Source organism: Panthera tigris, chromosome A3 (genome assembly GCF_018350195.1).
Source record: "Panthera tigris isolate Pti1 chromosome A3, P.tigris_Pti1_mat1.1, whole genome shotgun sequence".
NCBI lineage: Eukaryota > Metazoa > Chordata > Mammalia > Carnivora > Felidae > Panthera > Panthera tigris.
Window position 1 is genome coordinate 14,763,283 of NC_056662.1, and position 140,552 is coordinate 14,903,834.

At 50.4% G+C, this 140,552-nt stretch overlaps 4 protein-coding genes across 10 annotated transcripts; 1 reads left to right on the plus strand and 3 right to left on the minus strand.

The window, feature by feature from the left end:
- Positions 1 to 19,472: 19,472 nt before the first annotated feature.
- CD40 (CD40 molecule) lies at positions 19,473 to 47,978 on the minus strand. Of its 3 annotated transcripts, XM_042980269.1 has the most exons (10): positions 31,111 to 31,216; positions 27,300 to 27,378; positions 26,841 to 26,966; positions 26,440 to 26,586; positions 25,993 to 26,086; positions 23,345 to 23,406; positions 21,616 to 21,702; positions 21,471 to 21,499; positions 20,677 to 20,845; positions 19,473 to 20,452 (listed from the first exon to the last, which is right to left on the minus strand). In XM_042980269.1, the coding sequence occupies exons 1-9, from the start codon at positions 31,159 to 31,161 to the stop codon at positions 20,681 to 20,683; spliced, it is 840 nt and encodes a 279-aa protein (XP_042836203.1). In that variant the 5' UTR covers positions 31,162 to 31,216; the 3' UTR covers positions 19,473 to 20,452; positions 20,677 to 20,680. The 3 variants fall into 3 exon arrangements, with proteins under 3 accessions (XP_042836203.1, XP_042836204.1, XP_007077852.2); XM_042980270.1 differs by lacking the exon at positions 31,111 to 31,216 and adding an exon at positions 47,413 to 47,978 and having other exon boundaries at positions 19,473 to 20,845; XM_007077790.3 differs by having other exon boundaries at positions 19,473 to 20,845.
- NCOA5 (nuclear receptor coactivator 5) lies at positions 47,868 to 78,209 on the plus strand. 3 transcript variants are annotated; one of them, XM_042980266.1, is made up of 8 exons: positions 47,868 to 47,963; positions 61,025 to 61,091; positions 69,777 to 70,103; positions 71,482 to 71,618; positions 72,598 to 72,724; positions 74,556 to 74,755; positions 76,104 to 76,424; positions 76,886 to 78,209. In XM_042980266.1, the coding sequence occupies exons 2-8, from the start codon at positions 61,054 to 61,056 to the stop codon at positions 77,473 to 77,475; spliced, it is 1,740 nt and encodes a 579-aa protein (XP_042836200.1). In that variant the 5' UTR covers positions 47,868 to 47,963; positions 61,025 to 61,053; the 3' UTR covers positions 77,476 to 78,209. The 3 variants fall into 3 exon arrangements, with proteins under 3 accessions (XP_042836200.1, XP_042836202.1, XP_042836201.1); XM_042980268.1 differs by having other exon boundaries at positions 76,104 to 76,447; positions 76,886 to 77,031; XM_042980267.1 differs by lacking the exon at positions 69,777 to 70,103.
- Positions 78,210 to 82,109: 3,900 nt separating this feature from the next.
- On the minus strand, positions 82,110 to 116,239 carry SLC12A5 (solute carrier family 12 member 5). 3 transcript variants are annotated; one of them, XM_007077788.3, is made up of 26 exons: positions 116,119 to 116,239; positions 102,964 to 103,058; positions 102,527 to 102,658; positions 102,069 to 102,215; positions 100,583 to 100,637; positions 99,956 to 100,086; positions 98,604 to 98,845; positions 97,654 to 97,865; positions 95,862 to 96,032; positions 95,470 to 95,568; positions 95,271 to 95,328; positions 93,226 to 93,400; positions 92,496 to 92,614; positions 92,089 to 92,187; positions 91,032 to 91,151; positions 90,665 to 90,769; positions 89,349 to 89,517; positions 87,331 to 87,526; positions 86,290 to 86,459; positions 85,725 to 85,856; positions 84,685 to 84,792; positions 83,437 to 83,559; positions 83,139 to 83,338; positions 82,783 to 82,797; positions 82,408 to 82,541; positions 82,110 to 82,201 (listed from the first exon to the last, which is right to left on the minus strand). In XM_007077788.3, the coding sequence occupies exons 1-26, from the start codon at positions 116,237 to 116,239 to the stop codon at positions 82,110 to 82,112; spliced, it is 3,420 nt and encodes a 1,139-aa protein (XP_007077850.1). The 3 variants fall into 3 exon arrangements, with proteins under 3 accessions (XP_007077850.1, XP_042835635.1, XP_042835636.1); XM_042979701.1 differs by lacking the exon at positions 116,119 to 116,239 and adding an exon at positions 108,686 to 108,752; XM_042979702.1 differs by lacking the exons at positions 82,783 to 82,797; positions 83,437 to 83,559; positions 116,119 to 116,239 and having other exon boundaries at positions 102,964 to 103,053.
- A 4,640-nt stretch (positions 116,240 to 120,879) lies between these two features.
- On the minus strand, positions 120,880 to 128,723 carry MMP9 (matrix metallopeptidase 9). Its single transcript, XM_042980271.1, has 13 exons — positions 127,993 to 128,723; positions 127,276 to 127,508; positions 126,767 to 126,915; positions 126,354 to 126,482; positions 126,092 to 126,265; positions 125,661 to 125,834; positions 124,837 to 125,013; positions 124,580 to 124,735; positions 123,485 to 123,758; positions 123,222 to 123,361; positions 122,755 to 122,905; positions 122,559 to 122,662; positions 120,880 to 121,156 (listed from the first exon to the last, which is right to left on the minus strand). Exons 1-13 carry the CDS (start codon positions 128,128 to 128,130, stop codon positions 121,038 to 121,040), a joined length of 2,118 nt encoding a protein of 705 aa, XP_042836205.1. The 5' UTR covers positions 128,131 to 128,723; the 3' UTR covers positions 120,880 to 121,037.
- Between the last annotated feature and the right edge of the window lie 11,829 nt (positions 128,724 to 140,552).

The window sequence follows — 140,552 nt, forward strand, 5'->3', positions numbered from 1 at the left end:
GGGCCTAGCCGGCAGGGCGCCTTGCACAGATCACCGGGCAGAGCCACGATTCCAACCTGGGCCACTCTGACCCCAGAGCCTCCTTCGGGCACCAGCCCGAAGCCCCCTTCTCTATGTGGGGAGTCACCCGGGCCCTATGGAGAACAGGAAACAGGCTAAACGGAGTACAGAGGAATTAATGAAGGAAGCTAATCAGGGAATCCTAGAGAGGACGCCAGACAAGATCCAATTAAAATGCCAGCCTCTGTGAGTTCCCCATTTTAATTTTCCACAAATTAGCTTGAAAGGGGGGGATGGAAATGAAGATATTAGTTTTTCTTTCTTTTTTTTTAATTTCTCTCCATCTCTCTCTCTCTCTCTCTCTCTCTCCCTCCCTCTCCAAAAGGGAAAAATCCTTTGAGGATAATGTTACTCATTTCCCTCTTAAAAAATAAAATAAAATCACTCTCAGCTGAGGGATTTGGGTTCTGACTCTACCCTCGTTGGAGGCAATTTCCGGGGTCTGCTTATTAGAGTGCGGGCCTGGTAACCCCTTTAGAATACAAAGCCCCATTTTCTGAATGAGCAAGTGCGGTGTACCTTCCGACCCTCACAACCCCGAAGGGCAAGGGCGGCATCATTGCACCTGTTTGCATGTAACCGAGGCTCAGAGAGGTGAAGTGATTGGCCCAGGTCACAGAGTGGGGAAGTGGGAGAGCCTTGTCAGGTGCTCCCCACTGAAACCGGGCTCCTGTTCAGTCCCAGTCGCGGGTCCCACAGGGACCTGCAGGGTTGAGGACGGGGACACATGCGGGCTCCAGCCTGCCTGCTGTAACCCGCAGGGCCTGCCAGAGGTCATTAGTATTCCAGAGGCCCCATGGACTTCCTGGCCTTCATTTCAAGGTGGGGTAGGCCCCCCTCCTGGCTTCTCCAGGGTGGCAATGATTTCTGACACACGTCCACACACATACAGGAACCAGGTCTCGGTTGCCTTTCGGCACCCCACGGCGGGGACCCGGCCTATTCATCACTGTCTCCTGGCAAAGGCCAGATCCTGCCACCCCCCACCACAGTGACTGGCCCAGGCAGCCGGTGCCCTTGATCTCACGACAGTTTTTTCTGCTCCCGTGCCACTCCCCACCCCCACCCCATCTTCCTGTCTACTGGAAAGAATTCATTTTGCTAGTATGGAAATATTACAAACTTAGGCTCAAAGACAAAAGCACCCCCCCACCCCTGCCTCCTACATAGGTGACAGCTCCCTCAAGCCCCAAAGCCTACGGGCTCTCCAATGTCTGCTCCAAGTCGTGGGGCAGGATCCTGGCAGAGACAAAGCTGTCACTTTCTGGGCTGTGTGCCTTTGGATAAGTGACTTAGCCTCTCTGTGCCTCCATTTCCTCATCTGCAGAACGGTATAATAAAAATCTAGCTTAGGGGTGCCTGGGTGGCGCAGTCGGTTAAGCGTCCGACTTCAGCCGGGTCACGATCTCGCGGTCCGTGAGTTCGAGCCCCGCGTCAGGCTCTGGGCTGATGGCTCGGAGCCTGGAGCCTGTTTCCGGTTCTCTGTCTCCCTCTCTCTCTGCCCCTCCCCCGTTCATGCTCTGTCTCTCTCTGTCCCAAAAATAAAATAAAAAAAAAAAAAAAACGTTGAAAAAAAAAAAATCTAGCTTAAAAGAATGTGGCGAAGTCTCCATGAGACCACAGACAGGCAAGGTCCCGGCACATAGGCCGCTCGGTAGACATTACCTTCCTCCCTCTAAAAACTGGGAAGTGAAGGGCCCAGCTGCAATGAGGATCCCAGATGGAAAAAGGGGCAGAAGGCTAAAAGGGTGAGACAAGACTTCCCTTAATGGAATCCCAAGTCCACTGAAAGGGGGAAAAAAATGAGGCATCGGGGGCAGGGTAACAGGTGAAAATATCTCTGGGGCTTCCCTGGCCTGGTGGGAAGGTCCACGGCCGACCTGAAACAGCCCAGGTCATTGCCAGTAAAGCAGCTTCCCTGTACCTGGGGGGCACAAGAGCCAGAGCCAGCAGTGACCCCCAAGGCTCAGTGTGAGCTTGTCTGGGGGGGCCTGGGGGGATCCCTCAGAGTCTGGTGGTACCCCAAGGCCAGGGAGTGCCCAAACTAGGGTTTGGAGTCCACTATAGGAGATGTCTGAATCTGGGGTTGTGCCCGATCTGTGTGTGAGCCCAGGTTTGGGGGCTGTCAGTACTGGAGGGTGAGCTCTGAACTTGGGGCTGACCCTGGCTGTGATCCTCTAGCTTTGGGGGGTCTGTGTGTCCACATTTGGTGTCATCAGGTCTGAGCTGAGCCCAGGTCTGTCTGTCATCCCACACCTGGGAGATATCGGGATTCATGAAGCGAGCTCTGAATTGGGGTCCGCTGACAATGAACCTCAAAATCTTGGAGTATCTGCGAGCCCACGGATGTGAACCCCACGTCTGAGGGATGGGGTCTGTGAGGTGTGAGGCGTGTTCAGGAAGGGGCCAGGCATCTCAGGGCAGTAAGGTGTGAGCCTTGGGTGGGTCCCAGGCAGCAGGTGAAGACCCGTCTGGTTCCCCCATCCTTCTTCGCTTCCCTCCCCCTCTCCCAATGCACACAATCTCCTACTTTGGGTCTCACCCTCCACCACCCATTGGGTCCCCCTCCCTCGTCCCCACCTCTGCCTGGAACTCCAGACTCTCTAGGAGTTCTGAACCTCAAGCCTCAGGAGTCTCCACATTCCTTCCCTGGGCTGAGGAGAATCAAGGGATAGCAGCGGGGAGAAAACCCACCACCCCCTCCTCCTCCAACAGGACAAATCCTCCCAAAGCACCCTTTGGGGCCCAGGGAAGACAGATCCTGGTCCCGGGGAGCTCAGAGGCCTGCTTCCTTATCTAAGTCTCTGGAACAAGCATTTTGCATTTATTCCCCCAAATGTGTTGCCGAATTGCGTTCCAGCCCATGGCTCCCAGCCATCTGCAGAGAGAAATCCAGTTAGACCTTGTATAATAAGTTCCTGACAATCTTGCCGAGGACGCTGGGTCATAAAAGTCTCCTGGTTTTATCGCCGGTAACAGACACGGAGTGAAATTAAGTTGTCTTATCAAATTTAGATAATATATATCCCTCTAGAGTAGAAGACTCTGCATGGGGCTTTCATGGTATGAGCCCAGGAGGGGAACGGGCATCGGGGAGTGTTCCTAGGGATGTGGCATGGGGTGGGGCCCATCCCGGAGAGCCCGGCAGGACTGACCGACAGCTGGATGGCTACTGACATCCCGGGTTTGCATGGCAGCCAGGCCTGGATTTGAGACCTGCTTCTGTCATTTCCATGATGAATGAACTTGAACAACCTACTTTATTTCGAAGGGCCTCAGCTTCTTCAACTGTAAAGTGGGTGTGACCGTAATAATGCCTGCATGCTGGGTGGTTGTGATATTTCAATGAGAGGCTACATCCAACAGGCTTAGCTCAGTGCATGGCATGTCGTGAGCGCCCAACACGTGTTTTCTGTGATTTGGGAAGGGGAGAAAAGAAACAAACGGTAGACACTACTATTCTCTGGCTCGTTTTCTTCCCATTTTACCGAGTGGGTTCCCGCGTCACCCCTGTAAGTCTAAGTCATCCCAACTGTCTCCCACTCCAACTTGTAGCTCCCAAAGGGGCTGGAGGCTGCCACTTTCCCGCCTCTGCCCTCAGTCCTACCATTCAGTGCCTTGCTCCAGGGGACGGGCATGCGTACTAGGAAGCCTGGCTGCCCCTTTGCCAGCAGAATGGACTCCCAGGATATTACCCGGCGCTGCAGCTGGCCTTGGGAATCTTGTCCCACTGTCCCGGGAGGGCGCTGTCACACCCCAAGCAGTATCTGCCTGGTGGAATTGACCTGCCTTTCTCCCACAGGGGGGATCCTCTCTGTGGCAACCTCACGCTTCGGCATACCTCCACTTATGGAGAGCTCACTACCTTACCAGGAAATCATTCCATTTCCCTAGCCTGGGCTTCCAACAACCTCATCTCATCTGACTCCTAAGCTAAGGCTCATTCATTCACCACAGCCATCTTCCAGCACAGCCTGAGTGTATATGAGCCTGTGTGTGTTCATGGATTCCTCTCTGTGTGTTCCCCACACGCAGAAAACTGGACCGGTATAACTCGACACTCCCGAGGAACACACAATAAGACTAATAATAATAATAATAATAACAATAGCTAACCTTTATCAAGGACTTACTACGTGTCAGGCTTGAGTTACATGCATTAAATCATTTAACCACTCTATTAACCCCAAGATGCCATTGCCATTATGATCTCCAATTTACAGAGAGGAAACCTAAGGCACAGAGAGGTTAGGTAACTTGGCCAAGGTCACACAGCCAGGATACGATAGAGCAGTGTGAGTCCAGAACTATTACTCTCCTTTCCCAGGTATTCCTACAGATTGTTTGGAAGGAAGGAAGGAAAGAAGGAAGGGAAAGGAAGGGAAGGGAAGGGAAGGGAAGGGAAGGGAAGGGAAGGGAAGGGAAGGGAAAAAGGAAGGGCAGACCCGGGTGTGTGTATCCACCTCTTTCAAGTCATCTGGGCTCCTGGAGGGCAGGAGATGGAGATTATTTATCTTCCTCTCCCCCAGCACCTAACACAGTGCTCAGCAAGCATAAGATTCTCAACAAATATGTGTTAAATGACTATTTACTCATCATAGGCTTATTTTTCCCGGCCATTATCCCAGGAACCTTGGGATCAGGAACCGGATTATATTCATCTCTGCAGAGCTGCCACTAGCCCAGTCTGTGTGGATGAGGAAAAAGTAGGCACCATCCATGAACGTGTGGATATGGCTTGCCAAGCTAATGACCCATTGTGAGAAGAAAAAGGAAAACTCCCTTCCTCTGGCATCGGGAGATCCGGGTTAACACATGGAGCCCCGCTCTCCCGCTCTCCCGCTTTCCCGGGGACGAGGCTCTGTGCAGCACACAATCCGAATGACTGTCCATGGAAATCCTGCTCTGGTCCCCTGGGGCCCAGCCCTGAGCCCGAACGCGCAGTGGGCACCGGGTTTGTTGAACAACTATTTGCCAGTATTTGTCTCCCTTCTACCCTCTTTTGCCAGGCGCCCGTCTCAGCCCCAGGAGAAGGATTGGTGGGAGAGCCACCAGCTGGGTGTCATGCGGCCGTGGTGCTGATGGGGGAGTTTGCAGACATAAGGGGGACAGACAGGGTCAAACATAATTGGTAAATATTTGTCTATCTAATCAGAGGGCCTTTTAATTAGCAATTTCATCCTTGCAACTGGTTTATTTATTTATTTTTTTTTTCTTTCTGCGGGAAGTCAATTAAATGTAACAGATGGAGGAGAACATGGGGGTTTCCTGGTCTCCTACCATCTGTCCCAGCCCACCGCCGCCCCGCACAGCGGCTCCCACACCTCATTGGTGGCGCTGCCTGCCAGTTTCCAGAGGAGGGCGGGGCTAGGACACCGAGGAGCAGAAGAAGGGTCTCAGATCACCTCTGGCCCCAGGAAGCCCTCCTCCGTGCTCCTGGTCACCCTGGCCACCCTGCACATCTAGGCTGATCCTGTCGGCACACCTGTGACCCTCAGGTCCTGAGACCCTTTGCCAGCCGGGCCTCTCCCCTTCCTGCCTGGGCGCCAGGATCATGGATCATGTCCATCCAGAGGAGACTCTAGTTTAGTTCTACAAACTTTGAGTGTCTGATGTCTGCCAGGCAACGTATCGGGCACTGGGGATATAAATCGGGCAGTCCCTGCCTTTCAGGAATTTGTAGCCCATGTTGGGAGCGGGGGGAGGCATTCATTCATTCACTGACTTAGTGGTAAATATGTGTTAATGTATATGCCAAGCTCTGTGTCAGGCCCCCAAGAGCACAGTGATGAATCCATCCCTTCCCTTACTTTTTTTCTTAAGTTTTTTTTTTTTTGAGGGGGGGCAGAGGGAGAGGGAGAGAGAGAGAATCTTTTTTTTTTTTTTAATTTTTTTAATGTTTATCTTTGAGAGATAGAGAAACAGAGTACAAGTGGGGGAGAGGTGGGGGGGGAGGGGACACAGAATCCGAAGCAGGCTCCAGGCTCTGAGCTGTCAGCACAGAGCCCGATGCAGGGCTCGAACTCACGAACCGTGAGACCATGACGTGAACTGAATTCAGACGCTTAACCGACTGAGCCACCCAGGCGCCCCCCCCCCCTTACTTTAAATAACTCAGTCAAGCAGAGGAGACAGGCACGTCAATTCATGTATTCAGTGAGTATTTATTGAGTGACTACATGAGCCAGGCACTGTTCCAGCTGTCGGGGACGTGGCAGTGAACAGCACAGAGTCTACGTCCTTTCCAGCAGGGGGAGAGACAATGAACAGATGGACGAGTAATGGCAGGGGTGGTCGGTGATTTGAAAAAACTGCCTATCACCCTGTGTAGTGTGGAATCGGAGCCTTGAAATTAGAAGCCCAGCGTCTCCAGCATGGCCCGCAAGGGCCCAGCTTTCTCTGTAGGATCATTTCTTGCCACCCCCCGCTTCCCAGGCTACGTTCCAGCCACGTCCACCTTCTGCTGATTCCTCCCACCTGCCATGCTCTGGCTTCAGACCTTCCCTCAGATTGTTCCTTCCGCCTGCCACCCTCTTCCCCTTAGTCTTGGCCTGGCTGACTCCTCAGCTGAAATGCCCCTCTTTGTCCCCTCTGGGTCTCTCAGGCCGTCTTACATTTCTTCCACTGCATTCCTGCAGTCTCGGTACTCCGGGCTTCCCAGATCCTCCTTCCAGCTTGGCCGTTGCCAGATACCCATCAGTCTCCCTCCCTGGTCCTGTGTGGGAACCAGCCCAGGGCCCGCACCGTGTCTGTCCCGCTCCTCTGCAATGTCTCTATCGCCAGCACCAGGCACAATGATCCCCTGATCACCTGTCCCACCAATACTGACTGGACCGAATTAAATCAGGTAGAGAAGAGGAGACATCCCGGCCAGGGGCCAAGATTTGCAAAGACAAGGCAGCGTGAAGGATTCCTAAGCGTTCCAGAAATAGGGAGCAGCCGATGTAGCCGGATTAAGGAAAAGAGCGGCGAACGAAGCTGGAGTTAAGCCTTGAATGTTAAACCGAAATGTCTAGACTTTATCCTTATTAAGCCTCTAAGCCAACTTCAATCACTGTTCCGTGCTTTTGCACGGATCCATATGTGGGTCTGTCCTACTGTTGGCTTTTTTCTTCGAGTGGTCGCTGTTTTTGTTTGTTTGTTTGTTTGTTTTGCTTTATTTTTTAAATAATAGTTTTGGGGCACCCGGGTGGCTCGGTCGGATGAGTGTGTGACTCTCGACTTTGGCTCAGGTCACAATCTCTTGATTTTTGCACTGAGCCTGCTTGAGACTCTTTCTCTCTCTCCCTCTGCCTCTGTCCCCCTCTTTCACTCTCTCTCCCTCTCTCTCTAAAAAAAATATTTTAAAGATGTTTCTAATTAAATAATGGTTTTATTGAGCTATCATTCACATGGCATAAAATCCACCCTTTTGAAGCATACAATTCAGTGGTTTTCGGCATATTCACAGGGTTGGGCGTCCGTCGCTGCCCTCTGATTTCAGAACCTGTCCAACGCCCCCCACAAGAAATCCTGTGCCCATTATCAGTTACTCCCCATCCGGTGCCCCCGATAATCTGTTTTCTGCTTTTGTTCACCCACTCTGGGTATTTCATATGAATGGAGTCATACAGGATGTGGCCTTTTCTGACTGGCTGTTTTCAAGCAGCAAACTGGTTTCACGATTCATCCACGTTGTAACATGCATCAGGGCTCCATCCCTTTTTATTGCCGACATTCACGAGCAAGTTTTTGTGCCCGCGTCTGCTTTCAGTTCCCCTGGGTATATAGCTAGGGGTGGAATTGCTGGGTCACACGGTAACCCCGTGTTTCACTTTCTGAGGAAGAGGAACTGCCCAACGACCCCCAAAGTGGCTGCACCATTTGGCAATTTCACTGGCAACGGGCGAGCACTCCAATTGTTCCGCACCCTTGCCTGCGCTTGTTACTGTCTGTCGTTTTCATTTCAGCCGTCCTGCAGCTAAATTCTAATGCGTGTCAAGTGGCAGCTCGTTGTGGTTTGATTTGCATTTTCCCTAATGACCGGTGGTGTTGAGCATCTTTTCATGCGCCTGTTGGCCATTGGTATGTCACCTTGGGAGAAGTGTCTATTTAAATCCTTCGCTCGTCTTTAGGGGCGTCTGGGTGGCTCAGTGGGTTAAGCGTCTGACTTCGGCTCAGGTCCTGATCTCACACTCGGTGAGTTCGAGCCCCACGTGGGGCTCTGTGCTGACAGCTCGCAGCCTGGAGCCTGCTTCCGATTCTGTGTCTCCCTCTCTCTTTGGCCCTCCCCAGCTTGTGCTCTGTCTCGCTGTCTCTCAAATAAATAAACATGAAAAAAAATTTTTTTAATCCTTTGTCCATTTTTAAATTGTGGTATTTGTCCCTTATGGTTAAGTTGTAAGAGTTCTTTATGTATTTTGGATACAAGTCGCTTATGAGTTGTTGTTTTTTTTTCACAAAAGGAATGTTTATATCACTGTCAAAAGTGGAAAAAACAGGGGACTCCTGGATGGCTCAGTCAGTCAAGCATACCACTTTTGACTTCATCTGGGGTCATGATGCCTAGGTTCGTGGGTTTGAGCCCTGCATCGGACTCTCTGCAGTCAACTCCAAGCCTGCTTCGGATCCTCTGACTCCCTCTCTCTCTACACCTTCCCGCCTCTCTCTTTCTCTCTCTCTCTCTCTCTCTCAAAAATAAAATAAACATTAAAAATAATAAAATAAAATAATAAAAGGCACACGTGGTCCTGTGTGGGGGTGACTGTGCCGTTGGATGGTCAGGGAGGGCCTCTCTGAGGAGATGGCCCTCAAGCAGATAGCTAGAGGGAGAGGAGGCACCAGCCATGCGAAGATCAAGGGGAAGAGAATTCTGGACGAGAGAACAAGGCGGAACTGAGTCGCATGTGACTGGAACAGAGTGGGCAAGGGGGCAATCAGACGGGATGAAGAGGGAGAGACAGACAAAAAGACCCCAGTCACGTGGGGACTTGTAAACCAGAGCAAAGAGCTTGGATTTGTTGTAAGCACAGAAAATGCCCTTTGAGACTTTTAAGCAGTGGAGTGATGTAATCTAATTAATGGGGTTTCTTTTCCAGTGTTTATTTTTTATTTTGGGGAGAGATAGAGAGGGAGCAGGGGAGGGGCAGAGAGAGAGAAGGGGTCAGAGGAGCCGAGGTGAGCGCCGCACTGACAGCAGAGAGCCTGACGTGGGGCTCGAACTCGTGAACCGTGAGATCGTGAACCTGAGCCGAAGTCGGACGCTTCACCGACTGAGCCACCCAGGTGCCCCCTCTGATTAATGTTTTTGAAAGCTGCTCCGGTGTGGTGGATTGTTGGGGTGCAAGGCGGCAGCAGTGAGACCGGTGTGGAGGTTACGATGTGCAGTAAAGTGTGATAACGGCTCGGACCAGGGCAAGGAGCGATAAAGAGAAGCGGTATTTCAGAATATGTTTCACCAGTGACAATGACGGTTGTGGCCGACCGATTGGATGGGGCAGGCAAGCAAGAGAGGGCAGCCAAGGATGACTCCTGGGTGTTCAGCCATCTCCTCATCTCCTGCGACAGCCGGCAGGAGGGGAGGCAGAGCTGGGGGGTACCTCAAGCCTCTATTTTGGACTTCTCAGGAGAGACACCTGTTGGCATCTAAGTGGAGACGTCAAAAGGCAGCTGGAAAATTCTGAGTCTGGAGAGACGCATCGGGGCATCACGGGTGGTGTTTAAGGCCACAGGACTGGATAGAGTCCCAGACAAGAAGGGGCCCCGAGTGGAACCCACTGACACAGCAGCTCTAGAGGGCCAGCTGCGGAGGAGAAAGCGAAACGGGAGACTGGGGAGGAGCGGTCAGTGAGCAGGAGGCAACCGAGAAAGGGTGGAGTGAGAAGCCGAGAGGAGAAGGTGTTTTGAGAAGAAGGAAATGGTTGGAGAAATCTACCTTTCAAACATCGTGTTCCTGAGTTCCAAGCAGATGCAGTTGTTTGCATGGCTCTGAGTCTGAGCCTGATGTCTCCGTGGCAAGAGGTGTGAAAGACAAACCGCCCCCAAACTGAGATGTCCTCCCTGGCATTGAAAGCGAACTGGGAAGTCCCCAGGGGACACCAGATCATGGTCCACCTGATGTTATCCCTCAACTTCCCGGGGTCTCCTGCTGCACTGGGGGAACCACTTCTATGGGCAAAGGGGAGCCATGGAGGGCTGTGGATGAGGGCAGCGATGGGGTCAGATTAATGAGGGAGGAGGAGAGACTAGGCAGGAAGAGAAGGGAGGAAGGAGGAGCAGTGGCCAGGAGGGACATGGGAGGTCTGGACTAAAGCAGAGGAGACCGAGCCTAGACATCAGAGGGTCACCTGCACCCCCACTCAACCCTTCAAGCCTCAGGGCTGACACCTGCATTTCCACCTTGCTTTCTGCTCACCTCAAGTCCCATGCCTCCCACCAGCAGTCTCTGACCCTCCACACCTACCCATCCCTTCTCACTCTGCCCCAGACGCTATAATGCTAGAGTTTATTGAGTCCTTACTATGTGCCAGGCACTGTCCTAAGCACTTCACATGCACTACCCATTCAACCCTCACACTTCTCCATTTTAAACATGAGAAAACTGAAGCACAGAGGGGACTAGCAGGTTGCCCAAGGTCACACAGTAAGTGAACAGTGGGGCCGGGATTCAAACCCAGGAGCTCTGACTCAAGTCCATATTATAGTGATAGAGAAAATGGAAGCCAGTTTCCTATCCTGCAAGAAGCCCGTTGTCAGTGAGTCACCCCTTGCATACCTCCAGTGATGGGCAGTTCACCACCTCCCAGTCAGTCTGCTTTGCCGATCAGATTGATTCCTAAATCTCCCTTTTTCTATCCCTGCAATCTGTCCCCTGTGACTTCTTCTGCAGGTGATCCAGCAAAAGGCTTGGGGGTGGTACAGTGGCATAAAGGTTAAAAGGAGGGCCCTGGGGGCACCTGGGCAGCTCAGTCGGTTAAGCATCTGACTTGGGCTCAGGTCATGATCTCACAATTCATGAACTCAAGCCCTGCTTCAATTAGCCCTGCTCGCTCTCTTGCTCTCTCTCTCTCTCTCTCCTCCCCCCCCTCTCAAAACAAAACAAAACAAAACAAAACAAAACAAAACAAAAAAAGGAGGGCCCTAAAGTCAAGTTGACCTGGATTAGTAGCTGTGCTGCCTTAAGCAAGTCCCCTCACCTCTCTGGGCACCGTTTCTTCATTTGGGAACCTAGCTAATGACAGGTGCTTAGCCTGCGGCCTGGCCCACTGCGAGCTCTGGGCAGGTGGCAGCTCCTGGGGTGATGGTGATGTCTGCTCTGCACAGACTGTCTGTCCCCTCCTCCCCTGAGACCCCTATCCCCTGTCCTCAAGGTCCTCAGATTCAGGCCCTGCTTAAGTTCGGCCCCTTCCCATCCCCGGGGTTCCCCCTCTGCCCCCAGGCTACCTACCATGACTCAGGTGAGCCTGGCTGCACCTGCTCTCTAACCAGGTCGCCAGGAGCCCCCACCCCCTGCAGGGCCCTGCAAGCCTCCTCTCTAATTCCCCTTCCTCAATCAGCCAGCTCTCTCGCGGCCTCTCCGCTGATGGCCCCTCTGTCCCCTGCCAGGCCCACGCCACCTCTAGGGCCTGGCTCACCCCACACGGCCCCCTGCATGCCCAGCCCACCAGGCTCTGTCCCTTAGTCTGTGTCTGGGCCTGCAGGCTTCTGAAGGGGCTGGAGCGTGACTGGGGCGTGTACAAACAAAGCCACCAGGAGCGTGTAGTTGTGCACGTACGTGCACACACACACGCTAAAGAGAAATATCAACACACAGGGCAGGAAGCAAAGCACTTGCACGCATCCTTTTAAAAGACATCCACCCTAATGAAGAAGATACACACGGTTTTGCAGGCAAAAACACACAAATACATACCACCCAGGTGCGTGCACACACTCCAGCAGGCACTCTGTCCGTTCCGGCCGATTTCAGCTCCCCCCGCCCCTCCCACCTCTTAACTCTGTGGATGGGTTAGTTAATGCCCAAGGCCCTCGGCCTGAGCCAGCACAGATAACAAGGCAAATCTCATTTCCAGAGCGAGTCTGTTTCGGGCTGCCCCCCCCCCCCACCTCGCTCCCGTGTACCTCGGGGCGGCACTCACAGCCGGCCCCCCACCAAGCTTGCAACATCAGTAGGTGCTGATGGTCTGGCTGTCTGGCCCTTCTCATCCCCCAAAGTCATCGTGCCCCTTCCTGGGAAGAGGAGGCGAAGGAGGTAAGACCGGGGCAAGCTGGGGGGAGGGCTGTCCTGCCAGGTGACCCCAGCAGGGCCTCAGTCCTCATTGTTTCCCCCTGGCTAGGACTGGCCTTGCTCAGGAAGCGGATGATCGCATCCCAGCCGGCTGGCTGCGTCCACTTCCAGCCCAGTGCTCAGGGTGGATGGGGGTCCCCTGAGAGCTGGGAGCAGGAGGCAGGAAGGCACTCTGGGCTTGGCAAGTCCCTGTGTGCCCTTCAGCACTGGGCCCATCCCCTGATTCACTGGGCCTGAAGCCCAGAGGTCATGCGAGGTGTTGGGGGTGGGGGGGATGGGGCGGGGAACCAGATACTGCTGGCCAAAAGGGAGGGAAATGGGGCACCAGAGCTCTTGGGACCCGCTGCCCCAACCCTTGCCCTGTGCCAAGACTGACTTTCAGGTGAAACACACCAGTCCTGCTGTAGAGGGTGTTAAAGTACTGAACTACTTCCAACATGTTGGCCGAGAGGTGCTGCCTCAAGCTCTCCAAGTGGCCCCATGCCCTGGTCCCTTCCCTGGCTCTCTCCTCCTTCCCAGATATGAAAGGGTCAACACTTGGCTCAGCAGGGAGCCTCCAAGGACCCGGCCCCTCCCAAGACCCTTTGATTGATCGTCAGGTGGGTAAGGAAAGGTGTGGAGGTTACCCAGGACCACTGTCCTACCCTAATTCTGTTACCCCCACCCCCTCACCCTGGACCCAATCCTTCCCCTCTCCTCCCCTGGTCTAGCTGTCCAGTTCAGTTGATCCTGCCCCTTTCTCTGACTCTGGGAGTCTGGAAGTGTGGGTGACTTGGGACCCAATCACAAATCTGAGGGCCCCGCATCCAGCCCCATATCCTATCATGCAGGGGGGGGGGGTGGTTGAAGGAAGAGTTGGAGGCATAAATGGAACACAGCCCCCTCCCCCAGTCAAAGATTTTAAAGGGAGGAAAGTCAGCAGAGTCCTTTCTCTGGGTCTCAGCCGAGGGGGAGTGGCTGCCAATGGCCCCCCACCGGCGCCCCAGCTTCCTCTGCCACTCACACTCTTTGCCGCCCCCGCCCCCATCAGTACCTCCATCATCTATACAGATTTATTTCACGATAATTTCATTTCGTCCCTGGCTCCAGAAAGATGGATTGCCCGGCGAGGTGATTGGGGAATCTGTGTTGGGCTCATAAATTTGCTGCCCCTCTGTGAAGCTCCCATGAAGTGTCCCGCACTCAGGGAGGGCGGACGGAGAGGGGTTAGTGTGACCACCGTCCATCTCTCTCCCTGCCACCTAGGGGTGAGGGGTGGCAGGAAAGCACGGGAAAGGGGGAATGTCCCCGTCTTAGAACCAGTAGGGCTCTCTCTCCACCTTTGTGACAAACAAGGCTATTTGTCACTTGGCTGGCAAGATGACCGGCCTTTCTCCACCCCTCACCAGGCCCCGCCACCAGGGGAGGCCTTCTCCCACTGAGCACTGGAGCTGACTGAGGGAAGCGGATCCAGAAGCAGGAGCGGCTGCCCCCTCCTCCCTCCTCTCACTGGTCGGCAGGAGGCACCTGTGCTAGGACGGAGTGGGAAGCTTATTGACAGCTAGCCCCTTTCAGAAGGGAGAACACACACACACACACACACACACACACACACACACATCTAACAAGCATGCACACACACGCAGAATAGTAGCACGCCCACACTGACACCTGCTAGAAAGAGATTACAAACGCAATAGCAAAAGCGCAGCAGCGTGGAAGAAAGGAGCATGGGATTTGGAATCCAGGAGAGCCAGAAATTGGATACTGGGTGTCCTGTGTTCCCTTGGACCGCTAACTCAACCTTTCTGAGCCTCACCTTGATCCTGTGTAAGGATAAGTAATATTCCCTCAAAGGGTTGTCGTCAGGACCAAATGACATGATATGTGAGAGGTGCCTGGCATATAAATGGTAGGCAGAATCATGATTCCAGTGCCCGCGTGCACACACACGCACACGCACAGGTGCACGCACACTCGCCTCTTTCTGCACCTCTCCATAGCCTGATTCGCCCCCTCTTTCCACTGCTGCACAGTCCCTAACTGATCTCTCCTTTCTGATCTCAAGGAACCGCCCGGAATGGTGCAGCTCAGATTCCCCTGGGGCCACATCCAGTCCTGTTCCTTCTCCTTCCTCTCCAACCCAAGCCACCTTTATCAGCCCAAGCCACACAGTCCTTCCTGCCCCCATCCTTCCTGCTCCTGGGGGTCAGGAAACTGGTGACAGGTATGGCTAGGGCTTGGGGGTCACATGGGACCAGCAGGATGAGAGGACAGACGTGACTAAAGGAAGGGAAGCCACAAAGGGCACAAATTCACAAAAATTCAAAACTGCCGAGCAGAGACTCTGGTAGTGAACTAAGGTCAGAGCCAGTGGTCTTCAGTTCCCGGTCAAATGTTAGAATCACCAGGAAGCTCTGAAAAAAATACCGATCCCTAAACTACCAGCATCACACCCCCAGCCCACGGACACTTTATGTAATTGGTCAGGGATGAGGCCTGGGTCATTCTAGGGGTCAGGACCTGGGGCTTCGTAGCTGGGTGGGGACAGAGCTGGGGCTCAGAGCCAGGACGAACCCCTCCCCTCTCTGAACCTGTTTTCCTCACTGGAGAGGAGGAGGCTGCTGACCCACCTGCTGCGGTGAGAATGGTGGGTTTCAGGCTCTAGCACAGCATCTGGCCCTGGTGGCGCTGGGGAGGAGAGGGGACCTTCCTGAGACCCAGCCAGTCCCCTCAGCTCTGGGCGGGGACTGAGATGTCTTGCCACCCTACCACCCACCCCAGCCCAGCATATCCCCCGCAGGCCCCACCTGCTGTGCCCTCCTGCCTCTCTCCTTACAAGGAATTAGCTCCCTGCCTGCCTCCCTCCTTATTACCAATTAGCCCCCCTGCCTGCCTCCAGCCCCAACGTTTCATCCCCAGCCCGCCTCCTCACATTAACCCTTCCCTGGGGTCCAGGGTGACCAGGCCTGTGGTTATATTCGCACAAGGTTTGCCCTCAGCTTCCCGGGCGGGGGTGGGGGGTGGGGGGGGGACAGGAGAGGCGCTCTGTTCCTGATTGTATCCTGTCGCTCCTGCCTAATTAGTATTCCACAGAGAGCTGGCTCCACAGGCCTCGGGATTTGTTTGCCGGCCGGCCAGTTCCCTGTCTCCCCAGTTCAGAGTGAGTAATTCTGTCCCTCCCAGGCCCATTTAAGGGAGTGAATAATTAGTTACATTCAATTAGGCCTCTCCGCTGCCACTGTGGCTCCTGCCTGCCTCACTTGGGGGGACAGGCGCACTAATGAGCCAGCGCCTGTCTGACACGGGGGAGCAGGCATTAAACACCGACGATCCCCTCCACCCCTCCACCCCTCCACCCCTCCACCGGGTGAGGGCTTGGAGGGAATGGGGGCAGGAGAGGAGAAAGGAGGGTGGGACCCTGGAGGTGAAGATGGGAGAGGAGGTGGGGGCAGAATGAGGAGAGGCAAAGGGGGGAAGCAGGTAGGGACTCCAGAGGAAAAGGAAAGAGAGAAGCCGCGTAAAAGTCCCTCTATATGGCATCCTTAGGTGAATCAGGCTCAGCCCTACACGGAATCCTATGCAGCACTTAAAAAGCATGTTGCCGATCTATTATTTATCGGCATGGAGAGACGCCCACTGTATACCTCTAGGCAAAAATGGCTGCATACAACATAGTGTATGTAATAATAGCCCAGGTTAAAAAAATAGTTCTGGCACAGAAAACAAGTCTGGAAGGACCTGTAACTTGTGGTTGGTGGGGGTAGTGGGAAGGCTTACAGGTGGTCTTATTTTCATGTTTATTGCTTAGATGGGGGCGGTGCATTGCACAGGTATGATTTTCATAATTAGCCAAAATAACACTTGTTCGAAAGAGAACAGGGGGAGATGGAATTGCCAGGGGAAGGAAGGAGGTGGGTGGGTAGGGAGCAGGCAGACCGCGGGGAGGGGGGTAGAGGGACAGGCAGGGACTGCAGGTGGGGTGGGCAGAGCCCTGGAGGGAGGCAGAGTCTGGGAACTAACTGGGTGCCTAAGCCCAGTGGGATGTGCCAGTCTGCAGGGAGAGAGGCAGAGAGCCCCAGGGATAGGGGGGTAGGAATGGACGAGCAGTTCCCCTCCTACTGGCCCCATCTGTCTGGGCAGAATCTGCCCAGTGACCCTGCTGAGCCCCTCCCAGAGCCCTTCTCCCTTAACGGTGCTACACCTGCTGTAGGCAGGTGCTGTAGGCTGTAGGCTCGAGGAGCCTCCCCAAGTTGCCCCCAACCCCAGCCCCCAGACTCCAGGACCACAGCACGTGGGGGGGGGGGTTCTTTCTTTCTTTCTTTGTTTTTTTACAAATTAAAACTGTATCTCCCCACCCCTGCAGGTGGGTTTGTAATTTTCTGTGTCAGAATCACTCTGGGGGAGAGAAATCCTTCGGGGCAGAGTCTTTAATAACTTCTGCTGCCCAAGGAATCCACCACAGGACCTGAAGGCTGAAGGGGAGGGTATGTGCGTGCCTGCTGGGGGGGGGGGCTGGAGTGGGGGCGGGGAGGGGGGTGCTGGCAGGGGACAGGAGGGGGGTGTATCACAGAATTAAAAGGACACATACACCCGGCTCAGCCCCAGTCCCAAGGCAATTGCCTCGGTCCCAGAGCTTCCATCCTTTATTTACCCGGTGGAGCCTGAGCCCCCAGGAGCCTCTCCAGCCTCCCAGCTGAGATGCAGAGGAAGAGACAAGCTGTATATGACACTTGGCCTAACTTGGTTCTGGACCTTCCCAGGGCCTCAGTTTCCACATATATGAAACAAAGGGATTGGACACAATGTCATTCCCAGTCTCTCTTAAATTCTAATCCTCTGTGACATGCTTTCTTGGGTTCTCACTGACTTTTCTAGTTCTTGGAATTGGTAGGATTTCAGCATTGGGAGAATCCACACGGAAATCTGGATTCTCGGTGATAATCTGGCTTCTCAGGAACTCCCATTCCTGCAGCGTTGGAGAGGACTGATCGACGCTGCCCCCCCCCACCCCCCGCCAAAGATAGAGCCTCCCCACTTGGCCATAGTCTCTGCCGTCCTGATCCCGACCTGGCCTGCCTCACTCTGTAGCTCCTGTGCAGGAGCAAAAACCACAGGCTTTGGGTCAGCCTCATTAGGTCCAAATCCCAGCTCTAACCCTCCAGACCTTAGCATATCATTTAGCCTCTGAGCCTCATCTGTAAAATGGGTTATGAGACTGTGCGTTACATAGGGTCGCCCTACACACTAAGACAATGCATAGAAAGTTCTTAGCATTGTGCCTTAGTACGTAGTGAGCACTCGATCCTTGCACGCTCTTAGGGTCACTGCACAACCCTAGCTAGGGATGAGGCCACAGTGAGAATGCAGTCGATGCTTGTCAAATGGGGGAAGCAGTGGAGAGGGAGGCCTCCACTGGGGAACGGATGAAGTTTCAGAATACAGGTTGCAGGAGGCTCAGGCCTTTGGGGCCCCAGAGAGGAAAGGCCTCTTCTCCAAAGGGAGGGTGGGATGCAGCTTGAAAGTCCGCGAAAAGCGGCCGCCGGGGTCTTCGCACGTTACGTTGGCGCCACCTTCTGGCTGATACATGCCTCACACCCACCCTCCTCCAAGCGCAGGCCAGAGCGGCTCCTACAGCGGGTTGACCTTCTTCACGTATTTTTAGATTTGGCGGGGCCCTTAGAACTCCTAGGGCACCAGCCCTTCATCACACATCGGGAGGGAAAATTTCCAGAACCAGAGCGTAACTTTCCCAAGGTCACACAGAAAGTTTCTGGCTGAGCTCCATTGAGAAGCCAGAACTCGCTACAGTTGCCAAGAACCCCTTCCCTTTATACAAAGATACACAAAATTGTGCCTTCCCATGTATGCGTTCTGCTGGTTCTTAGGGGGAACCTCTTCCAGAAACAGACTCTGTGGCAAGGAAGGAATGCAGGTAGTTTATTCGGGGTCGAACTCAAGAAGCACCAGTGGGGGAGTGGGGAAGTGAGACGGGGAGGGGGGGGGGGGAGGAAGCCAATGGCAGAGGGGCACAGGGGCTCGAGGCCTTCAGATTTGTCCCTCCCAAGGGCGAGTAGTAGGCTGGGGCATCTACTCTCCACCTTTCATTCCTATTCAGTGGAGAGTATTCTGGGTCATCAACTCCCCTGGGTAGATCTGACCACCGCACACCTGCACCCAATACCGGGGGGAGCCCCAAGGCAATCGATCTCCAGTGCTTGTAATAGGAAACTCATGGCTCATCTGGACATAGCAACGTAGGAATGCCGAGGGAGGGGCGGTACTTCTCAAAGTGTGGTCCCTGGACCAGCAGCATTGGCGTCACCTAGGGATCTTGCTAGAAATGCACATTCCCGAGCTCCATCCAGACTTACCCCAACACTGGCCCTGGGGGCCCAGCAATCTTTTAGCAAGTCAGGTTTTGATCAGGTGGTTCTGGCACATGTTCAAGATTGAAAACCTCTGACCCAGGAGAAAACAAAGAAGACTCAATACCATCTGCTATGGGTATTATCCCCATTTGCCAGATAAGGAAACTGAGCTGGTCCGAGATGAAAATGACGTACCCAAGGTCACACAGACAGCAGGTGACAGAGGAGGGTCTCTTGCCTCTTGCCACCATACTGCCACGCGCAGAAGTGAGTGACACTAGTCTTCGGACTCTAGGTAGAGAATAAGGGTGAGGTCCCAAAGCTCCCCTCCCCCCCCCCCATGACGCCACCACTCTGTTCTGCTTTCTAAACCAACCGTCTCCACCTGGTGCATCCAAATTGTTCTCAAAGCCCTTCTGGGAAGCCTGCCAAGCCAGGTGCCCCTCTCTCGGCTTGCAGCTGCCCTCAGTCTCCATCCAGGATAAGCCCTCTCCACCCCCACCCTCCAGCCAGCAGGACACACGGGAAATCCAAAAGCAGCTATGTACTGGGGAAAAGGTTGAGATCCCTGGGTGAAACCAGCCCGGTCTCATCTTCACTGTGAATCTCTGCGCAGGGGCTTTGCATGGCTCTTCCCTCTCCTCGTCCTACAACCTTCCTCCCCTCCCCTCCCTTCCCCTCTGCTCCCACCCCATCTGCTGCTCCTCCTGGCTAGGCTCCCCCTCAGTTGGCACAGCAGGAAAAGAGAACAGGATGGTTTATTTTTATCCTCAGATACTGCTGGGGGGTGGGGGGGGGGGAAGGGGGCACCATCTGACCAAGAAGCTGCAGCTCCTGTAGCAGTCGGGAGGTCAGAAGGAAGTGGGAGGCCCAGGAGCTCCCCAGGAAGGAGCCACAGATGTAGGTTTCAGAGAGCAGGAAGATCTGGAAGCAGCAGCACAGGACCGGGAGTGGGGAGCTCTGAGTGGCGTCTCTAAGAATTGCTGTGTGGCCACAGGCAAGTGGCTTCACCTCTCTGGGCTTCCATTTTCACCTCTGTCCAAGAGGGAGGGATGTGGAACCCTGGCTGCCCTCAAGGCCGTTTTTTGACGAACATAAGTAAAATGAAGAGAGTGCTTTGCAAAACACAACGCCAAATGCGAGCACACATGGAAACCGCCCTGGAAGGACAGCAGCCTGGGGACATTGTTATTATCCTCAGAAAGTGCCCTAATTCTGTGAGCCTGACAGTAAGTTAAACAGCTCATGTCATCGAGCATTTCCACCCCCGTTTTCCTTTATACATGTTTGATGACTTTTTAATTACATAAGCATTGTATGAACTCACTCTCCGTTTGGGGGGGGTGGGCAGCCAATTCTTCCTTTAACCCTTCGCCAACCCTTCTTCCCCAACCCAGACATTACAACTCCTGGAACCGTGCGTTTTCTGTGTATCCTTCTGAACACTGGCTATAGCTACACATACACGGGTATGTTCTGTGCATACACATAACCCCAGACGACATATCATGCTGTTGGGGTGTGTGTGTTTTTAAAGAAATGTTTTCATACCCATCATTCTGCCACCTGCTTTTTTTGTTGTTGTTGTTCCACAACAGTGTTCTTGAGATCTTGTTGTATAAAATATATTACACTTTTATTTAGCCAGTCCCCTGCTGCTGGACAATTAAGTGGCTTCCAGTTGTCCAGGGTCACAAACAACACCGCGACGGATATTCACGTATACGTCTTCCTGGGCTCGTCGAAACCACCATGATACATCTCTGGCCACTGAACTCTGGACGGGAGGATTTTGGTGGATATTCCTACACGGCCCCCCAAAAGTTTTGCCTCCGCCTTTACAAGCAAGTTGGGGGATCAGTGGGCTCCAGGGCGGGGTGGAAGGTTCTGTTTCTGCACCACAGGGGTGCAGGCCGGGGGCGCCCCGCACCCTCCCTCTGCAGCACCAGGCTGTCCGGCCACGTGCCCGTTTCCCATGCCGCCACACTCCTGGGCACACACCGCCTCATACTCTCTCCTGCACCGAGATGCGGCTCTCTTTGCCGTCCTCCTGGGTGACCGGCTGACACCCGTGTAAGGTCTCCTGCACCGGGGCAATGGGGTGGAGGGAGACAGGAAGGACCTCCAAGTCCTCCACAGGGTCCTGCGACACAGCCTTAGGCTGGAGGACCTGGGGAGCCAAGGCGGGAGGTTACCCCCGGCAATCCTGCAGAAGGGGACCCCCCCCCCAAACGCGCGCGCGCGCGCGCGCACACACACACACACACACACACACACACACACACGGAAGCCCCTTCCCCTTTCCCAAAAGGAGGGTCGGTGCTGAGTCAGTGGGTGCCTCCTGCCCCCTGCTGGCCACACAGAGCGTGTCAAGAGGCTTCCAGAGCGGGAGGCTTTGGATCCAAGGAGCAGGGGGGCTGGAGAGGGGGCCCCACCTCATGACCGCTGACCAAGGCCACAGAGACGTGGTTCCCCACGTATCAAATGCCGGGAAGGAACAGCAAATGTCAGATTTTACCAGCGGTGCCAGGGCTGTTCTGTGGGGAGGTGAGCTCCGGAGGTGCCGGAATTTGGTGGTACAGGGGAGTGAACGGGAAGAGCCCTCCGGCCAGCACTGGGGGCGAGGGCATCGTGGGGGGGAGGGGTTGGGGGGGGGGAGAGGAGCCAGTCCTGCCGCCTCCCCACTGGCCACAGGGGCAGACCCTGAATCAGTGTTACTGCCATAGAGGCAACAATGAATCAGGCTTTCTTTCCAGTTTGCCAAAACCCTCAGCCGGTGCCCAGGGTTGACCTACCTTATTCTCTGGCTTCTTGGTCACCTTTCCTAGAGAGAGAGAGAGAGAGAGAGAGAGAGAGAGAAGGAAAAAACCAAATGGGATGGGGAGTTGGCAAAGCCAATCTCTCCCCCTTCCCTCATCACCTCCCCACCTGGGGACTCACTGATATAGGCAGACACCAACAAGACAGCAAGCAGGACCACCATCGTGATGGGGATCACCACCAGGGCTCTTATCCGATCCTGGAAACCTGGAGAAATCAAGACTTCGGGGACGGCCTCCCACCCGCAGCGGCCCCCCTACCCCCGTGCCTCAAGCTGCTCTGTCCCTTGCCGGACTCTCAAATGCTCCAGTGTCTGAGCTCAGCTGTATCACAGGATTCAAACAGGTGGCCCTGACAAAATGCGGCCAGATGTGTTTAGGGTGACCAGCACTGAGTAGCGATACAGCTGTCTCTCCCGGCTCCCCACACGCCCCTTGCCTCCCTACTCCCTGCCCAATGCTGAGGTCCATCGACATTGATGTCTGCATTGCTGCCTTTGTTATAGAAGGATGGAGGGGAAAGTAAAGGGTTTCCCGTACCGAAGTCTCTATCCTAAATGGGAAAATGAAAAAAAAAAAAAAAGACCAAGATGCATGGCAGCAACTAGGGGAAGGCAAGTGAGACATTCACCTTGCAACAAAATTTAAGGGAACACCAAAAAACCTCAGTAATCAAGAAGAATAATGTTTTAATGTCATGTTTTGAAAAATCATATCAACAAGCTGTGGCCCACAGGCTGGCTGCCTCCTTTTTATTTTATTTTTATTTTTATTTATTTATTTTTTTATTTATTTTATTTTTTTAACTGAGCAGGCTCCATGCCCCATATGGGGCTTGAGCTCATGACCCTGAGATCAAGAGTCACATGCTTTACCAGCTGAGCCAGCCAGGCGTCAACAGATGTCTGTTTTTTAAATAAAGTTTTGTTGGGGGTGCCTGGGTGGCTCAGTCGGTTGAGCATCTGACTTCAGCTCAGGTCATGATTCTCACGGTCCATGAGTTCGAGCCCCGCGTCGGGCTCTGTGCTGACAGCTCGGAGCCTGGAGCCTGCTTTGGATTCTGTGTCTCCCTCTCTCTCTGCCCCTCCCCCGCTCATGCTCTGTCTCTGTCTCAAAAATAAATAAACATTAAATAAAGTTTTATTACAACCAGGGCTGGGATTAGGCTGAGGCAAGTGAGGCAGGGTTGGGTCATGTTTTTATGTAAATTTTGATATTGTATTCTTTCTAGACTTTTTTTTTACATTAGCTTTGTTTTTTAAAAAAAAAAATGTATCTAACGTTATTTATCTTGATTACTGCATTTTCTGCCTGCCCACCTGCCTGCCTCGCTCACCTCGCTCCAGTCCCAGCCCTGCCAAGAGGAAAGTGGGTCTGAAGAAGAAACAGAGTTTATTTTTCTTACCCCTGACTCTTTTGCTCATTAACATGACCTGCCTAGTCCCTGCAGCTATTTGGGCCTGTGGCCTGTGCTACTGTAGGCCAACCTCCTCGTTATAAAATCAAAACCAAGGCTCTGAGAGGAAACAGTGGCACGCCCACGCTGGTGTTGAAATGCAGGGTGGAGTATCTCCAAAGTGCAGGAACCCATGCCAGGCACTCCCCCCAACCAACGAAGGGAAGTGGTGTCATCAGCCCATTTCACAGATGAAGAAACTGAGGCTCAGAGTGGGGAGGGGACTTGCCCAGGCTCCGCAGGTAAGTGGCAAAGCTAGGACACCTCAATCCCAAACTGCCTCCTCTCACTTCACCTCTCTCTTTCCGCACCAGGTGTCTCTGTGCGACCCTGCGTCCCCTGTCAGCTCGCCACCTTCCTGGCCTGCTGCCAGAGTCCCTTCTCTAAGACTCACCGCAGACAGCATCCGTCTTGTTGGTCCCCGCCTGAAGCTCCACCAGGCCTTTGGTCTCACACCTGTGCACAGACAGGTGCACGCACATGTGCACACATAGACACACAGTGAGAGAAAGAGACATTGCATTTCCCCAACAGTAAGATTTCCAACCCCGGAGGGAGACCATCAAAACCAACAAGTTCAGGTTCACTGAGCATGTATTGTGTGCAATCCCCTGTGCTGGTTATTATGGGAATGACACAGACTCTGTTCTTAGGGAAGTCATGAGTGCAGAGAAAACATTATTGCGCATCTTCAAGGAGGAATAATAGGCCAAAGTTTGTCACATAGGTCAAAGTGAACTGGGAATCGTTCAGAGAAGGGGAGACAAAGCCCACAGTGGCTGGAATAGAGGGGTGATGAATTCAGTTTAAGGCAGGGCTTCTCAGCCTCAGCACTACTGACGTGTGGGGCCACATAACTCTCTGTTGTGGGACTGTCCTGTGCACCGTAGGACACTCAGCAACACCCCCGGCCTCCACCCACTAGTTGCCAGTAGCAGCCCCTCCTCAGTTGTGACAACCAAAACGTCTCCAGATATTGCCAGATGTCCCCTGGGGAGAAAAATCGCTCAGTTGAGAATCTCTGGGTTAAAGGCTCGTCCAGAAAGACTTCCCTAGGGAAGGGCGATCTGAGCGGCCCTGAAGGATGTAAACTTAGAGCAGCAGAACACTCTAGCTGAAGCAGGACAATGTGATTTGAGGGATTAGGTGGGGGAGGGGGGCGTGCCAAACGGTATTAGGAAACTATGGAAAATTGGGTCTTTAGAACCAGATCGCCGGTAATCAGCCATGAAGGTTTCAACTGGATTCAGCTGGGAAGTCACATCAGCACCCAACCAGACGCCCCAACAGTGAGAGGACTCGCTTGGCCCGAGAGCTTGCAGGAGGAGAAATTATGGAAGAGTGGACAGCTGGGAGGCCTGCGCAGGGGTCTCAATATCGGATGATGAAGATGTGGTCGCTGGAGGGGTGGGGAGGAACGGATAGAAAAGGACATCACGAAGAAAAAAAACATCTAAAGTGGGAAAAGGGTGAGAACCTTCAAAGAAAGCACATACATAAGAATGCTTAGGTGTCTACAAGGGACCCCTACATGTCTTTTCCTCATGCCTTGTGAGATGAAGGTCATTCCCATTCTCCAAGTGACGGCACTGAGGCTCAGAGGGTCGCACACTTTCTAAGCTGCAGTGAGGCTGGAACTCAGGGCTCTGATTTTATTAACCAAGGTACCCCCAGTTATCATTCAACATTTATCGGTAAAGATTAATTGAGCACTTACTATATGCATGGACACTGTTCTAGGCATAAGGAATGCATCACCGGAAGAAAAAAAAAAAAGGCCAAGTCCCTACATCGAAGGAATCTGCAGTGGAGCAAGGCAGACAGTAAACAAATAACAAAGTATATACGAGATGCTAGTATTTGTGTGGAAAACACGTGTTTGCATGCGTGTGCATTTATTTATTTGTACATAGACTCTCTGGCAGGACACACAGGGGGAAGAGCTGCTTCCAGGGAGGAGAACTGAGTGGCCAAGGAACAGAAACTCATCACCATAGGCTCTCTCGTGCCTTGTGTTTCATGAGCCTCTCTTACCCGTTTTTTTGTTTTTGTTTTTTTTTTTTAATTAAATGTAAAAAGTAACTGGGCAGGTGTTTAAGGGTATTCCAGGCAGGAGAGTTTGATGCAAGAGGACAAACAGCACATTGAGGGCATCGCAAGTAGCATGTGGGGAAAAGTCAGGAAATGGTGCCGCAAGTTAGGGGAGCAGGTGAAGGAGTCTGCGTTTCATCCTAAAGGCATAGGGAGTCACGAAGCCTTTTAAATAGGGAGCACCATGATTTGAAATAAACTAGAAAGCTCGCTTTGGCAAGAGGATAGAGACACAGCTGAAGAGGAGAAACCGGAGGCAGGGAGGCTGGTGAGGAGGTGAAGGCACCATCCAGACCACAGGGATGACCACTGGAGAGAAAGGGAATCCCAAAACATTTGGAAGGCTAGATAGACAGGACCTGGTTCCTGATGTGGGCTTGGAGGTGAGGGAGGGACCACGGGACAAGTGCCCAAACACAAGTGCGTGTCTTCCCAGAGGGTGAGAGGGGCGGGCAAGTGAGTCCATTTGGTGCCTGTGGGTCAACTGCGTGGGGTTGGACCCTTGGTGGTGGCATGTTACTGTCTTGGACCCAGGAGACAGATCCAGACAATAGATGTTGATTGGGAACCATGGATACGGATGAGATGCCCGGGGGAGGCGGGCAAAGTGATTGGGGAGTAGAGCCTAGAACAAAGGTCAAGGAAATCAGTTAGGAGGAGCAGAGGAGAAGTAGAAGGAAAGCAAGAAAGTGTCCTGGTGCCCCCAAGAAGGGAGTTTCATGAAGATCAAGAGGTCAGCAGTATCTGTTACCGCCAAGACAGAGCAGAAAAAAAAAAAAAAAAAAATGCTGAAAAGTGGCCTTTTGGTCAACCATGTGGACACTCTAGAAGTTCTCTATGTGCACAAGTGTGTGGACATGGGGAGCAGGGGCCGAAGGACAGGTGGCCGGATAGAATAGAAGTAGTCCCACACCCCTCTTAGGGCAGGAAACAAGGGGTGAATCCTTGTACCTCGTCCAAGGGTGACACTTTTCCGAAGCAGATGACACATTGGAGAAGAAGCCGGCTGGGCACGGATGGCAGGTGGTATCAGAAACCCCTGTAGCTGGAAGGGAGGAGATGGCTTTCATCATCACAGGGGACCACCCACCCGACTCTCAAGGAAACAGGTGGACAGGAAGGGCCAGAAGAACTATCTACGTCAAGTGCCGTCCCCCAGCACAGAGCTTCCCCGACTGCTGCAGCCCCTAAGAAGCCTCCTCCCACTGCCCAACCAAGGCAGATACCCAGGGCTGGAGGCAGGACAAGAAAGGTGCCATTTCCTGCTCACCAAGCAGAGATACCAATGCAGGGCGGCCCCTCCACCTCCGAGACCGAGCGCCCACTGCCCAATCCCTCACCGTGAGTGTCAGCTCCTCTCTCCTGCCCGCAGAGCCAATTCCCAGACAGGCCACTTACCAACCTGATTGACCCCAAGGCCAGGGGGGCACAGGGTGTGCTGGATGCAGCTTTCACAGGCGTCGCTGGTACAGTGTAGACCTTCGTCACATGTGCAAGTGGTGTCAGTTTCTGAGGTGCCTTCCCTCTGGACCTGGAGCCCTTGGTCTGAGCAGAGATGGCAGGAAGGATGGGGACCCCTTACGAGCCATGCTTGGGGGATCTGCCCCTCACACTTCCTGCTTTTATCAGACCCTCTTCCAAGTAGGGATAGGAATCAAATTATTTAACAACCGGTACAACCCAGACTCCAACCAATCAGAACAGACCCTGGCTATTAAAAAGCAACGGCTACATTGTCAGGAATAAGTTAGACTATCAGCCTGACTCCCCGCGCACCCCTTCCCCAGCAGCCCACGCACTGGGGTCGCAGTACTTGTGCTGGTGACAGTGTCTCTCTATGTTCCAAGTGTCTAGGAATTCGCCTTTTTTGCAAGGAACGCATTCCGTGGAGGTGAACTCTGTGCAGTCATTCACCAGTTTCTTTCCTGGAAAACATCAGGAAATGAAGCAGCTCCAGACGGCTCAATGAGTCAAGACATTTATCAAAAACTGATCAGGCTGCGTTTTAGGGCAGGGGATTCAAAGATGACAGTCTCGGACCCTTCTAGACTTCATAGTCTGGTGGGGAACATGGGAGAGATAGGAGCCCCACTCCCGGGTAGGCAGAGAGGGGACCCAGGACATTCTGGCTGCAGGGCGGGGATGGGGAAAATCCCAGGGGTCATTTGAGACTCGAGTTTACAGTTGACACACGGGGCCTGCACCCACCAGGAAGCCAGGAAGGGTCCCGCTGTGGGGCTAGAGGGTCGGCCGCTCACCTGGCTGGCACTTATCACAGCACCGACTGTTTATCAGGTACTGGTTTTCTCTGCACGTCATGCGTGGTTCTGGGTGGACCTAAAAACAGAATTGGACGATTTGAGGGGATCTTGAAATCTCTACTGCAGCCTCTATGGCAGGAAGGTGGAAGTCAGCCAGCACAGAGGTTAGAACTGAAGTGGAAGTCCAAAGCAGAAAACTGGAGCCTGCATATTACTTGGTGTGTTTGTTTTTAACTAAACTGCCAACTGACGTGATTATAAAAGCACCCAGAGGATCGGTCTGGCATTTTACAAAGCGATTGCACTGGGACATCGCAATATTCTCGGCACTAAACAGATCTTCCTTTTGGCTTGACGCCTGAGTCTTTCCGCTTCCCAAACACCCAGGAGCACACGAGGGCTCCGGTACCTCCCCTGGCGTCCTGAGGCTGGCTAGGCAGCTGGTCCTAGGCCTGGCTGGGGCTATATTTAGCACTTGGCCGCTTCCTTCAATTCTTCTGCTCCCCACCCCTTTCCCCTCTCCAAACCCTCATCATTTGATTATCCAACCCCTCTCTCGTGAAATGCCAGGACTGTGAAGCTGGAAGGAAAAAAAATCCAACTTTTTTGCTTTCCAAATGGTAAGGCTAAGGACCAGGGAGGTTGGGTCACCTGCCCAGGGTCACACAGTGATAGAATCTGGATAAGAACTCAGCTGTCAATACTCCCCCTCTCCGTCAACTGCACTATTTTTTTACTCCATCCAGGTACCATTAATTTAAGTACATTTGTTTTATTTGTTAACCATTGTGATTTTTATTTATTTTTAAGTTTATTTTATGTATTTATTTTGAGAGAGAGAATGCGCACGCTCGTATAAGCGGGGGAGGGATAGAAGGAGGGGATGGGAGAGAGAGAATCCCAAGCAGGCTCCGCACCATCAGTGCAGAGCCCGATGCAGGGCTCGTACTCACAAACCATGAGATCGTGACCTGAGCTGAACTCAAGAGTCAGACGCCCAACTGACTGAGTCACCCAGGCACCCCTTATTTTATTTCTTTTTAATGCTTATTTATTTTTGAGAGAGAGAGAGAGAACACGAGCAGGGGAGGGGCAGAGAAGAGGAGGAGACAGAGGATCCGAAGCAGGCTCTACGCCGACAGCAGTGAGCCCAATGCAGGGCTCCAAATCACGAACCATGAGATGGTGACCTGAGTGGAAGTTGGACAGTTAACCAACTGAGCCACCCAGGTGCCCCTGAATACATTTATTTTAAATGTAAACCTTGTAGCGTTGCCATCAGAGAAGAACCAGTATCACTTCTCATAAATAAAAGGCAACCCTAAAAATATATTCAACAGAAGCAAAACAATGTTATTAAAACCCAGCCGGTTGCTTTGCTTGCTGACCTTGGCTTTTGTTTCAAAAAGGGGGCACATGGGTGGCCCAGTCAGTTGAGTGACTGACTCTTGATTTCGGCTCAGATCAGGGTTGTGGGATTGAGCCCCACATGGGGTCAGCACTGAGAGTAGAACCAGTGCTGAGCAGTAACCTGCTCAAGATTGTCTTTCCCTCTCCCTCCGCCCCTCTCCCCTGCTCGTGCTCTCGCTCTCTCTCTCTCTCAAATAAAATAAATAAATAATTTTAAAAATAAAGAAATAAAGAAATAATAAAAAAAGGAGGATTAGCAAATGCTGGAGAGGTTTTAACTATAGTCTAGCTCCAAAGACCTCCTCCTTGAAAAAAAGGAGGATTTTAACAGAACTGTAAAGCAAATCTATGTTGTTTAGTCCCGTACCCTTGTGCTCCCTAAAATCATGCCACACTTGGGAAACAGCCAGTGAAAAGAGCACAGGATTGAGAATCCAACAGTGTAAGGCTGCAATCTTGACGTCATAACACTTACTAGTTATGTTGTCTCTTAGCCTCAGTTTCCGCATCTCTAAAATGGGAGTAATGCCTGCCCCACAGATTCGGTTGTGAAAATCAGAATGAATATATGTATATGGCCTGGCACGGCAGCTAGAACATAGGAGGTGCTCATTAAAAGGCACTTTTAATTATCATATATATATGTGAATGTCTGTTTGGATGACTACCACCCTGGCTAACTGGCTGGCTGTCCAGGATTCTGCCTAATTGGTGGCTCTCATTCAGTGAGAAAATTACCTACAGAAGTGAATCTTACTCCAAATGGAGAAGGAAGTATGAAGGTCTGTTGCCTCCACCACTACATCCTGTGAATGTTCTTCCTACAACCCTGTGGACTTTCCCACTAGACTCCCAGGGCAACGAAAGTCCTTTATGCCATTTTCAAACCTATGAGAAATACGGCTTCTTCTCTGAAAGTTTGTCAATCTCCAGCTCCCACTCCATAGCTCTAATCCTTCTGACAAAGCAGCTCCGGACCTAGGCTTGGGGAGGCGGGCGTGGGAATCAGGCAGACATAGATTTATATCCAGGTTCCACCTAGCTGTGAGAACCCTGGCAAGTTCTTCCTTCTCTCTGAGCCTCCGTTTGCTCATCTGTACAATGGGGGAGTCAAAAAAATCAGACCAAGAATGCATGTAAAGCATTTTGCTCGGAGCCTGACACAAAGGAAGCTCTCAAAAACAGTCCCTGCTATTGTCACAACCCAGTCTCTACCTGGCGCCAGACCTGGTAGTGTGCTCTTGAGAAGCCCAGTCCACCCTTCTTCCTGAATCCCCTGGCTCTCCCTCCAATCCTCCTACAAGAGCCCTCTTCCTCCTCTCACTAGCTCCAACACCGCCCCCCCCCCTTCTCCCTAAGAACCATTGCTTAGAGTGAAAATGAAAGTTCTGGGACAAAAGCAGCTTCCCCAACTGGTCTCTTCCCTTGCTGCTGACTCCCCTCCCCTACGCCTCCATGGGTCTTTCCTGACCAGACTGCATGCCAGAAACTACAGCCCTTGAAAGCAGGGGGAGGCCGGAGAAGTTGGAATGAGAGCGGCAGGTACTTGGGGGGATTCCCAGCCTCCAGAATGAGGAACTACAAAAATACATTTGAACAAAAAGTGAGTCAAGTGTGGGCCTCTGAAAATCCCGGAGATGTGCTTGGTTGGGCATAACTGAGACTTTCTGGTGCCTGGAGAAACCCCTGCTGGTCTCCTCACCCCTCCTTGGGTCCCATGAATTATTCATCTCCCCCAGGGGTCCTCTATGTCATCGTAAATTCAGAAGGCAGAGACACAGCCTTGGGTATTCCTCCTAGGTTGGATCACCCAGGATTTGGGGGTCGAGGTGGGGTGGGAGTGTTAAAAACCCCTTGCCTTCTCAAAGAAGTACGTGGGCCTCTGCACCCACCCTTGTTCCCACAAGATACCCCGCAAGAAGGCGGCCCCAGGGGGCCAGGACATGATAACCGCTCACAGAGCCTGCCTGCCATCTGTCCACAATGTTAAAGGAACAGGAAACCTGCCAGACCCGCCCCTGCCCTTGCCCGGCCTCCCTTCTCATCTCTGAAACCCCTCAGCAGTCTCCGCGTGGCCAGCCTCTGCGGCAAACCCGGACTCCAGCCTCCCGACCAAATAAAGGCTTGAGTCTCCCAAAATCCCAACCCCGTCCACGCCGCAGGTGCACGTTTCCTGCAGTGCCCCCCCACCACGCGCCCTCTTGGGGCTACCTGGGACCCCAACCTGGGATGACACAGAAGCAGCCGCGACCCGGGGTACCTTACGCACCTTCTACCCCGTCTTCTATCCCCCAAAATCAGCTAGGAAGTTCCCTTCCCCGAAATATTGCTTCTCTTCCCATTCTCCACTCTCAAATCCCCAAATCCCCTGTCGGGTCGGAGCAGAAACTCAACTTACGGCGGTCAACACGCAGCCCCAGAGGAGACAGCGCAGAGGCAGAAGAACCATGGCGAGGTGAGTACCTAGCGGCGGAGTACCGGTGCGGGCACTGCGCGCGTAGTAACTCCCTCGGCCCGTGCCCCACCCCACGCGCGCCCGCCCAGGAAATGGGCGGGGTCTTCGGGGACCAATCGCGGCCAGCATCGTTGGGGGAGGCGGAGCTCCTGACAAGGCGGCGCGCCGGGATTTCCCCTGAACGTTCCTAGGAGTCGAATCTCCCGGGAGAGTAGGGTCGTGCTTTCGGCGAGGGGGAGGGCGCGTGGTCCCTGGAAGTGCACTTCCTCCTCGCCCCTGGGACTCAGAGGCCAAGCTGAAGAAGGCAAGGAGCTAGCAGTGTTCCCGGAGCGCGAAGGCAGAAAAGAGAGATCCCCCGCGTGCTGGGAAGAAGCCCCAGGGACACTCCCCCAACGGTTCCCCCCCCCCCCCCCGCAGCCTCCGGGAATTCCGGCAGAACCGAAAGTGTCCCCACCGCGGATGCAGAGGCCTGAGGAAGTTCCCCGCATCCCAGAAACCGGGAAGGCCAGAGCTGGGGTGTGGGGGAGAGGAGGGCTCCGGTGGCGTTTCAAGGAAAACAGTTTCCCAGCTTAAAGTTTCCCTCTCTTTCAAAGGAAATTCCCTCCTGTGGATGCAGCGTCCCAGCCTCCCCATCCATCCATCCATCCATTCATGCGTCTCCACCAGATTCTATTCCAACGCCGCCGTTCCCATCTGTCACCTGGAGACAGGCATTTAGAGTAGCACATCAGCCTTTGTGTGGGAGCGCAGGACCCCGTGAGAATCTCAGGAGACTCGGGACTCTTTCCTTCTGCAGAAACACACACACCCTTGTGCCCACATTGCCCGGGTTCTGGCCCTTCTCCAACCAGTGTTAACAAGGTCTACTCAGCAGCATAGAATCCCTGAATTCTGACTGAGACTCTCCTTCTGATGGGTGGACTTCCCTTGAGCTTTGGTTGTCGCCAGTGCAACCTGAGGAGCGTGAACTAGACAGCTGGTTGTCGGGGTGACGACTCCCCACGTTCTGCATTTCCGGGCCAGGCCAAAAGGCCAGGCTGCATGGAATCAGACAGGATGGGAGAGGAAGAGGCTGTTAACTCCACCCTCCTGGCTTCTGCTGCCAAGGGCACCCTCCTTTCCGTCACCTCCACCACGGATTCACAGGCTTATCATCTCTCACCTGGGCTGTCCCAACAGCCTCCCTCCTTCACTAGGTACCTTTTGAGCCCCTACTATGGGCCAGGCAACTCTCAACTAACTAACCGTCCCCCACTCCCTCCTTCTCTCGTTGTTCATACTGTAGCAATTCTCTTTGCAAACCCCAGGTCTGATCTGCTCTGGACACTTCCCTGCTGAATAACCTCTTTGGGCTCCCCATCCTCAAGATGGTCCAAACCCCTCCTCCTGACCCAGCAAGCTCTTCTCCACTCTACCCCCACCTGTCTCCCCATGCTCACTCCCTGCCATGTCCTCCCATGCACACTGGCTTCCACCATACTCTCCTTCTCCCCACGTTCAAACGATCTTGTCTTCTTACTGTGTCTTGCTGTTTCCTTCTTTCCCCTCTCCTTCCTGGAACCAGTTTAAATTTCACCTTCTCTTTGGTTAAACCTCCTCTTAACTTCCTGCGCCCCTTCCTTAGCCCCTTCTCCATGTTCCCACAGCATTAGCCTGCTGGACTAGAACTCCATCTGTCTGGCCCCATTGGACCGTGAGCTCCTTGAAGGCAAGGCTGACTTCATCCCAGTCCAGGGCACGTAATAGGACACCAATACATATTTGCTGAGTGAATAAATGAGTAAGTGGGTTCAGTAACTTCTCATTTGCAGTACATCCTCCATCAGGAAGGATGTGGGGGGCAGGAGATGCAAAGCTGATTGGTAGCCGCAACACATCACAAGCTCGTGGTCAGAAACCGATAACCCAGGAACGCTTGAAATCAGAGTCCAGGGGACTTCACGAAAGCCACCAAACGTGCCTGGGATGAAGAGAATATTAAACTATCTTTTCCCTTTTTAACCCACTTCAAAAAGCAAACACAGCTTTAATTCCTTTGGGAGGGGGGAGGGCGTTGCTATAATAACTTCAGCCATTACTAATTCTTTATTTGCTTGATTCCAAAATTGGGCCCTTCACAAAACTGCCTTGGGAAGCAAGTACACAGAATTAAAACGTTAATTATATTATATAAAACATATCATAGTCGTAATTAAAGCTGCTTAAATTAATGTGTGGAAGAATAAATAGTAGCCTTCGGGTTGCCCCATGGGGTGAAGACCAGATAAGATAAAGGGAAGATATTTTAGTATATGCATATCCCAAGGAGACATGTGCTGTGGGGAGAGGCTAAGAGAAGGCATAGAATCCTCCTGGGCTGAGAAAAATATACTGGAAGAGGAAAGCGAGATGATTTATGGGGAGGATGGCAATATTTCAGAGTCCTGTCATAGAGGGGAACTATTTAGGAAGGGTTCAAAGGTAGGGCAAAGGACATTCCAGGAGTGGGGACCCAGGATTCTGGAATGACAAGATATGCCCTTTGCAGGAGGTGGGGAGGGGGGCAGTCACAGGGCCACATGGATGGGTAAGAAGCAGGCCTGGAGGTCAAGTCCACAACATAGCCAGAATCTGGGGAGCAGATGATTCTAATATGAAAATCCCATTGTGTTGCTCTTAGGTTTGAAGCAACTCCCTAGAGCCCTCACTCCTTAAGCTCACAGGACCTCAAGGCCATGGGCTCCTTCTGCCCTCAACTTTCTGCCCCAGACTGTGCCACCACCTCTGCCGGAAAGACCTTCTCCATTCTCCTTTCATTGGATCAACCCCTTCTCATCTTTCAAGTCTCAGCTCAGGTGCTGAAGCAGAGCCCTCTGCATCAGCCCTCTGCAAGCCCAGAAAGCCCTCTGCATCAGCCACCCTGGAATGTGCACCCACCTACCTCCCCTTGCCCTCTCAGAACCCTGCGGCTGCTTACCTAAGCAAGCCTCCAGCCCTGCCACACTGTATTTCAGTTATTCTGTTTACTCATGGAACCGGTATACTGAGGCGACTCAACTTGATAGGGCATAATAATGAAGCTTTCCCCCCTAATCTCTACCTTCAGCTATGCTGTGGTGAATTTCCCTTTTCCATCCCTTAATGACATCTTGGGCAGATTGCATTACTTTTGGATCACTTTCTGTTGTTAAACCTCCATCCTTGAAAGCTTTATTCTCAAACTCAATTTAAATCTCATTCTGTCTTCTCCCTTACTCATCCAAGGGTTGACTGGAGCCAGGATCCTGCCAGTTCGAATAAAGGGGGGTGGGGGGGAGGGAGCCTAGCCGGCTTGGAAACACGCCCCAGCACCCTCCCCCTTGTTGAAATTGGGAAAGGGGGAATGGGAAGAGCCCTCCACAGTAGCTCCCTCCCTGTGGGTTGACCCTGTTTCCCGGGCTAACCTGGAGTAGCAAGTGTTTACAAATGGTTTCTCATGGGGCACATGAGTATATCTCTGTGGGCTTCCCCATTGCACAGTCCTCTGACAGGGGGCGTCCGGCTCAGGTTTCAGCTTCCCCACCTTGCCCCGCCACCTCTGCTTCTGCCTCTGGTGGGACCCTCTTGCTCTGCAGTCAGCCTGCTCCGGTGGAACACTAGGAGCTTAGCTAACTACTACTGGGTCCACTTGACCCAGAGAAACTCAAGACGTCCTGGCCAGTGGCTCCACGGTGACCCCTCTCTTCACCTCTCTCTTCCCCTGCTCAGGGGGGAAGATCACCCAGGGGGTGACCTGATGACCCAGGGGGACATCAGCAAGTCCACTACCAGGTTGACCCCCACTGGGGAACAGCATCCCAGCATCCCCTTCTTGCAGCCACCCCTCAATCTCCAGAAGGGACTCCCAATGAAAAGGGGGAGAAAAGGGAATTGCTTTCACAATAAACACTATATTCCTCATCAAAACCAAAGAACTCCTCCCTCCCCAGTATTACTGTTTGGGCAAGGAAGAGGAAAGTGAGCTTATAGCTAGGGGATCTGAGCCATTTGTGCCCCCTTTAGTAAACCTTGCAGGCTCCATTCAGAATGCGGGTTACACAGGGCCCGTTTGCTTTGGCCGTGGGACATGGTACCATTTCCTGAGTAATGGGGAGTTCCCACTCAGTAACCTTTGGATTGCGCCATCCTTCATGCTTAACGTGATGCTTGGAGAGGAAGGCCTTTGTAGCCTGAGGCCCACACAGAGCCCAGGCACATGCTAGATGCTGAGCAAGTATTTGTTGAGTGAACGTGGGACTATAAAGTAATGAGACTGTAGGGCCCCATCGCGTCCACCTGATCATTCTCACACTGTCTGGGGAGCTGCTCATCTCCCTCCACCAGAGAACCAGGCTAGGATTCCCAGGCCCAACTGTAAACACAAATCTCTCCTTTCAGCTCAGCATAGTTGGGGTGGGATTTATCAAAAGGACTACGAAACTCAGAAAAGAACCCAACCACAAGTTAAGAAAACCTGAGAGCCAGCAAAAAAAAAGATGGGTGAACTGACAAGTTATAGACATTTTTTTAGCATGATCTGGCCAAAGCCACTTACTGACTTGGCTGATCCTGATTTCCTAGACCTCGGGGTCTTGTCCTCAGCCTTGTCAAGCTCTGATGTCTGGAATGTGAGATGGCTTTGGTTGGGGGAGAGGATCCAAATCTCTTACAGTGGCCTCAAGATCTTGAGTAATCTGACTTCTGATGGTAGTACCTTCTACACACCCACTTGCTGGCTACACCCCAGCCATCCAGTCTTCTTGGTTCACCTCAGAGCCTTTGTCTATGCTGTTCCCTCTGCCGCAAAGGCCCCTCCTCCCACTCTTCATCTGCTGACCCTTCATCACCATTCAGATCTCCGGGCAAATGACACCTCCTCAGAGAGTTCTTCCCTGATAACCTTATCTAAAGTTAAGTTCCTCTGCTGCAACCCACTTCCCCACCACTGTCCTCTCTCATGGCACCTGTTCTAGTCACAGTTGTCATTGCAAGCAAGACAAGTCGGAGCTGGTGAACTTAAATAGAAGAGAACATTGTTGGAGGGTGTCAGGTGGCTCATAGAACTGACAGGAAGGCTGAAGGACCAAACTCCAGCAGGAACCGCAGGAGGCAGGACATAGTCAAGACTCTGCTACAGGTCTTACAGGTCTTACAAACCAGCTCTGTTAGCCAACCTCCAAGATGGCCCCCAATGACCCCACCTCCTGGTCTTTACACCCTCTGGGGTGCCCACCCTCACGGTACCGAGGTTGGTCTGTGTAACCAATAGAAACAAGGGGAAATGATGGCACGTCACTTCTAAGATTAGGTCATAAAACTGAGATTTCAGGCTTCTGTGCTCTATAGAATATTCTCTCTCTCTCTCTCTCTCTCTCTCTCTCTCTCTCTCACCTTCCCCCTTTCCCCTTTCCCTTTCCCTTCCCCTCCCCCTCCTCCTCTCCTCTCTTCTTTCTTCCCTTGTCAGGCCCACCTGGGAAGCCAGCTGTCCCGTCAGGAAAATGTTCAGGCAGTCCATAGAGAGGCCCACATGGTGAGGATCCGGCAATTCTGGCCATCGGCCACATAAGACGAGTGGCCCTCCAGGCCCAGTCAAGTCTCAGATAAGCGAAGGCCCAGCTGACACCTTGACTGAAGATTTGTGAGCTCATAAATGTTTCATTATTTCAAGTCGCTAAGTTTTAGGATAATTTCTTACACGGCAATAGAAATAGATAACTAACACGATCAGTAAGTGACCCTGACCTTGAGCATCAATCCCTCGAAGTTCAGTGTCTTGGGAAGGGACATTAGAGTGGCCACACTTGGCTTACACCCCATGTTCTGGCTGCCAGTGGGTGGGAAGAACTATCTGAGTCCTCCTGGCCCCTGGTGAGTCCTGCCCTTCGACATTCCCCTAAAATGAGAAGGATGTTCAGGGCCGCCTGGGTGGCTCAGTTGGTTAAGCGTCCAACTTCGGCTCAGGTCACAATCTCGCGGTATGTGGGTTCGAGCCCCGCGTTGGGCTCTGTGCTGACTGCTCAGAGCCTGGAGCCTGTTTCAGATTCTGTGTCTCCCTCTCTCTCTGACCCTCCCCCGTTTGTGCTCTGTCTCTCTCTGTCTCAAAAATAAATAAACGTTTAAAAAAAATAAAAAAAAAAACGAAAGAGATACTTTAAAATAGACCAAGAAATTAGCCATGGTCCCATTCCAAAATTAAATCAGTTTTTCATTTGTACATGTCACCTTGCTGTCCTTGTCCATACGTACCTTCAGATTTTTCTTTTCTGAGGATATCCTAGATAGATTTCCTGTTTTATGTTTTTCAATAGCATGGTATCCTATGCATTATTTCCACTTCTGTAAATACCTGGTTTTTTTTCTTTATCTTTACACCCCCCCCCCTTCCATAACAGCTTGATAGGTATCCTTCTACACATTTATAAATATATTTGTTCCTTCCATAAGAAAAAGAATGTTTGCCATTTTTTGGCCCTTTTCTCACTTAACTCTATCATGGAAATCATTCCAGGTTAGCAGACACAGATCTGACACATTCCTTTTTTTAATAACTGGGTAATATTCTGTGATGGGGGCTTGTCACAACTGATTCAATCATTCTTCTTTTGATGTACATTCAGGCTGCATCCAGGTTTTTACCGCTGCAAAGCATGCTGTAACCACATGTACTTGTACCCATACGCTTAGGCATTTGTGCTTCTATTTCTATAGATTTCCAGAAGTGGAATTTGCAGATATGTATATTGTAAATGGGAACAGTATTTACAAAACACTTGGGAAATGTACAAGTGTGAAGGGACCTTTGCTTTGTATGCTATCACTAGATGTTGTCATTCATTTTAATATTTGACAGTTAATGGGTGAAGAGAGAGGTCTCATTGCTTTGATTTACATTTTCTCAGTTATAATTGAAATTGAGCATCCTGGGGCGCCTGGGTGGCGCAGTCGGTTGAGCGTCCGACTTCAGCCAGGTCACGATCTCGCAGTCCGTGAGTTCGAGCCCCGCGTCAGGCTCTGGGCTGACGGCTCGGAGCCTGGAGCCTGTTTCGGATTCTGTGTCTCCTTCTCTCTCTGCCCCTCCCCCGTTCATGCTCTGCCTCTCTCTGTCCCAAAAATAAATAAATAAAAAAAATAAAAAAAAAAAACGTTGAAAAAAAAAAGAAATTGAGCATCCTATCAAATGCTTATTAACCATTTGGGTTTCCTCTTTCATGAACTAACTGAATATATCCTTTGCCCATTGTTTTACTGAATGTCTTTTTCTTAACAATTTCATTCATTCACGTGTTCATTCAACAAATATTCATTGAGCATTTGCTATATGTCACTTTTGAGGTTATAGCATTGAATTAGATAAGTCCCAGCCCTAATGAAGAGCTGTTTGTATGATTTCAATGTTAACCCTTTACTATGTCACCCATATTTTTAATTTTTTTAATGCTTATTTATTTTTGAGAGAGACAGAGCGCGAGCAGGGGAGGGGCAGAGAGAGAGGGAGACACAGAATCCGAAGCAGTCTCCAGGCTCTGAGCTGTCAGCACAGAGCCCAGTGTGGGCCTTGAACTCACAAACCGTGAGATCATGACCTGAGCCGAAGTCTGATGCTTAACCGACTGAGCTACCCAGGCACCCCATACTGTGTCACCCATCTTGAAAATCAGCTCAGATGTCTGATTGTACCTCGAAGCTCTCCCCATAGCCATGCTCTGGAAGACTGCTAATCTTTATAGTTTCAGATTTTATGATGTAAAATACCTAATATCAAGCACCACTAGCCGCTAGTTTGTTAGAGCAGAAAGACCACTTATACAATCCCCTAGGTAGCACCTTGCTGCTACCCCACTTTTATGTCCTCCATAGTCACTCTTCCTGTCCCTCCTTCAAGCACCTGTGACCTTCTCCTGAAGGGCCTTTTAAGGCCGCCTGAGCATATTTAGCCCTTGAAGGGGGCAGGACAGAAGTGCCTGGGGGAATGCCCCTGGGAGCGGCCTTCTACCAATGACAGACAAAGAGTCAGCGAGTGAGTATCCCAGTTCCCTCGTCCCTTGAGTGGGATAACTCAGCGGTGTGTGTTCTACACTACCGCCCCGTGAAGATTAACCCCCAGTTGTCCACGGCACAATCAGCACATGAACCTAGCCCGTAATGGCTTCCTTCCCTCCCTGTTTCACTTCCCCACACCCCCACTGATGCTTCGTGGGGTCACCTTCCAAATTACTTGCACTCAAATCCTTATCTCAGTTTCTGTTTCTGCGAGACTTCCAACTACGTAAGACCTCTTGGTTTGCAGATGAGAAACTAGCAGGAGGAGACTGTGTAGACTGATGAACAGAAATGCGGCCTCTGAAGTCAGAGGCCTGGGTGCAAAGCCTTCTTCTGCTCCTGACTGTGGCCTTAAGTACACTCTTTCCTTTTTCTTTTTTATTTATTTATTTTTGAGAGAGAGAGAGAGAGCACGAGTGGAGGGGCAGAGAGAGAGGGGGGAGAGACAATCCCAAGCAGGCTCCACACTGTCAGCACAGAGCCTGATGCAGGGTTCAATCTCGTGAACCCGTGAGATCGTGACCCGAACCGAAATCAAGACTCAGATGCTTAACCAACTGAGCCACCCAGGCGCCCCCTTGAGTACATCTTTATTTTTTTATTATGAAATTTATTGTCAAACTGGTTTCCATACAACACCCAGTGCTCATCCCAACAGGTGCCCTCCTCAATACCCATCACCCACCCACCCCTCCCTCTGAGTACATCTTTAATCTCTGGTTTCTCCTCTGTAAAAGGGACCTAATAGCTCACACGGTTGTTATGAGGATTAATTAATTATGTATTTTTCTTGTAATATCCAGTAAAAAATGTTATTAATCATTAATATTAGAAACAGGACAAAACTGCATCCTAGAGAGTACAGGTAGCTCACCTAAGGTTATACGGAATGTGGGACGCGTGTGCCATTTCAGAAGACTCTAATCCTCTACCTTCCCGTTGGCCAGGGATGTTACAGCCATCGGGTTCCACTCGTCCTGGACTTTGAATACTCCTAGACTCGTGGGAGGAATTGGGTATTTATCAACACTGTCCAACAGAACCTTCTGTGCTGATGCCAACACTCCAGATCTGTATCGAATGTGAGAGCGGCTAGCTAAGCTCTATGTGCCTATTAACTTGGAATATACTTAACGCAGCTAAGGCCGTAGGCATTTAATTCCATTTACTCTTAATAAATGTAAATCGTCACACATCGCTAGTTAGACAGCTCAGGTCTAGAGAATGGGGGTTGGGCAATGACAGGAAGAGTCCTCTAAGTTCTTTTCTTCTCCCCTCCTCTTCTCTCTGCTCTTCTGCTTCTCCCGCAGCACCAGCCATTCAGCAACCCCCTCAAGGCACCCTCTGCCTTTCCCTCCTTGGTGCAGGCTGGGCTCTATGAGAGGAAGCAGAAGGGACTGTGACAAGCCTTGTGCTTTCATACACCCAGCAAGGTGAGACAAGCCCCTTTGTGGTCCCCGTATTGAAAGACCAGATGAATACCTGCTATAAATAAAGCTGAATAAAGATCCTTTTCTAGATGGCTTCCATTGTTCCCTGTTCCCTTATGGTATTCACGCCGAGATAATTTCCAGCTTCTCAGACCCTCAATAGTTATAAAACATACCATTACCTCATTTTCATTTCATTAGATTTACAGGTCACAAGACCACTCTGATCCTCACCAACTTCATCTTTAATGGTTTCAAAATCATGGTTCTTTCTGTTTCAGTCTGAGGCCGACACAGAACTCCCTACTTGTGTATTCTTACATCTCCGGCTTCCCACTTTTAACTCTCTGTCTAGACAATAGTGGCTAATGGAGTTTCCCAAATGCCAGTGTGTATTTCACATCCATGAAGACGCGCCCCGCGTTGCTCTGTAACCCCACAGCATGAGCAGTAAAAGCAGTCATTTCTTTCCAAACCGTCTAATCCTGATGGATGGCATAGAAAGGTCTACCTGAGTCATATATCTGATAAACTGTCAGCTCTCCCAGGCTACATTTGCACGGCACCTTGAATTCGCTCTGCAGAGCACAGTGGAGCACGTGCGCTTTGGAGCCTGACAGATGTGGGTTTGAATCCTGTGTTGCTTAACTGCGAGGAAAAATAACTTATTCTCTTTGAGACTCAGTTTCCCCATCTGCAAAATGGAAGAATGGGAGAATTGCTTTGCAGGATAGTGGGAGGACTAGATTTATATGGAAATCAGGATGTTGGAGGCATTAAAAGCATGAACTCAACCACTGGTGCACTGCTCTGTGACCGTAGGTAATTTACCCAATTACCCAAGCTTCAATTTTCTTCCCTACATCCCAGGGATAGTAATAATGCCTACCTCTTAAAATGCTGGGAGGATTAAATAAGGATATATATATATATATATATATATAGAGAGAGAGAGAGAGAGAGAGAGAGAGAGAGTCCTCAGAGAGTGCTGACTCAAAGAAAGTGCTCACCTCTTAGAATGCCCTAAGGAGAGCTTCTCATCCCAGGTATTAACTACTTTCTTTAGAGCAGGATTCTCGTGTGTGTGTGTGTGTGTGTGTGTGTGTGTGTGTGTGTGTGTGTGTGTTGTGAAGTCCTCTGACCATACGGAGAAGCCTTTGGACCCTTTTTAGAAAAACATTTCTAAATGCATAAAATATAATAAATAGAGGTACAAAGAAAACCAATTATGTATATTGAAATACAGTCATCAAAATAGTAAAAAGACAAATCTGTGATGTAGCACTGAGCATCTTCATTAATGGATTACATAATAAGATCTAGTGGCAAGTCTAAAATTTCCATAATTTCAAAGCAGTGATGAGTGCAAACAATAATTCAAGACATCTGCAATAATTGTAATGTGATATGAAATATCTGTGATTTCTACTGGAGACAGTGTAGCAGGCTCTGACAGTATCACGGTTTGTTGCTTGCATTCATAAGTGAAAGAAACGCTTTGGGGCACCTGGGTGGCTCAGCTGGTTGAGCATCCGATTCTTGATTTTGGCTTAGGTCATGATCCCAGGGTTGTGGGATTGAGCTCCCATTGGGCCCCGTGCTGAGCATGGAAACTGCTTAAGATTCCTTCTCTCTCTCCCTCTCTCTCCTTCTTCCCCTCTCCCCTGTTTATGCTCTTGAAAGAAAGAAAAAAGAAAGAAAGAAAGAAAGAAAGAAAGAAAGAAAGAAAGAAAGAAAGAAAGAAAGAGAAAGAAGGGAAGATAGAAAGGCTTCATTTTAGTCAGAGGTAAATGAAAGTAAAGAAGCAGGTTTTTCCCATCCAAGTTCATGAACCCCGGGTTAAAGCCTCTGCTTTATAAAATATCTAGCACCCCTTTATCCTCAGCTGTGGGTCCAAAGTCACAGATTAGGAGGTACTCCCCAAATTCTCCTCACATCCCATTAAATGGCCTCTGGTTGGAAGAGTAATTTCAAGACAGAAGTGCACAGTTCTACACGAGTGGGCAACAGGCTGACAAACCACGACCAGCTTAATGCTTATTGTGCAGTCCATGACAAGCACTAAGTGTGCTAAGTGTTTTTCGTGGGTTTTTTTTTTTTTTAAATAGGCTTCACGCCCAACATGGAGCCCAATGCAGGACTGGAACTCAGGACTCTGAGATCAAGACTTGAGCTGAGATCAAGAGTTGGACGCTTAACTGACTGACCCACCCGGGCAGGTTCCTCCTAAGTGTTCTAAGTGTTTTGCAGATGTTGACTTACATATGTGGGTTTGAACATTCACAATAATCCTTTTAGATAGATAGATCCTATTACTATCTCTGTTTTACAAAGGAGAAAACTGAGGCACAGAGAGGTTAGGCAACATGCCCTAAGTCACACAGTGAGTAGATGGTAGAGCCAGAATTCGTACTCAAGTGGTCTGAATCCATGGTCCGTGATCCTAGCTACCAGGCTATACTGTCTCTCTATTCTAGTGGAGAGGGGGAGGACGATTTAAAGAAAATTTTATTAACCTTAAAAATAAAATAGCCAGTTATTTTACAAAAAAAAAAAAAGAGTTTATTTGGGAATTGCAGAGGAATTTATTTGGGACACGCTAGCTATGGTAAACCGAGGGCGAGTCCGGAGAACAAAATGGGGGAACATTACTCCGTGCAGCGAAAGGAGGAAGTTGGAGGGGGCTGCTCTGAACAAAATTCCCTTGGAGCAAAGCAGGAGTTCAGGGTAGTAACGGTTTCTCATTGGCTGAGTGGTGGCAGTTTCTCATTGGCTGGGCTGTTGCTGGGCAAGGAGGAAATCTTTCTTCTTCCTGTTGGGGTAGTCCAGTGAATTTCTTCCTGCCCAGGAAAGCAAAAGGATCTGCGCTGGAAAGTTTGTGAGTGAGAGCTTCCCCTTGAGAGCTTCCCAACTCCACTCTAAGTGAGGTTTCCCTTTAATTACTTTCACAACCTTAAGGATGAATAGAATTAATTAAAGAGGTGGCAGAGAAGGGAGGAGGGAGGATGGTGATGCAGGAAAAGGGTTGGGAGAGTATTTAAGCAGAGGCAACAGGAGGTACAAAGGCCCTGAGGTGGAAAGAATGTGGTAAATGTAGAGCCTGAAATGATACCAATGGGGTTGCAGGCTGGAAAACAAGGGAGACAGTGGCAGAATGTGAGTCTGAATGGCAAAGTTCCAGATCATCGGGACCAGCTTTATCACTATCCCAAGGACAGTGGGGAGTGACAATAGATTTGTTGTATAAAAATATTCTAGCTATAGAAGAGAAAGAACTGGAGAGAAGAAAAGGTGAAAGCAAGGAGCCTAGTTTGGAGATAAGCAAAGAGGTGCAAGCTAGGAGTGCTGACAGCTTGAACTAGGTGGTGGTCAGGGCGGACCCATTCGAGAAACGTTAGGGGGAAGGATCTGGTGCACTGGATATGGGGACGAGGGATAACTCTGTGGCCGACTGTATTCCCTAAAGGTGGCCATAACTTCATCTTCCACCCACAGGCTCTGCTCCCAGCGAGTCCTTGCTATTCCTCCCATTGAGTGGAGGGCCTTGAATATGACAAGCATTATGAGGCTATAGGACTTCTGAGGCTCTGTCACAGAAGGCAATACAGCTCCTGCCTGGTTCTTTCAGCCACTCTCCCAGGGCCCCGAGCACCATGTAAGCAGCATAACTGCTCTGAGATCACCATGCTATGAGGAAGCCCAAAGTAGCCCATGCAGAGACTACATGGAAAGACCCAGAGACTATGTGGGGAGAGAAAGACGTCCAGCCAGCCTCCAGCTCCTCCAGCCCCCCCCTGCTGTTCCAGCTGCAGCTACTAACTCAGAGCCACAACCACTCAACCAAGCCCTTCCCGAATTCCTGGGCCCCAGAAACTATGAACAAGAATAAAATGCTTTTGCTTTACATCATTAAGTTTTGAATCTGGAACATTCCTCCTTCAGATTCTGCCTCTACTGACTCAGCCAGTTATCCAGTTCCAACTCTCATTCTCGGTATGAGTAATTTGTGAGAGACCCCGAAACATGGTAAATGCCTTTAAGGTATGTTATCTCTGTAATCACCAAGCCCCATGGTGTGTACACCTGGGAGGAGAGTTTTGTTGTTGTTGCTGTTGGTATTGTTAACTATTCTACCCTAGACTCACTGAACCGGAATCTCCAGGAAACAATGAGCCAGGACTTGACCGAACTGTCCTACTCTCTGACATCATCCTTAACCATTTTTATAATTATTATACTTATATTGTATTTCTATACCCCAACATATGAAGGCAAATTTAGAGATGGATCCTTTGAGAATTTCACGTGAAGGGAGGGATTAATCAGATTGCCCTGGCAATCTGAGTAGCATAAAAGATTTATTTACCTGCTCTTTAAACATTTTCTCTCTTTAAACATTACCTGCTCTTTAAACACTTTCGTAAGTATATTTCACTTGGCTCTGGAAACAAAACAACTAAATAGGTGCTATCTAGAGTAATAATAATTGAAACTCTGTGAATTGTCTCCAAAAGAAAGAGATATTACAGAATCAATGAGGAGCCCTGAATTTAATCCTCCTATAAAAAGTGCTATATGATAGAGAAGAGATACAAAAATGGTTTGGAGCTGTTATTTGGTGTTGAAATAGCTTGGGGAAAGAAGGAATCTAATTTGGAATCAAAAATAACACATAATGTATGATGTGACAGCATACATCAAAATCAATAAGATTAAATTATTAAAAGGGGAAAGATAAACCATGGTAACATTAGAAAAGGAAAATATATATTTATTAAGTTTTCTGAAGGGAGGAAAGTCAAAAGTTAAAAATGAGTCAGCAAGGCTGTGTTCCTTCTAGAGTTTCTAGGGATAAATCTGTTTTCTTGCCTTTTCCAGCTTCTAGAGGCCTCCTGCATTCCTTGTCTCAAGGCCCCATCCTCCACCTTCAAAGCCAGTAGTGTAGTAACATCTTGTCTGTCTGTCTGTCTGTCTCTCTCTCTCTCCCTCACTACCCCCTGCTTCCATTATCACATCTCTGACTCTGACCGCCTACTCCCCTCTTATAAGGACCCTGGTGATGATATTGGGCCCACCTGGGTAATTCAGAATCATCTTCCAATCTCAAGATCCTTAACCTAATGACATCTGCAAAACACCTGTTGTCACGTAAGGGGATACATTCACAGGCTCCAGAGATTAGGACATGGACACCCTTCAGAGGTCGTTACTCTTGACTTCCACAGCTGTACAAAACGGTACTGACATTGATGGCTGTGTCATAGACACTGGTCTCCCTGATGGCTGAGAGGAGTCTTAGAGCGGCTATTCCATAGTTCCCTGAGCCACTCCTTTCAACATACAACAGAACTTGTTGAGTGGGGATAGTCCCATTCTGATCCACTTTGTTGACAGAATCTTGCTCTGAGGAGCTATTAGCTCTTGTTGGGGTTCACCAGGAACTTAATATCACAACAAAGTCCCCTCCACTCCCACCCCAGTGTCCTGGGGAACAAGGACTCGTTGATCAACTCCCAGTGACATTTATTCTATTTATTCCACCTGTGAACAGAGTAGCCGATGAAAACCCAAGGGCCACTGTTTTCTAGGGATGTCTCACAAACTGTGAACACAAACAAATCTATAGAAAGACACAAACCGTGGGATCATAAGAGATCTATGAGCTGATGAGCCTGCACGATGAGCTAAGCATGAATCTAAGAGCTTTGTGTATGATACTTACTACCTAATTTAACTTCACACTGACTTTATGAGGCACGTGCTATTCTTTTTTAATTTGTTTATTTATTTTTGAGAGAGACAGAGTGTGAGTGGAGGAGGAGCAGAGACACCAGGAGACGCAGATTCCTTAGCAGGCTCCAGGCTCTGAGCTGTCAGCACAGAGCTCGATACGGGGCTCGAACTCACCGACCGCAAGATCACCACCCTGGGTGAAGTTGGACGCGTAACCGAGTAAGCCATCCAGGCGCCCCAGAGGCACGTGCTATTCTTATCCTTATTTTACAGATGAAGAAAATGAGCCATGATGAATTTTGAATTATTAAAGATCTAAAGACCAAGTGTATTTGTCCATAGGCATCAGGCACACCCTGCATTTGTCACAGGTGAGAAAAACTAGACAATACAATGCATCCCTGTTTCTTTCCTTCAAGCATTTACCTGTAATTACACACTCAAGTGTGATAATTCACCTATTTTCTCTTTCCACTAGGCAATAATCTCCAAGATAGCAGACATGGGTCTGTATTTGCTCATGATAGTGCTTTGAAAGTAGGTGTCTAATAAAGCATAGGGCCACCTAGTAAGTGTATAGTAAACATTCAATGAGCAAATGAGTGAAGGGATGAGCAAATGAGTGGTTGTCAGAGAAATCTGACTTCCCATAGCGTTCAAATTCCACAGCCACCGTGTTTGCTTGGCATGCACTGTTCACAAGGAGAAAAACTAGACCCCCACAGGGTGTGAAGCATTTCCTAATAAAAAAGCCTACCTGATTCATATAGCAATAGCTGTGATTATAATATTTACAATCATGTAAGCAAACTCCATTCCCTCCGACAAATTATTCTGGGAGTTAAATGAACGATACAACATTTTACATGCTTCACAGTCAGCACCTACATTCCGTGAAATTTTTTTTGACGTTGAATAAATATTCCAGGAAGAAAGAACTCAAAAAGAACCTGTGACTCTATCACCAGAAGCTGCCTCTTGCCAGCGAAACTAATAGGGTACACTGCCTATTTAAATGCGAATTTAAATAAAACATTTTCTCTACCTCTCTGCTGTCTTTGTTCCTTGAGATCCGGAGGTTGCAGGAGTCTGTACGCTACTCTCCAATACACATATCTAAAGGTGTTTCGGGTTTTGTTTCGTTTCATGAAAAACTAAATAAAGTATTTCAGGATTTAAGTGAGCCGTTTCCACAGTTAGAATGGAAGGAAGACGCTCCGAAGACTAGAAGAAAGGCGCAGCCTCTTGGGATCAGGGAACCAGGCCTGGGACCCATCCTTAGCTGGGGACGCCGTTACTAGGCAACCCCTAGCGTTCTCAACCGCCGCCCCATAGCTACTTCCTCTCTCTCATTGCTAAGGAGATCGACGCCCAACTCAGCCCTGCCGTAAACCCGCGCGCTCTTGCGACATTGCCGCGCCTGCCGCTGCGTGCGCGCCCTCTGCCCCCACTCTCCGCCCCGGCCGCCATTGCCTCGTGCCCGCGCCGGTCGGTTGGTGGCGCCTTTGTCCTACGGCGGGCAGGTGGGCTGAGGTGGAGGCGGCAGGGGCGGGCCTGAGGCGAAGGAGCGGCCGAGAGCCCGCCGCGCTGGTAGCGGTGAGTGCCGGGAAGCGGTGGCCGTCTGCCGAGGCGTGGGGCTTGCGGCCGACGGTTGAGGGGCCCGGGGCCGGATGGGGAGGCTGAGGCGGGAGGGCCCGCTCGACGCGCGGCCGCGGCCGCGGCCTCGGCTTCTCTCCGGGTGCGCGCGGAGCTGCGCATGCCCGGTGCGGGGCGCGGCCTCTGGCTCCCGTCAAGCCCAGGCCCGGCCGGCCCGGGCGGCCCGTGGGGGGCTCCGGTCCGGGCGGCGCCGCACCGCGGCCGCCTCTCTGTGCGCGAACCGCCGACCGCAGTCCTCCGAGCTTCTCTGTAGGGTAGGGCTGCACACCCCGCGCCCCTTTCTCGAAACGGTGAAGTCGCTCGCCTGCGGGTCCTCAGCCAGTCGGTGGCGCAGGCGGGATTCGAACTCGGAGCGAGGCGGCCCGCCTCTCCGGGCGTTCTACGGGGCGTGCAGCGCCGTGCGGCGAACCGAGCGCTGGTCCCTGTCGCCGCCTCCTCGCCGCCCCTTGACAGCATCCTCGAGGCGCCTCCGTGTCGTGTGACGCCCCCACCCATTTTGTAACGCGGACCCCGGCCCCAAAGGACGGGGAAAGAATCTGTGCCCGAGGTTCTCGCGGAAATTAGCGACAGAGCCAGCGCCCCAAGTGTGACCCAGGGCACTCCGCTCCCGACTACCCGCCAGGGGCTTTTTTTTTTTTTTTTTTTTTTTTTTAAGACGGCGCTTCCCAGATTTCAGTCTCTCGCGTTGCACCTCTACGTCCGTGTACCATCTGTACTGCTGTTTATTTCCCAAATGTTAATTTTTTCCTTTGCACTGCCTCTATTTTCCTCCTCCTTAAATACATTTGTTTAAGGTGGAAACGTAAATCCCAAACCGTATGATGGAAAGCCAGTTATTTTTCCAATGCTCATAAAAAAAAAATAATAATAAATACCTGTCTATTAAAATAAACAGCGCGTCCTTGTTCCTGCTGAAATTATTGTGCGTTCCACGCTTTGGGAAACGCTGCCCTACGAGTGTGGGGTTCATTGCGGTCCTGGCTTTCGCTCTGTGCACGGGATTTCTCCCTGAAGCATAGCGGATTCCGTGAAACGCCCCCCAGGATCTTCGGGGGTGGTAACATGAGAAGCTTTCTCGTTGCGAACTGTTGTCGGTGTTGACCTACGAGTGGCAGTCCCACGGAACCGCACGAAGCGTCGGCTCGAGCGCGCGGGGTGTGCCGCCTCCGTTTTCTCGTTGCGTTGTGGTGTCGTAGCCTCCTGACCCTTTCTGCACCCGACGACGGAGCCGTTTGGGCGTTTGACGACTGTAGACGTAATGTTTTCTGTGTGAGTCGGTCTGGGTGTGAAAACTAACTTTCGTGTTGCCTTTTTCCAACCCGTAAAACCCAAGCTTTTGCACTGTGGGTATTGGAGATCCCGTGGCTGTTTAACATGTTTCTTCCTGTATTCTGGTTTCTTTGTGTTTCTTTCAGCTCCTCTTGTCACCTTCCAGATGCTCTTTGAAACCTCTGGCACGATCTTTTAACCTGAAACATAGAAACAGTAATTTTCCTTGTAGAACGTGCCGGAGAAACCGTATTTCAAGGCCCCGTGGAAAAATGTTTCCTAGGTGCAGGTTGTGCAACGTTACAGGGCAGGTAAACACCATACGTTTAAGGAAGGCATTAGGCTGGGGCTCCTGGGTGGCCCGGTGGGTTGAGCGTCCGACTTCGGCTCAGGTCACGACCTCGCAGTCTGTGAGTTCAAGCCCCGCATCGGGCTCTCCCTCCGCCCCTCCCCCACTCACGCGCTCTCTCAAAAATGAATACACTTTAGGGGCGCCTGGGTGGCTCAGTCGGTTGAGCGTCCGGCTTCGGCTCAGGTCATGATCTCACGGTCCGTGGGTTCGAGCCCCGCGTGGGGCTCTGTGCTGACCGCTCAGAGCCTGGAACCTGCTTCGGATTCTGGGTCCCCCTCTCTCTCTGCCCCTAACCCACTCGCGTTCTGTCTCTGTCTCTCTCAAAAATAAATAAAACATTTAAAAAAAAAAAAAAGGAAGGCATTAGGAGCTCCTTTTGATTTGCTAGGTCATATTGGTGAATTGCCGAATAAAGCTAATTACGTTCTCCAAAGAAAGGCATTGACCGGTTAACTTATGTAAACAGCCTCTTCTGTTTGTAGTCTGTTCATAAACTTAATGTGTGAGAGAGCAGATTTACTCTAATTCATTGAAAGGAAACTCAAAAAAGTCTGTTCGGATCATTAAAGTGTTTCCTCAAGGGCTGTATAAAAAAAAAAAAAAAAAATCCATACTCCTTGGGGTTACTGTGGTATGAGCACAACGTAGTACTTACAGAAGGCCAGAGTGATTTTCTTCAACATTTCTCAGCGTTGGTCCTGTGTAGAGAAGACATGAGAACTTCTTACTCAAGTCAGTTTGAGAACTCAGTCTCCCTGTGCTCAAAAGCTAAGTCCTATGCAGAGGCTACAGGCGTGTGCTGAACAGGAGTGCCTGGTGGTTTGAAACTTCATTCTTAAGAACCGTTGCAAGCATTCCATCCCTCTGGCCTGCAGATGGCAGTGCTTTTGTATGGCTTGTTACTGCTGTGAGCATTACTGGAATTCAGTTGTGCTTTTAAGAATGAGAAAGCTTTGGAGGAAATGTATGTAATATTCCTTTCAACTACCGTGGCTTCTTTGTTTTTGACTCCCCACGTAGAGAATGAGAGGTCTGTTCCTAAACTCACTATTACTCTTAATGGTAATGATGGCATACAACCAGCAGCACGTGTGATTTACAAAGCAGGTTTACAATACCAACTCGTTTGTTCCCACCAATCTTGTGAGATGGGTAGGCTGATGTTGTATCTTCTCTGCGTATGAGGAAATAATGACTCAGGTTAGATTTCTTGCCCGAATCCCATACTTAGTAGAACATATTGAAGGTATTGTCGAAGATAAAAGATTTTGTGGTCAAGCAAAATTGGGAAATTTTGAGATAAAGAGGTGTCCTTACTCTAGAACTTCTCAGAGGCTTTAATATGCTAAACATGTGCACTATAGATGTCCAAGAGAGGAGAATATCATTGGTGCCTTTCTCTTGCTATCCTCCTACAAACATCTCGGGTCCTAGTGTTCTCCCAAACCTGACTAATCTTTCTGCCACACTGTTTCTTCTCTATACCTTGTGGTTTACTAATGATTACCGTGTGTCTTTGAGACAAGTGCTTCTAAAGCTCAGTCAGCTTTTTTTGTGCCAAAAGATTTGTCCTGTCAACAGCGTAGGCATTTGTGTAGACTATTTGGCTTAAGCAGAGTTAAACTCTCAAGAAGTTAAAAGGGCAGTGACCAACAGAAAATTACCCTCTATTCCACTTTCATTAATGAGAAGTGTTAATGAAAGGATCAGGGTAAGGCCACTGTCTGAAGCAGCAGCACATTAGGGAAATATGAAGTATACTGACAGCTAAATATATAATACCAGCATGCCTGCTGCTTTTTAAATGGTGGTTTTATTACCACCAGATATGAATATTTATAGGGATGGTCATTTTCATTCTTTATGCTATCACTAAAAAAATAAGAGATAATAGGTCAGCTGGACGAATTACTTTTTTGTTAAGAAAATAATTCTCTTCAAAGAATCAGCACTTTTGCACACCATAAGACTCTTTTCCCTTTATTTCAATTCAAAACAACATTATTACTGACCTGCCTAAAGACTGACAACTTTAGGGAAAGATCAGGAAAACTTAGGTTGCATTGGAGAACATTTATAAAGCAGTCTTATACCTTTATCTCTATAAAATATCTTGAGTGGTTCCCTGGTTTGGATCTAGAATGATTGAATTACTGAAGATTAGGTTGATCCTACAGTTAGTGGGCAAGCTTTGCAGAACTTTGAATTATGAGTAATTTGGCCTTAAGTGGATATACTTAATTATGCAGTTGGAGATTGAGATGATAATAACATGTATTTAGTTAGCATCAGAGATGATACAAGAAATTTATTTTTAAATCTCTTTGGAAATTATTCTTGATATCAAAAAGAAAAACTAAGAAAAACATGATTCCGTTCAGTACAAAAACTTAAGATTATGAACTGAACCTTTTTTTGGAAAAGTTATAGTAGGACAGCACCAGAGTCACTAGAACAGCTAGTTGGAAATGCATATCCGTGGATGCAGCTCACCACCCCCTCCCCCGCTAACTGAACAGTCTCTGGAGGGGCTCTGGGGGCTACAGAATCTGCCTTTCAGAACCCACCCCTGCGGTTGTTACGTACATTAAAGGTTTGAGGACCTCTGATTTAGGCTTTAGAAAATGAGTTTTCCCTGGAAATAGAAGTTTGAAGTAGATTCTAGTACTAATCTGTTCGTATCTCAGATTACTAATAGGAGTTAACAACTCTGGTTTATGGTTGGTTATACATTTTAAGCAAAACTGTAATTTAAAATGTTTTTTGGCTTGATAGTCTGGACTAGAGGTAATAGCAATAGTTAGAATATCTGTGTAGTTTTCAATATTATAATTCCTTCCATTCACATCAGTAGGATGATTTCACTTTCATGTGAACAAAGACAGCACACTTACCAAGATTCCATGGTCTGCTTATTAAATTTAGGTTTGCTCCACTTTGCTTTTAGCGGTGTGGATATGAAATTCTGTGTGTGACCATTTTTCTCTTCTTGCAGAGAGATGCATTTAGATATGAAAACCAATTGCCTCAGAAGAAGCAGGAGTTTCAGCCCCTGCCAGCAAACCAATACCAACAAGTCTAGTTGGCAGAATTTAGAGAAAACTTTAGTTGCTAGTTTGCCATTTATTAGCCAAAGAAGTGGATAATATGCTATCAAAAAGTGGCAAGCTCAGTGGTTAATATTTTTCTTGCTATTTCATAACTAGGTAATAGGGAAAAGACGCGTAAGTTTTCAGGGTACTTTTTAAAATGGTCAGATGAAATCGAAGAGAAGGTGTTGGTGCACACTCCTCCTTGGGGAGCAGGGGCACAGACCTTATAATTGGATACTATCTTTAGTACTATGGAAACTTGGGTTGATGATTCCGTTTCCTTTGGGGATAGCTATGTGATTATGTTTACTGTTTTCAGCGGTTGTACTTTGACAGATTTTAACCATTGTCATGACATTTTCTTTGTAACAGATTATGTTCATGGGTTATTACCCCTTGAATACAGGAGTTTGAAGAGGTTTCTAAATGGAGGATCTAAGTATATGTTGTACATAAGCTAAAGGGATAAACAGAATATAGTTCTCAAATACCTGCCAAGAATCACCTGAGAAGCTTGTTCAAATACAGATTCCTAGGCTTCATCCTCAGATTCTAAAAGTTTGCGATGGGGCCTGAAAATGTGTTTAACTATCTTCTCAGGTGGTGCTGATACATCTTCAGTAAAGGAGTGCAGTGTGAAGAGTGAAAAAATGTGTATGTATATAAATGCGGAGAGGGGAGATGGGGAATTGTTTACTGGATATAAGGAGTTGCAGTTTTATGAGATGAAAAAGTTCTGGAGATCTGTTGTACAACAGTGTGAATAAACTTAATATGCTCACTTAAAAATAGTTAATATGAGGGGGGCCTAGCTGGCTCAGTCAGTAGAACCTGCTACTTTTGATCCTTAGTTCAACCCTCATGTTGGGTGTAGAGCTTGCTTTTTAAGAAAATAATAGTTAATATGATAAATTGTATATTGTGTGTTTTTTACCACATTAAATTTTTTAAAAGATATTAGAAGAAAACTAAGGAAGGGTGCTTGGTTGTCCGTTTCTTCCTGAACGGTGGGTTTAACTCATTTTTGTTGGCTATTAATTACTGACTCTGGCCCTCAGTTTATTTTATATCCCTTTACTGAAGATAACCTTTTAAATATTTGTCTCGTACCTGAATAGGCAATATTTTTAAGGTCTGAGGTTTAAATACTCTTGACCGCCTCCCCCCCCCTTTTAGATAACATACATACAGTAAGCCTTCATTAGTTTGGCTTCATTGAGACTCTTTTATGGTAGCTCAATTTATATAGGCCCTCTTGCCACCAATCTCTTGCTTTTCAGTAACAAAGTTTTTTGTGACCTTTTTCCGATTCTGGCTTGCATCTGTAATTCCTCTTTTCTTCCTCTTATCCCCCTATTCCCTACACTAAACTTCCTATAGTATTTCTAATTATGTTCTTCACTCCATTCCTTCACTTTTGCATGTGCCAAATGACTTCTCTCTTTCTGGTAAACTCCTATTCATCTTCCAGGACTCAGTTTAAATGTTACTTTTAGGCCATCCCTGCCCCTTACTCTTTCCAGTCTCCTCTCTGTCCTGTTCCTCTCCCCTGCGACACCCATGTACACAGAGTTAGGCCTTTATTATCTCTGCTATAAACCCATTTTAGATAATATTATGATTATCTGTATGTGTCCTGCTCTCCTTTATTAAGCAGCGAACTCCTTTAAAGCAGAGACTTTACCCTTTTTATTTCCATATGTCTAAGGCATGGTACATAGTACATAGTAGGCCTAGATGCATTTGGTGTGCTGGTGATGAACTATCCAGTTTATTAATTTAGTTCTATAAGGATCTCTACTTGTACAGTTTAGTTGAAATCCTACCTGTGTTAAATAAACCTATACTTGAAATTTTTTGTAGCTCAGACTATTTTACTAGTTTAGATTAGCTCAATCTTTGTGAATCCAAATTAGTGAGTTTTTTTCTCTTAGCTGATGTTCTCCTTGAAGCAACATAACCAACACAGGTGGAATATCCACTTCATCAGATTCAGAGAAATCAAATGACTTGACTAACCACATCCCACACACACGCCAAGTAGAACTAGAACTCTGATATGCTGATCCCAGGCAAGTGTTCTTTCCTGAAAAGAAGTAAAAAGGGTAGGAGATTAAATGTTGATAGAGAATGTTTGTCTGAAGTGTTGAAGTGAATAGAATATCAGTAGCAAAGCCAGAAACATTGTACAGTTGACCCTTGAACAACATGGGTTTGAACTGTGTGGCTTCTTATGTGCAAAATTTTTTTGGGTACTGTAAATGATTTCTTTCGTAACATCTTCTCTAGCATACTTTATGGTAAGAATACATTATATAATACATATAACATACAAAAATATGTGTTCATCAACTGTTTATGTTATCGGTAAGGCTTCTGGTTACCAATAGGCTATTGGTATATGTTAAGTTTTTGGGGTCCTTGGGGCTCAGTGCCCCTAACCCCTGCATTGTTCAAGGACCAACACTGGTTTGAGGTGATAGGTGGGTGTCTGGGGTACTTAAACATTGGAGCGACTGGCATAGACTGGGCCTTTTCCAGGTTCTATCAGTTTGATCCGGGAGTCTTAGCAAGTGTTCATAATGGAAACCCTGTCTTTCCACTCCCTGTTGGGGCAGCATAGCATAATGTTTAAGCACTTTGGTGTCCGACAGACCTAGATTTGAATCCTAGCTCTGTCTCCTGATGATCATGTGACCTAAGATAAGTCATTTAATTTCTCTAAACTTCAAATTTTCTCATTCACAAAATAGAGATCATAATAGTACTTAACTCCAAGAGTTGTAGAAAGGATTGAATGAGGTAATGCACATAATGTTCTTAGTTCAGACTCTGGGACAGAGTCAGGGTTCTGTAAATATAAGTTATCATTGTTTCCCCCGTTCCTATACTGAGGAATAATAATCTAATACAGTTAAAGGTAGAATAATTATTTTAATTAGAGAATGAAGGAGATAATCAAATAAGAGGGAATGCATAGTTTTTAAAGTGAGCTTAAAGGGTTGATTTAGAAACCACAAGCAGAGCATTCTCTTATCCTTAACTCATTATAGTATAACTGGTTATAATATTCCTGATGTTACACCGTCAACGTCATCTTCACAAGTATAGTTTAAAGGAGAAGCGCTGTCCTTTCCTCTCCCGATTCGGGGCGTTTAATGTGTGGTAACCACTTTATTGTCAGTGTGATTTTCCAAGTGGCATTATCTTTATAATCACATATTTTCAATTTAGTAGTAACTGATTTTTAGGTGGTTTCAGCTAAGGCTTTGGAGGATTTTATTTCGTTTGTAATCACTTGACAAAATTGTATAGGCTTCTGGATTCTTTCAACAGCCAAGGGTGGTAGTGTCACTAAGTGCAGCGATTCATACTGCACTTATTCAGCATAGTCTTTGTGGTCTTTCCATTGTGATAGCTTGTGATAAAAATTGATTGTAAGGGGCACCTGGGTGATTCAGTCAGTTAAGCGTCCGACTTTGGCTCAGGTCATGATCTCACAGTTCATGGGTTCGAGCCCCACGTTGGGCTCTGTGCGGACAGCTCAGAGCCTGGAGCCTGTCTTTGGATTCTGTGTCTCCCTCTCTCTGTCCCTCCCCTGCTCTCACTGTCTGTCTGTCTGTCTCTCTCTCTCTCTGTCTCAGAAATTTAAAAAAAAAATTAATTGGTTTTAAATTGAAAGGAATTGATTTTATGATAGTACAATTAAAGGGGCACCTGGGTGGCTCAGTCGGTTGAGCGTCTGACTTCGGCTCAGGTCATGATCTTGCGCTTCATAGGTTTGAGCCCTGCGTCGGTCTCTGTGCTGACAACTCAGAGCCTACAGCCCGCCTTGGATTCTGTGTCTCCCTCTTTCTCTGCCCCTCCTTACATTCCTTCTCTCTCTCTCTCTCTCTCTCTCTCTCTCAAAAAAAAAAAAAAAATTAAAAAAATTTTTAATAAAAAGAGCAGAGCAGCTCTTGGTGCTGTGAATGAAACATGCATTTTTATTTATAGCATTATACAAAAACCATTGTGTGAACCTTGTCTAGCATATTAGTCTAAAATAAAATTGTACATTAGGCATTGTGTTGTTCTTTGAAAGTTCTTTAACCCAGTCTTTTGTGACTTAAAACAGCTCTGCCACTTCCTCTGTGACATCATGTTTTCTAGATTATTTTCTAATTTTTTCCTTTTATGTAGATCCCTTCAGTTGGTGTTATTTTTCTTATCTAAAAATCCTTACCTGAAAAGTGCTTTTAACCATTTTCAGAAAACCACTTAAAAAATATTCAGGCCGGGGCGCCTGGGTGGCTCGGTCGGTTAAGTGTCTGACTTCGGCTCAGGTCATGATCTCGCGGTCTGTGAGTTCGAGCCCCGCGTCGGGCTCTGTGCTGACAGCTCAGAGCCTGGAGCCTGTTTTCGGATTCTGTGTCTCCCTCTCTCTCTGCCCCTCCCCTGTTCACGCTCTGTCTCTGTCTCAAAAATAAATAAACGTTAAAAAAAAAAAAATTAAAAAAAAATATTCAGGCCAAGGTACCTCAGAAAATATTCAGGCCAAGGTACCTCGTAGTGATGGTGATTTCCAGTGGTGCTCACATTGCTAGTCTAGTTAACAAAGTATAGAGGTACCAACCAGGCCAAGGTGAAAGAGGCGCTAAGAGACTGACTTTTGATCTTACAGGCATTTGGCCAGAATGAGATAGAGCAGGAGGAGAAAGAAGCCTTAAAGTTTCCACTACCCTCTTGTTGGTTACATTTTCTCCCATTATTGTTCCCTACCTAATGTCCAGAAAGGTGCCCAAATTGTCTTTCCTTCTTTTTTTTCTTTTCCTTTACATTAATGTCATTTCTATTTCCTTGGCATAGGACTATATGTCTCTGAAAGGATGTAGGAAGAAAATAATCTGATTCAACTAATTAATACAAAAGCCCTCTTTCCCAGTCCCAGTATTTGCATTTTCAAAGAGAAACTTGTTCAAATGAACCTCCAGCCTCCCAGTTGATGGGTTATTAAGTTGTATAACAAAAAATTGTAAAAAAAAAAAAAAGGGGGGGCAAGGGTTTTTTTCCCTTGACTTTTTAAATCTTTGCTATACTGTCTAATCAGCTCCCTGAAGTTATTTGTACTTTTGTAGCTTCTCTATTCTTCCTGTATTTCTGAACTCATAGGTTTTCCAAAAGTTCTGGGTGACCATGTGTTAGGATGTTTTGTGTATTGGGATTGGTGGTGACGATAGTTTTGTTTTCATAACTCTCACTGAAACCTGCCCCCCAGCTCTCCTGTAACCTGAGCAGCCCTCTTGGGTGGCACTGAAACTATCAGAAATTTCCAGGTCTCATTTTCTCTATAACTCATCCAAGATGGAAGTATAAAGAACTCTTAAATAGCTGTGAATAAACAAACACTTGGCGTAAGGGAAAAAAGAAAATGGTCTGAGAGTTCTCTTTTTTGCAGAAGAAACATAACTCACACCATCAAAGTATAATTGCTTTAGACTATTCGATGAGGAGGCAAATTGCAGTCAAAATCATTTAAAGATACAATAATCTTGGGATGCCTGGGTGGCTCAGTAGGTTGAGCGTCCGTCTAACTCTTGATGTCAGCTCAGGTCATGATCCTGGGGTTGTGGGATTGAGCCCTGCATCAGGCTCCACACTGAGCATGGAGCCTACTTAAGATTCTCTCTCTCCCCATGCGCTTCTCCCCCGCTTGTGCATGTGCTCTCTCTAAAAAATAAAAATAAGTAAAAAACAAAAAGATAAATTAATCTTGAATTTTAAATAATATTTCAAATAATTACAAAACTTTTCACTAACTTCAAAGTAAAATATTTACCTCCTTCAGTCTAACTGGAACCGGTTTTGCCCCAGAGGTATGTCATACATGACTGCTTTGGTCTCCGCAGTCCTATATGTAGGTGCTCACAGAACAGGATATAATTACACAATGTAATAGTCCTTTTCGTATCATATGGGCAAATTATATGGCATTGATAGAAACTTCCCTACTAAAATAGTACCCTGTGTTCTGTACTCTAACATAATCAATGTTCAAGTCAATCAGTGTTTAGGTGAGCTTTCTTTATTCACAACCAATTAATAATATATAGAATCCTACTGGGAGTTACAGTGTTTATTTAGAAGAAATCTTCACACCACCACCACCACCCTCAGTGTATTCCAGAGATACTCTGAAAACTACCTCAACAATCGAAGAGATTACATTTCTCTCTGAATCATAGTCACTCCATATTAAAGAGCAGACTAGGTCAGTAGGCCCTTCTAAACCTGAACTGATATTCTTCACAATTACATAGAAGAGAGTTAGGTGTTCCCTGTAAGGCCTATCATTATATAATGTGTAATTCAGATGTTCGTTAACTTTGAGGGTTGTAAATTGTGAAAGTGCCACTTGCCATACCAAAGCCATGATCAGAGATTATAGACCAAGTCCTATATAGATATTATTTTCTGATTTTTTTTATTAGTAGTTCATTTATTTCTGTGGTTGAGTAGTATTCCATTTTATAGATATAACACATTTTGATTATCCATTCACCAGTTGACCGACATTTGAAATGTTTCCAGTTTTGAATATGTTATTATGTATAATGCTACTATGAAAGTTTGCATATAAGTCTTTGTGTGGACACATGTTTTCATTTCTCTTGGATATATAGCTGGATGATAGCTTGGGTCTGCTTAATTGAAAATGTGAGAGGCAGTTTAGGGTGGACTGGGCTTCTCTTACTGTTTAAATTTATGTTACCTTCAATTTATCAAAAGTCATTCTTCTAGACATAATAGAAACTCTGACTTAAAATGGAAGTGAAGATCGTTCTCACTTGAACAGGAACTCAGAAGTTGACAACATAGCGGGGTAAAGTCTGTGCCAGACCTCTTAAACTTTTGGTTATTACTATAGTCTCTCACACCATAGGACTCTGGTTGGAATTTTTTAAATACATAATTACAATTTTAAAGCACTCTAATTATGTGAGTGCTTAATACCACTTAATGTCATTAGATACACTACTAATCACTTAACATGGAACAAGGGGAACAAAACTACACCATAGCAGGACACAGTTTTATTTCTTCATTCAACTAAAGAATGAAATTATGAATGAATTTATTCATTTTTAAGTCATATAAAAATTGGTCTGTGTTATCTTTGGACATAGATGGGTACATTTCTTTTTTTTTTTTTTTTTTTTTTTTTTTTTTTTTATTTTTTATTTTTGGGACAGAGAGAGACAGAGCATGAACGGGGGAGGGGCAGAGAGAGAGGGAGACACAGAATCGGAAACAGGCTCCAGGCTCCGAGCCATCAGCCCAGAGCCTGACGTGGGGCTCGAACCCACGGACCGCGAGATCGTGACCTGGCTGAAGTCGGACGCTTAACCGACTGCGCCACCCAGGCGCCCCGGGTACATTTCTTTAGATACTTCATCAATTCTTTCTTATACATGGTGTTTGTATTATTCACTTCATTTTTGCAAAGCAGATTTGTATTTAGCAAGCAGGCTTTAACTGCACAAATTGGCTTTTCTAAGTAAGTTTGTACGATTCCACTGTTCTCCCTTACCTAGTTGTAAATGCCAGTCTTCTCTAATGAAAACTTCTTATGTGAAGTGTTTTGTTATCTAACCCTATTATACCAAATGCCCATTCTTATTCTTAGCTACTTATCTGTGAGGGCTATAGATGTTAACATATAATATACTTTGTTTAGGAAGAAAATTAATTTCCTACATGTCATTCTGGAAGATTCTATCTAATGGAATGCAACACAAGGCACATTAAAAGTAGGCCTGCTTTATGGGATATTGGAAGTTTTAAGACAGCAGGGTCCAGTTGTTACTTCTTTGTCACATAAAGTGGAATTATTTGCCTTTGTTCTTTTTTTTTTTTTTTTAACTCTCTCCTTCTCTTTCTCCCACTCTCCTTCCCTCAAAAAAGAATCTTAGAGCTGGCTCTCCAAGAGTTTAGAAGACAACCGTTTCCCCTTTTGGAAGGGGCAGTTGTTAAGTTTGTGACTTGGCAGAGTGTTAAAGCATTGACATAACCCGTTTTATGCAAACTGTGTTAGCTAGAAAACTGAGGGACGTTCCTTACGAAACCGTGACAATGTACTGCCGTGACTTAATAAAAATTGCCCAAGTGACAGTGTGTCTGCTGAATGGATTTTCTTACACCATCTGGTTGTCATTGTGGTTTTTTTGTTGTTGCTTTCATTTGAAATGTGCTGATGATTTTGTTTTTATTCCGTAGCATTGAACAGATGGGTTGATTATTCTTTTCAGATATTAATAAGGCAGCGGAAAGAAGAAATATGAATACGGCTCCATCAAGACCCAGCCCCACACGAAGGTAAAGTACCCTGAAGCAGTGAGTTACCTTGGGAGAGTTGGGCTCTGGGGAGTTAAGCCCAACTTCGTACATCAAGGGTCTTTTCTTCCCCCCAACAAATCAGAAACGCTCAAGCAAACAATAAGAACATGAACCTTGTGTGAAAGGCCTTGCTGCTTTTTTTAAACATACGTCAGGAGATGCAGAGAAGCTTTGTGTTTTCGGTGACAAACCCAGCAAGTTCAGCCTGCAACATGAGTTGCAGGCAATTGGAAGAGGATAAACCTCTCTGTCCCCAGCTCACGTGTCAATGGGAGCCTCCACAGCAGGAGGAGTGCCCCGGGGTCGTTGGTGTGTGCTTTGCTGCGCTGCAGCGGGCATCAGAGATTCGACTCTTCATTCCACATGGCTGCCGGTCCAGATGTTAACCCAGGTTTACGGAAAGTGCTGCTTGAGAGATTGCTGCTGTGCCTGTGCTGCAGATCCCCTGTTTGCTCGCATGCTTGGGTTACTGTTCGAGGGGAAATAAAAAAGGGCAAAAAACACTCCAGCTCTCAAAAGTCTCCCTTTTTCTTAGCTTTTCTGGAAATAAAAGGCATTTCCCTAATATATTCTTTCTGCTAATATATACAAAAGAGGTTGTCCTGATGTATACCCTTGAGATATGCATTAAATTGGCCCCTTCTCTCAAAGAAGGGTTTTATTAATGTTGCCATTTACATCAAAGATACAGTCTCCAAACTAGCAGATGCAGTGTGTGCACTTTTGTGTGGATTGCAGGCAGATACACTGTATTTCATATCTGGCGTCTCTTCATGGCCCAAATGCATACTCAGTATGGATTTTGCTTTTTCCTCTAAGTAAAAGTACCGATTTCCCACAGTAAACTATACACCTAAACTATATACCATGATAGACTGCGTTTCCTATAATGAACTGAACACTGCTGAGTACAATGAATCCTAGTCTGCAATGTATTAGGAGCTCCACAGGTCACCCGGGACATACCCAACTCACTCACACATAACATACAGCTGTCCTTTGAGACACCTATATTTTGTTGCCCACTTATAGGAAAGAATGGCTGCTGTATGTTTGGTGTATATCGTCCCACTTAGATGTGAAGGATGGGTATTTTCTAAACTAGCAGGAATAGATTATACACGACTGCTCGGCAGAGTTCAAGCAGATTGTAGCAGCAAGGTGGTGATTTCAGTTGGATTCTTTGAGCACTCTGCCGGTGCAGAGGAGTTGAATCTGACACCACAACTATAGCTACACTATAGCTGCCACGTGGGTGCCCTGGCCCTCCATTAGTCTCACTGCACAAGTGAGCATATACGTTGGCATTATGTCTGTTGTCTTTAACACCATAAGGGATGCCTGTAGCTTGCAGGTAAATACTGTGTTGGTTGATTTTGTGGGTATGTGTGAGCATCCTGAAGAACTTAAATGAACCCTGTAGAACTGCAGCAGTTCCGTATGATGTCTGCTTCCATTATGCTGCATCAGACCATACTGGAGATGTTGGGCAGTCCCATCTGTGCTCCTCATTGCCCCAGTAAACATGGACTACAGAGGGCTGAGAGTTTGCATCTAACTAACAGTCAGAAATATGGGGCTTCCGTTGGAAGCTGTGGTTGCCAAGTGGCTTAAAAGGAGATAACAGTGTGTATCCACTTTCCGAGGAGCTCTGATGTGTGTGTTTCTGGACTAGGTAGCTTACCAGAAGGAGTATGAAATTGGTAACTATGTAGACCCTGACTCCACTAGTAAAATCCTCTCCACTCTTTCTTTTCCCCACAATACTTATAATCTCTAGATAATATCTGTGTGTTTTTTCAGGCAAAAAAAGAAAACAAAAAACAGACCAAAATAACAACAAAAAACCAAGGCACATTGCAAAATACAGAGTAGTAGATTTATGTCATCCTGTTAATGACACTTAACCAACTGCTTTTAATATTTCCAATTGATTATAGGTATTCAACAAACATTGGTAGTGTTGGGGAAATAACCATCTCCTCTGCTTGGAATCCAGTATAGCTATTGCCAGGACATTAAGTTAAAAAGATTAATTTCATCCCAACTTAAAATGCCACTCTGTAATTTCATCTGTAATGGAAAAAACAGCTGTATGCTTTTCTTCTTTTTTTAATAACATACAAACAACGTTAGAGGGGGCCTTTTAAAACGTTCTCCCTACTAGATACATACATATGATCCTTTTAAAATCCCCCCTTCCTCAGTAACAGTTTCTAAAATGAGATTATTTGGGATACAGATAGGACAATAGCTTCCTGCTTTTTTTTTTTACAATCATTAGGAGGCACAGCTAGACTAATTCAATTTCCATCAAAAGTCAGTCTTCCCCCTTGGTGCTGTGTCCCTAACTGGGTTCCTCAGCATGTTATTTAATGTGATGAAGTATCATACTGTCATGCTTATTAATAAAGTTCAAGGAAGAAAGATGTTCGCATTTAATAAAATCTATTCTGAGCCCCATCTCAAACCTGAGCAGAGAGTCCCAGTTTTTTACCTTTAAGAATAAAAATGTAAAAACTCTAAAGCCAGGGGTGCCCGGGCGGCTCAGTCCGTTAAGCATCTGACCTTGGCTCAGGTCATGATCTCGCAGTTGGTGATTTCGAGCCCTGTGTCGGACTCTGTGCTAACAGCTCAGAGCCTGGAGCCTGCTTCAGATTCTGTGTCTGCCCCTCTCTCTGCCCCTCCCATGCTCATGCTGTCTCTCTCAATAATAAATACACATTAAAAAACATTTTTTTAATAAAAAAAGAAACTCTAAAGCCAGAAAAATTGAATATTCAAAACAGAATACTAACATTTTGATCATCGTACTGATCATGTATTGTCTCTTAAGGTGTACCAAGAGGGCAGAAATAAAATGGAATAAGTAGGCAAGATGGATGACTAGTGAGCCTGGAAGAATCTAATCATTTCTTCCAGGGTGAACACTAGATACCACTCTTTGGGTGCATACTTCCAGTCAAAGCCTTGAAGTAATTCCAGTCTCTTGACAACAGCCAAACTACCTTCATTTGGCAACCCTAATCATTTGTGTGTCCCCTGCCGTAGGGAATGCAATGTTTCGGGGGGGGGGGGGGCATGTATTTGTGGCAAATATTTCCCTTAAGTTGTACTTTTATGTCTTCGGTGTTGCTACTTTTGATAAAATAGTTTCTAAGCATGCTGGCAAGACCTTCGTAACACCTTGTTTTGCTGGACGTTAACCTTGAGTGTCAAAACACCTCCGTATCTTTGGGAGTTTTCACAGGATTGTCACCTCTTCAAACGTCTCCGTGAGCCACAGTTCTGCTGGCATTGCTCTCTGTTCAGTAATGTGCCTCCCTAATGACTCCAGCTGTCAGTGTGTAGTTCTAACAGTATTGGTCTGGCCAAGCACAGAATGGCTGCATCAGGGATCCCTGCTCCGGATCCAATTTCGGCCTGAATTCGCATCATTTAGCCCTTGGACCGCCTCATTGGACTCTTGAGCGCATTGCTTAGTTACCACGTAAGTTGTCTAGCTTTGGTACTAGGCGCTGGCCTTTACCTTCTTTAAAGACTGGACCGTGATTCTGACTGTACCTCAGATGTTCTCCGTTTCCATCTTCAGCTCAACACCCTGGCAATCCAGGTCTTGGGAGCATACCCCGACACAGATGTGACCTCCAAATGAGACGCCGTATTTCCTAAATCTTCCTGCCTGGCATAAAAAAGAGCAAATAGAACTAATTTGTGTACATCAAAAGCTCTGCAGAGAATTTTTCCCACGTATTTGTTGAGGATGTTAGGCCTCGTGCCTCTTTGGTGAAGGTGGTCCAAGATCGGTTCCTCAGAAATACCCTAGCCGTAGACAGTTTTCTTACGTGGCCCAAGGTGATTTCTGCATATCCACGGCGCTGATTCCTCTGATGACCACTTGCTCTTGGGTATGAGACAGCGCTAGCTCTAGGTGAGCCTCACAAGTTAAGATACCGGGCACTAACACTTAACGAACAGCCGTCGATTCTCAGAGCAAGTGCCACCTCTACCGACAGAAAAGTCATATTTGTGCTTGAGAAAATCACCAGTGTGCTTCCTAGGGAGAAGCGTGGACACTTAACAAAATTCGGATCTGTGAGGTGTGATACCTCATTGCACCCCATATCCTGCTGTCACCTAATGGCAAAATTCCACACAAGTCTGTTGTCTCCGTTTCTCAGTAGCACAGAGCCATCGTGGTGGGGGATCAACATCACACAGCAGCCAGCCATTTAGATCATGATATTTGTGGACAGTATCTGTGACAGAACAGAAGTACCAAGAGCTATTGGAGAATTTTTTTTCAGGAGTAAACAAAAAACTGGCCCTCCCAAGGAAAATATTCCATTGAACAGAAAGGCGGAACGGAGATGCCGACAAAAAAGGACAGAGGTCTTTCTCCGGAATGTTCTGTGGAGCCAAGGACAAAGAACACCATCCTGGGCTTGAGGTTTCATTCTCTGGAGGAAGAAAAGCTCACAGTCCATCGTGCTCTTCCAAGGTGGTCATTTGTCGTTCTTACTCTGTAGGCTCTCAAACGCCTAGTGCTCTGCGCACCTCTTTAGTCCCCAGGAAGAGAAGCACTTCTTCCGGAAGCACATCACTTGCCACCTGAGCCATGGCTTTTCCCTTCACCCACCCTTCCCTTCCCCGTCACGTGTTTCCAAATGATATGACGATATTTCTGTCAAGGCAAAGAGCACTTGGCTTTTTTTCCCAGCTGAATAGATGAGAAATTTATAACAGTTTTAGTAGTGTTTGTCATCTGCCTTCAGTTTGTGGACTCCAGTGCTGAAATTTCTCTAACTGGTTCAGTTTAAAGGTTCGGTTTCATTTTAGCCTCTAGTGACCTGGTACCTAAGGGTACACTGCATTTGGTCTAAGTAAAACACCTCTGGTGCCATGGGATGAGATTGAGCCTTATTGGGCTCCAGAAACTTGCTTTTAACCCACTTGTTATCTAAGGTCACGCATCTTGTTCAGGGGCTTCGTCCTTGCGGCACTCTGAATCCTGCACACTGTACCTCCCTTTTGTTAGCTGGTTCTTGTTTTGAGAAAGATGTTGGGGCCAGCAGCAGAAGCCCTTTTGTTCTGGGGAATTCTTGATTTGGGTCCTACAGTGACCCTAAAAGGTTTTTTGTTTTTGTCTCCAGAAGAACAGCTTCTGCCATACTGCTCATCTTTTGGAGAAAGGAGAAAAGCTTTGCCTTTTCATTTTAGAGAATTGTTGTCTTCTGTGTTCCTACTTCCACCATTCTTTTGGTTCTTTCCACCTTGTGAATATCGTCTTTTCTACATTTTACCCAGAAGGCAATTGAGGGGGAATTAGTAGTTTTGTTGCACATGGACTTTAGATTCATTGAGGGGAAGGGAGTGCTTGCCTTCTCACACTGGAAGCGTGAGCCGAGACTTTGGGAATCTCGGGTTATGGTCAACCTCCAGGGATGGACTCTGACAGGTAAGTAAGGCACTTCAGTGGATTCAAAAGAATGAGAGTGATACGGCCTTTATACTTATCCTAAGGCTGTGATCATGTGCTGTGACTCGGTGTTCTTATCCATATCCCCACCCCTCATTTCCAACACCCAAAGGCTGTGTGTGTGGTCTGTGGTCTGTCAGGTTCATGATCTCTCTCATCCCTGATTGCCAACAACACTTGAAATCTGATTCTACCTCTAATGGCTGCTTCCAACTGCTCCCCAAGGCAGGTTTATCTACCGATCATTAATCCAAAAATACTTAATGGTTGTCCCTTCCCATAGAATCTTGAGTGTTTGCCCACATTATATACTCTAGCAGATGTCATACATGTGAGGAAGATTATATGACCTAATAAGAAAAACCAGAGTAAGAATCTTGGTCAGTCTGCACTTGAATAGGAAAACTGGTTAGTACCTCATTTAAATTCCCTGGTCTCCCACAAATCAGGAGTACTTGTGAGCCTTAAAATATATGACAAGGACTTTTCATAGATGCAAAATTGGCATTTAAATTGGTTTCGCTGTGCCCTTGTGGATGAAGTGGAACTGAGGCTCTCTACCAAGCTGATGGCAAGGCATCATGATGGCTGCCTAGCAATGTGTAATCATGATAGATGACGGAAGTATAAACGAAACAGGATGCCTGCTCATGAGAGGCTTATAGTTCAGTTGGAAAATTCAGTTCATTAAACACTGAGCTCCGTGCTGTCGTCCTAGGGATCCAAAGACTTCAAAAGAGCTTAGTCTTTAATAGAAAAGCCATGTAAACATAATTACAGAACAGTGTGATAAGTGCAGCGACAGAAACATGTACAGGAGCAAGGTTCATTGCGCATAGTCATGGAGCGTTCGCTGCATATGCCAGACATTATAAACCTACATAGTGGGTTTATGGTGGAGAGTCACACTGACAGTCCTTGTCCTCATGGACTCACAGTCTGACAGCAGACATTAAACAAGTAAATAGATGTGTCAAATTGTGATAAGTGACAAAAACAGTGCTACGAGAAAGTGTGGCCAGGATTTAAGGGCAGAAAGTAAACTTTTAGACTGTTAGAATCAGGGGTAAGAAACATTCATTGTGCTGAGACATAGAGAATGAGTGTGGATCTGTTTTTGCCGCTCAAGTAGAGGCATCAGGAAAAGCCTTGGCTAGTTCTAGCTGAAAGGCCAGTGTGGCAAGATAATGGTGAACTTGGGAGGGGAGGGGACAAGATTGGAGAAAACAGCCAAGACCATGCAGCACCTGCCCAGCCTTAGTAGAGATTTTGGATTGAATTCTGAACACTGTGGGAAACCAGTAAAAGGTTTTATGTATTTGAAAGATCACCCTAGAATAATCTGGAAAAAAAGATTAGAAAAAGAGGCAAGAGCAGAAATGGGGAAATCTTTCCCCACTTTAGAAGTCTCTTGCTGTGTTAGGGAAAGATCATTATGAGTTGGCCTTTAGTGGTATTAATGAAGGTAAAGAAATGGGCAGAATTGATAATCAATTTCAGAAAAAGAATGGACAGAATTTGAAAATATGATTGGAAGAGCACTTGGGACTTTGGAAGAGATGACATTCAGTTTCCTAGCTTGAGCAGCAGTGTAGGTAGATGTGGCATTTATCGAGATGGAAAGGACTGGAGGAGGAACATATTTGTTGGGGAAGTTCAAGAGTTTAGGGCAGATTTTATGGAGGAGGTAATCCTTAAAGTAGGTCAAACAAGAAGACATTGTTGTAAAAACGTAACTATATCAAGATGAGTAATAGGAATAGTAAGTGTTCTAAGCATTGAGCAGCCAGAAAGATCAGCAGTTACTAGGGAGATTAGAGAAGATTTCTTGGACGATTTGAGACATGAATTTGCCTGTGAGGATTGGATGATACTTGCATTAAGTGCAAGAAAAATATTCCAAGTTGAAAAATCATATGAACAGAAATCCTGAAGCAGATAAGAGTCATATGAGTTAAGTCATATAAGAACAGACCTGAGGGGGTTGAATCAGGAAATGGGGGAGGGATAATAGTTGGAAAGTCCAGATTTGTTATGGAGGGGTACACAGAAATGTGATCGTCAAGCTGTGATTGGCAACAGGTGGAAATTTGGATGGTTAATCTGATATTTATGTGTAGAATGAATTGAAATCTGGAAGATTGGTTTTTGGTTTGTGTTTTGGAAACTTGTTGGTACCGAGCATAAAAATAAAGGTTTGGATTGATGAATCCAGGGGGAATGAAAAGGAAAAATGAACAAGATTCAGGTGACTTAATGGGGATAGGAAAGAAAGAATCAACGTTAATTTTCAAAAACTTAAACCTTGGTAACTAGGAAGAATGAATCTCGGCAGAAGTGAAAAAGTCGGGAATGGGACTGAGTAAGAAATGGGTTGAATAAGAAGTTTAATTTTAGATAGGTTGAGTTTCCAGTGGAGTGGAATGTCTCATGAAGAATATTGAATGAGATCAGCACAAATATGTCTGTGACTTCAAACACTGTTTTAAAAGAGGGGAGGGAACTGGGTTCTGCATTAAACTCAGATTAAGAGAGACCACTCACTACTCAATGACTATGTTGAAAAGACAAAGAAGCTGAGTGTTCTTCTACTTTACTGTGTGTGTATCATATTGTACTTTTTCTTTTTTCCCTTAATTTGATTATCATACTATATATTTTAAGTGAAGTTTTCTGTACTTCAGGGACAACTACTTTGATCACTGTTCCTTTGTATGAGATTGTGCATTTGCTCCTTTTTTCTTCATGAGTCTTGCCCCTTACTGTGTCCCTCCAACTTTTCCCCCCTTTTAAAATCTCTTTCAAACGAGTCTGGTTGGAAAAAACAGGTTCTAGGGGAAAGATGCTTTCACTCTGAAAACCTGTGGAAGTGATAACATGGTGTAAGGAATACCGAATTACTCCCTGAAACCTGACAAATACTATGACCGCAGTCAAGACATTTGGCTTTGGGTCATACATGCTTCCTCTGATGTCCTAATCTTTTGAGATCCTGGAACCTAGTAGTCTTTATTTGCTGATGAGATGGGTGACTGTCTTTAAAGTTGTAGTCATGTTCTCACTGTTTGGCTGCTGTGTTTTAGAGAAAAATGCTTGGAAAGGGTGGGGGCTTCCTCCATTAAAGAGCTGAAGGGTTGGCTACCTTCAATTTCTTTGTCTTAGCTTCTTCTTGCTACCTCCCACAGAGATCCATATGGCTTTGGAGATGGTCGAGATACAAGACGTGATCGATCCCCAATTCGAGGAAGTCCAAGGAGAGAGCCCAGGGATGGCAGAAATGGCCGGGATGCCCGGGATAGCAGAGCCATTCGAGACCCCCGAGACTTGCGGGACCACAGAGATAGCAGAGACATTCGGGATCACAGAGACAGCAGAAGTATGCGTGATGCTCGGGACATGAGGGACCTTAGAGACTTTCGTGATCTAAGAGACTCTAGGGATTTTCGGGATCACCGGGACCCCATGTATGACAGATACAGAGATATGAGAGACTCCCGAGAGCCCATGTACAGGTACATATTCAGCCATCCGCGTAGATCTTTGTTGGGGTTTTTTTGTAACAGTCTTTTTTTTATGGGTGTTCTGCTGAACTAATTGGAAACTCTGTAAGGACAGTGACTTTATCAGCCTTAGGTTTCCAGTGCCTAGCGAGTGGCGATGTGCTCCTCAATAAATATTTGCTGAATGTGTGAATGTTCAATGAATTATGCTTAGTGAATGAATCTGGATCTCTCCCTGTAGCCTATGAAAGGTAGTACTGTGCCAATGGACAAAAAAGATGGAGTGCAAATTGTTTTGGCAGTGCGAAAACACAGGGAAGATACACACGTAGCCAGTAAGTCTGTGAAAAGACTCTCCGCATCATTAGTCAACAGGGAAATGCAAATTAAAGCCACGATGAGATACCACCTCAAACCCACTAGGACGGCTGTGATAATTTACTAAGGAAAACAACAAAAGAAAAGAACAAGCACTGGCGAGGTGTAGAGACTGGAAGCCTCAAACATTGTTGGTCAGAATGTAAAGTAGTATGGCCGCTGTAGAGAGCAGTTGGCAGGCGGTTCCTTAAAAAATTAAATGCAGTAGAATTGCTCTGACCCATCAATTTCACTCCGCGTGTGTACCCAGAAGACTTGAAAAGAGGGACTCAAACAGATAACTTGCATGTAAATGTGCAGAGCAGCACTCTCCACAGTGGCTGGGAGATGGACAAAACCCGAAAGTCTGTCAGAAGGTGAATGAATTAAAAAATGTGATATATCCATACAGTGGAATATCATTCAGCCATAAAATGGAAGGTAATTCTGACACCTGCTGCAACAGGGATGGACCTTGAAAACATGCTAAACGAAGTAATCCAGACAGACACAAAAGAACAAATAATGTGTGATTCCACTTACATGAAATATCTAGAGAAGACAAATTCACAGAGACAGAAAATAGATTAGAGGTTATAGGGATGGGAAGTGAAGAGTTACTGCTTAATGAGTGTTCTGCTCAGGGTGATGAGAAATTTATGTATAGATTTATATGAAATATTTGTATTTCTGTATGTATTTTAAACAACAATTTTTTAAAAAGCACAGGCAGGGGGGATGGGAGTCCTCAAAATTAATATCAGTCATTACTATTAGTTATTTTGCATTTACTTTAAGCCAGAAACTATTCTGAGAGCTTTCTGTACATCCTCCCAGTCATTTTGCAAGGCAGGTTAAGAGTCACAGCCACCGAACTGATAAGCAGTGAATCTAGTTTGTCTAATCCCAGAGTCCACTCACTGCCTTACTGTGCTGCTTCCTCACAGGGGACTGGGCCTTGAAGAATTCTCTATATCTGAGTTTTGCAGGATAGGTGAGTTTTAACTTTGTGCAAATTTCTCCCACTTTTCAGGAGAGAAAGCTCTTATGACCGATACCTGCGAATGGATGACTATTGCAGGAGGAAAGACGACCCTTACTTTGACCGTTACAGAGAAAGCTTTGATGGACGAGGCCCTCCAGGCCCAGAAAGTCAGTCTCGTGCAAAAGGTAAAGTAGCAGTTTATTTGTTACTGATAGAACACTTTACAAATAACCAACTGGAAAGGGACTAGCGACTTGGCTAAGCAATCCACAAAAAGAAGAAATACAGATAGCCTATTAGTATGTAGGGAACATTTAGCTTGAAAATAATTTGTAAAATGCAAGATTACTATCATCTGCTTTAGTCCTGTAACAAGAAGTAAACACAAAATTGTAGCAATAAGAAATGAACAAAAGATTACAGCTGGAGAGGATTAATAAGTGCTTGCTTTTTGCCTGTTAACCAAATAACTACAACTGTCTGCACTCTCTGTGCGGCATGTGATGTGGGTTTTTTTTGTTTTATATGTAATTTTTACCTAATAGCGTCTCTTTTTTAGATAAAGACAAAATGTTTTTTCAAAGCCTGATTATTCTCAATACATCCTTAAAGATTTCTTAATTGTTTTGTAGTTGAAATAAGAGCCTCATTTTTAATTTGTAATAAAACTTTACCACATGATTTTTTTTTTTTCCGGAACAAATTAACAAATACCTGTCAATGAGAGTCTTAAATAATTGTCCCCAAAATGCAAATTAGAATAGTAATGGAATACTATCTTTTACCTGTCAAGTTAGCAGGAATGTTTAAAAATGACAACACCCAATGTTGACCAAGATGCAGAGAACTAGCACTAGGTAATCTACCCCTGTGAAGGGATAAGTTAGTAACAGCCTTTAGAGGGCAGTTTGGCAGTATGCAGCAGATGATGCATTTAAGTGACCATGCCCTCTAATCCAGCCATTCCGTTTCAATGAATTTATAGTAATAAAAAATAATAATACTGGCTATTTTTAGGAGGTAGTCCAGAAGAGTAACTCAGACAGAGTATATGTATATTACGACCTTGGCCTACATACTTGTAGGATTTAAAGTAAGGTCTGTGGCTTATTTTTATAGAAAGGCACAGTCCATATTTCAGTTTTCCTTGTCGGTGTCTTACAGAACGTTTGAAACGTGAGGAACGGCGTAGAGAAGAGCTTTATCGTCAGTATTTTGAGGAAATCCAGAGACGCTTTGATGCTGAGAGGCCTGTTGATTGTTCTGTGATTGTGGTCAACAAGCAGACTAAGTAAGAATCCTTCGGTTATTTCTCCTGAGTAAGGAGAAGGGTCAGAAGAGAAATGAAGACTTCCTTTGGCAGCCGTACCCACTGAACTTGGGCTATGGGTTCTAGCATTGCTCTCCTACATTGAGCCAGAGTTCTGTCAGTTGTGGCTTGACAGAAAACCCATTGCAAACTGGCTTACGCCCCAAAGGGAAATTTTTAGTTTGCTTGACTGGGAATATCAGGTATGGCCACATCCAGTGTCAAACCACGTCACCAAGACTTGGTCTCTGTATTACCCTCATTCTCACGCAAGCTTTCTACTGGAAAAGGCAGAATGGCACTAACCCTATACATCTGTCTCAGCAAAAGCCTCTGTTTCCCAGTGCTTCCATTTAAAGGCCTGGAATTGTTTCTCATTGGACTGACCTGGCTCACTGTCCCATCCTTGAACCAGCGGTGCTAAGATTCCCGATTAGCCAGGGCTGGGTCATGTGCCCCATTCCTAGAGCCACAGGTGGAATTAGGCCTGTGGAATCATGTGGACTGAGTAGGAGAAGGGTGCTTTCCCAAAGGAAAACTGAAGAGGGAATATATGTTGGTCATGCAAAGCAATAGATGCCCCCTTCATGGAGCCACCCCGAATCCCCACCACTTCGGGAGGCACGTGTCTCTGCATTTGCCTGCCAGGCCTTCTTTATGAAGTGCCGTGATCTTGCAGAACTGTCAGGAAACCGTTCTAGCCAATCCAGAGTTCACAGTACCTCTTCGCTTGCCGCTTTTTCACATTGTTTCCTGAAGAGACCGAGCAGAGAGGCACAAGGGAGCATAGCAGCTTGCAGGCTTGGCACTGGCTATGTTCCCTTTCCCCAGGTGGTTAGTAAATAACTTCATGTGTTTTCTAGCAGTTTGAGGTTAAAGAGCTAATTTCAAGGCAGAGACTAGGGAAATAGGTGTCGAGACACCAAGCAGCAGGCAGAGTTCCCAGGCTCTGGGCTGCCTTGTTTAGAGATAGATGCCAGTTTTAACCGTGGATAGCTTTTTTTTTTTTTTTTTCTTGACACCGGATAATAGCTGTTATTTTCTAAGCACCTACTCTGCTATCCCTTGCTAGGCGATTTACTTAAATTATTTTTAATCTTCGCAGTCATCACGTTACATGTGTGTTCATTCAGCTCATCTCTTACATGTATGGCGAAGCTAGGTACTGGGATGCAAGTATATAGGGCCCCTTCCTGTGGTGGAGCTTACACCCTAGTTGGGCAGATGACAACAAAAATGGGGGTATTGGTGATGAGCCCTATGAGAAGAAATATATCAAGGATCTAATTTAGATTGGAGAGAAGGTCAAGGGAATGACATGAGTGGAGCCATATTCCTGTTTTGTTGGTAAAGAAACAAGTTTGTAAGAGGTTGAAGGATGTGCTTAAATCCTCACAATTTTGTAAGTAAATGATATGGTTGGGATCCAGACTCCTCCTAGCGTTAAAGCCCATGCTTTTTCCACTCTATTGTGCAGCACCCCAGAGACAGGTACATGCCTCAAGTCTTGGGCAGCAGGATGGTTTTTAAGGATCCTGCTCTGCAGGATCAAGAAAAAGACCTGGGTACTAAGGACTGTGCTGTTGGTAGCTTAATATGTGACCATTCTGAGCTAGGCATAACCATTCTGAATTCTGGTGTAAGGGATGGAATTGGTCTAGATTCTTGGAGCCTGAAGAGGGCACTAGGGAGACACGGGATGCGCTAAGATTTGAACTCTCCATAGGAGCACACACTGCTGGCTGAGGTGCAACAGTATACAGATTGGGAGCTGGTCAGGGAGTGCTCACTTGGATCCTGTTTGTTCCTACAGAGATTATGCTGAATCTGTGGGGCGGAAGGTACGAGACCTAGGCATGGTAGTGGACTTGATCTTCCTCAACACAGAGGTGTCCCTGTCACAAGCCTTGGAGGATGTTAGCAGGGGAGGGTCTCCTTTTGCTATCGTCATCACCCAGCAACACCAGATTCACCGCTCGTGCACAGTCAACATCATGTTCGGAACCCCACAAGGTACGGAGGCCCAAGTGGGTTAGAATTCCAGAGATAGTCACTAGTCCATTAATTCTTTGATGCCCTACTGAGAAGAAGCAGGTTTGGGGCAAATGACTCGTATGTCAGCTCAAAGATGGTGGGGCCCTTTTATAAGCACACTGGAGGAGACTTGCATAGTCACTTACTCGTCTGATATTCTTTCAGTGGATGCAGTTCTGGGTCTGCTATATGGAAAACATTATATTTAGCTCTCAGGTATACATAGCGGGATGCTGGTAAACGTGTAACCACTAGTTCTGGGAAGGGGGCAGGAGGCATTGTGGTTCACAGCATTTGCTGATGGTGTAAATGCTCCCCCTGTGTGTCTTGTTTCAAGCCACCAACATGCAGTCACTTCAGGGACAGTTGGGAAGAGACGTGCACCATCAGCTCTCACCATTGAGAGCAGGTGCCGGCACACCTCTGGCAGACGTGCACCGCATGGAGTGTGCTAGAACCCTTGCTTTCATTAGACTTTGTAATAAGGGACTGAGGACACGACAGGCGATGGGATAGTCTGCAAGTGTGCTAGAGAAGTAGAGGGGGCAGGAGAGCAGGGAGGAGGCCCAGGAAGTCCTTGAAGCCCTTCCCTGAAGATGCTTTTAGTACATCGCACTCAGGATGTTAGGACTCAGCCAACCGATGGCCCTGGCCATTGCTCTTCCAGCCCGGACTGGACTTTGCCCTTTTTCCACCACGTCGGAATCTCTTTGCCTGACTTGTTACCCATAACCATAAAATACATAGGGCTCTCACTAGGTCATTTGTGTCTCTGAGCAGTAGTCCTCAAGATGTGTGAGGGCATTTCTGTGACGTTCTGAGGCTTCTCACCACCCTGTAGGTCACGTTGCCCATGGGTAAGGAGAGGAGGTTATTTAGGGTCACATTTGATCTTAATGCATGACCTTTGAACTGATGAATTCAGAAACAGTAGGCCAGCTCTATCCTGAGTGTCACAGTAGAGAGCCAGACTTGACAGAAGAGCTTTTTGGCCCCCTGCAGCCTGCCTCCCATGGTTATTCCCCATGTGGTCTTTTTGAATCTGTGGGAGACTGTCATGTTTCTTTGGTTTTTACTACAAGTCTGTGATCTAGGAATTCCCCCGAAGAACCAGCTCTGTGAAAGGTGTGTGTGTTCCCCACCAAAGAAATCTATTCACCTGTCTTTCCAGCCTTCGTCTCCCCCGCTCTGCTCCGCATCGTAAGGCTTTTTGTCACCAGAATGGTTTTCTTGCCGGTTTGAGGTTAGAAAAGGCTTGGTAGAGTCCAGAAGTTGGGCGCTCAGAACTGTCATGGGAGAAAATAACTCCTGTCATTCTCTCCTACAGAGCATCGCAACATGCCCCAGGCAGACGCCATGGTGCTGGTAGCCAGAAATTATGAGCGCTATAAGAATGAGTGCCGGGAGAAGGAGCGAGAGGAGATTGCCAGACAGGCAGCCAAGATGGCAGATGAAGCCATCCTGCAGGAAAGGGAGCGCGGAGGCCCCGAGGAAGGAGTGCGCGGGGGGCACCCTCCAGCCATCCAAAGCCTCATCAACCTACTGGCAGACAACAGGTACCTCACTGCCGAGGAGACTGACAAGATCATCAACTATCTGCGAGAGCGGAAGGAGCGCCTTATGAGGAGCAGCACCGACTCTCTGCCTGGTGAGCTACGTGGCAGGGCCGAGGTGAAGTTCTGACTCTGCATTTCTCTAACCCCCAGGCTCTGTTGGGAGGGTGGCAGGCCCAAGCTCTTTGGGGTGGGTAAGGGCAATGAGCCCGTCCCCTGGGTTCTCCCACGGGCCATCCTTGCTGATGTAATGATAATGTAACATTTGGGTACTGAATTCCAGTCCCTGTAGTTAATGTGGCGATGGGTGGGCTAAGATTGCCAGCTACCTGGTAACCGAGATGGATGCCTTTGTTCCTTTAAGTAGTCCTCTGGGGCACCTAGGCTGTTTTCTGGAGACAGCATATACCATGAAGTAGCTCCTTTGGGAAATTGATGTTACAGTCTGTGTACTATGTGATTGATGTGATCAGTGATTGTTGTTCTTCCCTGGCTGTTAAGCCTCCCGCCCGCGGAGGGTACTTTCAACTAGATACCTCCTCCTTCTGTCTTTTAGGCCCGATTTCCCGCCAACCACTCGGGGCGACCTCGGGTGCCTCGCTGAAGACACAGCCAAGCTCCCAACCGCTCCAGAGCGGCCAAGTGCTCCCCTCTGCTACACCCACTCCAGCTGCACCCCCCACCTCCCAGCAAGAGCTTCAGGCCAAAATCCTCAGCCTCTTCAATAGTGGCACGGTTGTGGCCAATAGCAGCTCTGCATCCCCTTCAGTCGCTGCCGGAAACACCCAGAACCAGAATTTTTCCACGGCAGCGAACAGCCAGCCTCAGCAAAGATCACAGGCCTCTGGCAATCAGCCTCCAAACATTTTGGGACAGGCGGGATCTGCTCGGAACATGGGCCCCAGGCCTGGGGCTCCTTCCCAAGGGCTCTTTGGCCAGCCTTCCAGTCGCCTGGCACCTGCTAGCAACATGGCTAGCCAGAGGCCCGTGTCTTCCACAGGTATCAACTTTGACAATCCAAGTGTACAGAAGGCTCTGGACACCCTGATCCAGAGTGGCCCTGCTCTCTCCCACCTGGTTAGCCAAACTACAGCACAGGTGGGGCGGCCCCCGGCCCCGTTGGGATCCTACCAGAGGCATTACTGAGGCTAAGTCTCTCAACTGTCCCCAGTCCCCTCATCCCCTGGCCTTCTCCCACCTACTGCGTTCAAATAGAGTTACTTGGAGGATGTTCTCTGCGCCTCTCCAGGTCTACATCGAATGTTTCTACCACCTGCTCTCTTCTGCCCAAGGCTTTGTTGCTTATTCCTTCCAGAGTCAGAGTTTATACTGCATTTGGGGGTGTATCTTTTTTTGTCGTTTTTGGTTTTTGTTTTGTAGAAAATAAATATCTCTGGGGTCACTTGGGCAGTATAGGTGTCCGGGCTCAGTTTATATTTCATGGGTTTCTCTGGTCTCTGTCAGCTGGATTTGGGGGTTGAGGAGAAGGAAGAAGCCACGCCCCGATCGACTGAGTTTGGAACAGCATTTTCATGTCCGTCGCCACCGCCTTTGTTCATTTTGAACCTATCGAGGTTTTTTTCAGCTTCACACAGGCCGACCAGAGCTCAAGCTCCTGTCTGCAGCTGCTTCCTAGGGTTGCAGAAAGCCAGCCTGGGCTGGGCAGGCACGGTGTCCTCGTGCCCCGCTCCATGTGTATGGGGTCTGCCGGAGGGTTCATAAAGCAGCTGCTCTGGGGTTTGTCTAGGAGAGTGCGTGGCGGCCACGGAAGCAGGCGCTTTTCTGCCTAATCCAGGCTTGTTAGTTTGGGGTTTTCTTTCTTTCTTCTTTTCTTTCTTTTTTCTTCCTTTCTCTTTCTTTCTTTTTCTTTCTTTTCCTTCCTCCCCTTTCCTTTTTTTTCTTTTTTCTTTCCCTTTCTTTCTTCCTTTCTTTTTTTCTCTTTCTTTTCATTTCATTGGAGGATCTCCAATGGATTGAACAGCTCCAGTCACCAGCAGTTCAACAAGAACTGTAATCTGGGCCCTGACCACTCTCACCCCCTTAACGTTTTTGTCAGCTTCTCCCTCTCCAGTGCTGGTTTCATGGAGGTTCTGAGAAAGCAACTCTAGACTCTGGCAGGGAACACCCTTTTTTTTTTCAGTGATTGTTTTGAGCTTTTGGCTCAGAAATCAGGCTCTTATTTTCATTTGGACTCTTCTGTTTCTGAGCAGCAGGAGGTAGGGACCATTTTGATGTCAGACTTTTGGTAGCTGGGCATGTCCTTGATACAGGTGGTTGTTCATAACTTTTGAGCCAGAGTGAAATTATTAGAGGGAGGACTTCTGGCTGCTGCTCTCTATGGAGCCAAAGGAAGCTGCCCTCTCCCTAGGGATGGTGCTCATCAGAGCCCTGTGGGTCACAGTCTCAAGGGTCCCCTGCAGGGATGAGGGAGGGCAGGGGCCTCAGCTGAGTCCTTGCCAGTGGCTGAGCGAACAATGCTTTCAAAAACTCAAGGTCCCCGATGGCAGCGTTTTATGTTCTGACCTGTTTGTGTTCTATAGTGTTTTTTTCCTCTTTGGAATTCTGTGTTGTTAATAAGATGAGATGATTACTTTTTATTAAAATGAAAAAGTAAAAGCTGTGTTGTCTTTTTGGGGTGTGAATAACTGCAGGGGCATTCCCTCCCCAGTCAGAAGGTGAGGGCCCCTGACGGAACATTGACTGGTTTCCGTCTGCCATGACGCCTGCCCCCTCTTGTCCTCATCTGTGGTTGCGGTCAGCCCCGAAAACCTCCTCTAACCCTAGTCCTCTTCTGCCACACCTCCCCCGGTCAGAAGCTTTAACATCAGGTCAGAGCAAAAGCCTGCTGACTAATTATGATGCTGTGTTAAACGTGCTTGTTTGTGGTGGACTCTCAGTGTGGCGGCAGGCTTGTCCGCTCACTCTGGGAAAGGGACGTTTCTGAGGAGGCCGTTTCTGGCCGCTGGCCAGTGGAGCAGGGTGCTCTCCTGCTTCGATTTGGCCTCAGCTGCCACCCTGTGTTCTACCCACTATGTGGGCAGTTGGCAGAACCGTAGAGTCATAGAAAGTGGGAGCCTGGAAGAGCATTTAAGGGCCAGGAGCCTGGGGAAGGGGGCGAGGTCGACCAGCAAGCACGGGCCTGACCTGGTTGTCCCAGGCAACCAGACCCTGAGGCGCAGCCCAGCCAGGGACCGTGGGTCGGGGTGTGATGAGGCAGGGCCCCTTCCGAAGAGCCACCTTGAGTTCCGCTCCTTCCCCCTCAAGGGTCCATACAGCACACCTCAGGCTGTGAAGGGTATAATAAAATTATTTTTATTGCATTTTGTGCAGACGGGAGTCTAAAAAATACAGTAAAAGCTGTAAAGCATTAAATGGGAGCGGAGGAGCATTCAACAAGAAAGGAAAGAACCAACGCGCTCCTTTCCGTGTTGGCACAAAGAACACAAGATCAGTACTGAGGCGGAATGCGGAATACTGAAACACACTGAAAATTAAAGGCAGGCCTAATAATAGTAATAAATAATCTTGATTTGGTTTGCAACCTCTCCTATTTACAAGGGTTTTCAACTTCATTGCATTGCCCTGCACATAGATCGGCTAAAACAAAAGCAACACTATCACTACGAGGCTATTGAAATATTGCACTCAGAATAAAAGTCACTTGAATGGACATGAAACATCTAGCTACAATGATTATAAAGATAATTTGATGAATGACCTGTGATAACATTCATAACAAATATTGCACATGTAGCACAGAAAACTTGGGTTTTGTTATGGGATGTTTGTCTTCTTCAACAGAAACTTTGCTCTTGCCAACCAGACATTCTGGGCCCAGATAGTGCAACTTTGGTTCCCTAATTGGTGATGTTGATACAGCCCCTTCCCCTTCTGCCCAGGCTGCCACTTAGCCTGGGGATGCTCAGGCCCCCAGAAGGCTAGACCCAGCTGTGGTTCTCGGAGGTCTTTTGAAAGATGCAGGGGGGTCAGGTGGGGGGGCCTGGTGTCTTAATATTTCCAACCTTCTGGAGAGTCCATCTTGCCCCCTTATCAAATCTCAGAGGGCCTTGGCCTAACAGGCAGATACTGAGACCTACCTCCAGCCACACCTGACCCAGTCTATAGACGGCAACAGCTCCAGCTCTCCGCCTTGGGCTCAAAGGGAAGGAGGTGGTGAGGTCAGGAGTACTCAGTAGCCCCAGCTCCGGGAGGTGGGCAGGATGTCTAACTAGGTGCAAATGTCAGGGACCTGGAGCTGGAGGTACTGAACCCGGTCCCAGAGGGCGCTGGAACGAGCATGCAGTGCCTGTCCCCCTTAGTGACGTGCCCGGGGGGAAGGGAGCCCGCCCAATGCGCCTTCTCTAGGGATAGACGGCGCCTCTGACCGGGCTGCGTGGAGCAGAAGCGCCAAGGACTGGAGTTGGAGAAGCCAAAGAAAGGCTTTGGGTCCTGGTTGGAGGAGGGCAGAGAGGCGCTTAGAACAAAGCACATGGCGACTCCAGCCCTCCCCCAGGCCCGGGTGCCTGGGAGACGCAGCTAGAGGCCGCTGCTGGGCAGCAAGGCCCGGCCCCGGCACGCGGGAGAAGGCGGCTGGGTCCCCGAGGCCGGAGCTGCCAGCTGCCGGGTGGGGACAGGGGAGGGAACATCAGGAGCAGAGCTGGGGCCTCCCCGGTGGGTCTGGCCCCTAAACCCAAATCGCTTCCCCTCCTCCCTCGCCTGTCCCAGGGACGCAACTCCGGGGAGGGGACGCCCTCCAGCTCCCCGGTTTCAGTCTTTGGCGAGGAGCCATGGGATAGGGGGAGCAGGCGACCGGCCGACGAGGAGAGACGCCCGCTCCCCGATGAAGGCACGGGGGCGGGGCTTCCTCGGTCTCTCCGCCCCCCATCCCCTCACCACCCCCGCCCCCAGCAGCCCCTCCCCGGTCCTGGCTCCGGCTCGCGGGGAGCCGAGAGGCGGCTGCGCGCGTCTCCGCAGCCGCTGGGAGGCGGATCCAGGAAAAGCCGGGCGCTGGTCTCACCCCATCTCCAAAACGAACTTGCGGGAAGAGTCGGAAGCCGGGGGCGCGCGGGAAGGGCGAGGAGGCGAGAGCGGAGCGGGGGTGTCGAGGGGCCGGGACCACGACTCCCGCCTGGGCCGAAAGCACTTTTGCTCCCAAACTCGCGGACGTCCAGGAAAACCCAGCCTCCCGAGGCCGCCGCCTCCCCCGCGTGCCCCCAGCGGGAGAGCTCGAAGGCGGCGAGCAGAGAAGTCCGTTGCGCTTCTAGTCACAGAAATATGGGGACGTTAAAAATACACGCGATGTCTCCTGTACACTATGTATAGGCGCGGCCCCGCGCGGAGGGGCGGCGGGTCGGGCCGGGCGCGGCCTCCCCACCGCGCGCCCTCGGGCCGCCCGGGTGCCGGGCCCGCGCCGGGGCGCCGAGGAGGACCGGGCGGGGCTGGGGAGGGGACGCGGCCGCGCGGCCCGCGGGCGCTCCTCACGGCCCCGCGCCTCCGCCCTCCGCGCCTCCCCGGCCTTATTGCAGCGTCTCCTCCGGCGGGGCGAGGCCGGGCCCGCAGAGCGACGAGCCAACGGGGCGCTCGGGCTCCGGCCTCCGCGCGGGGCGGTCCCCTCCGAGTCAGCCCCGAGCGGCGTGGCCTCCGGGCTTCAGGCAGCGGGGAAAGGGGCCAGGGCGCGGGCACAGGGTCTGTATGTAAACGGTGACAGCGGCGGGGGGCGCGGCGAGGGCTCCGGGGCCGCCGGCCGGGCGCGCTCGGGCCCGGGTGGCAGGTCCTGGCTCTCAGGAGTAGATGGTGATGACCTCGCGGCCGCCGCCGCGGACCAGCATCACCCGGTCCAGGTGCTCGGTGAGGACCTCGAGGAACTCCATGTCTGAGCGCCGGTCAAGGAGAAAAGCCGCGTCCCCTTCGCCAAGACGGAGTGGAGAGTCGCGATCGGGCGCCGGGGACCCCTGGGCCCGCCTCCCGGTCTGAGGTTCCTGACGCGGGAACGCCTCGGCTCTTCCCTCCCAGGACGAGGACCCCGTTGCCCCTGACGTCCGCCTCCCTCCCGCACGCCCCACTTTAGGTCCTGGATACAATTTTCGTCACCGTTGCGGTTGCGGGGAGGTCCAGGCATGTTGAGCAACACCAGCTTGGCATCCCGGGATTTCTTCACGATGACCTCGTTCAGCCGCACGGCAGTGTGCATGCGCCGCACGTTGGACTGGTTCCTGGGGGAGGCAGGAGGGGAGGCGGGCGCGTGAGCCCGAAGCCGGAGGGCAGGACCCAGTGCCCTTCCAGCCCCAGGCGCACTGGGCCGCTGGCACCGGTCAACCCCAGACCTCTCCAAGTTGGGCTATTCAAGAGACCCCAAACGGCCAGGGGCCCGCGCTGAGGGTTCGTGACAGACTGAGGAGAGCGGGGACCCTGGCCAACCCAGAAGAGAGAATTAAAAAATCCTGAAGCACTTACAAATTCTCCCACTCCCTTCAGGAAACACAAGAGAAGCAAAGAGAGGAAGAACGAGAGAGGGGTCAGAAGAAGGAGGGGCTGAGCACTTGGGCCACCATCCTCCCCCTCCCCCACCCAGCGCTCGCGGGTCCCGCTCTCCCGGCCACACCGCCTTCGCTTCTTCACGGCGCACGTGGGAGCGCCGACCCTCGGCCATCGGCCCGACCCCAGGTCCTCGGATGGGGACGCCCAGACAAGGTCTGGGCGGGGTCTTCCCACCAGGACCTCCTCTGCTCATCTGCTCTGCCACGGGGAGCAAAGACCCTGCAGGCTCACCCCAGCCCCCAGCCCCCAGCCCGCAGCCCCCAGGCCCCTACGGCTTCATGCTGAAGAAGTCCTTGATGCCCTCCGAGGAGACGGGACTGGGGCCCTTATTCTTCTCTGCCACCGACTTGTCCTTGGTCCAGGTGAGATGCACCTTCTCAGGATCGGCCTCGCCCTCCCCCTCAGGCTCCTCCCCCGGGGACGGAGAGCTGCTGGGGCAGCTGGGAGCGCTCTGGTCGTGGATGAGCTGCACCTGGGAGATGAAGGAAGGGGCGGGCAGCACGTGACTCCCTTGGCCGAGGCCAGAGGCGCGGCTCCCACCGGCTGGGGCCAAACCACCCAGGCGCACACCTCCTCTTCTGGCTTCTCCTCACTGTCACCAGCGGTCTCTTCTGGGACGTTGAGGCGGAGCCGAGTGTTGGCTGGATTCTTTCTCCGGATTGAGCCTCGAGACTCATCTGTGATACTCTGGATCTACGGAGTGACACAGGTGAGCGCCAGCTCGGCTAGGAGTCACCACCCGTGCCCTGCAAACAGCTACCTCCAGAGCTGATGTTCAGCCACGAGGCACACTTCTGGGAGCCGTACCAGCTGTTAAAACATTGCAAGGCTTCCATACCAGATAGCTTTTGCCCCGCTGGCCTGGCCGCTCCAACTCATCCGCCGAACCCCTGACCTCCCCACCGTCCAGCAAGCAAAGGGTTAACACTTGGCCCAGCAGGGCTCTATCTTAGCACCTCGGTCCAGTGTCGGTTCCAACTGGTCGGTGCACATGCCGTTGTTGTTGTTGTTTTTTTTTTTTTTTTATAGTGTTCACTATCACCCTGGACAACATCCTTGAAGTGCTCACCTTTCCCAGCTCAAAAAGGTACCCACCACTCATTCCCCTGAAGATCCATTAACCAAATCTGAGAAATATATTATCCACACCTGGGAGACCCCCTCAACCATGGTCTGTCGCTCTCACCTACAGGATCGATTCCACAGGCAACCTGTCACCTGCCCCCCAGAGCTCTTCAGTGTCCGGCCACAGTTACCATCACTCATTTCACCAAGGGGTGGGCTTTCATCCCAACTCGGGGCGCTAGTGGTCCACATTACTCACACCTGGGAGATCTTACACCCATACCCCGTGGGGGGCTGGCTCATCATCATTGCCCCCTGAGAATTCATCAACCGTGCCCTAGGAGGTATGCCCCCAACTCCCACCATCAGCTATATCCCTAAATAACCATCTGTTACCCACTCTCGCAGGGTCTATCACATGATCCCCCACACTCGGAGCCCACGCCCATGAGGAATCATCATCCATACATATTTAGCTTCCACGATTCTCCCTTGGGCCCCAGAAGTCACATACAGAGGAAAATCTGTCACCCGTGCCAAAGCCCTCTGCATCCTGGCTGGCAGGCTTGGTAGGTGCAACGTACCCCTGCTGCTAGGGAGGTGGGGTTGAAGGGAATAAGGGTGATGAGTAATACGCTAGGGTGAAGGCCGTGCCAATGGCCAGGAGTGTGAGCCCCGGGCCATCCCTAACCTGTGCAGACCCAGAACTGGCAGCAGCTTGAGGCTCTCAGAGGCCAGCCAGGGCAACCTCACCTCGCGCTCTCGCTCATTCTTGGTTAAATGCATCTGTTTGAGGATCTGAGAACGCTGCTCCATCACCAATGTCTTCTCGTAGGTGTACGCCGAGATATCGCTTTCGTGCTGTGGGCGGACAGGGACGGGGGGGGGGGGGCGGGGGGCAGGGTAGAGTGACAGGGGCAAGGGAGGAAAGCACGAGCTCAGGTGCAAGGCCAAGGGAAGGGAGGCGGACCCCCTTCCTTCTGCCAGCCTAGGGCTTCTCTCTCTAATGACCTAGTTTAACCAATAGCTGTGGGAGGCAAGGACGAAGCAGAGGACAATGCTCTTTGAAGACAATGCCGCTCATTCCCTCCTCAGCCCAGCACAGGACCAGGGTGTGAATGGGTGAATTAATGAATGAGCAGATTAATTAATTACCCGGGTGAATGGAGAAGGGGAAGAAATTTTAAAGGAACAAAGTGATGAATGAATACATATATGGATGAATGGGTAGTTGAGTGAATGACTACATTAATGAATACACAGAGGGATGGGTGGATGCGTAAATAATCCAAGGGGGACGGATGGATGAGAGGCCATGCGGTGTAATCTCCAGGGGCCTGGACTCTGAAGTCAGCCTGCCAGGGTTTGCATCGTGGCTCTGCCATTTGGTTGTCCTGTTGAGCAAATTACTTAACCTTTCCGTGCTTCAACTTCCTAATCTGTAAAATGAAAATGCTGATAATTGTATCTGTTTCACTGGTTGTTGTAAGAATATATATATATATATATATATATATATATATATACACACACATATATATAAAATGTGGTGTGAGACAGTGCCTTACGTATAATGACTTGGCTATTCTTGTAAAGAAGAGAGGGACGGATGGATGGATACATGGGCAGACTCTTGGGTTACTCGAAGAGAGGCTAAGAGGTAGGTAAGATGGGGAAGGGATCCAGCATCATAAGCTGATCGATTTGGGGGTCGCCCTATTTGGTGCTAGGGCCAAGAGGAAAGAGGGCTGGCTAGGACTCCAGAACTTCAGGGGTGGCTGGTAGGGACTCACCATCTCCACGACCTCGACCTCCGCGGTGATACGTAAATGGTACAGAAAGGTGGTCAGGTCCTTCTTCATCTGGATGCTGTTGTCGTCCATCTGGGCCACGGTGAAGATGCGCATCTTGCACTTCCGCCAGACCTGGAGGGGTGAAGGGGACCCAGAAAAGCCCAGCCCAGACGCAGTGAGAAAATTCAAGGTCAGAACCTAGAGAGGACCCTGTCCCTCACCCTTCCCACCCACCTTCCCCCCGCTCCCGCCACACACACACACACACACACACACACACACACACACGCAGACCCAAAATCCTCTACCTTGGAGGCCACTCCCTACAAACCACCCCCCTCCCCCGCTTAGGTAAGAGTCCCCATTAAAGTATCGCTTGCAAGGGTGAAGCAGCGCTCTCCTTTACAAGGCAAGGACACCCGCCAGAGGAGACACACTCAGGTCCTAACATCTCAGGGGAAGGGAGGCGATCAGCCCCCCTCTTCCAGGAGCTCCCGGGGAGGGGCTCACGTGGAGGCTGGCCCTGGCCAGAGCCCACGAGCCACGCAGAGCCACGCTCGCTCACCTTGTGGTGTCGCAGCAGGAAAGGCAGCAACATGAGCATGCCGCCGTCGTGCACAATCCACCAGACGTCGATGCTGCCCTCGGAGAAGCGCTCGGGGTTCCCAGGGAACATGGAAACGTTCTTGGTGACCAGTAGGGCCAGGTGACCAGCTGTGGTTTCCCGGACCAGCTCTGGGGAAGGCCAAGGAGAGGGCCAGAGGGGAGAAGAGCGACCCCGGTCCCTTCCTGCACCAAGGCTCCTGGCACCCAGCACCCCACCCCACCCCACCCAGCCCCGGCCTTGGCCTGAGTAGTCAGAAAACCAGCATCTACGTAGGTCTCATCACTGAATTGTTGTTTGGATTGGGGAAAGCCTCTCGACCTTGCTGGGCCTCAGTTTCCCCACCTGTCAAGTGGCAACGAGACCACCTGCCCTTCCTATCAGGAGCTCTTCCGTGCACGGCCTGGTTTATCCTCTCAACTGCCTTTAACTATGATCCACCCGGAAAGGAGCCAGAATAGCCTGGAGTCAACAGGGCAGCCTCTAGGCGCCCAGCTGTGTGATCTGGAGCAAATTCCTCCATCTCTCCGGGCCTGGGCCTCCGGTTCACACCAGTAAAGGGGAGATGACACTGCCTCGCCAGCCCACACGGGACCGCTGAGAGGATAAGAGGCTTAGAGAGAGGCTCAACTTGTCTGGCACACAGAACACAGTCTATACATGTCCGATATTATATTACTACCAAGGCGTCTAGTGCTCAGAGAGGGTGAGTCACTTGTGAACGATCACACAGCTAGGAAGGGCCAGAGGTGAGATTGAGACCCAGGCCTCTCTGACTTCGCAGCTGTAGCTCTTTCCGCTGCCTTCCACTGCCTCTGTCTCTCGGGGCTGAGTCAGCTCTGCAGGGCCCAAGACTATCTCCCTCACACCTGAGTCCTCAGCGCCTGGCACATGGCCAGCTCTGAGCACCGACCCCCGCATGTGCGACACCCGGGAAAGAGCCCCCGGGCCCAAGAGGGAGAGCCCACCGCCCACCGCCGTCCCCGGCCCACCCAGTGTTACCAATGAAGTTCCTCCATGTCTGATGATCTTCCTTCTGCCGCCAGTTGCGGGGCCAGCCAACCAGCACGGTGTTGTGCTGCAGCCCCCCGAGGCCCCCGGACTGGATCAGATGCGACACGCCGTCACGCAGGTTGGAGGAAATCACTACCTGGCAGAAGCCTTTCACTTTCTCTGCCTCCATCAGGCGCCGGATGGACTGGGAGATGGGGGGAGGGGCGTGTCAGACAAGGACGAGCCTCAGGCCTCCATTCCGGCTGTCTCTCCCCTTCACTGTCCCCATCTTCTCGAAGCTCAGCTCCGATCACGTCAGTCTCTGGCACCAGAATCGCACATGGCTCCCCATCACCTATTAGCCCCATTCCTTGTGGATCCGGCGAAGCCGTCTGTGACCTTAGCCCACACTTCCCGCACCCTGCCTTCGCTGGCAAGCCCTCCACCCCCACCGGGACCCTCCCCCCATTGCAGATCACACCCTGCTGGCCCAACTCAAATGTCACCTTCTCAGAAACCACCCCCCACCCAGACCAGAACGGAACTGGGCTGCTGTGCGTGCCCCGACGATTTGTTTTTAACAACTTTTAAAAGTTAGCATAATGATGAGCATTTTCAATGCACACTCAACCTGCACTATGAAGGTAGGATTCTTATTAGTCTTATGTTATAGATGAGGCAATTGAGGTTCAGAGAAATTAAGTCTTCCTTAAGGCCACCCAGCTAGTGGGTATGTTATTGTAGGGGTTCAACTCCAGGGCTCTGACACCATCCCCCACGCTCTAAACCCCTACCCTGATGTCAAGCAGAGAGGGCTTCAACGCCTACCTCGGGCACCTCCTGGCTGTGTGACCTCAGGCAAATCGCTTAACCTCTGTGAGCCTCAGTTTGCCCATCCGTCAAATGGGGATGGCAGCTACCTCATTGAAGAACAGGCAGAATTACAGGACATGATGTGGGTAAGGCAGCATGCTGCTTGACAGATTGGAAGCACGCAACACATTCTATTATTCTGATGATATGAACCCTAGTGAAGCATCTACCAACAGCAGGAAGGCTTGAGAGCCTTCTGGGTACGTTCTATCTTCCCACTAGCCTGTGAGCACCTTGAGGCCTGGGATCTGGTCTTATCCACCCCCCATCTCCCCAGGCCCAGCCCTCTGTCTGGTTCGCAGCACCTTCTCACCCACTCCATATTGAAGGAAGTTGACCAGTGGAGGCCTCCAGCCCTGGGCCCTGACAGATTGGTGTGAACGGCCCAGTGAGGCAGAAACAGCAACTGTCACAAGCCATTAGGGGTACTCCTCCCCATCTCTCCTCTCCCCCCTCCGGCCCCCTTTCCTTTCTCCACAACTAGTCACAGCCCCAAGGGGAGAGAAGCCTGGATCGAAGACAGAACCCACCTGCTCAGCTACCCACCAGGTTCCAGACACGTGTTAGTGCCCCATAACACAGAAGCCAGCCGCCCCTGCCCACGCTGGCCCCGTACACTAAGAGTACAGATCGGTGCTCTTAGAAGCAGGTGACCCAGAGCCAGGGACGCAGGCTCAAATTCGGACTATGCTCCCAGCCAGCTCTGTGACTTTCAGCAAGCTGTCTTCCCTCTCTGGGCCTGTTTCCCCTTGTACTAAATGTGGATACTCACACTGCCAACTTCGCGCGGCGTGAGGGTCGAAAGAATCATAGATGTGAAAACACTTTGAAAGATTTATACGTTGGCAGGGAGAAGCCTGGAGTAGGAGTCAAGCAGTCCTAATTTGAGTCTGTTTTCTGTCCTTAGACAAATGACCTGACTTCTCTAAGCCTCAGCTTCCCTATCCATAAAATGGGGCCCTTTTGGCTCTGATGGTCTTTGGTTCTGACAATTGGATTCTAAGGAACTCACTCGCTGAGTCCTTAGATTCCTCTTCTAAGAAGAAAGAAAAGCATGAGCCACCTTTGACCCCAAAGGAGGTAAGAAGGCAAAGTGTAAAGGGTCAAGTCAAGGGACTTGTCCTTGCCCCCTTCCCACCAGGGACTCCTCTCACCTCCTCTGCCCGCTGGGCCTGGGGATGGTTGTCCAGAAAGGTGCCCTCAAGGACAGAGCCCACAATGGTCAGGCCCTTCCCTGCCTTGAGCTGGGAGGTCAGTGAGAGCAGCTGTGGATGTACCACATTCTGGTCTTGGTCCACGCGCACCAGCACCAGCAGCTGTGGCCTGAAAAGGATTCAAGGTCCATTCAACACCCACCCAACTTCTACCCACCATACGCCACGCCCCCACACACCAAAACACTGGTGAGCTTACTAGCCATCCATCCTCTATATACCCCCACCCACTTACCCATCTCACTGTCCACCTCACTCATCCATCCACCCAGTCACCCACCCATCCATTTTATCCTTCCGCCACCCACTCACATCCATATTAACTTACCTACATATGCATTATTCACCTAGTTATCTAACATCCACCTGCCACCAACCATTCACACGTTCATCTATTCACCAATCACCCTCCCATACATATATACACTTAGCCATCTACTCATCTGTTTATCCATTCACTTCCTTTTTCATTTGGCCATCCCATCCATCCAACCAACCATCAGTTTAAGAGCATTCTCTGAGCACTCTGGGCTAGACCCTGTGCCAAGCATTTAAGAATTCACAAACAATGCAAAGCCCGGGTCTCTGGAAGACCCAGTTTAGTAGACATCAGCAAGTGCAAGCCAACAGTGTCCTAGTCAGAGCTCAGAGTTCAGGCCTTCCTCTCGGCAAAGTGACCTGAGGGAGATGAGCGAGGGCTGGGCTTGCAGAGCAATCAGCTAGAAAGCAGGCGGGGCTGAGAGGTGGAGGTAAAGATTCTGCTTCCGGTTCTGCCTTCCGTGGCCTCTGAGACCTTCTCTGGTCCCCGATGTTCACACGAATAAAGTGGAGGGATTGTTCTTAATCTAGAAATTTCTAGAAGCCCCCTATAACTCTCAAAGTGAATGGGTCCACCTTTCCTAGAGCAAATGCTACACGATATTACATTTATCTGTCTCTGTGTGTTCCTGCTCCGTGGAACGATTCACTCTCTAGGTCCCCAGACACTGGAAAGGGGCCCGGCACAGATCATGCATTCACACATGTTTTTAAACACATGATAGGTGAATGGGGGGGATCAATGGATGGTACCTCAGCCTGACCCCAGGTACCGCAGGTGGGAAAGGTTCAGACTAGGCTGAGCAGAGGAGGAGACATTAAGGACACACCATCGTGGCGGGAACACCACCCAGCAAACAAAACAGGTGAGGGAGAGTCAGGCCCTGCTCCCTTCCTGTCCTTCGCCTGGGCCCTCTCACGTGCACCTGGCCACTTACCTCCAGTTCTTGGTATGTGGGGGCCCTTCCTCCAGGCGTAAGAGGGCGTAGCGTGCAGCGCTGAGGGACAGGCCTCGGATCCCATCACCCCACTCTTTCTCTGCCCTGGGGACCCAAGGGGATCAACCAGAGTAGAAAGCCAGGGGTGTCAGGAAGAACCACGCACACAGAAGTGGCTGCCCCAGCAGACAATGTGCAGCCATTCTGCCACCTCCTTTTCTCGAAGCTTCAGCCCCTCCCTCAACTCCTGTCCTCTATCTCCCAATCCCACCCCCATCACCCTTCCCCCTCCCCTCCATCCCCAGCCTCTCCCCACTCTTACCCCATCCCTACCCCCTTCTGGCCCTCCCCACTTCCCCACACTTACCCGCGGTACTCGATATATTTGTAGATGAGCCCAGCAATGAGCATGGCCACCAGGGCGTAATACCAGGAGCAGATAAACATGAGGGCCAGGCAGAGGCTCATGCCCAGGAAGGAGAGTGTCCTGAACAATGGGAGGAAGACCCAGCCTCTGAGTCCCAGCAGGACTGTCACTGGTTCCCGGGGCTCAGACAACAAGGCAAGAACTGGGAGGTCTAGGGCAGCTCAGGTCTGGGGGAACTCACACCATCATCTCCAAGAGCACCATGGGAATCTGGGAGCTTCTGGGTGAATGAGCAGCCACAGACAGCACCACTCCATGACACCCCCCCCCCAACTCCTGAGAACACACTGCCTTGTCCCAGTGCCTTAGACCCTGCCGCACCACCCTGCCAGATGGTTTCTGACGCACAGGTGTCTGGAGAGAGTTGTAGGCAAGATCTCCTGGGAAGAGTGTGTCCCCAGGAGGAGGTAACTGGCAAAGCAGGAGCACTGAGATGGGAGTCAGGCAGCCTGGGTTCAAGTCCAGGTCTGTCGGAGACTTTCTGAGTAACCTTGGGCTACTCCCTTCCCCTGTTTGAGCCTGTTCCCTCTCCGTAGACCAAGCATGGTCATTCCTGCCCTGTCTGCCCCACAGGCCTATTGTGAGGATGAAAGGACCATAAAGTAAAATGATCAGAAGAGCCCCAGGCTCCACATAATAAGAATCTTCCATGCACTAAACCCTGTAACACTCACGAGGGCCCCTGAGGTCAGTGCAGTTGTCATCCCCATCTCACAGCTGAGGACACTGAGGTTTCCTCTTCTAGACTGAAAGACGTTGGGCATTGTGGGGAGGGAGGGACTATAGCCGAGACTGTTCACGACTGTGTTATATTATTTGTGGTTATAAGGTTCTCCAGAACCTTTTTCATGCTACTTGGGCTACAAAAGCTGGAGAAATGGACTCCTTTTTTTAAATTTTGGGACCCCTAGACCTAGGGGATGGGCTAGGGTGAAGTGGGGTGGGGGTGGAGATAGGAGAGTGTTCTGTTAGGCAGGGAAGGGCACAGGGCACCCACCAGTGGTAATATCGAAAGCGTGGCCTCCAGTTGGGGGTCCTCAGCAGTGTCTGTACGGCACAGGCCAGGTTCACAAACATGTAGCACATCAGGAAGAACCTAGAACACAGAAAGGCCCCAGGAGAGGCAGAGATGCAAAGGGAGGCAGAAACAGAAAGAGAAACATAGGGAAAGAAAGGGGGGGAAAGAGGATAAGAAACTGAGGAGGCGGCCAGATCACATTCTGGAATGGGATTCAAGGGCCAGATCCCCTTTCAGCACACCCTGATGTGTGTGGGAGTGAATCTTCATATAACAAAAGACAGGTTGTTACACTATTGGGTGGGCTATCCAGGGTCACAACTGAGGATCCAGGTAGAGAGACCCCCCCCCAGAGCTGATGGGGAGGGCAAGAGGCCAGCACGCACATAGAGAGGATGGGGGCAACTTCGTCGAGGGATGCAATGAGGATGCCAATCTCACAGATGCAGGCCGTCAGGAGCAAGGCCCATGTTGGCTCTCCGTTGGCTTTGCCATGGCCAAAGACCTGGGGACAGAGCAACCATCATAGAGGTCTGAGATCTTAGGCACTTCTTGTCTCTCTTGTCCAGTCTTGGGGACCAGTGCAATGGAGGCAGGAATCCCCTAACCAGTGAGGAAGTAGGGAGAGGATGCTGTATTCCTCACCCTTACCCAAGGGGATGCCAGTCTTTGGCTGTGTCTCTCCCACTCTGACATTGGTACTTCAGTTAATGAAGTTCAAATGACCCCTTAAGGGGAAGAGAAGGACCTGTAGGACAGATGGAGAGGAGCTACAGGGACCAGCAAGTGGCCATGACTGTGTGCTCCATAAATCTTTTTTTTTTTTTTTTTAAGCACCATGGAGAGAGCCACACTTACCCTTTGGCTACCTCCCTGCCTGATCACTCAGCCAAAGGAGGGCTAATGGTTTCTCCCCTAAGAGCAGAGAACTCTGCCCAAAGAGATAGCACTGACCATGGGCCAAATCCCAAATAAGGCACACCCATTCTTCTTATTGGTAGTGCAGAGCAGCAGGGCCCTAGGGGCCTTGGCTCACCCAGTGGCCTCTCCGGGCAGTGGCTTGGCTGACCGGTATAATGGATGGGCTTTTCTTCCCACACTCCACCCCTCACTGACCTGCAGGAAGGGCACTATGCCGTCCCGGGAGATGGCCTGCAGCAGGCGTGGGGCCCCCGTGAGGCTCTGCAGCCCAGCCCCACAGGTGGAGAAGAAGGATCCGATGACAATGACCCAAGGGGATGGCCAGGCCAGTGTTCCCACCACCAGGTTGCCATTCACGGCTTCGCCAAACCTGGAATGAAGCAGCAAGGGGACAGGAGATGCTGGGTGAGCAATGCCACCTGGATCTCCAGGGCGTGTCTCCCACACCAACCCCAGGACCAGTTGTACACCCATCACAGGACTAGGCTCTCTAGGAGCAAGGGGGGAGACAAAGCTCCTAATGTCCTGGGCATTTCTGTCTGTGTGACCTTGGGTAAGTTGCCTCAGCTATAAAATGAGAATCATTATAAACCTATCTCGTATGATTGGTGACAAGATAAAAGGAACCAACACAGGTAAAATGCTTTGCACTATGCCTGGAACAAGACACTAATAGTGATTCTAGTAAATGGTCAATATTGTAATATGTTAAGCTGGAAAAAAATCTCTTGGCTTATTAGAACCTGTGTCTCCATCTGAAAAATGGGGTTCTGGCCTCATTTATGGTAATGATATCTAATGTGAGAAGCATAGAAAAGCATTTTCTAACAGTGACACTATCTTAAATTGAATGATGCTGCCTCAGTAGGTAGAGAGAGCCCTGTGGCTGGAGTGTGCAAGCAGAGGTGTGCTCAAATGGGCTGTTGCTGAAGGACTCCAAAATCAGATGAAGGGTTTTACCAGATGGCCTGCTGAATCCCTTGCAGTTCTGTGGGAGGCCTCTGATTAATTTTTTTAATGTTGATTTATTTTTTGAGGAGGGGAGGGGCAAAGGGAGAGACAGGGAGACACAGAATCCGAAGCAGGCTCCAGGCTCTGAGCTGTCAGCACAGAGCCCAACGTGGGGCTCGAACCCACAAACTGTGAGAACATGACCTGAGCCGAAGTCAGATGCTCAACCAACTAAACCACACAGGCGCCCCAAGGTGGGGGGGGGGTGTCTCTGATTAAATGAAATAAGTGGAGGTTAAGTTCCCCTAAAAGCTAATAAGTGTAATATATGCAAATTGTCCACTTGGCCAGGTCACTCCCCTGCTTAAAACCCTTCAGGGTTTCCTCTATTTTTTTTTTTAAATAAAATAAAGCTCTAATTTCCTGGTACCAAAAACCAGGCTTCCAGGACTGGCTCCAGACGCATGTCCCCATTCCCCACCTTACAGAAGCCAGGATGGAGTCATGGAAACTGACTTCCATGACAAGACCTCCTACTTTACCCTCCTAGTAGTGCGTGCCCATACCCTTCAAATGTGTAGGCTCCAGAAGCTTGAATTTCTTACAGCTATAGGCACCTATGTGTATGTGCGCACACACACACACACACACACACACGCACACACTACTGTTTCTCTCCTCCACCTTTGTTCATGCTGTTCCCACCACCTAGAATGCCCTTCCCACTCCTAGTTACCTAACTGATCTCTACTCAACATTTAAAGTGAGAAAGATAAGTGGGAAAATGTGTGTAAGGCACTTCCAGCATCACCTCCTCTTCCCCAACCCTCTGAAGACTGGATTTCGGCCTCCTGTGCATTACCAGGGCCCACTCCTACTGCTCTACATTTCAAGTCTGTTGTTGAGCGTGGTTATCAGCCCCCAAAGAGCTCCTTCAGGACAAAAAGCATGTGTTATTTATTTTTATTCTCTCCTAGAACACTGGACAGCGACCAACATATAGATATCTAAGAAATGTTAAATGGGTTAATAGATTTTAAAGCAAAAAAAAAAAAAAAAAGGGAAGTAGCATTATTCGAAAAACAATGAGACACCATCCAAGTTTCTTGAGCTGGAGTGACAGGAGAAAGATAAAATATAAGAAGGTGAGCTTGCAAGCAATCGCCTGTGATCTCCCTCCCACAAGTCCCCTTGCACAGACTCAACACTCTCTGCGGGGTCTGTTTCCCAAAACCTGGCCCCATACACCCACTACCCAGAACAGGATCAGCCCCAATTCCCTTACTTACTTGTCCCGCAGGACGACCCCCTCAATGCAGGCCCCAAACAGAACAACAGAACTGATGTCTGTAGCAGAGGATGAAGGAGAATCCCCAGGATGACATTCCCCTTTCTGCTCCCAGGCCAGCTGGGTGAGGCAGCAGCTTCAGCTGCCCTCCTCCCAGCCCTCCCTATCCACGGTGGTCCCAGCCCAGCAATGCAGGATACAGACAGCAGAGGTGGTGGCAATGGCCAGGATGGTGCCAGTGGGAATTGACTTCTGGGCATCCCGTAGGTCTCCAGAACGGTTAGAACCAGCCATGATCCCTGTGAATAGAGGAGCAGCTAGTACAGGGGCCACAGGAGACAAGACAGAACAGAAGAAAGGACACCAGCCTCGGAGCCAGGAAGTCTGGGATCTAGTCCTGGCATACCGACTGGTGTGAGAACTTGGGCATGGCTTCTCCTGGCCTTAATTCCCTCATCTGTGCAATGGGAACTGGATTTTGGCTCCTGCCTATGTGATGAGATTGCTGGACTAAGAAATTCCCCACATCATCATTGACTCTCTCCACCCATCACTCTCAGGCAGAGTCCTCCCTCTCTGAGCTCCCCTTCACCTGTGACTGAGGGGAAGTAGATGCCAACCAGCAGGGTGAAGTAGGAGGTCATGTCGCTGAAGACATAAGGATGGTCCATGTCGACAGGGGTGCCATCTGCCAGGCCCACCGAGGGCATCCCACGTCTCTCCACAATCACCCCCTTGGTCAGGTAGGAGCTCCAGAGGTTCTCTGTGGGGAGGAGATATGATGCTTAGGAGGAAAACCAGAAGTCAGAGTACCAGAGCTCCAGGGCCAGGAGGTGGGGTGGGCAGAAAAAGAAGGGTCAAGGTCAACCACTTCTCACTCCCTCAAGGCCTTGGCTCTATTTTATTTCCACTGACATTCCCTAAGCTCCTGCTTTGGGCCAGGCCATGTGCAGAGGCTTTGCACATGAATCACATCTAGTCCTTGCCCTCAAATAGTCCAGTCTAGTGGGGTAAAAACACACAGAAAGACCTATCTCAGACTGATTCAATATGTCCCAAACTGGTCTCACTGGCCAGCCACCTCACAACCAGCTCCTTTTTTGTATCCCTTATCTAAGTAAATGGCACCATCATTAATTCAGACAGTTTTACATTGCCCTCAACTGTTCCCCTTCCCCATATCTGTTTCAAAACCATCTCCAATTTCTGTCTATTATCCCTTCTAAATATTTCTCAAATATGCCCCTCCTCTCCTTTTCAGGATTTCCTCACTTCAGCCTTATTGACATTTGGGGTCAGATAATTCTTTGTTGTGGATGGCTGTCCTACAGCACTGTAGAATGTTTAGCAAAATACTGGTTTCTATGCATTAGATGTCAGTAACAACCATCTAGTTGCGATGGCCAAAAATGTCTCCAGACATTGCTATATGCCTCCTGGGGGGCAAAACAGCCCTGGGGGAGAACCACTGCTCCACTCCACTCCCATGGACATCACTTGATTACTCTTGATCAGAAAACTATCATCTGTCACCTGAACTCAGCATCAGCCTCCTCCTGGACTCCCTGTTCTCTCTCCCTTTACCTTATCCATATTAACAGCCAAAAAGAACCTTTAGAAATAACACTGACCATGTCCATCCCTTATTTGAAACCCTTTCATGGCCCCCATTGCCCTCAGGACATGGTTCAAACATTCCAATATGGCTTCCAAGGCCTGCCACAATCTGGCTTATGCCACCCTCTCCAACATCATTTCTTGCCCCTCCTTCCTTTGTACTTTATGCCCCAGTCATACCAAATTATCTGTGGTTGGAAGGACACAATATGCTCTTCTCTGTCTGCATGCTTTCAGGCAAGCTGTTCTTCTGCCTTAATTCCTTTATCCCCCTAGTATAACTCAAAATCTCTTATTTTTCCTTCAAAACCCTCCTCAGATGAGTCTAGGAAGCCTTGTCTTGCCCCTTTATACACATGACCACTCCCTCCCACGAGAGGTCTCTGTTCATTGAAGGCACATCAACTCATATTGTAATTTATTTGCTTATACATCTGTGTCCACCATTGGACTCCTTGAAGCCAAGGACTGTGACTTATTTATATCATGTTCCTGGTGCTTAGCACAGTGCTAGACACCACGGAGATAATTAGTGGTGAATACTTGTTTAAACTGATGACTTTCTTTCCTACTAGGTAGTAAGATATTGAAGGCTCCCTTTCATCTCTATTCCTCCAAGACGCCAAGGAAAGATGGCCCAGAGTAGGTGCTCAATTAAAACTGATTGAGTTTAAGTGAATCCCAAGTAGAGTTCCTTAATCCTGACTGTTTAACCCACAATCCCTGTAGTGTTCCCTGGACACCAGCCTTCTTCCCTCCCCCCAGACCTTTGATGAGGCCACTGGCAGCGCCAGGGATGCCCTGGATCTCCGTGACATTGTTTCGGGTGAAGTACTCATCACAGGTGGCGTTGAGGAAACGGGAGGAACAGAAAAGGCCCCAGAGCCGTGTGGTCACCGTCTCATTTCCTTCCCAAGCCAGCTTGGCACAGACATCAAAGCCATGGCGAGATAGTGTGCGGTTCCCCAGGAGGCAGATCCTAGGGAGAGCAACAAGGGAGGAAGATGGGGGAGGGACATAACCTTGCCTTGGCTTCACAATAGAACCACCAGGGGAGCTCTAAAAAACACAGATCTCGGGGCCCCGTATCCAGAGATCCTGATTTAATTGGGATGGAGCCCAGAATCGGTGTTTTTTTTTTTTCAAAGCTCCCCCAAGTGATTTTAATATGCAGCCACAGCAAAGAACCACGACTTTAGTACAATGCTATGTTTCAGAACCATGGACAGCAGTCTCTGTGTGCAGTCCTGGGCGGTGGGATTTAAGGGAATCTGTCCTCAAGAAAGAGGCAGGACCCACAAAGATTTGAGACTCTAGACCCTCTCTTCTGTGACCTTTCCCCCAACAGAGAAGGTATCCAACACTAATAAGGTGCCCTATTCCAGGAAGTTGTCTCCTGCCAGGAAATGCTTCTCTAACACAGAATCATCCCTTCAGAAATAATCCCACTTGGTTCTTCCCAAATCTGCTCCACCAGCAAACAATTGACCCTCACAAGGGAAACTCTGCCCACCTCCAGAAACATTATCCCACCCTGTAGAGATTTCCCCCAAACAAGGAGAGATTTTACTTCCCAAGGGAGGTTGCTCTAAATCCACAAGGACTCAGATTCTGAGAGATGAGGAGAGGGAGGTTGGCAGAGACTGGCGTCGCAGACCCTGAAACCTAACCAGGGAGGAGGAGGACGATGCCTTAGACTCAGAGCAATAGCACTTACGGGAAGTTGGGTGGGTCGAAGGCAGATTTGATGACCCCAGCATAGATGGCCAGGATGGAGAGAATGACACAACCCAGGAAGACAAGGGCAAACTTGTTGACATACTTGACGCCCACAAATACCACAGTGGCCATGCAAGTGAGCACACAGGTGCCATACACACGCATATTGTTCAACATGGCTGCTGCCTCCCCACTGGCATCTTCTGCCTTAAAAATGGCCATAGCTGGGAAGAGGTAAGCCTGTGGAAAGGGGGCAAGGAGGTCAGGTGAGTGACACAGCAAGAACCAACTAAGAATCACCCCCAAGGATATAACCTGACGTGCAGGAAGAGCTTTGGAAAATACTTGCTCATCACAGTATATTTACAGTAGTATGAGACTGGAAATGACATCCAATGATAGGATAGGAGTAAATGTGATCATTTTTATTCCTACGGCATATTTGTATTTTCTAAAATTTTTAGACTGAATGTTAATATGTTTATATTCTTAAAAAGTTATTTTCGTTTATAAATGATATTACAAAGGGAGTTTCTAGCTACTTAGGGAAATCTATGGAGTCTATTTTACAAGGACAGAATACAATTTCACGTGGTAAAAAAAAAAAAAAAAGAAGAAGAAGGAAATACACCAAAATGTTAATGGTGATTTTCTTCAGGCAGTTGTTATTTCCTTTTTTACATTCTTTGATATTTTTCCAATTTTGTGCATTGAGCAGAATTGCTTTGAGCCGAGACCCACATCACTAGCCTCTCCTTCAAACACTGCCCAGCACCCTGATTTCTTCTCATCAGTCACTACTCCTAACATGTCTCTTACTCGGCTCCCTCACATCCTTCTTCTCTTTTGCAACCCATTGGTCATCAGTCCTGCACAATTAACATTCACAGAGAACATTCAGCACAGTCCCAGGCACATGGTAGGCAATCACCAGATACAGCTATTGTGTGACATTACTTTATTTCTACCACTATTAACTCTTATCGACCCACCTCTGCCACTTGGTAGCTGAGTGACCTTGAGCAAGTCATGTCACCTCTCTGAGCTTCTCATTTGTAAAATGGGCATAATAATACTTAATCCTTGTGAGGATTCAAGATAATGACTGTAAAGCAATTGGAACTCTGCTGAGAGCACAGTGGGTGCCTGATGAACGACAGCTGTTCACGTTACGTAATTACTGTATCTTGTCTCCCCAACTAGACTGTGAATTTTTTAAAGACAGAACCACATCTGATTTCCTTTTGGCCTCACTGAGTGGCTTGGACCTCTCCCCAGGAGGTGTCCAGGGAGCATTGGTTAACTGATTGACAACCTGGGGCCCCACACCTCCTCCTCAGCCCCTCTCACCAGCAGGATTTCGATGGTGCCCAGGATGTACATGGCCCCAGCAAATGTAGTGCCCAAGTAGAAGCAGAGGCCAACGGCGCCCCCAAACTCTGGGCCCAGAGACCTGGAAATCATGTAGTAGGAGCCGCCAGCTGCAGAAAGAACCTAGTGTCAGTGAGAAGTTCAAGGGGCACTGGGCTGCCACTGGGGGTGAGGGGGCTCCAGGACAGAGGTGGGAAAGGGGTTGTTCTGTGCCTCACGTCTTACAGGCTACAGCCCTAAGACTGGTGGGAGACTCAGCCAGCCACTCTGAGTGGATTTTGCAGCACTAATTACCATGTTGCTAATTACCCCTCTAAGGAGGTCATGGCTCAGAAAAATAGGATGATGGAGAGGAGGGTCTCAGGCAAAGGGAGATCTTGCATTGCCCTGTTCAACTCCATCAACTGCCTCCCTCCCTCCCTCCCCCTTAATACCACTGTCCCCACCTACCCCACAAACATCATAGCCCAGCCCCCAGGTCTTCAATATTGCCTCTCTTGGTCCTGATGACCCCCAAAGCCTATGGCCCTGTCCTTCCTTCCAACTATCTGGGCCCCCTCCTGACCAACCAGACCCCTTTCCCCTCCAAGAAGCCCCATCACATACCAGGTACAACACCATTGGTTGCGATTGCACTCATGGAGATGGCCGTAAGCATTGTCTGCAAGGAGAGAGATCATCAGAGTGGCAGCTAGGGCAGGGGCCGCAGTGCCCTGGGTCAGTGCCAAACCTTATACCCCATAAACACCTGCCAAACCCACAAGTCCTTGCTGAGCTTCTCTCTGGTCCTGTTCCAACTTCTACCCCTGCCAAGTCCTTCTGGTCAAGAAAATCTCTTATTCACCATGCACATGGAGGAAGCACAAGCTATAGCATCAGAGAGCTCTGGAAATCCCAGCTTGGCCTCTGACCAGCTGTCTGATCTGGGACAAGTCACTTCACTTGTCTAAGCCTCAGTTTCTTCATCTATGAAATAGGTGTACTGTGTTCCTGCCTAAATGCTTAAGCTGAATCCGGTCATGAGGAGATATCTGACCAAACCAGATCAAGGGACATGATACAAACTAACTGCTCCATACTCTTCAAAAGGGTCAATGTCATGCAAGACAAAGAAAGAGCAGCTGTTACAGATTAATGGAGGCTAAAATCATGATATCAAAAATGAGGATAAACGTGATCTTGAATTCTCTTCAGTTAGTGAGGACATGATTGGCAAAATCTGAATAAGGCCTGCAGATAAAACATTATTAATGTGTTACTATTAAGACATTATTAACGTATCAGTGTTAGTTTCCTGCCTCTGATCATTGTACTGTGGTTACATAAGGGAATGTCCTCATTTTTAGTAAACACACACTGAAGGATTTAGGATAAAGAGGCATCATGTCTGCAACTTGCTCTCAAATTCAGGGGAAAAAAGGTACTTACAGAGAGGATGGAATAAATACAATAACGTTAACATTTGGGAGTCTGGTGGAAGGGATATTTGTTCTATTCCTGCAAATTTTCTGTATGTCTGAAATTTTGTGAAAACAAAAACTTAAAAAGAAATAAAATAGGCATTCTACCATCAGTAGTGGCCACCTTACATGCAGAGGTGGCTCAAGGGTCATGTGTGAAGAAATGTAAACATGATGAGAAGTAGGTGTTCCGTGAATATTTGATTTTCTAGGGAGGATGGAAAGGATTCTATTACAAAGCTGTTTGTGACACATAATCCCATTTTTTGTGAGTCTGGGCCTACAAAAATGTTAACCACTGGGGTTTTCTAGGTGAATTTTATTTCCTTCCGTACACCTATCTTTTTCGTCAATGAATCTGCATTACTTGTGTAATTATACACGCACTCATTCACACACACACACACACACACACACACACACATACACACACGATCCAGGCGAAACCTGGTTAGTGGCTATCAGGGACCAGCTTGTGAGATGCAGGAAGGACCAATCAGACCTGATTTACTCTCAAAGATCATACGCAGTGATTCCTACAAAACACTCAGGTCTCGTGCTTCCCCTCCCCCTCCCCCACCCCAGGTCCCTGGTCTGCCACAACGGTCAGGAGAGGGGGAGGTGTCACTCACACAGGAGCAGCAGATGAAGACCATGCAGAAGGCCTCCATGATGCCTGCGATGCCCACCACCCAAGTGAGCCTCAGGAAGAGGATGACACCAAAGATGTTCTGCAGGCACGGTAGGTACACACCCATGAAGGTGCCCATGCGCGGGGCCTGCCGGGGAAGCCAGTGTCAGTTTCTGTAGCCCGTAGTCACTATGAACACCCAGACCCCTCCTCCCCCCTATTTTCAATCCCCCACTCCCCTCCCTTCTCCATCCCCATCCCTTCATCCCTCTTTCCTCTGGTTTTTACCCTCCCTCCCCTCTCCTCCCTCCACCTCTATCCCTTCCTCACCCTCAGCCCCAACTCCTATCCCTCTGCCTCCATCATCCACCCCTTCAACTGACTCTCTTTTGTCCCCCCACCCTTTGTCCCCTCCATCCCTTCTTCCTCCCCCATCCCTTTTCCCCCCAAGGCCCTCACCTGCACTGGCTTCTTTTTTCCACCCTCATTGTTTTCTGCCTCTTCATGCTCCCTACTTCCCTGGGGCAGGTTGGTGTAGTTGGCCAGGCCACTGAGCAGGGAGGACACCATGGGGCTGGTGTCCATCTCCTCCTGTGGAGGTGGGGGTGGTAGAGTTAGGACACAAGGACCCAGGAAAGGAGAGGCGAGCTACATAGTAGGAGGCAGAGAGAGATGGGGGTGAGGAAAGCAAACCATTGGGGGTGGGATGAGATGGGGAAGGAGGAGGAAAAAGCACAGAGAACAGGGAAAGTGGATGTGGGATAAGGAGAGGGAGTAGCAGGGGTAAAGGGAAGGAGAAGGAAATGGAGAGGAGGACACTGTTCCTGAGGGAGGGAGAGAGGGAGAGAGGGAGGGAGTGGTGGATGAATGGGGTGTCACACAAACTAGCAACCCACCTCAAACAGGGCCATATTCTTGCCATCATACTCCCTTCCCTTCTCTGTGTCAGTGCTGTTGATGAAGGGGCTGCTCTCCTTGGGGTTGCCATCACCTGAGAAGGCAGAGGAGTCAGGGGTCTGGCACCAATGGGTTGCCATCCTTCTGCCTGGGCATCCAGCTATGTGGCCACTTTGACTCTCTGAACCTCAGTTTGCACATTGGAAAAACGGAGCTAACAGTAATGCCCCCCCCCTTGTAGAATTTTAGTTGACAGGATGTGTAAAGAGCCTAGTGCATTCCCTGACACGTAGTAGGTTTTTAATGAAGATGTGAGTGCTTCCTTGCCCTTGGGGGGTCCTTCTTCATTCACTAGGTCACTCTAGACTCTCCAGTTGCCCCTCCTCGACCATAACTGGGACCACGCTGGTGTTCTGGGGTGAAAGCATGCTCTTTCCCAGAGACAAAGGCAGAGAATACTGAAGCCTGAGGACCAAAGGATACTTTACCTCTTGGAGAAGTGACCCATGTGGCATCCCCTATGCCCCTCATACATCTTCAGTCAACACATATTTACTGGATCTCTACCATGTGCCAATATCAGCATGGGAGGGAGAGGGAGTAAAACACACACCAAGACACCATCTCTGCCCTCAGGGAAACCACAGGCAGAAGAGATAAAACAGTATTCATGAATTTCCAACCCAGAGTGGTAAATTCTGTGATAGGAGATGAATAAGGGACTGTGGGAATACAGGAGAGGCATTCAGCCCAGCCTGGGAGGTCAGGGAAGGCTTCCCAGAGGAAGTGACAAGTAGGCTGAGAACTGAAGGATGAGTAAGAGCTACGCTGGGAGGGAGGCGGGAGGGTGTTCCAGGCAGAGAGAACTGCAGAACAGCATGTTCGATGGCCCAGAGGGAAGAGTGAAGAGAGTGGGTCAGAGATGCTGAAAGAAGCCTGATCTGGCTGGAGTCTGAAGAAGGGACATGGAGGGAGGGGCTGAAAGGTGGAGAGTGACCTATGAAAAGATGAGCCTCAGAAGGTGTAGACTCAGTCCTTAAATGATTAGCAGGCCATGTTAAAGATTTTGGACTTCATCCAGAGGACAATGGGAAGTCATTGAAGAGTTTCAGCCAAAGAGGTGCCATGAACAGCCTTGTGTTTTAGAGCAATCACTCTGGCCTTTAGATGGAGAATTTCATCTAAAGAAAGTTTGAGACTTTCAGTAATTCAGGCAAGGGCTGAGGATGACCCAGGCCAGAGCAATGCAGGGCAATGGACAGACCCAAGAATTATTGGCACATATTTTTATGCCAGATGTTTGGGGACATGAGAAGGAGAAACCTAGGATAATGTCTGGGGTTTCTAGCATAGGTCAATGAGTGGGTGATGGTGCTATTTAATAGATGTGGGAAGGGCAGAGACTGGGGGTGGGTAAGAAGCTGAATTTGACTGAGGGAAAGGCAGTATAGGACACTCAAGTGAATACGTCCAGAAGGCTCTTGGATATACAGAGCCTGGGCCCCAGAAGAAAGGCTGGGCAGGAGAAGGAGATGAGGGTAACCCATGACAATGTGTGGAGGAAATGTGTGAAACCATGAATCTGGATGAGATCACCCAAGGAGGAAGTCTTTTGGGCCCCTAGCAGAGGTCCTTTCAAAGAGACATAGGAGACCCCCATAGGCACTTTCCCTTGGCTTCAGCCGTCACCCTTTCTCAGCTCAAGGGCTGAATCCCAGTAGCAGACATCTGGAGAAAGTCCCCAATAAACAAATCCCAAATGAACCTGAGGCCCTACATATTCTGAATTTCCTGTCCCCTGGTCTCCTGTCATGTCTTTCTCCACCTCCATCTTCCCAATCCTCCCCCGTTTTTCTCCTCCCTACCTCCTGGAAATCTTCCTTAGTCACCCAGCCAGGGTCCACCCCTAGAGCATGACCTGTTACAAATCCAGTCTCATCCTGACTCAAAGTTGTGGAAGGGGGAAGCGATGCCTCACCAGCTCAAGGGACACCCACCACCTTCTCCTGCCACCACCTCCACCTCATCGATCAAGCCAGGAGCTCCTGGTCCCTAAACAGGGAGCCACCATCAGCTCGTTCTTCTCCTCACATATCTGAGTGCCTGGAAATAGCAGATCTGTCCTCCCAGTGAGAACCTGGCACATAATAGATGCTAAGGGGGGGGGGGGGGTTGGAAAAAGTCTTTCTCAGGAGGAAAAAGTATTTGGAGATAAATTCCCCCCCGGCTTCCTTCCTGACCCCCAGGATCTCAGAAGAGCTGCCTGGAGCCAGAGAAGAGGAGAAATAAAAGAGAAGTGGGTTCCTCCTCCTTTTAAAAATGCCGACAAGATGCTTCATCAACACACTGGGTTGTGGGAACAAGAAGGGTTCAGGGGGATAACAAATTTCTTGGAAAAGGGCTGGGGGGGGGGGGGTGTCAAGATTTAGGCTCCAGTCCCAGCTTCACTGGCCGTGCCGACATGTTCGGCAAGTCACTTAAACTCTCTAAGCCTCAGTTTCCTCCTTTGCAAAGGGAAAATAATTGTGCTTAACTCACAGGGCTGTTCTGAGGCTGAAGGGAATAACGCCTATTGGGTGTGCCTAGCACATAAGCGTAACTATTGCTGCTATTTCAAGTACGATTATTATTCATGTTCGTGGTGCCCCACCCAGCCCGGCCTCCGCATCCCACACCTCTCCCCAAGCCGCAAGATTTGGGGCCCTGCCTCCTGTGGGACTGGGTACCTCTCCCCGCCGCGTCAGCTCCGCGCCGGGACTACAGGCCACGAGAGCCCCTCCCCTCCACTTTTCCCGCCCCCTCCCAAGCCCCTCCTCCTTCCTGGGGTCCCAGGGAACGCGCCGGGCCGCGAGGGGGTCGTCCTGGCCCGAGACCCGGCTCTAGGGAGTCCCGCGCCGGTCTCCATGGCGACCGCGCGGGCAGAGAGCGCAGCGCCGAGCCCAGGCGGCCACGCGCCCGCAGCCGCTTATGTAACGCGACGCGCTGCGCGGAGCCAGACTCGGGGCCGTTTCCCAGCTAGGAGATGAGGGCCGGGGAGAGGGCGGCTCGATAGGCTGGTCCTGGGTCCCGCCCTTCCACCTGCCATCCGGACGGGATGCCAGGCCGCCGGCCTCCTCTGCCGGGGGGCTGATTTCGTCCCCTCCCTGGAACGGCGGGCGCACTGGTCGAGGGGAGAGGGGTGAGCTTCAGGAGTTCTCAGAGGAGCAGGGGGAACTGCGAAGGGGGAACTCGCCCCGAATTCCCAGAGCCAGGACGCAGGCTGCCGGGTAGCGGCGAGTGGCGCGCGCGCGAGAGGCAGGGCCAGACTGAGGCTGAGCCCTCTCCGCCTGGCCCCCGCCCCCGCCCCCGCCCCCTGGGAGCTCTCAGCCCGAATCGGCTTTCAATTAAGCTGCGGCGGCCAGAGCTCCCGGGGAGGAAACAGGCGAGCGGCGAGGGCTAAGGAGCCTCCCCCGGGGGCCTGGGGCCAGGCCTGGGGGAATCCCCAAGCCAGATTGGGGTGGGGGAGGGCGTCAGACCCCAAGGGGATAGGAGGCGTGGGGGCCAGACACAGTATCCTTGGGTTCTTCCTTAGTCCGGATGAACCCTCTTGCTCAGGCTATTCCCACTTCCCTGAGGTCAGCACCTCACATTCCCAGGTCCTCCCCTACATCCCCAAGAACCTAAAATCAGAGATGGCAGAGGCTGTCAATCTGATAGTCCCTCTTCCCTCAAGTCCAGCAGGTCCTTAGAGCCCCCTACCATCACCTTCAGGCATCGCCGGGAGGCCTTATCTTTCTGGGACCCCAAACTCCTGACCAGGTCCTGGACCCTACACATAGAGAGAAAGTCTCCAGATGGCCCTGCTACACTCAGAGTCTAGTAACTAATGGGGAGGGGGTAGAACGGAAGGGAGCTTTTAGCTGGACTCCTGTTCCACACACATAGATAGATGCCTCTTTTCTAGGCCTCCGGAGACCCCATGGAAACCCCAAGGCCCAGTAAGGCAGGAATCTCAGGATAGAGAAATCAGGGCTGGGGGATAGGACCATACCCCATATCTGGGGGGAGCAGAGATTCTCTCTCAGGCTGAGTCCCTGTCTTCAGAATGGAGGTATCTGAAGGGGATCCCAGATGGAAATGACACCCCCCACACACACACACACACACACACACTCGTTCCCGGGGCACCGCGTCGGGATGCCTGGATCTGTCGCAGACTCGACTTTGCCAAACCCTCTTCCCCCGGAGCCTAAGCCTGCTGGGGAGGGGGTCGGCTACGGGATGAGGTAACCCCAGGGTCACCCGGGAGATGGATGAACTAGCTGGCTAGCTGGTGGTTCTGACCTCTGTATACCACTCAACGTCAGGAAGGAAAAGAGGGTCTCAGACAAAGAATTGGGGACCCTGGTGCCCACAGCCTTCCCAAGCGGCCACTTGGCTCTGACTTGGATCCAGGATCCGGAAGACTTCAAGTCTAGGCTGCCAGTCCCTGGAAGACCTCGCTCTTTCAGTCCTTGGGGCTCTTTGGTCATTCCCCGGGGAGGTCTGCAAGAATCTCAGCCCAGAGGGTCAAGCAATGCCCAGGGGACCGTTTGAAAGCGCCGAGCGCAGACAGCCGGAGCGGGAGGCGCGCTAGTGCGCAAGGGACGCAGCGCCGCTGGAGGGTGGGGGGTGGGGGCGGCTGACAGCCGTGATGGATGGCTGAGACCGCTGGGGGGCGGCGGGGGGCCTGGGAGCCCGAGGGGGTGGCTGGCCCGAAGACCTCAGAGCGGGGAAACTGTGGAGGAGGGCGGCAGAAAGCAGGAGCGGCGAAAGGACCTGCTTCAAGCCCCCGAGCTCCTAGCGAGTCTCCGCACCCACCGCAGCGCGTCCGCAGTGTCCGCGCCGCGGCGGCGCCGGGGATTCAGCTGCTGGGACCCCATTCCTGAGGCCTCGCTGGGGAAGCTAGCAGAGCAGACTAGAAAACCTCCCCCTTGCCCCGCCCTGGAAACCTCACTGCCATCCCAGTGTACCGAGAGAGGAAGGGGAAAGAGGGAAGAAAGGAGGGTGATCTTGCTTCCCGTCCTGAATAGGAACCCATGGGTATGCGAGAGGGAGAGGGAGATTCCGCAAAGTAGAGCTGAAAATCTCCGGAGGAGGTACGCTTCAGTCTGAGGTCGGACCTCCGGCAGCTTTGGGGGAGGGGGGCCCCCGATTGCACCAAGTGTCCCCTTAAGGAGACACCACAGCCCGGACGGGGGCTGTCATATGGTTCCAACCCTCCATGGGTACCTTCCCCCCACCTTTCAGTTGGAAGTCTCAGAGCGAGGGACTGCAGCAGACTGCACCCCCCCCACCCCCTCCCCGCGTCGCCGGTCAACGCTCTGCGCCAGGACGCCGGGGTCCCTTCTTGAGGAAAGGAACCCTTCCTCCCGCCCGTCGAGGTCCACGTCAGCCCATTCTAGCTCTTCCATCCCCTTCCCACCGCCTCCCCCGCTTAGCTAACCCACGTCTGCCCCCGGACCGTGGGCACTGGCAACCCCCTCGGCCCCCAGCCCTGCCACGGGCGCGGCGCATTCCAGCACCTTGGACAGCGCCTGGCGCATTCCAATGGAGTAGGGCTCCAGGCCGCCGTGGGCGCCCACCGCCCAGGTCAGTCCCAGCCTCTCCTCTGAAGGAGGCGGCCCCCGCTCTGCCTCTAACCCTAGAGCTGCCTCCTCTCCTCGTCGCCCCCTCCCTCGCCGCCCCCGGGCCGCTGCTTACCGGGGTTGGCTCCCCCATCGCCGTCCTCGCAGTCCGTCAGGTTGTTTAGCATGGTGGCGGCGCGGCGCCGGGCCCGGGGATGGCTGCTCCGCCTCGCCCGCGCCCCTCTGCCCGCCTTCGCCGCTCGCTCGCTCGCTCTAGCTCTCTCTCGCTCTCCGCTCCACGGAGGAAGAAGCTGCAGTGCCCGCCCGCCCGGCGCACACACACTCGCACACGGACACACGCTCACACCCGCGCGCGCCCCCTCTCAGCGGCGGCGCTGCTCACCTCATCCCGTATGCAGGAGGCGTGAGCCACTGGCGGGGTTTTGGGGGGGAGCGCGAGAGGGAGGAAGAAGAGGAGACGAGGGGAGGGCAGAGCGCGGCTGGAGGCCCCCTCGCACGAAAACTGGGGGCTTGCACGGGTGGGATGGAGGGGGTGCTGCGGGGGACGGGGGCCTCGCCTCCCACGAGCAGACGCAGCTCCGCCCGCCCCCCACTCCCCGGCGCAGGCGGGGCCGGCACGTGGGCAGGTGCCATCCCGCGCCCTAAAAATAACGGCAGGGAACTAGGTCGCGGCCGCGGGGAGGCGGCCCCGCAGCGGCTGCCTGGCTAGGGGTCTGGGGTGACCCCTAGGGGGAAGGCGAGGAGTACTGATGCGGCGGGGGTGGGGCGCCATGGAATACGGGTCTCTGGGGATCCTGCCTGCAAAGCTGGGGAGGCCAACCCTGAAGAAGAGTGGAGAACCAGACCCTTTCCCAAATCGCTGGTCAAGAGGTTGGAACTTGGGGTATGTTGAGGCCAGAGCCCTTAGTTGAAGCCCTGTGCTGCCCCCAGGGGTTCAGGGTCACTGGGCTGAGCTGTCTGGCTCATTCTGTCTTAAAATGGGAGGAGTGGAACCTGAGGAGTTGCAGTGAACCCTGTCATTGTGCTTAGACTGCATCCCAGCATCTCACCCCCAAGACAAATCCCAGGAGTCCAAGGCAGGGACCCTCTGACTATAGAACGGCCCTGGGAACGAGATGCGATGAGGAGAGAAGGCAGCGGTAAGGTTCTAGGGATCTGGGACTCCCCACTAGGATGGTAGGAGGCAGGCCAGGGACAGAGTGGGGGAGGGAGGAATGAGGCCGTCAGGCGGTTTGGGACCAGATTTTCTCCTGGGGCAGGAGTGTCTAATCCCCTAATCCAGGATTGCTTTCTGAGGATTCCAGAGCCAGCATGCTCTCTGTGTTCCTCCCCCTCCCCTGACACCAGTCCTCCAGAAGCTTGATTGGGACCTCTCACAACCCCTAGAATCCAGACCTGAGCCAGTGGTGGAGACATCTCAGGAAGAAGCATCCCAGGTTTGGACCGTTTGTGTCTCCAGAAGATCGAAACACCCAAAGGGGAGAGCAGGTTAAGGGGAAATTATTTTCAGACTCACCCTAACCCCCAGCACTAGCCCTCTAAATTCCAGGAGAGTCCCAGGGCTGGAGAGGATCACATCAATCATCTTATCTAATAGACAGCTTTCACCTTATGAACTGGAAAAAAAAAAAAAAAAAGCTAAGGCCCAAAGAGGAGAAATTACTGCCTATGGACACTACGCCAGTGAATGGCAGGATTCGGTCTAAAATCCAGTTTGCTTTATTCCAATGTAGGAGTCTTCTTCAACATAATTTCTTTTAAAATTGGTCCTGCCTTCAATAGAAGGGACAAAGATACATTCAAACCAAACTGCTCAGCCGTCTCCGATCCTTGGCTACTAAAAAGGGAACAGGGATCAGTCTAAAATGAGCTCTCTCCTTTCTCTTGTGGTCAGGCTTCAGAGGTGCAGGACTGAAGTACCCCTTGCAACTGGAGGTAGGCCCAGAAGATCTTCAAGGGTCCTAAAAAGCCATCCACATGACTGGACACCCCATTCAAGGGCACGGCTTTTCAGAGTCACGGACAGGGCCTGCTGTTCAGAGTCCTTGTACGCATCTGTCAGTGGCTTCAGATCAGGTTGATCACAGTTTTTGGCAGCTGACGGAAAGGGGCTTCTGAGGGATCCACCAATAAGGTATCACTGCCACTGGGTTTTGTGGACACTGGAAGGACTTGTTAGGATGGAGAGCCAGCTATTCAGACAAGGTCTAAGAATTGGTTTTCTTGGCTTTCCCAGGGAGAAAACCACAAAAAAGGTGAGATGGGTTTGGCGTGGTGGCAGGGGTTAAAAGGACAGCAGGTGGATAACAGTGTTCAAGAATTCGTAAACACTCCACTACATACACACCCCACCATCACCACCACGAGCAGCAGCAGCGTGGTTTTTCCACTACTCTGTAGGGACAGGTAACATAGCAAAATGTGTAGCATGTTTGTCGGAGAAGTACTGTGAAATAAATTAAAGGCTGAGATTTTTTCCCCCAGCAATCTCAGATCTGGGACGTTCCCCTGGATCTGTTTCCATTCGTTTGTGGTCCAGAGCCCTGGCCACTCAGGGACTAAGCCCACCCACAGGAGGAACCTAGATCCCAGGGGAGTATAGGTGAAGGCAGAAGTGATAGCTCTTCCCCTGGATACCCCCTCCGCCCACCCTCACCAGAGCTTCTATCTCACAGGACATCTGGGATTCAAGAGATAGTGATGTTCTCCTGCCGTCTGCCCCCCAAGTTCTGTGTATCCCTGGGGAAAATTAAGTTGCTCTTTCTGGGCTTTAGTATCTCCATCTGCAAAATGAAAGGGTGAGGCCACATAAATCCAAGGGACTTCTTCCCACTCTGAAAGCTCTTAGTGCCCACTCCATTTATCTCAGACTAAAGCCATGGAGCCCTTCCTAAGGAGCCCAGACCAAGTAAGGAGACAGACCCCAGGGGAGACCCTGCCCGTTCAGTTCACACCCCCTGCCTCTGAAGGAGACTGATACCTATTCTGGCCTCAGGCCAACCCTCTGCCACGAGACTTTGAGAAAACACATTGCACGCATCTTCTGCACTGCCAGCCTGGCCTTGGCCGGTAAGGTCACCTGTAAGGTGACCCTCAGCCCTGAGCCCCAGGAACATGGCTGTCAGCTTAGCATCTCATCTCCACCCAGAGCCCTAGGAAGATTCCCCTAGGGCTAGGGGGAGGCTCTCATTAAACCAACACAAGATGCTAGAGCTAGGAAGGGTCCTGTTTCTGAATCTGAAAGCTCTAAAGTTCACGGCCCCCCGCCCCACCTTACGCTTCTCACAGAGAAACAAATTTCACAGAAGCTGCCTGAGTGTCAGGATGTGGGAACTGGACGAGACTTTATAAGTTATTTTTGCCCACCCCTCATTTACGGGGAAATTAAAGCCTCGAAGCGGAAAGGTACACATTTTCTTCATGGGGTGAACGTGTGGCAGACTGGGGACTAGAATCCAGCTCCCTGACCTCCAGGCCAGGGCTCCATCCGGGGAACCAGAATAGGAGGCCATTTGGAGGAAGCTGGAGCCACCTGACTGGATTTTCTTGCCACACGAGGCAGGCATAGCGTTGCTCTTTATGGCTTAATCCCTGTGCATCCTTATCTACATATCATTACCCCCATGACCTAAGCCACCCACCCCAGCTTTGGCCTCCTGGAGCCAAGGCTCCGAACTCCCTCTTTCACTCTTCTCTCCCCAAACTACATGCCGGTCCTCCAGACCCAAAACCCTCTCAGTGAATTGATGAGTCCAGCGCATAGCACACCCCACACACACAGGGCTCGCCGCAGAGCACGTCAACCACCATCGTCTCCGTGGCAACCAGGGGCTTAATTAACAGGCTGCAGCCCTGTCACCATGGCAATGGCACCCCAACAGCCCCCTATTCCCCTACAGATTCAACCCGTCTTCCCTCTTTCTCAATCTGGACCCCCTTCTCACTGCACCCACCACCCCCACCCCCACCCCACCTGGAGAGCTGGTGCCCGCAGATCGCTCTGGTTCATTGAGAAGAGGGGAGGGGAGATGAGGGGGATGAGAGAGAGAGAGAGAGAGAGAGAGAGAGAGAGAGAGCAGCCCGTCACCATGGCAACTGCAGCCCCGTTCATAACCAGTTTGTTGCCATGGAGATTCCCAGGGCTCACCTTGGGCTGAGGTACTGGGCTGTAAGGTTCTGAGTCCTGGCTTGAGGAAGGGGTGACTGCACAACAACCTGAACAGGCTGGAGATCTCCGGATCATATATTTATACCAATAACTCAGTGTCATTCCTCCCAATTTACAGATGGAGAGACTGAAATATGAGGTTTGGGTATGGGAGAGGCAGAGAACCTCACCCTTCTAGATCATCAAAGAATCCTAGCATTTTTAGGGCTAGAATGACCCTCAGATAGCTTCCTGTTCAAATCTTTTTTACTACAGATGAGGAAGTTGAGGCCCAGACAGGGAAGCAACGTGCCCAAGGCCACAGCACAGAGGCTGAGCTAGCGCGTGGATGGGCTGTACCGTGGTCTACCCCCTAGCATAAGGCGGCTCCTTGTCACTCATGGGAACACATCTCAACTCCCGTTAGCCTTAACCCGGGCCCAGGGTTCTTTCCAGTGCCCTGTCTCCCTCCACCAGAAACTGAGGCACAGTGGGAAGTGGTGTAAAGGGGTGGGGAAATAGTTCAGAGTTGTAACAACTGGCCCTGGGTCCACTTGTAGCCAGCCAAGTCACCGTCAATCTCCCCATGGTACCAATGAGGCAAATGAGGTATGGGGGCTGCAGCTGAAGGTTAGTGGTGGATTCAAGGATCAGCCTCTGATGTGCTGCTGTCACCCCTCTAAGCTATGTTCCCACTACAGCTGATCCTCCGGCAGCAGGAGGCACTTCTGCCAGGGACAAACTCCACTCGCTTGGTCCAGAGTTAAAGACAATGCTCGTACACAAGTGACCTGCCAAACGTCTCCCATCCACATGCTGCCATCTGTCCCCGTGGGCCTGGGTGAGGACAAGAGGTGGGGAAAACATCTCCTTGGGGCCAGAGGTGGACACGAGAACAGCTGTGGGAAAGATATCACCAGATTTTGGGTTCCCCTGGGGAGCCCTTTTCTACTTCCCCATGCAGTAACCTAGCAAGGAGGAGGTGCTGGACGCTGTCTCGGGGCCAAAGAGGTTAAAAGTCACCCAAAGCATTCCCAAGATGAAACTTCTAGTAAACTCATACACACAGGTACCCACTCCACAGACAAACACGGAAATACATCAACATGCCCATCAACACCCCGGAATACAGTGACACATATAAGCTCTGACTCACTGACCGCCCCACAGGTCATCAGAGCTCACGTGGGATGCTCCTCCCTCAAGACGCACAAAGACACACACACACCACCTCTGCCACGAACATACAGCATTCCAGATTCACATCCAGTTTGCACACATACCTGCACACCCAAAACTGAGAGCCATATTTTGCTTCAACATTCAGGAGCTTGGAAATGGGAATGGGAAGACCAATCAATCACCTTGGAATGAGAGAGAGGGCCATCTTATTCTCAGGCCAGGGGATGGGAAATGGGAGGAGAGGAGAGCAAGAGGAGGAGAAACGGAAGCTTTCAGACACTCTCCTCTCGTCTGATAAACATTAAGCACCTACTAAGTGCCAGGCTGTGGGCTTGGAACTCAGAACACAAAGATAAAAGGATATGGTCCCTGCTTTTGAGTTGTAGGAGACATACAAGCAAATAACTTGCATCCACTGGGACATGTGCTCTAATGGTACAGTGGGTGGGCAGGAGAGGAATGACTGCCTTTGCCTGGAAGCAAGGGAAAGTGAAAAGGGTTTTCAAGAGAGGTTAAATGAGCCATAACCCATAGAGTGAGTAGGAGTTTCCCAGCTAATGGAGGTGGGAAGATGAACACGGACAGGTATGCCCGGGAGCAAATGAGGAAAAGAGTTCAAGTACGGACTATGGGTTTGGCCTTTATCCTAAAAGCGATGGGGAGCTTGTGTGGAGGATGATTAGGACAGGATTGGAGGCAGGAAGACCAGTGAGGAGGCTGTGGCCGTGGCTGAGGCCTTGGGAGAAATGATGGAGGTTTGTACAGGGTGATGATGACAGGAAGAGAGATGGGGACAGATTCAGGATCAGTTGGGGGGGAGGGGTAGGCAAGATGTGAGGACCAATTAGATCTGGTGGGAAAAGAAAAGGAGGCATTGAGAATAGCTCCTGGAGTTCTGACTTTTAAAATTATAAGGATGGAAAGGACATTCATGAAAATAAGAAAGGCTACAGACAGTTGACAGAAAATATGAAGAATGGAGGGACCCCAAGAAATCCAAATGGCCATGTCCAGGAGGCGGTTGGTTCAGGGGCTGGAGCCCTGAGGAAATCCAGGCCTCCGTTTGGTCATCTACACAACGAGGGGGTTCGCTAAAGAAGCTCCTAAAGGGCCCCCTCCAGGGTCGTTGGTGCTTAGTTTTACTGCAGTCCGGGTGAGCTCACCTGCGGCTCAGCAGCGACCCCTGGCGGTCCGGGGAGGCTCTTCCTCCTCCCCGTGCTGGGGCCACTCCAAGCCGATTCGCTGCGTTTCTTCCAGACCTGAGGGGCTCAGAGCCAGGAAGGGGACCCCTGACAAGTGCCCCCTGGGGAGGAGGCTGTGAGAGCATCCAGGGTGCTAATTCTTCATTGAGAGCTAGAAGGATCCTTCCCCTCTCCTCTTCTGTACCCTGGGTGTAACTTCCATTACGAGACAACAGCAATAGGTCCTCGAAGAAGACGCCCCCAATCTAGCCTGAGCTTGTTCCAGCCAACCCTCTTCTGGGGCTGGAGCAGAGGGACTTAAATGGGTCCCCAAGGGTCGGGACTGGAGACCCCACAGAATTCTCCCAAGATCTAGCGGCCCGAAAGTAACTTCTCTTTCTTCCATCTCCTTCCCGGGATCCCCAGGCGCTGTCCCCTCCAGGGAAGCCGAGGATTGGAAGGTCCTCCAGGCACCAATCACCTGCCTAGCCGGCACCAGCCTCAGCGACCCAGACTCATTTTACCTCCCGCCCTCGACCCCACCCCGATCCTCCTGGCACAACCCGTTCCCTCTGGCCCCGCCCTTTTCTGCCCCCAAACAGAAATATCCTGCTTCCTCCCATTGCCTCTGGACCTACCCCTTAATCATACCGCCCTCCTCTTTCCCTGGTTTCACCTTCTCCTCTCCGGTCCCGCCCCTTACCCGAAATGACCCCGCCCCTTTGGTGCCCTCCAGTTCAGCCCCCTTTGGACTCTAGTCCCTCCAACGCAAGATCCGCCCCTTCGCCTATAGCCCCACCCTCTTCCCTGTGACCCCGCCCACCTCGAATCTGGCCCCTCTCCTCACCATTTCCCATCCAGCCTCCTTCCCACCCCTCTAGGTCCCCGCTCCTCTCCCATCTATGGCCCTAGGCTGAGACCACCCCACTGTCAAACCCCTGGCCCTGCCCCTTCCAACAGAAGACCCGCCCACCTATGCCCCGCCCCTTCTCTCGCCCCGCCCCCACGCCGCCAGGCCCCGCCCCCTGCGGCCTCTACCTTTGGCGTCTTCCCCTGAGAGGTGGCGGAGATCGGCTGCCGAATGCAGTTGGGACTCTAAGTCAGGGGTCCCGGCGGGCGCCGCGGAGGGCAGTGAGGTGACCGTGAACCTGCGGCTCATGGTGCGGAAAGGAGCCGGGCGGCGGCGGCACGGGCCCAGATCGCACAAGTGGCTGCAGCCCGGCTCCAGCAGACAGAAAGAGCGGATTCCCCCCCATCCACCGCCCCCCACCGGGCGCGGCGCCGCGCAGGGTCCTAGTGCCCGCTGTGCTGAGCCTCTGAATGTAGCCATTTCGCTTCAAGTCCATGGGCTCTCAGTTCCGGGAAGCGCCTGAGGATCCCACCCGCAGCTGAGAGCTGTCCCTACACCGGGGGCCCCAGTGTGTGGCTCCAGGAGCCCGGGCCCACCTCTGCTGGGGTCTCCTAAACACCTGGGTTTTATTCACTCATTCATTCACTCAACACATCTTGAGAGCTTTCCTATGTTTCAGGCAACGGTATTAGGCACTGGGGATACAGACTGAGATTCACTGGCTTTCTGCCCTCTTGTGGCTTCTTTTTTTTTTTTTTTTAAGTTTATTTATTTTGAGAGAGAGAGAGAGAGCACGTAGGGGAGAGTCAGAGAGGGAGAGAGAGAACCCCAAGCAGTCTCTGGGCTGCCAGCGCAGAGCCCAACTAGGGCCCAAACCCACGAAACCGCGAGATCATCACCTGAGCAGAAAACAAGAATCTGAGGCTTACCCCACTGAGCCACCCAGGCGCCCATCATGTGGCTTAATTCTAATGAGGAGTGAGGGAAGAAAGATTGTAAGTGAGCAAAAGCATAGACAAGATAATTTGAGATTATGGTACATGTTAAGGAGAAAAAAATAGTGCCCAGGGTTAATGACTAGGGGGAAGGACTACTTTAGAAGGTGATCTAAGAAGATCCCTTAGAAGATGTGATATTTGAGCTGAAACCTCACTGATGAGAAGGAACCAGCTATGCAAAGATCTGGGGGAAGAGCGCTCCAGCAGAGAAGATAGAAAGTGGAAAGACCCTGGGCCGAAAATAAGCCTGGACCATTCAGGGAGCAGCAAGAAAGCCAGTGTGTCTGGAACAGAGAGAACGGAGGCTGGAGTGATAGAAGATGAAGGAGGGGAGGAGGGCAGATCCTGTGTTCTCTTGAAAGTTTAAGGGAGGAGCCCAGATTCCTTTTTAATTTACAAGAGAAGCCATTGGAAGTTTTTGAGCAAAGGAATGATGTGATCTGACTTCTACGTTGACAGGATCACTCTGGCTGTTGCCCGAAGACTCAACTAAAGAAGGGCAGGAGTGGGAACTGGGAGTCCAGTTCGGAGGCTCCTGCAGACCCCCACGTGAGAGGCGATGAAAGCCTGGCTAGAGTGGTGGCAGGTATCCTATTCAAGATACGTTTTGGAAATAAAACCTACAGACCCCGTTGCTGAATTGGACGTTGCCTGGGACGTTGCGTGGATGGAAACTGTCATGCATCGCTGGTGAGAGTACAGATGAGCAGAACCACTTTGGGAAATTGTTTGGTCATACATCCTAAAGCGGAACACGCACATACCTATCTTCCCAGCAATTCTACCCCCAAGTATGTGCCCTGCCAAAGCACTTGTATGAATAAGTAAGATTTAACACATTTGAATACACAATATCCTACTTCCCGTTATGCAATTTCTCGACACATTTCTAATTGCATCATTAATCGCTGTACTAGGTAAACCAGGTAATGCCCCAAAGAAATGGCTGCCCCTGGTCACCAAAAGACATTTACAAGAACGTTTCTAGTGGCATTATTCCTAAGAGCCTCAAATTGAGCTTTTAACGAAATGCCCATTAACCATAAAACGGATAAATAAAATGGGCAAATAAAAAAATAAATGGATAAAAAACATAGCACAACATCTTTACAGTAGAAAACTATACAGCAGCGTGAATGAACAACCTATAATTCACAAACAATATAGACGAATGATCGCAAATGTAACCTTGAGCATAAGAAGCCAGACACAAGAGTACATACCACAAAACACTATTTAAATAAAGTAAGAACTAGTCAAAATCTATGTCAGCTCTTAGAACAAGGGTGGTAACTCTTGGTGTGGAGCAGTAGCGATGGCAAGGGGGAATGACAGGGGCTCTCGCGGCGCCGCTGACGTTTTGTTTCTTGATCTGGATGTCTGTTACACAGTTGTGTTCAGTATGTGAAAGTGTATGTTGAAATGTACCCTTATGACATGTGGACTTGTCCGTATGTCTACTGTATTAGAGCCATGGTTCTCAACGTGGTAGTGTTGCCCATTAAGGAACGCCTGCAATGTTCAGAGACATGTTTGATCGTCACAACTGGAGAGGGGTGTTACTGAACATCAAGTGGGTAGATGCCACTTGTGCCATCCAGGCTTGCCCTAAGTCGGCCACACGTTCCCCATCTCCTCCCTGCACATCACATCTCCACACCCCCACACTGGGACATGAGGCGGGGAGATGTGGACTGACCCTGAGTGGGCCTGCCATCTGTCCACGATCCCGCTACCTCCTGGAGGAGGACACCAAACAGCCTATAGCGTCCCCCACAATCAAAAAAAAAAAAAAATCTGACTCCAAATGTCAAGAGTGCCCAGGTTGAGAAACTTACTAGAATGAGGAGTTTAACAGATACCTAGATTTTAGGACCAACCGGGTTCTAAGACTGACTGAAAGCAGGTGATGTCTTTATCAAGGTAGTGATGACTAACACAGAGGCATGTTCAGAAGGTGGAGCCAAAAGAGTTCAGTTGGACCCGTTAGGTTGAGAAGACTCAACCTTAGGTTGAGAAGGGCAGAGTCAGCCCTTGAACATAGGAATCTGGAGTTCAGGGTAGAGGTTAAAGCTAGGGATATAAACTTGAGAGTCTTTAGTAGAGAGATACAAAGCTGTAGGGCTGGGCGAGATCACAGGGAATGAGTGTACACAGAGAAGTCCAAGGATTGAGTGCAAGGGCGTGCTGTCATCTAGAGGTCACAAAGAGGAAAATCCACCAGTGAGGTTGGGAGGAGACGCAGGAAGGGGTGACCCAGAAATTGAGTGAAGAAAAATTTCAGGAACAAGGGCATTACCAACTGTGTCGAACGAGCTGAGAGATGCGTAGGATGAGCACAGAGTGCCCATGGCACCTGGCTACAGGAAACGCATAGGTGGCTTTGAAAGGAAAGATTTCAGAGGTGTGCAAGTCAGGCTGGAAAGGGTTGCAGAGGGAATGGAAATTGAGGAAGTGGAGACGGTGAGTGGAGACTGTACTTTGGGAAGTTTTACTATGGGTGGGGGCGAGAGGTAGAGAAATGGAACTGTACTGAGAGAGAGAGAGAGAGAGAGAGAGAGAGAGAGAGCTTCAGAGGGGCTTTAAACAAGCCTTCTGAGGGAATGTCTGTATGCCCATGGGAATGGGTCATTTCTCAGTAAGAAATGGATGAGGTGGGGGGCACCTGGCTGGCCCAGTCGATAGAAGATACAACGCTTGATCTCGGTGTTGTAAGTTCAAGCCCCACGTTGGGTATAGAGATTATTCAAAAATAAAATCTTAAAAAAAACGGATGAGGTGGGTGTGAGTCCACCCAAAGGAATCTCAGGAGGACGCTCCCACTTGGTACTGGGAAGTTTGTACTTCCCCCAAACGCGCCCTCCCCCACTTTTTCTCCTCTCCCAGCATTTGCCCCAAGAGCCTACAGTCAAATCCCACTGTGGCCGCTCACTGGCTATGGGACTTCAGGTGGGTTGTGTAATTCTGTGTGCCTCAGTTTCTTCATTTGTACAATGGGGGGAGGGGGGAGGGCAATAATACCTGTAAGGTAAGAGTAGTACCTGTCTGCTAGGGTTGTTGTAAGGATTAGCTGTGTCAACACACATAAAGCACATGGAACCGTGTCTGGCAGAGTCAGTGTGCCCGGGGTAGCTACCACCATCATGTCTGTGATCCATATTTCACTTATCCCCCGCCTGACCTCGGCACACTGAGGTTTTGCCAGGTTCTCACTACTGGGACCATGCTGCAATCAATGTCCTTCTAGCTGCCGTTTTGTGCACATGCTGTGTGAGAGTTAGAGTAGGCCCATTTTTAGGTGTAATGGTTTGTGGTAGATTACCCTATAAGAAGACAGTTCCACCTGCATGGGAAGAATCTCTTGCTCATGTTTCCAGATTCAATTCAAGTTCAGACGTCATCTTGGCTGAGGAACGTTCCCCGCCTTCAACCACAACATACAGAATCACAGAGATGCACCATTATTCTGGAATAAAGGACCACACGTTGCACACTCTCCAAGGGTGATCCCACCCCCACCCCGCAAAGAATCATCCTGGTAACTGAGTGGGACTCTCTGGGGACAGAGCCTGGAGTCTGCATTTTAAGCAAGTCCTGAGGGCACTCATGGCCCTGCAGCTGGAGGACCCTGAGAGGTCCTTGAGGAGAGAAACATAGTCCAACTCATCTCTCCTTCCCCAGGGCCCGGCACACAGCCTGGCTCCATGCAGGGGCTCAATAAATGTTTGATGAATGAATAATAGGTTGGCCATTTCCCCAGCTGTAAAATAGGAGTAATCACATTATATCTTCTTAATAGGAAGGACGAATGTTAATATTTATGAAGTGCTTAGAACACTACCTGGCACACAGGAGGCGCCCTATCCGTTACATACACACATGCACGCATACATACGTAAAGAAATCTGCTCCTCAAGGTTAAAGAATTCAAGTTTATTAAAAATATTCCCACAAAAGAGGAGGGTGGGAAGAGAGGGGCCCAGCCCACCTCACCTCCTCCTTGTCCTCCAGAACAGACCCACCAGTTTGTATCCGGCAAACTGGCTCCTTCCCCATTGGGATGGTCCCCAGAGGACCCACTCTGCAGTGCTGAAGCAGGATGGGGAGCCCTAATCCTCGGGGCACTGCAGGAGGTCAAAGGTCACGTAGCCCACTTGGTCCACCTGGTTCACCTCGTTCCAAGAACTCACACGCCAATAGAAGCGGTCCTGGCAGAAGTAAGCTTTCTCTGCAGGGGAAAGACAAGCCCAAGAGGGGTGATTCCAACCCTCCCACAAACACACACAGAGACAGGAGCAAGATGTCTACAATCGCCCCTCTTGCCCTTTCTAGATCTTTCATACGACGCCTCCATCTCCCCCACAGAGATGCCGGAGGGCAGAACACCTCCACGTCCAAAGCACCTTGGACACAGAGCCTGGCACACAGCACGTGCTCAGAACAATTCACTCAACGTTCATTCATTCACTCGTTCATTCATTTCATCAAATATTTATAGCGCTAAGCACTGTTATACAGCAGAGAGAAAAACTGCAGGCCTGATCTCAGTTCTGCTGCTGTTTACACTCTAGTGGGGTAAGAGAGATGATTAACAAGCAAACACTTAATAAATGAGACTGTGGCAACGTAGAAAGCTATGAAGGAAATAAAAGCAAGTCAGTGAATACAGAACAAGGGTCAGAGACGGCCTCTTTGAAAAGGTAGCCTAAGTACTGAGACCCGAAGGGCAAAAGGGAGGCAGCCCAGTGACACTCTGAGGGAAAACCTCCAGGCAGAGGGACCAGCTGGCACAAAGGCCCTAAGCTTGGTGTGACCTTGACTTTGCTGTGTTTAGAGCAGCCAGAGGCCGGTGTGGGTGGTGTGGAGCAGAGGAAATGACAGGAGAGTGTTGGGAGGGTCTGAGGAGCAGATCAGATCCCCATAGTTTTCTTTTGTTTGTTTGTTTTTACCTTGGAATGGGTCTGGAGTCTCCCCCCAAGACCATGGCCCTCTACTCCTAACCACTCCCTACTCCTAGAGAATATCGTAATGGTATTGAGCAACCAGTATGGCTTGAACCAGGGTGTTTGCAAGGGAGATGGTGAGAAGTGAACATTTTGGTAGTGGAGTCAACAGAACTTGTCAGCTGATTGCATGTGAGTGGTGCGAAAGACAAGGAAAACCCCAGCTAGCGTCCCCATTTTACAGATGAGGAAACAGGTTCTGTGAGCAGCAGTGACTTGCCCAAAGACGCCGAGAAATGAAGTGCCTTTTTTATCACTGTATCTAAGTGTCAACAGAATGCCTGGCATATTATAACACTTGATAAATATTGTCTGATAGAGGAATGAGCCTCCATGCAAACCACTGTTCTGTACTGGGGGGGGGGGGGGAGGCGGTAAACCTCCAGCTGGGAGGTGGGGTGGGTAGGAAATCTGGGGGGTGGGTGGGTAGGAAATCTGGGTTCTAATTCTGTGTCCCTTTATGATCTGGGAAAGGTCCCTGCCTCTATGGGGAATGTACCTGTGCTGGAGCATTTGCCTCAGTCTCCAGGGGATTTTTTTTCTCCCTCAGAATTTGACTAATCACTGAGGCAGGCAAGTGTGGGAAGTGTCCCGAGGAGGGACCTGACCCCCATCAGCAGCCCTCACCTTGGTACTGAAAGATGTCGTGCGTGTTCAAGGGCACGCCGGGGAACATCTGATCCACCTGGCTGGCGCTCTTGGGATCCACGGTCTGCGTCTTCACGTCCAACCTGCAGGAAGGCGGTGAAGAGACAGGTGCTGAGCCGGAGGGCGGGCGGACGGCGCCCGGGGTCCCCCTGCCGGCGGTCGCCGAGCCTCTCACCTCCAGAAGCGCTGCCTGCTGAAGAGCAGCACCTTACCCCCGCTGCGCGGGAGGGCCCCAGTGATTTGGGCCACCTCCGGGCCCAGGCCCAGCTTGTCCAGACTCCTCGGGCCGAGCACCGACGCGCCTGTGTACACCCACACCTGGCGCCCTGCGGGGGAGGAGAGCCACATCGGTCTGGGGGCAGGGAGTGGTCACACATTGTCCTTGAATGTCAAGAGGAAGAACCCAGCGAGGCCTTTCCGCGCCCGACCTGCCGGCAATCTGGGTGCCCAAGGAGCAGAACCCACCGCTCGGTCGGACGGCGCACGAGGACGGTGAAGAGCTGCTCAATTGCACCCGCCAGAGGGGGCGCCTGTTCCTAATCCGCATAAAATGTTTCACGGATTTTACTCGATCTGCCGGTCTTCCTAGATCCGCAAGGATGAGGAGGGCGGGGGCGGGGGAGGAGAAAGGAGGAAACTAACCAGAGAAGAAGAAAGTCTTCTTGGTCAGCGGGTCCTCAAAGGCGGAGTCCAGCTTGCGGGGCAACGCAGGCCACTTGCTGGTGATAAGGAAGGGGCCCCGCACCCGGCGTCCTGGGTTCTCAGAGAACTGCCAGTACTTCCTGGGAATGAGAGAAGGGACCAGGGGGCCACTGAACTTTGAACCGAAGGCCAGTGGGTGGAGAGGAGCAGGCAGGGCCCTCCTCTGAGTCCCCTCCCCCAGCCACATATCCCTGCCCCCTCACCCATCCTTGAAGAGATGCAGAAGATTCCCGATCTCCGCAACAGCGTCGAAAATGTTCACGTTGCATACATCTTCTGCTGGATCCAAAGACACTGTAGGGGCCTCAGAAGGGCCAGCAGTGGGCGGACCCGTGGGGCCAGCTGAAGGGGGGCCTGTGGGGCCAGCAGTGGGGCGCTCTGGGGGGCGGGTGGTGGGAGGCCCCGTAGCGCAGACCGTGGGCTGGGATTCAGGTGTGGTGGTGGTTGGAGGCCGTGGTTCAGGTTCAGGGCGAGGACCTAAAGAGAGACACTGGATGAGACCTATTGCTACATACACCTGTGCTGGTGGAACGAATGTTCCCCAAAACGCATCAGTGAGGCCCCTGGCACTCACTGTCTTCACTTTAGATGTTGGAGCCTACCTTCCCCCAATCACAGGCTGGCTTTTTTTTCATACATTCACCTTCCATTCCGATCATGCTTATCTAATCCCTGGGCTATGTCAGGTCCCGGCCAGGCCCTATGAACACAAGACATGCAGGAGCTCTCCCCCTCTCCAGGCTAGTGGGAAAGAACTGGGTTTTGAGCACTCAAACTGAGTGGCAAACTTAGTGCTAAGAGCTTTATAAAATTACATTAGCTCATTTGACTTAAAAAAAAATCAAATGGATTCTTTAATATTCCCGTTTTTAAAATGAGGGAATAATACTAATGATCATAGTGATGATAACAATACAAATATTAAACACTTACACGGTGCTTACTATATGTCAGACAATATTGGAACTCACTTAAACCTCCTCACAACCCGATGAGGCAGGTAACATTATTGGCCCCATTTCACAGGTGAGAAAATTGAGGGGTGAAGTCACGTACCACAGGTCACCTAGCCTGGAAGTGGCTGCACTGGCTTTTGAGCCCACATCTGTCTCCCTCTAGAATCTGGGCTCTTTATCATCTTCTCCAAGCACTGACCCGACAGCAATTGGACCCACTGACCCCAGGCTCTTCCGCAGATAAATGTTGAGGGGTCCCCACTTCGCTGATCCCCATTTCCCCATTCTCGGTACAAGAGCAAAGGCACCGCCCTTCCTTCCATCCCTGCCCAATAACCTCACCGTACAGATGCTGGATGCCTTTCACGTCGTCCTCATGCAGGGGGGGGCCCTCCGTGAAGCTGTACATGGGGTACATGAGTGCCTCTGGCACCGATGAGTGATCTAAACCCAGAGCATGGCCGAATTCATGGGCTGCCACAAGGAACAAGCTGTATCCTGGAGGGAAAAGGGACCTTGAGATGTGAGCCCAGCCGAGCTCCCAGCCCTGGCCATCCCTCCCCCAACACTGCTGCCCCCAACCTTGGAACCCTGACTACCTTGGTCCGGGCAGAAGCCCCACTTCTTGTCTCTGTCGAAGTTCGAGGTGGTGGCGCACCAGAGGTGCCCATCTCCGCGGCCCTCCCTGGTGCATGTTGAGTACTCCTTGCCCAGGAAGATGAAGGGAAAGACACACAGCTCCCCAGCGGAGTTGCCACCGGTCACTGTAGAGTCAGCTGGAGAGACAAAGGGTGCTGGGTGAACCAGGTGAGTGGGCCCAATAAGGGGCCAGAGGCTGGTGGAACAGGAGCTAGATAATCCTGGTGTCCTATTTTATTTACTTACTTACTAATTTATTTATGAGAGAGAGAGAGAGAAGGCGCGCGCGCACGAGTGGGGGAGGGGCAGAGGGGGCGGGAGAGGGAGTGTGAGAGAGAGAGTGAATCTTAAGCAAGCTCCATGCCCAGCTGGGGGTTGGAGGCCACGGGGTTCCATCCCAGGACCCTGGGATCATGACCTGAGACAAAATGAAGTCGGCTGCTCAGCCGACTGAGTAACCCGGGCGCGCCCCCTGGTGTCCTTTTTATAAAAGCCTAGGGTGCTGGGGGCACAGCTGAGACCCGGCTAGGCTGGTGGGCAGGGCCTGGGGACCTGAGACTAAGGGAGAGGAAGCTGTCTGGGCTGAAAGGCCAAGGCACAGGGATGCGGCGGGGCGGGGGCAAGTGGAAGTCAGGGGGAGGGGCTGTGATCGCGGGCGGAGACACGGTGATCCTGAGGACCAACGAAGAGTGGAGAGACACGCTGATGGGTGGGGGAGCCACGTTTCGGGGACCAGGGCGGAACGAGGGGGCGAGGCTGAGTCTGGTAGGCGGGGCAGAGGTACCTCGGGTTGGGCAGAACCCATAGAGCTTGTCCTGGTCGTAGTTGGCCGTAGTGGCGCACCAGCGGTAGCCGTCTGAGCGACCCTCGGTGGTGCAGGCGGAGTAGGAGCGGCCCTCGAAGGTGAACGGAAACACGCAGGGCTTGCCTTCTCCATTGCCGTCCCAGGTGTAGAGTCCTGAGGAAGCCCATACAATTACGGGGAGGGGAGGACGGGGGGGGGGGGGGCGGGGGAGGACGTCGCGAGTTTATTGACCCACAGACCATCGGTTGTACTCCATTCCTCCTCTCCCCGTTTCACAGATGAGAAACTGGGCCCAGAAAACAGGAGGGTCACTTGCAGGCCACACAGCGCTAGTGGCCGAGCCGGGATTAAAACCTAGGACCCTCGAGGGTGGTGGGAGCCCCTCACCCCCGTCGCGACCCCGCACTCACTCTCGCTGGGGCAGAAGCCGAACCGGCGGTCGGTGTCGTAGTCGGCGGTGGTGCTGCACCAGAGCATGTCGTCGGAGCGGCCGTCCGTGGTGCAGGCCGAGTAGGAGCGGCCCTCGAAGGTGAAAGGGAAGTGGCAGGCGGCGCCACCTGCGTTTCCGAAGTAGGTGGGAACCACTGCAGGAGAAGGGGCACCGGGTCAGGGCGGCTGGCGATGGGCGTGAGAAGAGAAGGGAATGCGAGCCGGGGCGGCTCGGGATCTCACCTACGCCCTTGCCCAGAGACCACAGTTCCTCATCGTCGAAGTGGGCGTCTCCCTGAATGCCTGGGCCGGGAGGAAAGGCGTGTGCCAGGAGCCCGTGTTTCCCATCGAAGGGGTACCCATCTCCGTGCTCTAGAGAAGCAGGTGCAGGAGGAGGGGGTTGGCCGAGAGCAGTCGTGCAGACCGTGCGCTGCCCTGAGCGTGGGCTGAGGTCCCGCCTACAGCAGCTGTCCGAGCCCTGCGTCCCCGCGCTGCGCCGTGTCGGGCAGGAGGGGGCGCATAAAGCCAGAGGCGGCCAGGGCTGCAGGGACAGGCGAGACCAAGCGGGGTCCAGTGCCCGCTCTCCTCTCTCCGCGGCCCTCCCTCCGCTGTCCCCGTCCGAGACCCTCCCGGCCTCCCTCTTCTGGCTTTCTCACCCCTGACACCAAACTGGATGACGATGTCTGCCTCGAAGCCGTACACGCGCGTGAAGGTGAGCGGCGTCACTGCGCTCCAGGCCGCGAAGGCGCGGGCAAAGGCGTCGTCGATCACGTCGCGCGGCAAGTCTTCCGAGTAGTTTTGGATCCTACAGGTGAAAGGCGAGAGGGTAGAGGTCCGAAGTGAGTCCGGAGCCGGGGCGGTAGCGACACCCGGTGTCTCAGCGACTTCAGCAAGCACGATGTTCCCTGCGTTCCACATTTTCACCTACAAGGTACTTTCAGACGCATTTTTCTCTTGGGACACTCACAGGGGCCCTAGCAGGAAGACTCAGATTGCGAGGCCCACTTCCCTGAAGGGGAAACAGAGGGCTCAGAGGCGGAGCCACCTGCCCCAGGCTGCACATCGAAACCTAGGGGTCTGTCTGAGGGACGAATTCGCCGCCGCCGGCCGGGGGTCTGGCCCTCCCGTCCCCCTCCCCCGCCTTCTCGGGGGCCCTGCCGCGCACCAGTACGTGATGTTGTGGTGATGCCACTTGAGGTCGCCCTCAAAGGTCTGGAATTGGCCCAGGTCTGGGACGCCGCAGCGCGGGGTTCGTATGGCCTCCAGGGTGGTTCTGTCCAGTTCGCCAGTCTCAGGCAGAGCCAGGCGCCTCTGGAGAAGCCGCAGTCCCCGACTCAAGGACTGCTGGTCGTTGCTCATCTCTGCCACATGAGTATAGCCATAGCGAAACAGATATTCCTGTGGATGGAAGGGCAGAGATACTCCAGAGCCCTCTTACCCGGCCCTAACGGGCCAGGATTCCATCCTCCAGGCCCTCGGGGACTATCAGCTCTCCAGGACTTGGTACCCTGTGCTTATGCCCACCCACTAACTCCCTCCCCTGTAGACATCCTCATCTCCTTCCCACCCCTGCATGCCCCTGGCCCAGCCTACCTCAGGGCCTCCTAGCCTTTACCCCTGTTCACCCCACTCCAGAACCCTCCAAAGCATCATCACCCCCATCATGTCCCATTACCCACCTAGGAAACCCTTATTAGCCATTCCTGGCCATCACCCATCCAGAGCCTCCACAGGACCCCTGAGGGCCTGATCCCAGATACCTCTGTCCTCCAGGCATGACCATCACCCTCAACTTGCCCGATAGAATCTCCTCTGAAGCCTCACGCCCTCCCTGAGACTCCTGGCCAGCCCTCCCTAACTACATGCAGGGGTATTAGCCTACCTCTGCCAGCTGCCTGTCAGTGAGATTAGTTCGCACGTCTCCTGGGAAGACCACAACGGTGGGCTTGCCTGGTCTGGGAGCGGCGGTGCAGCAGCCCAGCACCAGGAGCGCCAGGACCAGGGGCTGCCTGGGGCTCATGGTGAGGGTGGCGGTGTCTAGGTGCAGCTGTCCTTGTGGGGGCTTTAAGCAGGCGCTATTAACTGAATCAGTAACCCCGCCCCTCCCTGCCAGGCGGGGGCTGACTCAGGGGATGAGGTGTGTTTGGGGGGGGCAGCCCCAGCATGAGCAGGCAAAGGGCTTACACCACCTCCTCCTGTCCCCACTGCCCACAGTCCCATTGCCAAGTCAGGCAGGACCCCAGACCCACAGGAAACCACAGGCCCACAGGGGAAGGGTTGGGTTTTGCAAAATGCAGAGCTTAGGAGAACTGAATGAAAGCAAGGAAGGGAGGCTGGAGGGCTCCCTGAGCTCTGTGCCTGAAGGCCCCAAGCGGTCAGCCTAAGGGAAGGGGATGAAAGATTCCCCAGGCCTCTTCCTGAACCCAGAGATTTCCCCCTTCCCAGTCACACCCCATCTATGGGCCCCTCCCCACACTGCTAGGCTCTGTCCTCTCCTCCCTTGAAGCCTTTCTCAAGGGGGACGGTGGGGGGCTTCCTCTCCCTGCCTCACCTAGGGATGGAAGGAGCAGCAGGAATTGGGGAATTGCGGGATTCCCCCAGGGCACCCCCTCCCCCCCCCCCTCCGCCGTCTTCCACAGGCTGAGTCTTTCAGGACAGTAAAGGGGGAAGTTTAGGGCATCTGGAAGCCAGCACACAGGCCTCACTCTCTTCCTTCAGGGCCTAGGGCAAATGTCCTACCACTCTGAATTTGTTTCCTCAGCTATAAAAAAGGACCCTTTGGGGGCCCCTGGGTGGCTCAGTCGGTTAAGCATCCGACTTCAGCTCAGGTCACGATCTCACGGTCCGTGAGTTCGAGCCCCGCGTCAGGCTCTGGGCTGATGGCTCAGAGCCTGGAGCCTGCTTCCGATTCTGTGTCTCCCTCTCTCTCTGCCCCTCCCCCGTTCATGCTCTGTCTCTCTCTGTCCCAAAAATAAATAAACGTTAAAAAAAAATAAAAAATAAAAATAATAAATAAATAAATAAATAAATAAATAAATAAATAAAATTTTAAAAAAAATTAAATTGATGGAGGATAAAATGAGATCAAATACCTACAGTGCTTACTCCAGTGTATGGTGCAATTTCTCAAGAATGGCCATGGTTGCTTTTAATGACCTGGGCGAAGATGGTGATTCCAACTTGGAATCAGGAGACTCCAAGGGTCTTGGGTTCTAATCTGAGCTACAACAAATGTCTTCTTCTCTCTGGGTTTTGGATTCTTCAACTACAAAATGGTGGAGAGGGGACGATCTTGGGGAAACTTCAGTTCTCTAGCCCTTCTCCAGGAGCCCAAGCTGTAGCCCTGGTTATCACCCCTGTGCCTCCCTCCCTCTCTTCTTCCCAGCCAGCCCTGGTGGGGAAGGATCTGTGTTTGCCTTCTGGGAGGAATCCCTTGGGAAGGGCAACGCTAGCCATCCAATAAGCTGGATTTAAAGGGCTCACTACGTGCCACGCACTTTCTGTGCTTGTCGAATAAATGAATCTTCGAGATGAGGACATTTCGCTTCCCTTCTAGAAAAGCTGAAGCTCTAGAGTTCACTAATTAATGGGCATCCACTTTAGATCTGGTGTTCAGTCCCCGCTCTGCCATTTCCCAGTTGTGTCACCTTGGGCAAGTCACTTCACCTCCAAGCCATAATAATAATAATATATTTCTTGAGATTCACTGCGTAGACTACTGTGAGAAGTTGCTTATAAGCATCTCATTCCACCACCTGCGAGGTAGATTTAACGAGTACCCTCTCCTATTTTTAGAGGAGGACAATGAGGCTCAGAGCAGTTAAGGAACTCACCTATGACCACACGGAGAGTTAATTCGCAGAACCAGGATTCAAGCCTAAGGCTGCCTGGTTCTGAAGTCTTTCATATTTACCACCATTTACAGGGAACCAACATGGCCAGGGGAGGCAGGGAGGAAGAAGAGACCTCAAACCCGGCACCTTCTCCCCTAATTCCCTGCACCCACAGAAGAACAGGGAGCAGGCTCACGCCTTTGGGGAACCAGAGGCTAGGACAGGGGACCCAGGGGAACTATATTCCAGATTTGAGAGTTCAAGGTCATTGAGCAATATCATTTTAGAGATGGAAACAAAGAGACCCTCCAATCCAGGGGTCTTCACCTGGTGGCAGACACAAGCTTTAGGCGAATCCACGAACCACCCCCAACTTACCATCAATTGTACAAAATATGTCATATCTATGTATGTATGTTACGTTTCTCAAATTTATTTATTTATTGACATTTGGGGCCCAATAATTCTTTGTTTTGAGGGTCTGTCCCGTGCATCGTGGGATGTTTCATAGCCTCCTCAGCCTCTACCCACTAGATGCCAGTAGCACCTCCCCCTGCCAGTTGTGACAACCAGAAATGTTGCCAAACATTGCCAAATGTCCCCTGGGTGGGTGGGAGGGACAAAACCACTGCCAGTTGGTTCATCAGAACCACTGATGTACGTTGATTTTTTTTTTTATATAAAGAGTTCAAAACGTTTATCATATACTCAAACCATTGATGATGATCCTCAAGGCTGTAAAGACCATTTACTCAAGTATTTGTTGAGTTTTTATGGGCCAAACATTGTGCTAAGAATTTGGGAATGCGGTAGTGACCAAGATAGCTTTGTCACTGTGGTAGTGGAACAGAGTCCAGTACGGGAGAAATTGAATGAATAAGTAATTACCAGAGAGACAACCGTCACAAGAGGGAAGTGTACCAATCTACTCCGACTACCTCCATTATGCAGATGAGGAAACCGCGGGCCCAGAGTAGAGAACTGACCTCTCTCTTAGGTACCAGAGCAAGCCGGGGACGGCATGGGTGGGAAGTAAGGAGTGGCAGCTATGAGCCTGCCCTCTGGAGCCAGGCTACTTAAGTTCCAATCTCAGCTCTGGCACCAGCTTGCTGTGTGATCTGGGTCATTGACATAACCTGTCAGTGCCTCAATTTCCCCATCTGTAAAACAGGGGTGATCATAGTGCTTGCCTCATGGAGTTGTAGGGATCAAATGAGTTAACAGATACAAAGTCTCTGGCACATGGAATAAGTGCCTGCTGCTGCTTTAATTCTGATGGCCTCTAGGCAGCTGGCTGTTTTGACCAAATTGTGGGTGGGGGAGGGGGGGGACAGGAAGAGGGCACCTAGCCAGGAGCCTCTGGCTTGATTCCTGGAGTTAATCCAAACAAGACCCCTCCTTTTCTCACCCCCCTCCCAGCTTCCTCCTTTATCCCCTGGCTCCCCAGCCCCCATCAAGAGGAACTTGGAAGACCTTGGCTTTCAACACGGCAATGGCAGGAAGTGGTTCTGGTTACCACATCCCCTTCCCCACTTCCCTCAGCCCCTCCTTCCAATACCACAAGTTTAGCCAAGGCCCTGGGAGAGGAGGAGGCAGAGAGCAGGATATTCTTCCAGGTGGGCACCCCTTGACCCTGACCAGGGTCACAGCTTGGACTCTAAGCCCCTCCTTCAGGTGGAGACCCCGTAAGATGGGGAGGGGGCTGACGCCGGAGCCCTGAGTCACCAGCTGGATGACACAGCCCTGCGGGCTGCCCTTAGTAACACCAGGCCCCCAGACTGGGGTCAGCCTCACGAGGGGAGGAACATCTCCCCTGATTTAGGATGGGGAATTCCAACCCTGTTCCTCCTGAACCTGCCAGAGAAGGGAGGGGCGGCCAGGCCTGAGATGCCCTGGCAGGAAATGAGAAAGACATTTCTGTCTGGGATGAAGCAGAAAGGTGTGGGTATACTGTAAGACACTGCCCCAGGGATAGAGCACCACCCAAGCACCCGCCCCCACCCACACTAGCCCCGGGTAGTGGCAATCACCAGGTCGATTCTCAGAGGCCTTAATAATAATCTCATGCCTCCCCCTTATCTCTATTTAGCTCCTCCAAAAGGAAGCCATATAGTGTAGACCTCAGAATCAGACCTCCCGGGTTCAAATTCCAGCTCCTACTACATCTGGCTGTGTGACCTTAGGCAAGTCACTTTGCCTGTCTGTGCCTCCATGGCCTCATCTGTAAAATGAGGGAGGACAGTCCTCACCCAAAAGGTTGTGGTGGGGATCAAGTGATAGTATACATTGCGAGTTTTCAGCACACAGTAGGTACACACACCGAAAATAACGTTAGCCGTCATGATTCTGCTATTTTAATGCTCTCTCTGCTAAGAATTAGGATTCACAAACCTCTTTCACTGGTGAGGAACCCGTGAGGCACAGGGAGTTGCCAGGTCCCCACAACCAGCCAGGAGCAGGCCTGGGATTCGACCCAGACCTGGCACCAGTACCCTGTTCTTTCCACCACATTCGGCATGTGCTGCTAACCACCTCGGTGGGCAACCATTTCCACAGTCCATGCACAATCCACTTAACTCTTTCTCCAGCGCTGTCCCGTACCTTATTACCTCTGATTTGTATCCAACGGCGGAACTTCTTACCATTTTATTTGAGTCTGAGCTTTCACAGGAGGCAGAGACTGTGGCCCATTTTCAAGGTGGCAGACGCGAGGCCCAGAGACGTGCTTCAGGTTGCTCATGGTCACACAGCCGGTGAGTGACAGAGCTCCCGCCCAGCCCTTCTGACTCCAGATCCCGTGCTAAGATCAGGTCACTGGATCTGACAAGAAGGAAGTCAGTGGGGGAAGCAGCCTGGGGGCGGGGTGGGGTCCCCAGAAGCCAAGCTGGAGGGATCAACAGAGAGAACGGGTGTGGGATATTTGGCTGGGTTCTGTAGAGAGAAAAATGGGGGGGATAAAAAGGAAAATAAAATATTAAGCGGGGCTGGACAGGGCAGAGAACAGGCTAAGGGAGGTTCCGTTACAGTGAGAGGTTTGTGTCTATAAGAGGGGATGTGCCAGTTGACTGGGAAAGAGACTGGGCCTGGGACCAGTTCCCTTGACATTGTGTCACCCACTGCTATGCATGGGTTCCCAGCAAAGCAGGTGCAACCCCAAAATACACATTTAAAAGATTCTTTGTTTGTTGGGTTGGTATTTTATTTTTTTTTTAATTTTTTTTTCAACGTTTTTTATTTATTTTTGGGACAGAGAGAGACAGAGCATGAACGGGGGAGGGGCAGAGAGAGAGGGAGACGCAGAATCGGAAACAGGCTCCAGGCTCCGAGCCATCAGCCCAGAGCCTGACGCGGGGCTCGAACTCACGGACCGCGAGATCGTGACCCGGCTGAAGTCGGACGCTTAACCGCTTAACCGACTGCGCCACCCAGGCGCCCCTGTTGGGTTGGTATTTTAAATTAAGACTCTGTTTTTTAAGGGGCACCTGGGCGGCTCAGTCGGTTGAGCGTCCGACTTCATTCAGTTCAGGTCATGATCTCACGGTTTGTGAGTCTGAGCCCCGCATCGGGCTCTCTGCTGTCAGCGCAGAGCCTGCTTCAGATCCTCTGTCCCCCTCTCTTTACCCCTCCCCGCCTTGCGCTGTCCCAATAAATAAATATTTTTTTATTTTTTTATTTTTTTAACGTTTATTTATTTTTGGGACAGAGAGAGACAGAGCATGAACTGGGGAGGGGCAGAGAGAGAGGGAGACACAGAATCGGAAGCAGGTTCCAGGCTCTGAGCCATCAGCCCAGAGCCTGATGCGGGGCTCGAACTCACGGACTGCGAGATCGTGACCTGAGCCGAAGTCGGACGCCCAACCGACTGAGCCACCCAAGCGCCCCAAATAAATATTTTTTTAAAAAAGACTCTATTTTTTAGAGCAGCTTTACTAGCTATACAGCAAAATTGAGAAGAAAGCCCAGAGTGTTCCCGCCTGCCCCGTGTCCCGACACAGGCAGAGCTGCCCCATCATCAACCTCCCCCACCAGAGTGGGACATTTGGTGTGACCCGTCAACCTGCATTGACATAGCGCAAGCCCTGGAGTCCACAGTTCATACCAGGGCTCCCTGTGTATGTTCCGTGGGTTTGGGCAAATGCAGCATGACGTGCCCCCATCACCGTGCTATCATACTGAGTAGTTTCGCTGCCCTAAAAATCGTCTGTGCTTCGCTTATTCATCGCTCCCTGTCACAAAGACTGTTTTCGATATTTGGGGAAAAAATCCTTACAGTAGCCAGCATGGGAAAAGTCGGATCTTCAGGGGATTTCCTTATATAGTCATTTCAGGGTTTGGCGTTGTTTTGTTTTGAATGACATATGGGGAAGGGCACCATATTCTCAGGGGTAGCAGCCCCTAAATGTCTAAATCTGGTCCTGTTCACAAAGGGTAGGGGGTTGAGGAAAGTCTTACACCTTGGAAATCCCAGGTTAAACATTCAGTGGTCGAACATTCATCCCAGGAGCTGAGGGGGGCGGGGGGGACACCTGGATGGCTCAGTCAGTTAAGCATCGGATTCTTGGTTTCAGCTCAGGTCATGATGTCACAGTTTCCTGGGTTCGAGCCCCCTGTCGGGCTCTGCACTCACAGTGCAGAGCCTGCTTGGGATTCTCTCCCTCTCTCTCTGCCCCTCCCCTGCTTGCGCGCAAGCTCTCTCTCTCTCTCTCTCTCTCAAAATGCATAAATAAAACTAAAAAAAAAAAAAAAAAAGAACCCTAGGGTAAACATCCAGTCGGTCCTGGCCTGATGAATCGAGAGCCTTGGGACCAGAGTGGGAGGGAGAAGTCCACACTGCGCACAGGACAACTGGTGACTTCACTGCCCCTTTCCCAAACCTGCGCTGAGCCCCTCCTCTTGGCCAGGCATACTTTCTCATGCATCTTCTAGTTCCACGGTTCTCCAAGTGTAGTCCCCGGACCAGCAGCATCAGCACCACCGGGAATTTGGTAGAAATGCAGATGGTCCGCTGCTTCCACCTCAGAACTACTGAATCAGCACCTCTGGGTGGGACCCGGCAATGTTTGCTCTAACAAGCCTGCCGTGTGGTTCTGATGCAGGCTCAAGTGTGAAACCTCTGCTTTCCAGCTGCATCCCCCTGCTGACAGGAGGGGCTTTAGAGCCATTTCCAGATGAGGAAACTGAAGCTCAGAGAGAAAAAGCCACTCGCCCCGAGGTCACACAGTTAGTACTAAAATTAGCCTTTCTGACTGTGAAGTTGATGCTTCCCGAAGCACTATAAGGACTAATGACTTCAAATATTTAACAACCAGGACCCCAACGGATCAGACTGATTCCATCCGAGGAACTTCAAGAGGCCCCTCATTGGAGGGGGGCAGGGGAAAGGGGGTGACTATTATTAACCCTTTTGTTCCTGGATCTGCAGTTCTAGGAGTCTGGGAGAAGGGGCTGCTCGCTAGGGCTCTGGGGCATTTAGAAGGCTCAGAGTAGGACCTGTTACCAATGCGTAGGCAAGGAAATGTTTCAATATTTTAACAACTTGTGCTTACCAGCTGAACACCAGCCCTAAGGGTAGTTTGCTTCCCAGGAGAGGTTCCTGAAACTTGCCTATCGGGTAGAGGGCCTGGAGCTACACAGCCCAAAAGAGAACATAGGTTCTCATAACAAAGTCTTATGAGAGTACCTGTTCAACTGTGCTTCTCAAATTTGGCTGTTCATTGTGGAGTCTCCGGGGATTTTCTTTTGAATAATGATGCCTAGGTTTCATCCCCTAGAGATTCTGACTTAATTGGTCTGGGTTGTGGCCTGGGCATCGTTGTGGGTTTATTTGTTTTTGTATTTTTTTAAAGGACCCGTGACTCAGGATTGAAAACAATCCTATACGGGTTCCCTGAAGCCTGTAAGAGACTCCAGACTAAGAACCCCTGGTTTGTACCAGTATTTCCCAAGGCTGTGGACTTTAAAAAAAAAAAAAAAATACAGATTCTGAAGAGATTCGGATTCAGTAATCAGTGGGGCCCAGAACTGGGTGTTAGCAAGCTCCCCTGGTTTAGAAATCAGTGACGGGGCAGCCTCTGCAGGCCGTGGTAACTGAGAGAGGCTCAGAGATTCTACCCCCCCACCCCCAGCCCACCCGCAACGTAGTTGAAGCAACCAAGAACATTTTGCCAGGAAGTATCCAGAACCAATTTCCGCAGCTCTTCCTTCCCCTGTGCTGCAGAGACATTGCTTCAAAGAACACGCTCTGCAACAGCCTAAGACACCCTCCCCGGGGAGCCCTTTCCTGGCTGCACCTCAGCAGAGCCCCAGGCCTGCTCTGATTGCCTTTCTTTCCCATTAATCCTGGGACACCCTCATTTAGATGTGATCTGCATACATTTGCATATTGAGCTCCAGGGGCCCCCTTCCTCCTCCAACGCCCAACCCTGTGGCTTGTTGGGGGCAGGGGGAAGGGAGGAGAGAAATAAAACTAATGAATTCGCGAAGCCTGCCGAGATGTGTTTGAACCTCTTGCCGCGCTGGGACTTTGATACACCTGAAGCCGGGTTGCCGGGTTGAAGGGCCGATAGCACGGGCTCAGCGTGGATGCAGCAGGAAGGCAGACGCAGGAGGCCTCCCGAGGTCTAGCACGAGCGGTTGGGGCCCAGCTCCTAATGAGAGGCAATGTGGGATTTCTCCAACGGGAAAAGACGAGAGCAGCAGTAGAGGCTTTCGGAGAGGGGGAGGGGGGGGAGGGGTAGGTGAGATTCCTTCCCAGCTTCAGAAGAACCCAGGTTGAGGGCTCAGTCGGTTAAGCGTCAGACATCCACTCAGGTCATGATTTCAGGGTTCATGAGTTCAAGCCCTGCATCGGGCTCTGTGCTGACAGCTCGGAGCCTGGGGCCTGCTTCGGATTCTGTGTCTCCCTCCCTCTCTCTCTCCCTGCCCCTGCCCACTCACACAGTGTCCTCATCTTTATAATGGGAGCAATAATCTGATTACGCAGTGATGAGAGCCACCCCGGACCGAATATCTTTTCCAGACCCCTTTGGAGGCTGGGAAGGAACCTGCTAACGGGTGCAAGCAGAGGGGGTGCCAGGAACCCTCAAGTCCTCACGGGCTGTCCCTGCAGCATGGTTCCGCCCTGCTCACAGCTGGCCAGCTTCCTTTGCCTCTGGCTCACTTTCCTAGTCTGGTCTTGAGCCTTCACATCACTGCTGGGAGCCTCCAGAATCCTTTTCAGTCCCTTCCCTTCCCTTCCCTTCCCTTCCCTTCCCTTCCCTTCCCTTCCCTTCCCTCCCCTCCCCTCCCCTCCCCTCCCCTCCCCTCCCCTCCCCTCCCCTCTCCTCCCTTCCCTTCCCTTTCATTTTTTTAAGGTAGACCCGACCAGTTTTGCCTGCTTGCAGCCAAGGCCCCCAGTTGACACAAGGACCATTCTGTTCCTTCTCCTCCACCCTCCTGAGTGTCTGGTTCTGATGCGCTTCTCTCCAGCCCCACTCCTCCCCCCAGGCTCCCTTGCCTGCTTCTATGCCATTCATAGCACTCTTTCCTCCCTGGTCTTCCCAATTTCCCAACCATCTGTATATAATCCTATAGTGTGCCCCCCCACCCCATCTCCCGTGTCATCCAAACAGGTGACAAACTGTATAATTCTCTTAAATCCATCCGTCTGTATTCATCTACTCGGGGGGCCATAACAAAGTACCACAGACTGGGGGGGAGGCGGCTTACACAACAGACCCTTTTGGGTTTTTTAAGTTTATTTATTTTGAGAGACAGAGCCTAGGAGGAGCAGAGAGAGAAGGAGAGAGAGAATCCCAGGCAGGATCCGCGCTGTCAGCACAGAGCCCAATGCGGCGCTCGAACTCATGAACCATGAGATCATGACCTGAGCTGACACCAAGAGTTGGATACTTAACCAGCTGAGCCCCCCCAGGGACATCCTGGTCAAGACCAGGGTGTCGACGGGGTTGGTTTCTGCTATGGCCTCTCTCCTTGGCTTGTAGACAGCAGTCTTCGTGTCTTCACATGGCCCCCTCTCTGAACAACTGTGTGTCCTAATTTCTTCCTCTTATAAGACACCAGTCATATTGGATTGGCATCCACCCTAATGACCTTGTTTTAACTTAGTTACCTCTTTAAAGACCCTGTCTCCAAATACAGGCACATTCTGAGGTCCTAGGAGTTGGGACTTCAACATATGAATGGGGGGGGGCCACAATTCAGCCCAGAGCACCCTCCACCCTCTGCGTGGAGGTACCATTTCCTACCTGGTAGTGCTATAGCTCAGCCCCCCTAGCCCCCAGCACCCACACCCCAGATTCAGCTTCTTGCTCAGCCCTCAGAAAGCTTCCATGCCCCCCAGTGTCTCCAGAATAAAGACTAAACTCCTTAGCCTGGCAGCCAAGGCCTCCTTGTACCCTCAGCACCGTGACCAGGAAAAATGACATCCTCTAGCGCCTTGCTTTTCAAAGTGTAATTATTGGACCTACAGCTTCAGCATCACACGGGGGGCTTGTTAGAAATGCAGAATGTGGGGCGTCCAGGTGGCTCAGTTGGTTAAGAGTTCCGCTCAGGTCATGATCTCTTGGTTTGTGAGCTGAATCCCCAAATCAGGCTCAGTGCTGACAGTGCTGAGCCTGCTTAGGATTCTCTGTCTCCCCTCTCTCTATGCCCCTACCCTGCTTGCACATGTGTGCTCTCCCTCTCAACATAAATAAATAAACTTTAGAAAATTAAAAAAAAAAAAAAAAAAGACTTATGCTCTTGATTTCGGCTCAGATCACGATCTCGCAGTTCGTGGGTTCCAGCCCCACGCTGGGCTCTGTGCTGACATCGCAGAGCCTGCTTGGGATTCTCTCTCTCTCCCTCTCTCTCTGCTCCTTCCCTGCTTGAGCGCTCTCTCTCTCTCAAAATAAAAAAAGAAAAAGAAAAGAAAAGAAATGCAGAAACTTAGGCCAGGCCCCAGACCTGCTGAATCAGAATCTGCATCACCTGAACAGACCCCAGGTGATCTGTATGCACACAGAAGCTGGAAAGGTGACAGGCACCAATGGTATCCAGAGAGGGACTCACAGGAGTGGGACCTGTCATCACCTGGTTGGGTCAGAAACTTGACTTTGTCCTGACAGAACCATCCAATTCACAGGAGTTGGGGCTGCACAGCAGATGACAATTCTGAACAAACAAATGAACTTGACTTCCCAGGGCTATTAAGAATGCCTCACTCACAAGGATGAACAAATGGAAAGGTTGCTGGGGATGGCCCCCCGATGGGAAAGGCAAGGTTCTCATCTCTCATTCCCATTCAGTAAACATTTATTGGGCCCTGCTGAGTGCTGGGCTGGGTGCTGGGCATCAGGCAGGCATATGGAATGAAAGGAAATGTGAGTTTTGTCCTGTAGGCGCTCACAAACCAGGAAGGCAGACAGATCACAAAGACATGCATTTAATAACCAGCATACACACAGGGGGGCACCCACCCACCTCCTCCACTCCTCCTACTTCATTCTTAGAAGGCATCACGCTCTGGCCCCTGGACCTTTGCACTTTCCACCACCCCATTCTGCCTCAACCCTTCCACACCTCCCCTCTCTGCCCTCCTCTTGTGTCTGGCTAAATCTTATTCATCTTTTATTTCAGCTGAGAGATCATTTCTTCCAAGAAAATACTGCTGATTACTCCAACCTGGGAAGTGGGGTTCTTCTGTGCTCTCATGACTCCCCTCACTCTACCACTTCCCTTGCTGTGGCATTTTTCATAATTCAGAGTGAATTTCCTGTTTATTCATCTATCTCTCCCCACAGGCTGAGATGGTTATGAGGACAGGACCCTTATCCACTGTGTTCACTATATTCACAAGTGTTTCTTAAGCACAGAAAAATAATAGTCTTGCTAATCAGCTTTTTTTTAGTTCATACTATCCTAAGGCACTGTCCTAAGTATTTATATGTATTAACTCATTTAATCCTCACAGCTACTCAGTGAGCGGGTGCTATTATTTTTCCCGTCTCACAGATGAAGAAATAGAGACAACAGAGAAGTTAAGTAGCTCACCTAAGGAAACACAGCTATTAAGTGGCAAAGTAGGGGTTCAAACCCAAGCAGTCTGGCTCCAGAGTCTGCATATTGGAAGAGGGGGTACTTAACTCTTTTTTAAAATGTTTATTTATTTATTTTGAGAGACAGAAAGGGAGCACGTATGAGCAGGGGAGGGCAGAGAGGGAGGGAGAGAGAGAGAGAGAGAGAGAGAGAGAGAGAGAGAGAGAGAGAGAATCTCAGGCAGGCTCCACACTCAACGCAGAGCCCAACTCAGGCTTGAGTGCACGAACCTCAGCCAAAATCAAAAGGCAGATGCTTAACTGACTGAGCCTGCCAGGCGCCCAAGGGGTAATTGATTCTATGGAGAAGTCAGAAGTCAGGGAATGCTTCAGAAACAACACCTGAGCCAGATTTTGAAGACTGCATAGGAGTTTGCCATGTGGAAAAGGAGCGGGGGATTTCAGACTTGATAACCTCCAATTTGTCAAGGCAACAGCATTTTCCCCAAGGGCAAAGGGAAGGAAATTGAACAGTGCTGCAGATACTGGCCTATGAGGCTTAGACAGAGTGACTGCCTTAGCGGCCAGTTTCA

Excerpts from the sequence above, each read along its gene's own strand:
- CD40 (XM_042980269.1), bottom strand. The coding sequence starts at position 31,161 with ATGGTTCTTCTGCCTCTGCGCTGTCTCCTCTGGGGCTGCGTGTTGACC. Across the intron at positions 26,587-26,840 it reads GCACAAGTACTGCGACCCCA|ACCAAGGGCTCCAGGTCCAG; the intron begins GTGCGTGGGCTG and ends ATCTCTGCTCAG. Across the intron at positions 23,407-25,992 it reads AAGTGTCACCCTTGGACGAG|GTGTGAGACCAAAGGCCTGG; the intron begins GTACAAGGATTC and ends GTCTGTGCACAG.
- NCOA5 (XM_042980266.1), top strand. The coding sequence starts at position 61,054 with ATGAATACGGCTCCATCAAGACCCAGCCCCACACGAAG. Across the intron at positions 70,104-71,481 it reads TCCCGAGAGCCCATGTACAG|GAGAGAAAGCTCTTATGACC; the intron begins GTACATATTCAG and ends CCCACTTTTCAG. Across the intron at positions 74,756-76,103 it reads CATGTTCGGAACCCCACAAG|AGCATCGCAACATGCCCCAG; the intron begins GTACGGAGGCCC and ends TCTCTCCTACAG.
- SLC12A5 (XM_007077788.3), bottom strand. The coding sequence starts at position 116,239 with ATGAGCCGCAGGTTCACGGTCACCTCACTGCCCTCCGCGGCGCCCGCC. Across the intron at positions 98,846-99,955 it reads GCACCATCGAAATCCTGCTG|GCTTACCTCTTCCCAGCTAT; the intron begins GTGAGAGGGGCT and ends CCCTTTCCACAG. Across the intron at positions 95,569-95,861 it reads CTACTTCCCCTCAGTCACAG|GGATCATGGCTGGTTCTAAC; the intron begins GTGAAGGGGAGC and ends CTCTATTCACAG.
- MMP9 (XM_042980271.1), bottom strand. The coding sequence starts at position 128,130 with ATGAGCCCCAGGCAGCCCCTGGTCCTGGCGCTCCTGGTGCTGGGCTGC. Across the intron at positions 126,916-127,275 it reads CACCACAACATCACGTACTG|GATCCAAAACTACTCGGAAG; the intron begins GTGCGCGGCAGG and ends TTTCACCTGTAG. Across the intron at positions 121,157-122,558 it reads CGACATCTTTCAGTACCAAG|AGAAAGCTTACTTCTGCCAG; the intron begins GTGAGGGCTGCT and ends TTTCCCCTGCAG.